Genomic DNA, 144,179 nt, shown 5'->3' with positions numbered 1-144,179 from the left:
ACCATTTACTCCATATGGAAACAAAAAGAACCATCCAAATTTTTCTGATCTTAATTCATATTCAATCTTAACAATATTATCACTAGTTTTTCAAAGTATCTTATTAATATCATCAGATATTTAAAATTCTTCTTAACATATAGCTGTGGATAATCATTTGGAGCCATCACATACGTTTGAATAGGTACATATTGTGTTTCTTCAGAAGATGTTTGATTATGATGTGAACTCATACATTATTTCTGCTTCATTATCTCTCATGTGTTCTAAGATAAGATCATATTCAGTACAAACCTTTATGTGATTAATAGCGAACTGCAAATTTCTAGAGCCTGCTGATCATTTATATAAACGCTTGAGTTCTGCGGTTGCATCACATTCTATTCTATTACATATGCTCTGCCTTTATCTGTTTTTGCTGTTTCACCTTTTAGATCACATTAGTGAGTGAGAATCAGTGAAGTAATATTTTCCACTATAATTAGTGACTTCAAATGACCTTGATGCAGCAATTAGAATTCCACTTTGATATCATTTGAATAATGTACTCAATGTTTTTCTCAGTGTCATTCCAATATTATGTGGATTCAGCTCATCTTTCAAATTTTCAAAAAGTCAGTGTATGTGTGTGTGTGTGTGTGTGTGTGTGTGTGTGTGTATGTGTGTCATCTTTATAGTCAATGTAGAAATTCATGTTGATTTCACAGTAAATAAAATCTCCATCAAACATTTCTACATTTCTAATGTTTTCATAGACAACCTATGCAGTGGATGTGCTCTTATGAAATTCGCCAGTATTGCACAACATTAGTCACTAGCATATCCTGAAGGGAACATTTCTTGATTACCTTGGTTCCATGTTTCACAAGCAATTCTCAATAACTCATTCATCTGTACATAATCACTTGACTTTGATTACTGCTATATGACTTTATTTTTTGTTGTTGAATTTGTTTATTCAATTCTGCTTCAGAATTTGGAATTATTATCTTATTCCATTATTTTTTCAAAGGAAATGTTATTTTGATGGACGTTTACATAATTTAGATAAAATTATAATCTACAAATTCTGTAACTGTATCACGTTCAATTATGCATGCATTACTAATACTTAATTTTGCAACCCCTCATTTTGAACTGCATAAGTTTAAATCTGTGAAATAAAATTTTTCCTTGTAATGCATGCCTTCAAGTGACATTCAGTTAAAATTCCACCCTTAAGTGGATCAAAATACATATTCAATACTTCGTTCAATGTCATTACAATATTGGTCTTTTTATTAAGTTGATTTTGGAGATTTCTGAAGAAATTGGTTTACATTGTCGTAGTCTACAGAGAAATTCATGTTGAACATTTAAAATCTTTTTTGATATCTCTAAAATTTCACACTTCAAATTATCCATGTTCATCAATAGAAGAACGTACGTAGCGTATTTAGACTGGTCTGTTAGAATTTTGATTTTTCAGAAGATTCGATCTCCTGCAGTAATATTATCATCTAGAATACTTTTAGACTATCTGTTTGGTGAATAAACATGAGCTCTCACTATATTTGCTAATACCATTGCAGAACATTGAGCTCCAGCAAATCTTGGAGCAAATACTTCTTGATCAGTTTGGTTCCATGATGCTCGTAAAAGTTTTGATATTTCATTGATATGTTTATAAGCATCATCCCAGTGTTGAAGTACTGCATTTGGTTAGTGTAATGGTCAACAATTCTTATGAAATCTTTGTTCAGCGATATGTACTTCATAATCACTTCTTTATATAGAAGATTATTTTCAATTAACCATCTTAATGCTTCATAAAGTTTAAGACAGGACATAGAAAATCTCTAACAATATTTAAATTTTTGAGATGCTCTGTGATTACCACAATTCCAGCATTTGTTGATGATCTTGTAAGCATATTTGAGAGTTTTTCACTAACTTCAAAGATATCTTGAGCAAATAATATTGCTTGATCTCGAAACCCACATTGTTCAAAATGAATATCAAATTTTACTACTCTGATGAATTTCAAAGTAGTAAAATAATTATTATTTATTTTAATTAATTATAATTTATTATAATTCTTTCAAAACATCAGATTGTAGCTTGGGTTCAAATAATTCCGAGAAGCTTTTGAAGGTGAAGTAATTTTATTATTTGTGAGGTATGTTTTACAAGTAGAACATAGAAGAATTTTCGATTTTTGTTGTATTTATTATTTTTGTTGACTTAGCTGTTGTTATAAGTTGAGGTAAATGATTTCGAAAACATAACTTAGTGCATACTTCATGTGACTTATCACAGGAATGTATTGATTGTTTTTGTAAAACTCTCTACAGGACTCTTAATTTCATGAGAGTATAATTTTTCAGTCTAGCCTGATGTTGTGTTTCTGAAGCTCTAATTTATGAATAACATTAGTGGAAACTTTCCAATTTAAATTCTAGTTGGTCTGGTATTTCTGTAACTCAATTTCATGAATGATAGTGATCACCTTCCAGTCTAGCTTTGTACTGTTCTGATATTTCTGCTGCTCTTTATTTGTGAGCAGTGCAAATGCCATTGTTGTAATTTATCCTGATATTGATGTTCCATAAGATTAGAAATAACTTGTGAACTACAACTTCTCACACATTTCAACCTATTTTCACAATTTTACTCTCTTCTCTTATTGCTATTTTGTCTCAACTTTTTCAGTCTTGCTTGTTTATCTTCAAAACTTTCTAAACATCTTGTTTGCTTAGCTGCTGTTTCTGTTCAACTCATATTTTTTATTACAAAAATAATATTTGCTTATATTGACTAAATATTTGTAGGAAATGCTTATATAAGTCATATTATCAAATATAACATTAACATATAACTTGATAAACCAGAGCTATGAATAATTTCTTCCAACATCTCTGTAAATGTAAAGTATCTAAACAACCCTATACAATACTGATGCACTGTCCACCAAAAACCAACAACGTCAAAGCTATATAATCATCCAGCAGCACCATGCATTATGTTGCTGGGTTTTAGTTTTGAATTAATTTTTAAATTGATTTAATTACAACCAATATATTGTGTTCAGGAAATGGTAACGCGAAAGTGTTTTTCGCCCAGAAAAAAACCATGCATTCCACACAGGACAGGCTATGAAGTTCTAGCAGTGGACCAGAAGTTATTCCAGAGTGCATTGACAAACTCAAAGTTACAAATAATAGTTGTATGAAGAGCTGTTCTGTGGGTGTTCTCTATAATGCATACATCTAAGAATGACAACATGACTCATTAGGTGATTTTCATTGTATCACAGCATAAACCAAGAAGAGGAATAGCTCTAAAAAAGCTAGTCCTGAAAAAATATACAGAACTTTCATAAAGAAATTCCATCAACTTTTATTCTAAGTTATGTGGGACTAGAAGTACTTAACGAAGCAAGTAGATGACTCATATTAAAATCAGAGTCAACTAACATTGGTAATATTTCAAACAGAATCATGCAAAAATTTGCCATTGTTCTGAAACTGACAAAGTTGAAGTTGACAGACTTGGATATCAATGTCAAAAAGAGCCCAGAAGTACTAAGTAGGAGACAAAGAGGTTGCTTCAAGATATAAGTGTGAAATAGTAAAGACGTAATTTAAAAAATTATGTTTAAAAAATAAGTTTTCCACCACACTGTCATCATGAACAAATGTGCGTGCAAAGTTTGAGCTTGATAGAATGACAGAAAATGGTATAAAATCAATCATAAGATTTTGAACATAGAGACAGACATGATGTGGAGGCAAGTTAAATAAGAGTATAATAATGGTTAACATTAATGTTTCAAACAAATCTTTATAAGTCCTGCTGTTGTGTTGATTGGTCACAAAAACCCAATTGAAAGTTTCTAGAGTTTTGTATTTCTCAAATATTTTGAATTTCTCAAACTCCAAAAATACTTAAATCATATTATAAAATTGAGTATGTACGCAAATATGTGTGTATGAATATGTTGGAGTTCATCTGGCTTTAAATATTTGCAAAATGTAACGTAAAACCATGAAATTTGTTAGGTAAATAGCAATTATTATAACAGCATACTATAAAATGCCATTTTTAGGAGGGTATTAAACTAAATGAATATATTACTCATATATGGTTTTTTTGGAAATCCTTCCTTATTAAATGCTTTTTCAAGGTTTGTCAATGGCAGTTGATTGTTATATTTTTTTTTTACTTCATGTTCTCGTGAACTCATATTTTTCCTGAAAACTGGTCTTCATTAGTTCGCATTTTACCACTTGTTCTGTTCTTATAAAAATATCCTAAAATCTAAATGAGCATGAAATGCCAGATTAAAAATCTAATAGTTATCCTTATTTGCTACTGCTTTTTTGGGAGTAGCAAATATTATTACTTTTTTAATCAATTCTGAAGACATTTTTCCAATTTTTCATTACAGAATGGTGTTCAACTTCAGTTAACACTGAATTCAGATGAAGATTTAAAACTGAGGCTATTCTATATGTCAATTATTCAATTTGTTTTAACATAAGAGGTGGAATTAAACCTCTTATTGGGTAGGTCTCACAGAACACAATCGAAAATTTTAAATAACAGATCCTGTTGTGAAACAACTTATTTTAAATTCCTAATCACTAAAAAACTAGAATCATGCAAAGAAAAAAATCACTACAATAACTCAATCTAAAGTGACAGAGGGACAAAATGTGGATTTATTCAGTTTTCAAGATATTTAAATTCCCAAATGAATATTCAGTGGGAGAAGTTGAGTGTGGAATACTTTGTGCAAAAATTTCTTCAATTTAGCTCTAAATATTATAGGTTTTTTGTTACAAAAAACCTGTTACGGAATAAACTGGTTTCCTGTTCGCAGTAATTTTAAACCTTACTATAAAGATGAATGCATAATTTTCTTTGCTTGTTAGAATACTTACACAATGAGATTGAATAAAATATCTGTTGTAGCAAATTTAGAAAAAAATTGAGTAAATACAATTTATTACTTGTATTTAATAAATACAAGTAATAATTCAAATAATTTTTAAAACATAAGAATTGATACCCAGAAGTAGCAATGAAAAACAGAAGACAAATATTAAAAGCCATGTACAATTTTTAAATTAATGTTTTTTAAAGCTATTTACATTTCTGATGCAGAAATCTGGTTCAACATTCATTACTGTACAATTTCTCATATTGCCAATTGAATTTTGAATATTTGAACAAAATCCTGTCATAATATTGAAATGCAACATCATGGTGATTTAAAAAAAGAAACAAACATAATTTTTTTTATCATAATGAAACTTTTAAAATATGATCCCAAAAACGGGTGCTGCTGTTTAAAAATTGTAATTTGTCATCTGTGAGTTCAATTCTACCTCTGCCAAAAAGTTGAGTAACTGAACTTCAACATATCTAGACCTAAATTCTGAAAGAAAGGCCTATCTAAAACAGTTACAGTTAAAGTAACAGGGATTGCAATACTTACTTATACGTATAGTTAACTGAAAACTCATGTGATGCAAATTTTTTGCAAAGATGATTATCACTAAGTAATATAGTTTTTGTCTCATAATATGGTTAGTAAAACGTTCAAAAATTGGATCTTAAATCATCTAATCCTAAGCTAATAATTACCTTACTAACTCATTTAACAGATTACTGATATAGTAATCCCACATACTGATATATCACTTGGTGTAACTTTTTTAATACCATACTAACCTAATAAGCAGGAAAGCATTTATGGTTGATGTATCATCTACCCTACTACCTTATTCTTTTGTAATTCTTTCAGAGCTCTATAAGTAAAACCTCTATGAGGGAAACTGAAATCAGAAAAGCAATGCATAAGAAAAAATTCAATTATTATGAAGTAAGATGAAGTTAGACTTGTAGAAGTGTAATATTTGATGTGAATTTCTGCACAGATGTGAAACATGATATTAAGGAGAAGGAAAGAGAGGGTAGGAGCAATTGAATTTTGGGCATGGAGGAAATTGATGAATATTTAGTGGACAGATAAAAGTAAAAAATGAAGAAATTAAGGGAATAGTAAAAATAAATTTGCATACAGACCAAATTTGATAAAAAAATATAATAATGAGCAAATAAAATGTACTAGAAATATATTTGGTTGAATACTTTCATAACCTTTTTAAGATAGTTGCCATTAATAACTCTACTGTTGGAAGGTCACTGAAAAAGTTGCTGATACCTAACTTCAAAAGGCCTTCAGAAGAACAATTTCCATTTAGTGGAACTATTCACATAACTTTCATATTAATCTAATATAAAGTGAGATCTACTCAGTTTTAAAATGTTATTGTATTCTTCATGGTGTTGGGTGTTGGGTTCTTCATCCACTAAATGGAAGTTATTTATAATTACATTGCAATATGTAGGATTATTTTAAATAGTTTTTAAATTCTTACATCAACTTATTTTTATTCAAAAAAATATTCTAATACATACACTTTTTTATTAAGTAAGTTAATATATTACATAATGCTAGAAACTTTTATGAAATATTTATAAAACTTAATTTAAAATTCCATGATCATCCTTCATTTTCATTAAAACATTTTCTTAATTCTTAAGGTGTGGGTAACAAGATATCACATTGAATTTTTAACATTAATGAATGACTTGTCACTGTTTCAACTTCTTATTTTTTGAAAAATGTTTTTATTCCCTTCAATCATGATAACATAAAGTTAGTTTATTTATTTGAATTTCATAATAAAAATCTAAGTAATCAAATCTATAACTTAAAAATGTCAGATTCCATTGTGAATTCACTGTTTGACATAAATAATAATTTTGATAGATTGTGGTATTAAACAGCACTTCAGGGAAGAAGTGGAAAGAAAAATGAAATATGTTTAGATTTAATGTCAGTCTGCTTGCCAAGGATAAACAAAAATTATAAAATCCTGAACAAAAATATTATCTTAATGGTCTATCAATAAGTTTGAAAAATGCTTTTATATTCTACCTAGTACAACTCAATACAAGCACTTATGTGCCATTCGTTGGAGCAATTTAACTGAATCTTTTGAAGGTACTTTACTCTGTTGTTGGGCCAAAAAGCAAAGAAATAATGAGAATATTTTCATGACCAATTTATCTACAACATGGTGGTTGTATAATAAATATAATAACATAGTACTTTTAAACTACCTTCAATAATTTATTTCAAACTAATTTTATCTGTTCAAATTTAACTATACTAGGATTACTAAAAAAAATATGAGTGAAGTGGTTTCCACTTGATGTAATGTGATGTGCCTTCACCACAGAATATACTGAGCCTATAATGTGTAATACATTGACATGTTGAGTTTATACAAACAAGATATACCTTCTATCTGTTTACCTCAAGGGGTACGTATTAAAATGATACATATTACTACTCATAGAGAAGGTCTCGCATTTAGATGTTTTTTAAGCCATAAGAAAGAAAGGGATTGATAATGTAAAGTGACATTCATTTCACAGATGCGCGCGTGCCCATACACATACACACACACATACACACACCCATAAGCATGCATGCATGTGGGTAATATTAAATATTACATGTTTCATATGCAGTTGTATACAAATTTTATATACGACTGATGAGGTGGGATCACGTGAAAGTACTATCGTAAAAATTATAAAGAAAATAAAAATAAAAATAAGTTTTCTTATTTCTGTACTTGGATGGCTTAATTGATTTATATTATATATTTAAATTATTGGTCCAGAGGTGATATGGGTCTTGAAAGAATTGATTATAGAAAAGTAATATATATATATATAATTTCTTAGAACCATTCTCATTTGAGTTATTTTGTGCTATTTATGTCAGATATGTGCTAATACTTAATTAAGCCTTTAATTATGCAATTAAAATAACATTATTACATTAAATAAATATCAAATCACAATTATTTTCAGATGAAAGAAATTCCTTTTCTATCATTTTATCAATAAATTATAAGAAATATAAATATTTTATTCTATCAATTTAAATTAAGAAAACAAGAAGAAAGATATGAAATTAAAATATTAAAAAAAGAAATTTTTAAATATGTCAAAATAATATATTTTTAACAATTTAATTTTAATGAAAACAAATTAAAGATTAGCTGAAAAGAACTGAAGAATAATCAAATGTAAAACAAAACAACAGATAAAAAATATGTTTTATCAAAAATAAATGATTAAGTAAATTTAGAACGTAATATGACTCATAGAGACACAACAGATCAGAAACATAAAAATTACCATCCAAATAAAATTGATGAAATTAATGAAAACAAAAAAAGACACCAATTACTACAAGCAAACAAAAATAAGAATGAATCAAATGTAAAAGAAAATACTCAAAAAAATTCACGTAACTCTAATAATATTTCTTCATCAAAAGGTAGAGGAACAATTTTTTCGACTAAAAGACGAAACTTTTTCCTGAATTCTTTATATAAAGTAAGTAAACAAACAACACCTAAAGAAAATTTAAAAATGGAAACTGTTAATATTGAAATTAATAATGGGAAAACAATTTCTAATCACAGCCAGTCATCAGGTAATAAAATTTTAAATAAACACAGAAGAGTAAAGATAAGAACTAGAAGTAAGAGTCCACATTTTAAAAATGACAATAAGGTTTATACAACAAATAAACAATCAAAGAATGAAGAAACTGAAGCGCTAGTTATACAAAGCAATGATTATAATGATAAAACTAAGTGTGATATGGTAATTTTATATATGGACCAAGATGAAGATCAAAATACTAATTGCCCAACATCAGAAAAAAGAGATTTAGCAAAAAATATATCTACAGAGAAGACCCTAGTGAAAAGAAAAGTAATATACTTGGAACATGATTTAGATACAACTCTTACATCCTTACCAGAGTTAGAACCAGAACTTTCACCAGATGAAGAAGATTATAAACAAAACAACATAAACAATACTTCAGAATTAATAAATTTTAGATCAAAAACGAATAAAAACAAACTAAAACAATTTCCTTTATTGACATTTGAGGACCAAAATTCTCAAGCTAATTGCAATATTACAACAGAAGGTTCAAGGATATCCTCAAATTCATTTAGAAGATCAATATTAAAGAAAAATAAAGAAATTACAATGACAATTAAAAGTAAAAAAACAGTCAAAAAAATGGAACGATCTGAAATATTAGAAACTGACACCGATGAACTTTCAGTTACACATTCTTGTGTTTTAACTAATAATAGTTCTATAAATAAATCATATATAATCAATGAAATTAATAATACAGAAATGAGTGATAAAAACAGTGATGAATCGAGCAAAGTAGATGATTTGTATGCTTCATTTAAAAAGTGTTACATACCTGTTAAAGGAAAGAAAAGTAACAGCAAGAAATTAAATAAAATTCAAGCAAATGTAGAAGCAAAAATTATTGATGAAGCAGCCCAATGTAATATTATTTCGACCGATGCATGTAATTCAGCCCATTTTACGAACAAATATGATAAAATAAATGAAAAAAAAATTGGACAAAATATAGAAGATATAATTCAATTTCATAAATACAATGAAAGTGATGATAAATGTTATTATGAAGTAAAACAAGCAAATGGAAAGAATGCAGAAGTAAATTGTAATGGACAAATAATAACTTGTTTAACACGAAAACCAAAGACTAACTACACAGATGATTTAGCTACAAGTAATCCATCCTTAAACAGATATAAAAAAAATTGTTTAAATCAATTTACACATAAAATGGACTATCAGAGTAAAAATACAATTCAAACAATACAAATTTATCCTGTATTTGGAAAAGAAGATTTAAATGAAAGCGAAATATCTGAGCAGAAGGAAGAAATACAAAAGGCATCCAAAATTCAGAGCACTAACAACACAGATATTGAGGATGTAATGCATAATAAATTTAGTTTGTTTACTATAAATAAAAACAAATGTATAAATGAACTAAAACTCTTACAAAGTAAAGCCCCTTCATTGAGTAGCAATAGCATGAGCAATTCTACATCAACTGTTGATTCAGTATGGTCTAATGGTATGAATAGCAATAATGAATTAGAAATTAATGATATATTATCAAAACAATTTAAACGAGATTATATTCCAGTAAAAGGAAAAAATATTACACAAGACTATAATAATAAAAATAGATGTAAATCAATATTAAAAAAGTTTGAAAACAATAAAGAAGTAAAAATTATTAATGGAGAAAGAGACAGGATTCAGACAGCTTCAGAGGATTTCAGATGTAAAGATTGTAAAGCACCGATTGTCAAGTTTGAAAACAAAACACGGATAACATATTTCAATGATAAAATAATTTCAGAAAAAAATTCTAAACATTCATCAAAAATAAGTGTATGTATCTCCGAAGGCACTTCTGATGATGAAGAAGAGGATGATGTTGATACAAAACATAAGAAAAACGATCTAATAATAAAAGATAAATTAGATAACAATACAAAATCAGAATTAAAAAAGCCATTAGATGAATATAAAAGCGGTAAAGTATCAGAACAAAAGTGGACCCTGAACAATAATGCAAAACTACAATTACAACAAAACTTATCTGATGACCCACAACAAAAAAATGAACGAAAAATTCTTGAATGTGATAGGGTGCTATTTCCTAGAATTTATTCTGATTTCTCGATGATAAATAAATGTAATCCTAGTACACATAAATGTTTATTAAATCATACTTTTTATTCCTAATAACCAATATAGCTTTGTTAAAATTATCAACTGAAATTATTATAATTAATATTTCTTATTATAAGGGTATGTTAAATATTTTAGAAATCTAGTTCATTCTGTATGAATTAGATTTATCAGAAATAATTTTTCATTCATGATTTGATAAGTATTTTAACAAAATCCATCCTAACAGTTGAATAAGTTAATAAATAAGTTAACTTATTTTTTTACCTACTCTGTAAACATATGTTTTGTTTATTGCTGTAGTGCTTTATAGCAAACAGTAATTGTCAGCAATCAAACAGTGTTTTTTAACCCTCAAGCAGACACTACCAGAATTTACACCTGCAGGTGGGTGACCCATATATACACATGTTCTGTTTTCATAAATATTTTCTAATTATTTAAAATAATTTTCCATGCTTATCTTTTTGTGTTTTAATTTTGTAGAACATTTTTTAAATAAAAATAGAAATACTACAACTGTTTAAGCAGTATAATACTTAGGTAATACTAAACCAGTTTTTAGACAAAACTGCTTTGACCTCTAATTGATTCAAGTTTTTCTATGCATATAAGGCGTTTTCACTAACCTTGTGATCTTTACAAATTCTTAAAATATTTTCACTTTTACAATTCTAACTGCTACTGGTTTATCTATATATTTTTTTTTTTAAATTGACCTAGGCTTATTTTAATTCCAAGAAAAGTAAAAATATAAGATGACTGACAGAATTAAGGGATATAAAAAACATTCACAAGGAAGATAGAAAGAAAAAGAAATAATGCTGCTGCAAAATATTTTTAAATATCTACCTAGACTTTTAAGAACATTTTTAGATATCAATCTACTTCCCACCAATGCACATCTATTTGAGGATTTACATAGACTTTCAATCGAACCTAATTAAAACTGATTACCAGTTACTAGATTATTCTACTACTAATGAAATTCATCATTTAATCTACAAATCAATATTATTTAAATATCTTTAGTAAAAGATGAACTTAACATATTTTTCTATGGAATTATCATTCGCAAATTTTTAAATTTTATTAGTCATAATTTATTTTTAACTTGAAATTTTTTTAAATAATACTGATTTATAAAATTTAACATTCAAATTTGAGTGAAAGAATATTTTTAATCTTCTTTTAAATCATATACAATACAATTCATCTTTCATTCATGTTCACTTACAAAATAATGAACACATTAAAGTGCTATAACAATAAAAAAAGAATATGCGCATATAAGATAAAAAAAATTGTTTAACTTATTACAATTTTTTTTTTTTTTGGCGGTTCCACAGTTAAAAAAATAAAATACATGTACATTTATGAAACTGCTAACAAAATGAAACTACTAGAAGCTTTTTTAATAAAAATGACTAAGCATTAAGTGTAAGTTGAATGATTTAAAATAGCAAAACAACGAAATACCTACAGAATGGTTGCGAAGTATTGTTGATGGTAGGTCCAAGAAAAAGTATAATATCTAAAACTACATAAAATTCTTTTCAGATGACAAGAAGCAGTTTATAAAATTTAATTGTAAACATAATCCCTTATAAAACGGAATCAGTTCAAGAGCAGGGATATCTACTACACATTCAGACTATGAGGTTGTCCCTTGTAACAAACACATAAATGGCTGGATTAGCATACAACTCGCTCTCTCAGTTTTCAAAACTGAATCAAGTAAACAGAGAAGTCAGTGTTGAGCAATTTGTTACAGAGTGTTGGATTTACCATAGAGACACTGAAGTAAAAAAAAAACTAAGTTTAAAAATTCCTTATAAGCTAGCTATTTGGTACATTTTAACAAAATAAGATACATGGGGAAAAGATCACCTTAAAGTATTTATGGTAGTACAATAATAGGTAACGAAAAAATCCTATGCAAATCCATGTTAAATGCATGGTTTCATTCACTACTTATTTAATGAACCATCCAGCCTTTATTTCAAAAGAATTTCTACAACTGTTATTTCTAAAGATAACCCTAAAAAGCTTTAATCTCAGATTACCTGACATGATAGCAGTTAAGTAATTATACATTCGGTGATTATTTAGATAATGACAGGCATTCAAAAGTCAATAATCTTGGCGTATATTGTTTTGCATATTTACAATCTGTGGTGAAAACAACAATATACGCCAAGATTATTGACTTTTGAATGCCCGTCATTATCTAAATAATCACCGAACTTAAATGCTATCATGTCAGGTAATCTGAGATTAAAGCTTTTTAGAAAAGTTACTTTATTTTTTTTTTTGATTTATAAAGATTTTAAAATGATTATCAAAAAATTACATATCCCGTTAGTGGTGAGAATAATGTATGAATTTCTACCAATATTCTCTTGCGTTTTAGATCAGCCAATTTGATATTTAACAAGGTTAAACAAATTAGATGAAGTTAGCGAGTGAAGACTGCTTTAAGTTATGTTGATATTGTAGAGGTGGCGCAATCTTAATCTTGGTTCCACAGCAATGACAGACACACTTGGGATAATTTTTTTATCCTCCTTTCAGCGTAACATTTGCTTCATAACCAAACAGTGAATGAGTCTTCATAATATGTATTGTGGTGTTGGTATTGAATTGCAGAACACAATTTTTTGAAATTTTAACCACCTGTGTGTACAGCTAATATTTTGAACATTATTACATTTTTGTATTTAATAAAATATATATATTATGTTGTATCAAATTTAATTGGCTCACTTTGTAATTAATAACAGTCATTTTCTGTGAAAAAGTGTTACACAATTACAGAAGCACTTATGTGAAGGTGGGAATTTTATAATAGTGGGCTTACGCATAAAATAGAATAACATGCAAATCAAAATGCATAAAATTAATACAACTCAGAGAATAAAAGGGTTATTTATTTCGATTGGGTTTTCTTTTGGAATTTGAGGTCATGTATTTTTATCAATGTAATCACCATTTTTTAAACTTGCTTGCCATATTAGTCAGGCATTTAGTAAAAAATCCAGTTTTCCTTCAGTGGTTACTATACAGTAGATTATAAACTAAGTTTATATACGTCAGACAATTATAATATTAGTTAATTTATCATTTACCATTTGTCTGCTAACATAATTATAATATTTGTTGAGAGTAGACATTTTTATAACATTTAAAAAAATACCATAACATTCACTTTTATGGCAAAATATTTAATCATTTATAATGTATAAACAGCAAATTAAAAAAACTTTAAAAAGTGATCCATAATATTCTCCAGTAATATCAAATAATAAGTTGTATTTACAAAAAAGTAATTTACTTATGCGCTTGAAAACTGAAGCGAATGTTTTAAGTTACTGGTACTAGCCGTAGTCAAGCTTCAATTCACTAAGGGAGCTCTTTTCCTGCTTAGCCTCCACGAATTACAGTTCAAGTATTACTTCAGAGGATGATATGTATGTATGAATGTAAATGAAGTGTAGTTGTACAGTCTCAGTTTGACCATGTCTGAGATGTGTAGTTAATTGAATCCCAACCACCAGTATCCACGATCTAGTTTTCAAATCTGTATAAAAGTAACTGCCTTTACTCGGACTTGAATGCTGGAACTCTTTTCTTCCCAAATCAGCTAATTTGGGAAGACATGTTCACCACTAGACCAACCTGGTGGGCTTCACTGCGTGTTTTTAGTACATGATACAAAGTTTAGTACATGGAATCATTAACCTAACCTAACTGACTACATAATTAATTAATTTTAATGTAATTTTCAACGATTTATCAGAAAATGTAACCTAGGCTTGCATTCTAATACATCAATTAATTTAAAAACGACGGTACAGCAACACCTTTTTTTGTATATAGGTGAAAACAACATATTCCAAGATTACTGACTTTTAAATGTCCATCATCTTTCTAAATAATCATCATAAATTCTTATCGCATTAATTCTGTACAATTTTATTCTTCTTTTGAATTGACAAATTAGCACTCCAGAATTTCTTATAGTTAGACTAGTATAAAAAAGTAATTTTAATGAACCTAATTAATTACTTGTTTGTGCATGTGTGTGTGTGTGTGTATACACTTCCATCATTGAATTTATAACTAGAATGGCAGGTGAGAAATCACACAGTAATCAAGTTGAACTCAAGAGTTTATCTTCATTGAAAGATAAATGTTAATGGTGATATTCAGATGACTATAAATAGTGGTTAAAATATGTGATCTGATCTGCCTACAAAAAAAAAAATTATTACCAAATGTTATATTTATAAATCCCTTTGCATTGTCATTCAGTTATGTAATTCATATATAGTCTAATTATTTACTGCTCATATCTCCCTATTTTCAAAATACAAACTATTTCTGTGCTTAGTTACTTAAAGCCTTAACAAATTTTTATCAGTTAAGAACTAATCAGAAGTGATAATAGTAACTGATAAAAATTTGTTTGAAGAATTCAGGTTGACAAATGTGTTGAAGCATCTTATCTTTCTTCCTGAAGATTCTGGTTTCTAACCCTGACTAGATCAGGTATTTTTGTATGTTACAAAATCAATTTATCATAAAAAAAAACAATTTGTAATTTGGTAACAGCTTGTTATCAAATCGGAATGGATTGACCCAGGGGGATTTGTAAAGACACAAAACTGTGTGTTATAATTAATGTATTCATTTTTTAAATTTATTTTTAACAAATAAAAAGACTGCTATTTTGCAATGTAAGTAATGTACATTGTTCCAGTAATGTGCATTTGACTCCTCAATATGATCTTTAGGTTTACATTTTTCATTTAAAAAACAAAAGTGGTGGACAAAGAAAAACAAAAGAAGAATTCCACTTTTTGATACACAAAATCTAAAAAAAGAATAGCATGAATCTCTCTTACCATGGAGTGGGAACCAAATTTTTTTTTGCAATTTAAAATTAGAATTCAACTTTAATTATTTCTTTAAATTCAAAGTAAACAAAGACTTAATAATAAGAAAACAGTTCACTTAACATTATGTTAGCTTAAAAAGCAAATTTAACATTCTTATTTTTTAAATTGTACAAATGAAATTTAAAAATTGTACACACACAATTAAATGATTTAATCATAAAAATATCTTTTAAAATTAAAATTTATATAAATTGTGAAAAAAATCACCGAGTTAAACAGATGAATTAAAAATTCCTCTACTGAATAACAATTTCTTCAAATAACTATGGGCCTCCTTCAATAAGAGCAATTCAATGAACTGATTATTGCAATGAATCTCTGTTCCAAATATATTTATGCTTTAAGGTATTTTATAATTTTACTGTTTAATTGGGTTTAATATTAAAAAAAAAAATGGCCTACAAGAAACTGGACATTCTTTTTTAGGATATAATTTTTTGAATTTGAATATTTAGCTTCAACATAATTGCCCTAAAGCTAGGATGGATTAAAAAGGTGTTGACCAGACATTTTCATGAAGTGAGTACAAACACATTACTACAAATTAAGAAAACAGTAAGCTAGAAGTCCTTTATATTTAGACAACTTATATAATCACCTTTCCAATTAAAATTACTGTTGAGACCAAATGCTAAATATGGCCTTTCACACAAAACATATATGTTTCTTGAATATTTTGTATACTAAATTTCAGATTTTAAATAGATTTTATATTTTTTTGATGGCAATAGAAATAACTGGAATTTATATTTGCAAGCTAATGACAACTACATCATCATTTACAAAAAAAGGATAAAGATATGCTCATCACAATAATTAGAAACATTATTGCACATTGTTATGTACAAAAAATCAAGAATAGATTCGAAACTCCCAAGGTGAACATTTATCCACGATGAATAACACACTAGAACCTCTTGATTTCATCCACTTAAGTAAAATGCTTTATTGTTAAACATGATATTAATATTTTTAAAAATTTACTTTTGTAAGTAGATTGTGATAGTGTTTAGTGAAATTTAAATCTTTACAACTGATAACGTTTTCAAACTGAAACTTAATTAACCATTTCTCAGGGTTTAACAAAATCCTTATCTCTTGTTACCCATCCGTTAATCAGAAATTGTAACAAAACTGTTTGGCTGATAAAATTATGTTAACTCGTTTACAGTTTGTTCCTTTTCCAGGTGAGTGGTTATATAATACTACATCTCATACCCTGCTCCCCTCATCAATGTTCAGCAGTTAAACTCAATCAAAATAAAACTGTACTGTTAATAATAATAAATGAAATGATTCATCACCACTGTGCATTTAAGTTTTGTCAGTACAATGTTAACAAATTCCCTATTTTATAATACTATAAAGAGATGCTATTTTGCCTTATTTTTTATTTATGTATAGAATAATATTCAGTGTTTTCATTACTGGTAATTGTGGTAATAGATACAAAGTATCTATCCACAAAATTACTATGTATTGGTTTTGTTATATTTATTTTATTTATTTAACAGTAGTCCTATCTCACTTACGTTCAATTAACTTTTTAATATTTTCTTCATACATTAGGTGGTAAATAAATCATCCATCAATGAATGGAAGAAGTTATTGTAAACCACACAAAATTAATGAATGATGAAGAAAAAGCCAGTACTTTATTGGTCCCCCCTAAAAAAAGTTAAAATGCATTGCAAGTGCTACTGGGATGTCTAAAAATGTGTCAAGAGAATTAAAAGAAAGTTTTAAACTTTGAAACCACTAGTGTCATCTTGGAAACAGAAGAAAACTATCAGGAAACTAACTGTTGCTTATCAACTCTGCAAAAACTTTGTCAAATTAAAAACAAATGTAATATTTATTCAGACCAAAAGTAGGTTAGCTGTTCTTTTGGTATGAAAGATGGAAAAGAATTCTTAACAAATAAATTTTACTGAAAACTTTTTTTATTATTTGACAAGGTGGAAAGTTCCCACATTAAGCCAACAAATTAATAAAGAAGATAGGCCTGGAGGGCAGAGAATTTGGTGTTTGCTATGTTAAAATATTATTTTTTTAACATCATTTCATGATTCTGTGCAACAGCAATACTTTATTAAACGATCATATATTTTCATTATAAAATAAATTACCATATATATGCTTGATAATGTTTAAACTTTTCTTTAGTTATTTCTTCTAGTTACAAAAACTACATAATAAATTAATTATTCTGTTTAATATACTGAGTATACAGTCAGTCAATCTAACTGACTAATATTGTTTCATGTAATTATTTACTGTTTATAACCCCATGGATGGCTTGGGCTGAATCGAACGGTGAGGTGAAGTGGCTAAACAAACTATTGGTTTGCCTTAACAAGAAAATAAGGACTCGTGTAGCACTGAGACAGTGAAACAAATTATCACAGTAGATCTGATCTCAAAATACGGTGCGCAGTACTTAAAACAAATACTTGAGTGACGTTTCTGATCATGAATGATCAAGAATGTAACATGATTAAAATGAGAGAAAAGCTACACAATGTCTCAGTAAGTGCCACCACAAAATGTTTTTATTTAATTGGTATAAAAACTTTATTTGTGACTGAAGAGATCATTATGTTAGCAATAACTGTATCACTTAATAAGTAACAGTATTTTCATTAAATCTTTTAACCCATACAGTGTTAAATATTTTATCATATCTACTCTGTGTGGCTGAAAGTAAAATTAATTATAACTATTAAAAATTAAATTGTACTTAGTTTAAATTGGTTTAGAAAAATTAAAAATTTTCCATGTTTTTTTTTTTGTCCCCAGCAATTGTATCATCAGCCAAAATTCTTTCTTTGTGGCCATTCACGCCACTGTTCCCCATATACAATTCTATTTTCAAATTAATAAATATGTAATCAGTAAAATTTTTTTTACAAATACCTTTATGTTTGGAAAAGAAAAATGAATGGTTACTTATCCTTACAACAGCTACTCACTGCACTCGGACAAAAAGGCTGATAATCCTTATTACCATTATTTAAAGTACCAAAGAAAAGGGTAGATGAACCACTTATTATGGGATGTATTTAAATGAATTACAATTATTCTAGTTTCTTATAAGAAACCAAAAAATTAGTTTTTGAATAGGCAAAAAGAGGTTCTCTGAAATGTTTAGTAGAAATTAAAAGTAAAGTGAATAAAATTAATTACTACTACAAATACAGTTCTGGGACCTATTTTATTTGATTTTTTAGAACAAAAACCATAAGAAATTACTAATTCTGTCCCTTTACTGAAGTCCTAAAAATTACAGTAACACCTATTTCACCAGGGTAGTTAAAATCTGAGCAAAGTTTTTCATTAGCTGTAACTTGTAAATAAGGCAGTTTAGGACACATGTTTACATTATTTTTACGAGTAGAATAGGTCATGAAAGCCTAGGAGAACTTTGTGATACACCTGTACATATATATATATATATATATATATATTTTTTTTTAACTTCTGCTTTGTTGAAAAATAAATTATGTAACAAGCAAAAGAACTAAGGTAATCTTGCTATCTGAATAGCCAGATTTAAAAAAATATTTATCTTGTTTTTTATTGCTATGGAATTTTTAAATAGATTTTGTTACTAGTTTTTTAATTTTTTAATTTTAACTTCTGTTGCTTGAAAAATAACATTTTAAATGTTCTGTTTCTGTTTTTTAAATTCTTTCTAAAAAAATTTGGTAATGCAAAAAAGGCTTAGTTTTTGATGTACAAGATAATTAATTTCTAAGAATATGTTTAAATTTCTGTACAAATATAAATTATATAAATATATATAATTTTTTTTCTAATCTACATCTATTTTAGATAATTATAATTATCTATTTTATATTTCTATTGTTTATTTAAAATAATTCTTGGAAATTATTAGTATGTAATTATTTTAAGTTAACATGATTTTTGTAACCTTGTGAGCTAAACACTTAGGCAGAGTGAGTTAGGCATAGTACAACTTTGTAACTTTGAACTTTAATTCTTATAAAGAATGCTGATTTTTTCTTTTAATTTTTATATAAGTTTTTTAAAAATCTATAAATTGATATAACCAACAACTGATTAAGATAACAATTATTAATAAACTTATTTGACCCAATTTTTTGGGACCACAGAAACATAAAAATCAAGATAAATTTATGGAAATCATTTTTGAAAATCGAAGTTTCTTTTAGATCATTAACATTGTCATTCATAAATGCCTTATATTAATGCATAATAATATAACTGGTTTCTGTCAGTTTTCATAATAAATAAAATTCATAATAACCTTGTATTAATTATTTTTTATGAAGTAAGCTAGTATTTATAAGCTACTGATAATATATTTATAAATTTTATCAATAGATGAAATTTTTTCTGGTTGAAAGGGAAAGAATAATTGGGTATTTATACAATTTTAAGAAAAAAATATTGCCGCTTCATGAAAAAGAGAAATATTATAGATTGAGGTGTTAATTTATTTAAAACTAATGCTATTTTACAAAGGGACACTTTCAAGATAAAAGATCCCATAAGGATAAATACAATATTTACACAATTCTATTGATAAATAGTTTAAACATTATATTAGTTTAGTTAAAAAAAAATACAATAATTTATATTCTGCCAATCATGATGAAATGGTACCACCAATTTAGTCTTTCATCTGCAGTTTCTAGTTTTGAGTCCTGGCATTTTTCACATGCTACAAAATTGATTACCATCCATCAGCAACTATTATTGGGCTGTTGTTACTATATGTAAAGAAAAGATTTTCAAAGAAATTTGAAAGATTTATAAAGTGAAATGAAAATACAGATAAATTAACAAGCTATGTGATGTTTTATGGATAAATAACTGTGGGGCACATCCCACAATAACTTCTATATAACAATATAATTATCATTATTGGCAGACAGTGTTCATGAAGTTATTGTGTTTTTGTAAAGTGCAGCAGTATGGAATAATTATTAATCAGTACAGTTATCAATATCATTGTAATTTATAATTGTATATGATGAAAAGAGTGTACTTTTTCACTGATATGTTATACATGGATTACAACTGACCACTGTCACAAATTCATCAGCTGTAATGCTGAATTGTATCAATCTTCAATACAAAATAGACTACATAGCACGCCTAGTGTTAGCATCAGATATCACATTTCTGACATGAAAAGAGGAGCAGATCTCAATAAAAGAGAGGAGCAAGATATAATCTACTTCTGATTTAGAATTTGATGGATGTTATCAATATAGGTTCAACATCTGTCAATTACAAAGTCATTGTTATAAGTATTAAAAATTGGTTATAAAATTGTTCAAAAAATTTACAATAGAAATTACAAATATTTTTTTTGTAATTCCAATATGTAATCTTCCATACTCCCAATTTTAGTCACTAACTTCAATTTAACTAAAAATTGAACATATTAAGTTAAACTATTTACAAGAGTAAACAAGAGAAATGAGAATCCTTCATAGATTGAAATTCCACAACTACTTTAATCACTTAAGTCTTATTTCATTTACAACAAATTGGGCATGAATGTTTTTATCTGAATTCTTTATCATCAGACATTTGACTTTAAAATTTCAAAATTTTATGAATGTAAATTTCAAAAACCTACTGTTTATATTGAATATTCTGCCTCAAATTTTTTCTCTTTATTTAACTTTGTATAAATTTGCTTGGTTAAGATACAAGTAAATAAAGCTGTATAACAGTATCTGTAAATAATTTAATTCTGAAAAATTTAATGCAAGAAAAAAACAAATCAAAATAAAATAAAAAAAATGTAATTTCTGCTTAAAACAAAACATACTAAAAGATGTAGAAAATCTTACAATTTTTAACTAATTTTCACTAGCCAACACAAAATTTGTATCTAATGTTACACAACTTTTCTCATTGTAATTTGGGTACTGATTTCAAATATGCTATTGAAATTGTGTTACTATGTAAAGGTTTCACGTAAATCGAAAATTTGTAGTTTTACCCATTATAATTGGTACCACGATTCGACTTCCGGAAAATTTCAACACATTTTCACATTTCACATCTCCCAAACCCCAAAACCACCATCAGCTCAAAAGTTTAAATATATATATTTTTTTCACTTTTTTGTAGACACAATAACTATTGCAATTTTGCGCCAATCACTTTCAAATTGTTTCTTAAAAATAACTTATCCCAAAATCTCAGTTGAGTTCGTTAACGGCCTAAATCAGACTATGGGGGTGGAAATAAGGGAGCTTTTTTGCAAAAACAAAATATCGCTATAACTTTCTATTTAAGTAAAATATCAAATTTGTTTCAAGTTCCTACCATTCTTTGGATAAGGGCTTAAACTTATCTTAATTTTTTGATATCACAAATCACTGGCCCAGGGGGTGGAAAAAATGAGATTTTAAAGACAAAAACATCATACCTCCCTTAATAGGCACAGTATCGGATCGGTTTAAAGTGGTTGTTAGTCCTCTAAACATTACCTAAAACTTTTGTATGAAACAACTTTTGATATGACCAACCCTTACGGCAAGGGATGACAAAAAAATGTTGCTGGAATTGTACAAAGATGGGGCTTGTTGTATGCTGAATATGTAAAACTTTTTTCATGTGCAACCATTGTTGTATTGGGTAAAATTAAAATTTTTCTTAACTTTAAAGTGGAAATCTTTTTTATACCCCACTTAGCACCTTACTACTTAGTGAAATCTACCTCTGCCTTCTGGTGTGCCGAAAGGAATTTTTTTTATAACTCATTTTGATCAACTACTGGTTACAATTAAGAATAGTTTTTGTATTTTTACTGTTAAACAACATACACACATGCTTAATAAAGAAAAAATATATATATAGATATACACCGTATCATGAGAAGTAAACACGTACAAACATGTCTATATGATGACATCATGCAGACATAAGTTGTTGCCTACTACATAGCTTAAAATCTTATTTAGTTTAGCTTCACTTGTCTATACTGAATGTTGCATTTCACAGTTATTAGTGTTTTACTACATTTTCACTAGTTCTTTAAAATAGAAGTTTTATTTGTTATAACATGGCTTCTGCAAACGTTTGTGGATGTTCAAATCATCCACACAATTTTTGTTTTGTTTTGTGGTAAATTTATGCTCGAATCTCAAAGAAAGACTATTTCTGAATTGATAACAACAGCTTATAAATTTTATTTTGATTGAGCACTTTAGGTTCAAGATTAAAATCTGGGTGCCTCATATTATTTGCAAATTGTGCTCAGTAAGGGGAAATGAAGTGCCATGTCTTTTGCTATACCAATGGATTGACATGAACCTAAGGACAACTTCACCAGGTGATAAATAATGTTACAGGAAAAAAACGCAAGGATGACTGTGATAATATTGAGATTTTTGGATTCTGATAAAAGATATTGCTACAGCATTTGCTGTCAATTTTATAATGGTTGTAATACAAACTCAGCCAACTTGTTCTATTGTTTTAAAATTGCATATAAACCCAGAATCAGTTAATTTTTATTTACCTGCAGCAACAGCTAGTTATTAAGGAAACACTATTACAGATAAATATAAACAAATCTCCTAGAATTGATTCAATTAGAGCTTGTGATTTAAGGAATATTGCAGATGAGATTACCTCTTTATTAATTAGAGTAATAAATTTTTCCTTGTGGAAAGGGTTTACCCTAATTCAATGAATGTAGCCATAGTTTGACCTATATATAAAAATGGGGATCATAGTTTGTTAGGAAATTATAGACCGTTATGTATACTATATGTGTTAGTAAAAGCACATACTTTTACTAACACAGATATTTATATTGAGGAATAAAGTTTTTCTGCTTCTGTAGAAAGTTCATAAAATATACAGTTAGCTGTAGCTGTACCACCACCTAATCCGACACTGCTAGAAGAACAATCTGAAAATGAAGCAAAATCATGTTGAAGAATTTCTTCTTGTTATCTGATGAGTAATCTCCTTATTTAATTCAACAACATGAACTTAATGATTTAGTTCAAGATTTAAAGTTATTAAAGCAGCAAGTTGAACTTCTGGAGTCTAGACTGCAACAGTGGAATCTTTTAGCAGAAAAAACAAAAGTTATTATGTTTAGAACACGAAATAAAACTTATTTTACTATGAAAAATTCATTGCGTTTGTACTGAAGTCAATGGCCTGATAAAAGAGCTTAGAATTTAGCATATTCCTGAAGAATGGTGTTTTTTTATTTACTCTTCTAAAGTTAGCATGGAAGCAGTTTTATGGCATAATGGTAACAAACACCCGTCCATTCTATCAGCTCATGCAGTTGACATGAAAGAGACATATGAAACTAAGGCGTCAATATTAGAACCAATAAAATACAAAGAGCATATGTGGCAAGTTTGATCTGAAAGTTGTTGCATTACTTCTTGGTTTACAAAGTGGGTTTATGAAATATTATTGTTTTTGGGGATAGTTGTCATTACCAAGGAAAGAGTGGCAGAACTTTGTGGCCGATGAAAAAATATAAAGCATTTATCATTAATTGAGAGTGTTAAAATCATACTTTTGTTACTTAACATAAAACTCCCATGAAACATTTTGTAAAGACACTAGACAAAGATGGACCAAGATTTTAATCATTTAAAAATAAGTTTCCAAAATTGAGTAAAGGTAAGCTCAAGGAAGGTATTATTTATTCATCCACAAATCAAGAAACTGCTTAAGGAGTCAACTTTTGATGATAAACTTAACGAATGTGAACTACCTGGATGGGAAGATGTTGTGGTTTTTTAGGTAACAGAAAATATGAAAACAGTTTTTTTTCTCAAAAAACTACAAATGTTTATGATGTAGGATGTCATTAAAATTTCATTCTCTACATTCCCACTTACACCTTTTTCCTGAAATTTGGGCTCTGACGGCAATGAGAAAGGAGAGCGTTTCCATCAGGATATTCTCACCATGGAGCATCAGTACCAAGGAAGATGGGTGATTATTGTTGGTTTTTGTTGAGAGAGAAGTTATTAAACATCGTACAAGCAAAAAAGTTTAACATATTTAAAAAATTAAAGTTAAGATGATTCCAGTGATTTTAACTTTTAAAAACTGTTATTTTAAAATTGTATTAATGTATCAATTTATCTGTGTTTGAATTAATAAAGATTTTATTGATTTAAACAAATCTTAATGAATACAAATAAATAATAATTCTTTTAAAATATTGATTTCACAATGATTATGCATTTATGGTTAAATAAATGGTATTTAAAAAATGTGATGTATTATACAAATTCACAAGTTTTGAATTCAGCACTCCAAAATTAGTTAAAATCACCATGTGTGATTCCAGATACATGAAAAAACATTTTTATTGACTGGTGTTAGTTTTAATTTTGCAAAATATGGACAAAATGGACTACTCAAAACACATAAAAAAGTGGTTTAAACTATTAAACCAGTTTTTAAGCTTATTCATGTATTTAAAAAAAAACTATGACACTCAAACCAAAATTGAATTTATAAATTAAATCATCTTATTGTTGCCTTTTTTGAAAATAAAAATTTTTAATCAACTAATCAACTTCACTTCATAATTTTGTAAGCTTAAGAGGTGAACAAAATAGTGGACTTATATATTTACAAATAAATTTTCAATTTTATATTGAAAAATAAACAAATATAATTTTTTTAGTATTTTGCAATGGAAGTGAGGTATTAGAACATTATGAATATCAATAAACATTTTCTAACGAAAGGATTCCAAATCCCTAAACTTTCCCTTTAGTACTTAAGTATTACCGGTTTATTTCAATTTCCATAATTATTTCTTGAACACCAAGAACATTGTCAAGAAATGAGTTAACAAATTAAATTTTTAGCCCAGGTATTACATCTAGATGAAATTTTGTCACATGACTAGTTTCACAGTAAACATGGTAAAACTTCGTAAAGAAAATCTTCATCCTTAGAACGGCTAGAATTGGGTTCAAAATTTACTACTACATGCAGATCTTGCATTATATTTTAATTTCTGTGACTGGATTTAAGACAACTTCTATTTTATTATCATGATTTAATAACTCATGAAATAATCATTATCCTGAAAATTTTCAAGGAACAATAAGTAGTGATAGTAACTCTGCATTTTATCCAGGAGTCTAAAAAATTCCATTTCCACATTCCCATGTACACAAGCTAATGTAAAAAAAACTTACACTTTCAAAAATCCTTAAATGTCCAATGATTTTTCGATATGGAGAATTTCTATAAATTCATAGTACTCAAAACTGTACTTTTTTTATTTAAAGTGTCTTAACAAAACACCAAGCTTGTCTTCATTACCTGTTATGCTTATGTATATTCCCATCTAAAATATAATGCCATCTCTTGAGGCTCTCTCAAATGTCAGAACATTATTTGATACCCGTAATTATAAATGTTGGGGGGAAAAAATCACTTATTCTTATAAAATAACAATAATGAACATTTTTTTAGAACAAAACACAATACTTAGGCTTATGAGACAAAGCCTTGTTTTATTATGCTACCTTAATAAATTACCAAACAATTTGAAAAATTATCCAATTTATTACAAATATAATTAAGATATTATGTAACATTTCTATCATGGAAACAACATTAATGAAGTTTCAGATAATACTAATAAAAAAAAACTGATTTTGCTGTATCCCTTTCCTTTCCCATAAAAAAGGATGGTGTATGGGTTTGTTTGTATGTTTGATGTATTTGCTCACATTTTTATTTTAGCTGCTACTCACAAGAGTAGACTGCGTGGTGCACTGGGCAGCTGGACAACTGTGCGCAGTGCATGAATGATTCATTCGTTCAACGATTTATACTTCTTTATACAAACGATTATACAAACGAAAATTATATTCATGTTTTGGGGTTAAAAAAATCACAACTCAACAGCTAAAAATGTTCTATATTTTGAAATTTTTGTTGTTAATACACTAAATTCATGAATGTTATTTAGTTACAGTTGGCAAAAACATTTAAAAAAATCATGGTTAATGAAATATAAACCACGTAAAATTTTCACGATGGGTCATAAGCCTACCTTTTTTCTAGTCAACATATAAATAAATATGTACTTAAAATAATTGTCAATGGTGTCCTTTGAATAGTAAATTATTAAATAGTAATTTTTTATGCTTCATATATAGGTGTCGCATGAAGTTCTTGCAGGACTTTCATAACCTATTCTAGTCGTGAAAATAATGGAAAAAGTACAAATAAACATATGTCCTAAAATGCATCTTTTGTGAGTTATGGCTAGTTATAGATTTCAGCTATCCCAGTGAAATGAGATCATACTGAAATTTTTTCTTATGATTGTTGGACCTGAAGAAACGAATAAAATAGATTCCAGAACCATATCTGCAGTAGTTTTTGAGAAATCTGGGGTGAAATCAAAAAAGAAAATTGGGGTAAAACGTTTAATGCACAATAGCTTTGTTAAATGTGGATAAATTAACACATAAAACTTTTAAACAAAACTTGTAGAGAATTTAATTTTAAACAAAATAGTGTAAGATAAGTTGAATACAAGAAATGTTAGAAAAATTTTAATTAGAAACAGTACATTACATTTATGAGAAAAGTACTTATTTAACGCAAATAAAAACCAAATTCTTTTTTTGGTGATGTGAAAAATTTGTAAAAATAATTCAGTTAAAAATTTAAAAAAAGTGGATTACACAACTGTAAAATAAAAATTACTGATAATTTTTTTATGACAGAAATACAATAAATTGCTCATCAAATTATTTTAAAGTTGGCAATAAAATAACAGCTTATCAACAATGGCCAATACTGTATTAGTGCTTAAATCATTCTGTAAGGTACATTACGTATAACGGGTACTGTGAACTGTGCTGTTGTTAGTGAAGATAATCTGCGAATTTTGGTTTGAACATGATCGATTTGCCATTGAAGTAATGCTGTACTTATTTACAACAGAGGAAGACACTGATATGGTATTCATTTTGGGTGTGTGTAATGGTAATGCTACCAGCTGCTGCAGTAGAATATGTTTTCCAAATCACAGGTTTCCAGATCCCAAAACAATTACTGTTTGCAATCTTCAGGAAACAGGTTCACCACCTAGTATTTGTACCAGCTACAAACAATCTGTCCAATGTGTTTTGTTATTGATGAGATCTCTTTTGTCGTTTTTACTCACTTAAATCATCATTTCCTAGAGAAATGGATTGGTTGTGGAGGTCCACATTCCTGGCCACCAAGATCACCTGATCTAACACCTTTAGATTTTTGTGTTTGGGGATGGATGGATGAAAATATTGAATACAAAGCAAAAATATATTCCCATGAGGAATTAACTGTCCACATTATGATTGCAGATGAGCAACTTAAGGACAGTCCTAAAGAACTAAAAGAGCAACAACAACAGTATAGAAGCATGCCAAGAAATTAACTGAATATGGTGGGCTCATTTTTGAACATTTATTATAAACTGGTATGTATAATTCAACCCACCGGGTTGGTCTAGTGGTGAACACGGCATTGCAAATAAGCTGATTTTGAAGTCGAGAGTTCTAAGCTTCAAATCCTAGTAAAGCCCAGTTAAGTTTTCCTCCGTTTGAAACCCAAATTCTATATGAGATGGCAAAATGACATTTTACTTTACTTCCAACAAAACATAAGTCCTTATTGTAAACAGAATCTACAGTAGATTTTCTCTTTTCAGTTACGTGAAAGTTATTAATAATTCATTTAACAGCATTTGCATCAAATTTATCCATCATCGATTTAGTTTTTCTCCTTGTTCTATTAATATTTAGTGTGGAACTGGCATAGTGTTTTAGATTCACAATAAATCCTCCAAATTGATTTTTGTCTTCTTCTGTTGTAGTCATTGTTTTTACCACATTACACATTATGTCCAATTACACAATATACACAATGCCTAATAATTAGGCTATGCTCAAATCTCAAAACTACTAGGTTATTGTTTAAATTAAAATTATTTGACTAGGGTAGCTATAACAATTCATGTTGTAATATAACAGTGACAAAATTCCTTCAATGGAAAGTCCTGTTGTAGGAAGATTGTATGATCAAGCAATTTGAAACAATGAGCTAGGTTAAACTCAATTGTTCTACTTAATGCCATTGCGGTTCATGCTGTTTTTGTATACTTACTTACTGAAAATAATGAATGGTTCATCACACCACAATTAAGGAACAAGGTGATTAAGATGGATAAGGTAAGTGTTTAAGGAAAAAGAAGATAATAAGGGTTATGAATAGGAAGAGAATGTAATGGGGTTCTGTTTTCATGTTACTGCTGAAGAAATTTAAACATTAAGCAGTCCTAAAGTGGAAAAAGACAAATAAAGAAAGATTAAACTTTACACAGAACCTAAATAAAGTTTTTTTAAAATAAAATTGTTACTGAAAATACCTATGAAAGCTAAAGAAGAAATAAAAGGAATTACAACCAAAAAATAAATATATTAATAAGAGTTTTATTTTTATTAATCAAATTTTTTAGGAATAATTATTTAAATTACCTATTTTATAATTAAATATATTTATTACTTCAACTTTTTACACTATGTCAATAAAATATTTTTAGTAAAAATTATATTTAACTCAAAAATTAATAACATTATGTCACGATGCATATAGTACATCACAATAACCAAGTAAAATTGCAACATATAATTAAATCATGCATAATTAATTTAAAAAAAAATTCCATTCAAATGGAATGATAATTAGTTATAATACATAACATTTAATAAGAAAGGATAGATCTTAATTAAGTAGATGCTATAAAATAATTAAGTGCATCTAAAATCAAAGACAAATAAAGTTAATATAACATATGTACCATTTTAATAACTTGGTATGATATTCATACAAATATTAAGAAATAAAAAAAAAAAATAACATATTTCAATTATCAAAAATTATGTTATTTTAAAGTTCCAATCAATCACACATAGTACAGTTTTACACAGATAGATACTGAGAAAACATTAAATGTTATACATTTATAATATACTTGGATTTAATTTTAAAAAAAAATTATGAATAAGAAAAGAGATTAAAAAATTATAAATAACTTTTACTAAATAAAATTTTAACAAAAAACTTTAAATATTGTTTTATGTATATGACAATGTTTGACTTTAATAACCAAAATGATAGTTCTTGAAATGTTTTATAAATGAACTGCAGTATGTTTATACTATTCACTAAATAACTAAAAAAATTAAAATAAAAAGAATGTTTAGTTTAATAAGAACATTGTGATGTAAATAAATATTAAAAATCCAAAAATTAGTAGCTATCAATTTTTTCTTATCTTTTACATCTCTAAACCAATGTATACTTACTATGAGCACTTCTTACACATGAAATCACTGTATCATCACACATTTAATAACATAAGTTATACCATATTATTAAATAAGACTGGCAATATTATCAATTCAGTTTATTATTCTCATTTGTATTTTTTATTTTATTTATTGTTACATGTAATAGGCACAGTACTCACTTTTACAAAATACTGCCAATAACATTTTTCAGTCAACTTTTACCACACTGTAAATTTTTCTTACAAACCAGAAGCAGGCAAAAAATCCAATTGACCCTGAATAAAAAAAAAAAAAATTGTTTAAAAAAATACTATATACATAATTTAGCACAATGAAAACTGTTTAAATTATTTGGGTCGTTCAAAAATAATTAAAGAGACAATTGAATGTAGATAAATTATTACTAATACAATGACAATGAAACTAATGCTACTTTTCAAAGTAATCCCCTTAAGCACCTGTACCATTTTTCTGTGACTTTTTCTTATTTGAGTAATAAAAAATAGTTTACCTTAATGTCTGAACAATTCTTGAACTACATTCTTGACCTGCTCAAGAATTTAAGGTAGCTATGACAACATTACTTCTGAAAAGCTTCACAATATCTTTTGAGCAGTATGGGAACAGGTGTTATTGTGCAAAAAAGGACAATAAGAGGGCATTCCTCCTTACTGCATGACATTCCACTTTTCTAGCATGTCATAATAATCTTTACTGTTGATTCTATGTTTTTCTTCTAAATAATTACAATAAAATGGGTCTTTATAGTCTCAAAAGACCATTAATATCAGTTTACTGGCTGACAAATAAGTTCTGAACTTTTCCCTGATAGGTGAATTCAGATATTTCCATTCCATATTCTGAGGCTTGGATTCTGGTTTGAAATGATGAATCATTGTTTCATAACTAGTTATGCAATCCAAAATTGAATCACCTACTGCTAAAAACTGTTAATTAAGTTTCATACAAATGAAAATTCAAGTTTTTTTAACATTTTTGAATAGTCTATTTTGAAACCTATATGGACATGCTTTATAAGCTTACCTTAAAACAGAACAAAAAAAGAAATACAATCTGATGGTACTAGATCAGGACTGTAAGGTAGATGTGACAACATCTTTTGACTGGACTTTTGAAATGCTTCCCATGTCTTTTGAGCCTTATCGGAACAGCTATTGTCATGCAGAAGAATTACGCTGGAATGGACAGTGAAATTTTTATGTCTCTCCTAGTGAATAAGATCATTAAAGTAATATAACAATGGAAATTTATTTGAACAGCTAGTATTTTCTATATCAGGATAACAACTTGAATATCAGACAGTTTCTATTAAACAGTTTTTCTGATGTAGCCATTTGTCCCTTTAATCACTAAAAAATTTATTTATTGTCAGAGGGCATAAGCTCAATTACAGAAAGTTCTTTTGTGGTAGTATTACTTTTAACTAAACTAAGTCAATGAGAATCCATGTTGAGCCTTATTTCATAACAGTTTCCTTAACTATTTTCACAGTTTTTCATGGTTTTCCAAGTATTACTTTTGCTGTAAGGTGAATACATCTCATCACCTATTGAGAAGCTGTTAAATGAGATTGATTACCATGACCTATTGATATACTTATCAGTATTACTCCATAATAAACACCTTCTTTCAGCACTTATCTTTTTCAATCATATATTATTTAATTTTGCATTCTTCATTTCTTTGCTAGACGAACCAGAGATCATTCATTTCAATACAATGATTTGTAGTTTGACATTCTTAGTATCTTTGGTTACTTCTTGAAATGTAATTAGTTCATATTCAGAATTTGAATGTAACAAATTAAACTGTTCATTATTGTTGTGTGTGGTAGTGAAAATTCACCTGTATCACGTGTTAATTTTGCCCAACATGTACTGTTGCAGCTGCTGTCACTTGGTTCTTTTCTTAGGACTGTACATTGAAATGAATGGTTTAAGAGTTAACAGGATAAAATAATTATAAAATTTATGGATTCTTTTGAATGTTAACACAGTGCCTCTTTGTTTAAGCATAATTCTTTTCAGCAGTATTCAAAGTTCTAGTAACAAACATGATTGTTTTCTCATTACCATCAGCACAAACATAAAACTAAATAGCAACTAAACCATAAGAACAGTTACAAGCTGGTCTAATTGGTATACAACTGGATCATTAAACACAATAATTTTATCTAAAGCTACATATTTCTTTTTTGTTCAAAATTCTGCTAGCTTTGGAGCTTATAGGGTGAATTCAGCTAATGGAAAAAAGACACCCTTAAACCACTGCTTGTACATAATACATGTTTGTCCTGGTGACTTGAGAAGAGATACTACAAGCACTGCTCAACTGCGTCACCTTTTTTTAAAATATTACTTCTGAATTTGGGGTATGTAATATGTAGGGCTGCAACTGGACTTAGATAAGTATGTGTTTATTATAAGATTTTTGATATAATCTATAAGCCATTCGTGACCAACAAGCACATGTACATATGCCCTTGTTCAATAATACACTAATCTAAACATGTTTGTTTCTTGAATTAGATGACTGGTTTGAATTTACCAAGAAGCCTAAATTTCTCACAATGCATATAAACACAAATTATAACTAGGTGAAAATGATGCACAGTAATAGAAACACCTGTCAAAAGGGGTTGGCTTTGACATTTAGCACCAATGTCAAACTCCATTGATAGTTAAATCTTATCTACATAATGATATAATCTTACTAGACTGTAATCAGGTTTAGAAACCAGAAAAATATGACAAATTTATTATGTGGTTATCTTCATTATCAATTTTCATAGAAAAATCTAACACTTTATAGTTTCCAATATGCCCCATATACATAGGCGACCTTTCATTTAAAAAAATCAATGTCCAATATTATGACATTAACCCAATGATGTCATATTTAAATGTCTACACAGCTAACTTACAAATTATATTTAAATCCCCTGGCAGTAAGTTGGGGAATTCAGTAATACATAAAAAATCAACCAATAAAGATTTTTCACTGAAAATGTCCCACAGTTCTAATTACATTTGTTTTCTCTCTGTTAGCATTCTATATAAAATTGGAGAACAATACCAATTATCTAAAAACAATGTGTGACCTCAGTCCAACAATGGTTCACACATGTTGATCACAACATTAGTACTGGCAGGAAGAGTAGGATTTGTCATATCATCACCTATATAAATTTTTAAATATAAACAATAGCCTGAACTAGATTCCCAAATTTTTATAAATTTTATTCCAAATCTTGATTGTTTAGATCTATTACATTGCACAAATTAACGGCGACCTCTGAATTTCATTAGACTTTCATTCAAAGCTATGTTCTGAGAAGGAAGACGTAATTCGTAAAAAAAATTTTCGGAAAAAGGGGGAGTATTTAAGAAAATCACATGTCAGCAATTCAGTTCAGAATACATTACAATGCCATCTATGAGCGACAAACTGAAATATATACATATATATATATAACACTGCAGCGATGCGACCTGAGGTTGTCAAACAACTTTTGTGCCAAAAAATCGTGTGATGACCGCTGGGCGTCATATAATTCGAATAGGTTAAGGGAAATAACTTTTATAATGATCTCTTTTATAACAGCAGAAACACGTAATATTATTACTTGTATCTTATCTAGTAAAACATTTATCAAGATCTTATATTATGTAAATAATAATTTTTTAGAGACAAATATAACTGCTGTATAAAACTAAATCTTCTATCTTCACAGAATCAAAATTCATAGCTATTGAGAGAATGTCTGAACTTAGTTTATTTTCTGCAAACAAATATTCTAAAATGGATGGAAAAAAAATGTTTCAATGAAAATAATTACCAGGAGTTAAATTGTGTAAAAAAAATTTACTATGAAGGAAGGGTTAAGGCCAAATGCAAATTTATGGATCTGGAACACTAATTGCTATCATAATTACACTAATGTGCAAATTAATCCGAACACAGATGTTATTTAATTAAAAGTAACTTTATTTAGGGGAAAAAAGCCTTAGCTATACAATTTGTGAATTTAGTAATTAATATGTCCTTCTTTATTCTTAATCACTTTATGTACAAGACTTTGCAGTGATTCATCAAGTGTACCTACATATTTTTTTGATTTCTTTATCATGAAACCATACTGATATTATTGCTTTAATGAGATCAATTTTTATGGTACAATTCATTTCCGAGTCCTTTTTTGACTACTGTCCAAAAATGTTCAATTGGGTTTAAGTCTGGGAAGTTGTCTGGTCATAGGAGACTTCAATATTTTGTTCTTTGAAAACATTTTCCACCCTTTTGGCAGTATGACATGATACCAAATCTTCTTGGAACAGTCTGTTGTCTTTTGAAGTTGTGTCACCATCCTTTCCTATAGAATCTTGATACATCTATCACTTTTCAACAAACCATCTACTGGAATTAATGAACAAAGTCCTTTGAATGTGAAACATCAAAAAAGTTTTTGGGATGTTTAACTGATTGTTGAATATGTGCTCGTGATGTATTTTCAACTGATGCTTTTCTATTGTATGGAGCTCTTTGCCCCAGAAAATAAAAATGTATAAAAACCTTTTTTGCACATTGCTAATGTTAAAAACTGATTTTTAGCTGCAAGCTTTCTGTCCAGATGCAAGAAGTTGGTGTCTAACAGTTGTCATGAGTAAATCTGTTCCGCTGGCCGCTAATTCTCTATTTAAGTCTACAGCAGATAATTTTGGATTAAGTTTTTTTTTCTGATTAGTAACTAAGTGATCTTGTGTTGAAGAATAGTTTCTTTTATGGCCACATTTGCCTTTTCTTTGAGATGAAAAGGAACCAGTTTTTTGAAACTGTTTTAAAATAGCACACACTATCCCTAGTTCAACACCACACTTAGAAGCTGTTTGTCACTGAGTCATATTCATACGCTCAAAAAGAAAAACAATTTTCAAATGTTTTCTTGAAGTTATGTGCATTATTACATATTCAAGGAACACAGAACAAAAAATATGAAAATATGATTTGTGACAAAAATGAAATAACTTTTACAGAACACTCTTTATAACATGAAAATTAATAAATAACCAAAAAACAAACACAGACAATTTAAAGAATTGGTGTGGTCAAGCAGTGTAGCCAAAACATAGAAATAAACAAAAAATTATATGCATTTGGATTAATTTTCATGCTACTGTATGTTAACAAGACTAGAATGAGTAAATAAAATATTTATTATGGAAAGGAAGAATTGAAGCATGAGTTCTTGTGTGGGATCCTTCACATCAATTAACAATACAAGGTTTCAATGAGTATTACACGATTTATTGAGAAAAAGAGTTGTACTAAAAAAACTTTTTAAGCAGGAAAATAAGTTGTATGTACTCTCGAACCATACCTACATATTTTAATTTTTAATTTTAAGTAACAAGCATTTTTTTACTCAAAGAGTGTGAAATTAAAGAACACAGTATGTTTACACCAACACAAAAAAAAAATGATTTTTAATCAAAAATGATGTTTTTGATTATATATGTAATACTAAAATCTTGACTATTATCTAATACTAAAATACCAGAAATAAAAAAAAAATTACTTAATATTACCTGTGAGAAGGAAGAATAAATATACCATTATAAAAGTGTAACCAAAGTAGAGGATAGTAGAAGCCAAGTCTTCGATATTTAATTTTGTAACAAAATAATGTACACAATAGATAAATAAATAAATTGCTGTAAAACCACTTGTAAGGAAACTTCTCCACCACCAGTGATAATCCTGTAACAACGATTAAAAGAATTAAACATTTTTATTTTATTTACATGCAGATCTAAGAATTAAATTTCTCTGGTAGTTGCATAACTTGAAATTCATGTAACTTTGTATGTTTGATGTAACCTTAAAATCAGTGCATTCTACATCATTTGTCAATAGTTTTTTTATTTTGTTTTTTCTGTTTTCTAAAAATGTTTCGGCGTTATCATTGCCCAAAACACGATGTATGTACTTTAAAAAACTAAATTTCAAAAATTCACAATTAAAAATTAAACAAAAACGCCTGAAAAACAAAACACGAAACATAAGTACAAAAACAATAGAAAAAAAACAAAATGAATAATTAAAGTAGAAATTTATTTAAAAACAAAATCAAAACAAACTAAAATATTAAAAATAATGACAAAACAAAAAACTATTTGTTAAAACACAAAAACAAACTGCTACAAAAAATTGAAAAAGAATATTAAAAAGTATGTAAAATATTAGCACCCCGGAAAAATAAAAAACACCTGGTCTAAAACTTTTTTATTACTGCCCAGGATTTGATGAAAATTCCCGGGTAATTTAAATTTATACGCAAGGCTGCAAAACATATGCATTCAACAAGAATGTGGTGCACAGTCAAGCGGTAGCTGCATCACATGGATATTGGTGTGTTTACTGCTGAATCAGATACATGTTGAGTAGTTCTTATATGTCCTATCTGCAATTGGCCACTTCCTCACAAATAATTTTCCTGTATGAGGAGTCCCATGGCAACACAGAACCTTTAATATGTCACAGTTTGTTATCAATTGTAGCCATCCAGTCATCTTGTCACTTTGCGTAAAGAGTGAGTTTCACATTGTTATTAAAGTAAAATGCAGTAAACGGGAATTGAAGGATGGTTGACTACATGCATCTTTAGCAACAGAATCTGCACATTCATTACCCGGAATCCCCACATTATGTGTAATGATAAACACATAACATAATATGCAGATGCTCATATATCTGCAACATTTTTTTGGCCCCAGGTATAATTTTCAGAAGGTTGGTAAAGATCTCATTTCACAATTAAGAGTAAAATTTTAAGAAACAAGATGAAAAACCTGTTGTTCTCCACTTTTGTATGAACAATATTTCATACCTCAATATAAAGGTTATGTGAATTACTATATTAAAGAATTGTTATACAGAGTTCATCTTAAAACTTGTACAATGTAAATTGATACATATATCTGCACTTAAACTTATTGGTTAAATAAATAGCTGCATGAATTGCAAGGCTTGAAACCAAGGCACGCGCGCGCGCGCACACATATATATATATATATATATATTAAAACACTTAACTGCATGAATAAATGTTCAAGGTGACAGAAACACAGTAAATAGTAAGTTAAACTTATATTAATTCAAACAATCGATTTTTGCAGGATCTCGCATCTCATTTCTCTTATTTTCTCTTCCTGCTTCATCAAAAACAATTTTTTTTTATAATTTGTGAATTCTGAATTAGTCGAAAATGTTACTATGTTTTATTTTAATTAAATATCAACTGAAGATGAAGGATCCTAAATTGATTCTTGAAATTAATATGGTAACTTTAACTTATCTATTTACTGTGTTTTGGTGATTTAAATTTAATTTAATAATACATCTTATTAGCACAGTGGTCAATATGTTAATATATATTATTAGCATACCATCATGGCTTTGCGGACTCTATACGAGAGGTTATCTCTAAAGTAAAGACTTTCATAATAAAAACTTTTTTCTGAAAACTTTATAAATAATTTTTATTTCTCTTAAACTACATACCTTATACTATTTCTCTATAAAATTGCTACATGAATTAAGAAATTTATTGTAGTGATACACCAGCTTCAATGTATCCACATCGTATTCTTCTGCCACTAGGCCATTTAGCCACTGATTAATAGTATTTTAAAGTTCATCGTCACCCACAAATTGCTTACCACTCAAAAATTCTTTCAATTTCCCGAACAAATGGTAATTGGAAGGAGCTAAGTCTAGACTATATGATGGTAAATTTCCAATCAAAATATTCTTAGTAAATCACATATTGGACCCGCAACATGTGAACATGCATTATTGAACAGCAGGATTACATTATCGCTGTACACTGCAACCAACTGCCTATGAATTTCAACCGGCTTAATGTTTTGATGGTTTAAAAACCATATGACTCCACAAATTTCATAGTCGGCAGCAACATCGATTTTCCTATTCATTTTATAATGTAATATAACTTACACATAATCACAGATACTCCAATACAACGACTTACAGACAACAATGCAGTGTCTACATTACTAGTGTGACCATGAATGACACAGGTTCGCCAATCTTAAGGAGAGAAATTTCCCACAGAGCTTTACTTTAGAAATATCCCTCATAGTTACTTGCATTACCCAGTAAATTTTTTTAAATTTTATTTTATTTTATTTTTTTAGTCAAGTAACTGGAGATAGGTGCAGGCAGTTGCACTGCACATGCAGTACAATGGCAGTAGCTGTGTTGGCTGGGCTACCGCACTATATCCCATCACACCCCTTAAAAAATCAAAATTAAAAAAAAACCCAAAAATTGTTTTACGATTATTTGAAGAGTATTTGCAAGCCTTCAGTATAAACTGAATATTACAGTATATTTTAAAATGGAGAAAATTTGCAATCATTGTTCAACATTTTTTTACCTTTTTTCTCCCCTTTCAAGGTTGAATTTCAGAAAATCTAAAAATTGAAAATTTTTAGATATTCACCTGAAGATTACACACTCCAAAAATCTAGTTGATATCTTCATTTGTTATCAAGAAATTAAAAAAATAATAGAGTTTCAAATAAATTCAAAAATCCATTTTAACCCTTTAAACTCGGAATTTCAAAAATCTAGAAATTGGTTTCTAGATATTCACATGAAGATTACACAAACCAAAATTTAAATTTATATCTACATTTATTGAGAAATTAAAAAAGTAGTAAATTTCATTGTTACTCCATTTAACCCTTTGAACTTAGCACTTCAAAAAATCCTTTCTTAATGTGCACTTACATTGTAAGAAGAATGTATATACAAATTTTCATCAATTTATCTCAGTAGTCTTTTCTGTGTGTTGATTATGAATGACTCATGACATGTTATTTTAATTATATTAATACAAATATATTATTTAATATACACTTTAAAACACTGAATACCTTCAGTGTGATAAAAAAAGAAACATGTATTTCAAAAATAATCAAAGATTGTATATATAATGTAAGGAAAAGTAATGAAAAAATACTTATGGTTACAAATTCGACAGGATAAAAAAATACATATTTTTTAAATTACTAAATACTTCTCCCATACACAAATTATAATCTAAAACAAATGATATAAAGTTCATTGTCCCAAATTATTATTGACACCTTTCTTGTGATCTGAATAACTGTACTCTCAAATGAGGTCTTAGGTAAAATCATTTAAAGATTGTAAATCTTTATTAAGCGCTTGCTAAAAATTCTGATTTATACTTCTTTCAAAATTCCTGCGCTATATTTCACTAGTTTATAAAGATGCCCAATGGCCCAACATTCCAATCTTCATTTCCTGTTATACCTCAACTTCATCCATTGTTATACTTTATACACTAGCTTATTATTTAACCATGCTAGTGGCAAAAATGTTCCTCTTATATACCAAATGCAAATGTACCACATCAAATTAGATGTAATTTGAATATAACTAAAATGTCATTTTTCCATTACAAAAACAGAACAGACATTCTATGGTGGTTTACACTGGATCTATATCTTAAAACCACATAAGTTTTCTAACACTTTTTTGATTATAGAAAAATTGAGCCTTATTTATATCTGTCAGTCTAGCTATTAATATATCTTATTTTCCTAGTTATCATTACCAAACCATTTACTTCTCTGTGTTTTAACACACAATATTGTCACAATTCACTAAATAGCATTAAATTATACAACACTCAGCACAAATTAAAATAAACTGAAAAACATCATCAGCATGTAAGAGAAGGTAAGACGATAATGTAAATTTGGTAAATAACCACAAAATGCTAATTATTCAATTTCAAAGATATGTGATAGTGATTATCTTTAAACATAAATATCGCATGAGTGTTCCAAATGGGGAATTAGAATGTGTATTATCACACAAAACACATTCAGATGATAAATATAAATATTAAGAATAAAAAAAAAATTATTGAATCAGTTGTGATGTTTGCCACTATTAGTATTTTTTTTACCCCTAAATAAACATTTCTGTTTCTATCAAAAATTTCTGATACCGCACATTAATCTTGCATTTTCTGCTTATTAGCGCACAAAGTATATTGAAGTCAGGAGCTATTTTCAGTTCATTATATTTTTAACATAACCATTTCTCACAAAACAATTTCTTCTCTCAAAAACAGCTTTGTTATCTACCAAACGAACAACTAAAATACTTTTTTAATCATTAGTGCATAACAATCCTTACTTTTCTGAAATAAGTACTCCACACTGACATCCTCTAAATCCAAATGTAGCCAACAAAAAAATTTTGTTTTCTGTATGAAATTATCAAGACAAAGTAAGTTTCTGCTTGGATCATCTTCTAATTTTTTTTATATTTCACAAAAACCTTAGCTCTTAAGCAAAAAAAAAAAAAATGGTCAGAATTGCGCTAAGATTTTTGATAAACTTTTACTTGTAAGATTTTATGAGGTAACATTTGGATAAAATAACCTGTAACTAAGGCTACTTCCTGTTAGGGTCATATCTTGTTTAAAATTTTATTTAATTTTAATATTTTACATTTTGTATTGGATAAAGACAGCAAAACATACATAAGTTTAAAAAAAAAAAAGATGTATTAATGAAACTTTTATTACTTTTACAAACTGTAATTTGTGTATTTATCTCATTTTTTAGTGTGCTATGCTAATTGTTTGTGATTTAAAATATACAGTCATGTTTTTTATACTAGACAGAATTAGAATCAAAGTAATTTTGCTTTACCTTATTTTATATGTCTTTACATTGTCTGCAACTTTGTTAAGAGGGTACTTGTTTACAAAAGTGTTATACCCACTATTATATTACACAATATACTTCCCATACAACCTAATTCTGAAATATCATCTAGATAACCAGAAGGCTCTTCCCTTTTTTTTAATAATTATCTTTTAAAAAGTGATAAACAGTTAACAGTTTTATCTTGATAAAACAGCATTAATGCAGTAACTACTAATGCAGAAACAGTACCTTAAGAGTTAATATTAACTCTTCAGTATTGTAAGATCATTGATGTTACTCTCTAGTACTAGAGAGTTAACATGAAGAATTACAAGTTTTCACAATAAGTTTATGGTTGGTTTCTAATGCTGACAGAAACTGAATGAAGTACACTAAACCTACACACATAAACTCAGTAACAGAATTTGTTACAATCATATCTGCTAATGGTATTTAAATTTCTATTACAAAAAAAATACATCTAACGTTACATTTACAGAAATACATACCTCAGCACAAAGATGGAAATAACATAATAAAATCGTTGTTTCAGAGCAAGTTATTATCATTATAATAAATACAAGAAACAGGAATCCAAACATGTAATAAATTTGATTCGCCCTATAAAACACAAAAAAAAATTCATACTTTTTATAAAATATATTAATAGATTTTATTAAATATACTTTAATTTAAAATATATTAAACTAAAGTCCTCCTCTATGAATCATGAGACCTTGCCGTTGGTGAGGGGGCTTGAGTGCTCAGGGATACAGAGTAGCTGAACCGAAGGTGCAACCATATCGGAGAGGTATCTGTTGAGAGCCAGACTAAGGAATGATTCCTGAAAGAGGGCAGCAGCTCTTTCAGTAGTTGTTAGGGGCGTGAGTCAGGACGACTTAAACGGCCGTATCAACATCACTCAGTCCTCTGAGTACTGCGCAGCTGAAAGCAATGGAAAACTACAGCTGCTTTTTTTCCAAGAAAATGTGGCTCTCTGCATTTTCACATAGCAATAATGGAGGCGCCTTCCTTGGTAAAATATTCCGGAGGTAAAATAGTCCCCCGTTCGGATCTCCGGGTGGAGGACTACTAAGGAAGGGGTCACCAGAAAATTAAAAAATAACATTCTACGAGTCGGAGCGTGGAATGTTAGAAGCTTGAAAAAGGTTGGTAGGCTAGAAAATTTAAAAAGGGAAATGGGTAGGACAAATGTGGATATAGTAGGAATTAGTGAGGTTCGGTGGGAAGAGGAAGGCGACTTTTGGTCAGGTGATTTTAGAGTAATTAACTCAGCGTCAAATAATGGGCAGGCAGGAGTAGGTTTCGTGATGAACAAGAAGATAGGGAGGAGAGTGGAGTATTTCAAAACGCATAGCGATAGAATCATTGTAATAAGGATAAAATCAAAACCTAAACCGACAACGATTGTTAAAGTCTATATGCCTACAAGCGCCCATGATGATGATGAGGTAGAGTGTGTATACGAAGAGATTGATGAAGCAATTAAACACGTAAAAGGAGATGAAAATTTAATAATAGTTGGAGATTGGAATGCAAGCATTGGAAAAGGCAAGGAAGGAAATATAGTGGGTGAATACGGGCTGGGCAAAAGGAATGAAAGAGGGGACCGACTTATAGAATTTTGCACGAAGTATAATTTAGTAATTGCCAACACCCAATTTAAAAATCATAATAGAAGAAGAATATACACTTGGAAAAAGCCAGGCGATACTGGAAGGTATCAGATAGATTATATCATGGTTAAGCAAAGATTTAGAAATCAACTCGTTGACTGCAAAACTTACCCTGGAGCAGACATTGATAGCGACCATAATTTGGTGATAATGAAATGTAGATTGGGGTTTAAAAACCTGAAGAAAAGGTGTCAGATGAATCGGTGGAATTTAGAGAAGCTTGAGAAAGAGGAGGTAAAGAAGATTTTTGAGGAGGACATCGCAAGAGGTCTGAGTAAAAAAGATAAGGTAGAAAATGTAGAAGAAGAATGGGAGAATGTTAAAAAGGAAATTCTTAAATCAGCAGAAACAAACTTAGGCGGAATAAAGAGAACCGGTAGAAAACCTTGGGTTTCAGACGATATATTGCAGCTGATGGATGAACGTAGAAAATATAAGAATGCTAGTGATGAAGAAAGTAAAAGGAACTATCGGAAATTAAGAAATGCTATAAACAGGAAGTGCAAACTGGTGAAAGAAGAGTGGATTAAAGAAAAGTGTTCAGAAGTGGAAAGAGAAATGGACATTGGTAAAATAGACGGAGCATACAGGAAAGTTAAGGAAAATTTTGGGGTACATAAATTAAAATCTAATAATGTGTTAAAAAAGATGGTACACCAATATATAATACGAAAGGTAAAGTCGATAGATGGGTGGAATATATTGAAGAGTTATACGGAGGAAATGAATTAGAAAATGGTGTTATAGAGGAAGAAGAGGAAGTTGAGGAGGATGAAATGGGAGAAACAATACTGAGATCTGAATTTAAGAGAGCATTAAAAGATTTAAATGGCAGAAAGGCTCCTGGAATAGACGGAATACCTGTAGAATTACTGCACAGTGCAGGTGAGGAAGCGATTGATAGATTATACAAACTGGTGTGTAATATTTATGAAAATGGGGAATTTCCATCAGACTTCAAAAAAAGTGTTATAGTTATGATACCAAAGAAAGCAGGGGCAGAAAAATGTGAAGAATACGGAACAATTAGTTTAACTAGTCATGCATCAAAATCTTAACTAGAATTTTATACAAAGAATTGAGAGGAGAGTGGAAGAAGTGTTAGGAGAAGACCAATTTGGTTTCAGGAAAAGTATAGGGACAAGGGAAGCAATTTTAGGCCTCAGATTAATAGTAGAAGGAAGATTAAAGAAAAACAAACCAACATACTTGGCGTTTATAGACCTAGAAAAGGCTTTCGATAACGTAGACTGGAATAAAATGTTCAGCATTTTAAAAAAATTAGGGTTCAAATACAGAGATAGAAGAACAATTGCTAACATGTACAGGAACCAAACAGCAACAATAACAATTGAAGAACATAAGAAAGAAGCCCTAATAAGAAAGGGAGTCCGACAAGGATGTTCCCTATCTCCGTTACTTTTTAATCTTTACATGGAACTAGCAGTTAATGATGTTAAAGAACAATTTAGATTCGGAGTAACAGTACAAGGTGAAAAGTTAAAGATGCTACGATTTGCTGATGATATAGTAATTCTAGCCGAGAGTAAAAAGGATGTAGAAGAAACAATGAATGGCATAGATGAAGTCCTACGCAAGAACTATCGCATGAAAATAAACAAGAACAAAACAAAAGTAATGAAATGTAGTAGAAATAACAAAGATGGACCGCTGAATGTGAAAATAGGAGGAGAAAAGATTATGGAGGTAGAAGAATTTTGTTATTTGGGAAGTAAAATTACTAAAGATGGACGAAGCAGGAGCAATATAAAATGCCGAATAGCACAAGCTAAACGAGCCTTCAGTAAGAAATATAATTTGTTTACTGCAAAAATTAATTTAAATGTCAGGAAAAGATTTTTGAAAGTGTATGTTTGGAGTGTCGCTTTATATGGAAGTGAAACTTGGACAATCGGAGTATCTGAGAAGAAAAGATTAGAAGCTTTTGAAATGTGGTGCTATAGGAGAATGTTAAAAATCAGATGGGTGGATAAAGTGACAAATGAAGAGGTATTGCGGCAAATAGATGAAGAAAGAAGCATTTGGAAATATATAGTTAAAAGAAGAGACAGACTTATAGGCCACATACTAAGGCATCCTGGAATAGTCGCTTTAATATTGAAAGGACAGGTAGAAGGGAAAAATTGTGTAGGCAGGCCACGTTTGGAGTATATAAAACAAATTGTTGGGGATGTAGGATGTAGAGGGTATACTGAAATGAAACGACTAGCACTAGATAGGGAATCTTGGAGAGCTGCATCAAACCAGTCAAATGACTGAAGACAAAAAAAAAAAAAAAAACTAAAGTAATAACAGACCTAATGGACCAACACAAAATTCTGATCACGGGACTGCAGAAGAAACATTGACCATGACACCAGGAATCTCAAGAATATAGGCTCTATAAAGGTGTACCTGGGAAGAGAGTGATGAAAAGTGTCCAACAGGTTGGAACACGAATTTTGATCAGCCTCAAAATAATAAACTTCATACAGGAATTCAAGTCATAATCCCCCAAGAATCTCAACACTTATCCTAAAAGGATCTAATAAAACCTACACCACAATAAATGCCTATGCCTTCACTAATAATAAAAACAAATGCCAAAACACAGTAAAGAAACAAAACGTTTTGGGACCAACTCAACCTGACCATAAATAACATTCTGTATGGTGCATGTATGGTTCTTCGTAACTGTAGTACAGTTGTGTCTAATAGACACATGAAGAACCAAAAAAAAAAGAAGAGGAAGGAGAAGGGTTAGAAAGGATATATATATATATATATATTTTTTTTTTCTTCTTCAGATAATTCACAATAAGCAACTTATTGTAGGATGTCGGATGTGTAACTTAACATGTCAATAGAGGGTTTGACAAACTACATACAAAACACATGATACTCCGCTAACATTACCTGCTTAATCTCCACTTCTATACCTTACCGTTAGTAAAAATAGGGCTCACAAACAAAGGACAGTCAGTACAGACAGAGACATGATAGACAAATCGGTGATCAACTGCTTAATAAATATAGACTGTAAACATGGTGAAATTCTGTGCAATTGTATATATTGTGGCAGTATGGATCAATAGTGCTTGGATTGGTTTACACCGCTAAAAGAGAACGAGTACAAAAAAAAAATTTGTCAACACATTCTAGAAGGAACCACGATCATACGAGTTTGAAGACGACTACATGGAATACTGAAAAATAGAAAACAAACAACAAATTTCAGGTAATCTTCAATAAATTATTTCTAAAGATGAACAGACTAACAGAACTATCAAGGGCGTGGGCATGGCCAGACCAAATGAGAGACAAATCGCAATACCAGACTATAACAAACCAACACGGTACAATTTACATTGCACCAAGATGTTACACGACACTACTGACCCTCAAGAATGAAATAACGATGATGGATCAACAAACAAACGACATAAAGGAAATAATAACACCCACACACATCAATTTGCTCCGGATCTGCTGAGGGAATTGGATTCCGCTTTCCAACTCCGCCTGGGAAAATTATATTCTTGGCATTGGTGAATGTATCCAGTCAAATTATAAGAAAAATGATTTGATCAAATATATTAATAATTTTAGAACAAAACTATCAGCCGACGAAGACATGGGTACAGCTAGGACACAAGAATACAGGAGTGGATTGTTACCTAATACCACTGGAGGAAAACACTAGTAGATGTGATAACAAAATCAAGGACAGAGGCAGTAGGAACATTAGTGATGGACAATGCTCTTCCCCTGTGGAGGTTTATGTACAAGCCAATAGTCACTCACATTATGACAGACAAAGAAAACCCAGTCCCACCATCAGACCATCAAATACAAATCAAAAAAGGCCACTAATGAAAGACAAAAGGCATTACTGATGAAGCAACTAAAACTAAACATAGAAGAACAAGGACACACGACACAGAAGGAACAAGAACTGACGATGATGACAGATTCTGTGGATATACCTTCATCATCCACCACCAAAACCAAAATTCAGACCGGAGAAAAATGTCAAAATAAAGATACAAAACAGAACTGCTGTTTGACTATACACAGATACCACAGCCACGTTGTCTACTCCAGCGACAAAAGAGGAGGCAAATCTGCAAGAATCCAAGACAGAATTGGGAGATTTGGAACCAACTCGACCAAACCGTAAATAACATTCCCAAAAATCAGGTTAAACAACTAATAGGAGACTTCAATGCTCAACTAGACAGAGAAAGAAGATATAGCAACATCATCAGAAAATGGCCTGCCCAAAAGAGAACGAATGAAAATGGTCAGAGACTCATCAATATCTGCAAAACCACAACCTTACCTTGAAATCCACATGTTTCAAGAGAAAACCTCAAAAGCTGTTAACACCCTGACTACATTAAAGAAGAATGGCAACTAGATCATGTCTTCATGGACAAACACAACTACAAAGAATCTACAACGTAAATGTCCTCTGAGGAGTAGACTTAGGCTCAGATCATTCCGTAGTCAAAATTAAAATCAAATTCATTCCCCAAAGGAAGCAACAAAACCAAGCCTCTAAATAAAAAAGACCTACCCATTTAATCAAGAATGAAAACTACCAAAAAGTGACCGAAAAAATAACAATCACGGATAAACCCAAAACTCCAGTCAACAACCTTAAACAAATCATAGAAGCATTGACCCCCAATAAAACTGTGAAAAGCATCAATAGTGGAACAGAGAATGCAAGAAAGCAGTGGAGAAGAGACAACAAGCATGGCTACTACACCAATCCCAAAAATCACAAACATCCTTCTAAAAGCTAATAAGACAAAGAAAAGAAACCACCTGAACCCTAGGTAAAATAAAAAGGCACCATAAAGAGACACTAAAATCAACAAAATTCAGTCAGACTACCACAAAACCTTCAAAAATATGAACCATCAATCCTCATAATGAAGGATGAAAACCATAATCTGGCCCATAACAATAAAAACAACACGGAAATCCTAGCTAAATATTTCAAAAAACGCCTAAATTGCAAAGACTCAACATAACTCCTAAATTTCAACACCAGCATCTCCCAATAACACCAATGGAAAACAACAATCCTCTCACAATAAAAGAAGTCTACCAAGCATTAAGTGAGATGAAGAATTACTAAGTGATGGGAGAAAATAAAATCATGAATACTGTGCAGCTGAAAGCAATGGAAAACTACAGCTGTTTTTTTTTTCCAAGAAAATGTAATTCTCTGCATTTTCATGTAACAAAGATGGAGGGCCTTTCCTTGGTAAAATATTCTAGTGGTAAACTAGTCCCCCGTTCAGATTTCTGGGTGCGGATTGCTAAGGAAGGGGTTACCAGAAAATTAATAACATTCCATGAGTCGGTGGAATGTTAGAAGTCTAAAAAAAGGTTGGTAGGTTAAAAAATTTAAAGAAGGAAATGGGTAGGTTAAATGCAGATATACTAGGGATTAGTGAGGTTCGGTGGGAAGAGGAAAACAACTTTTGGTCAGATGATTTCAAAATAATTAACTCAGCTTCAAATAAAGGGCAGGCAGAAGAGGTTCTGTAATGAACAAGAAGAAATGGAAGAGAGTAGGTTATTTCAAAATGCATGAAGATGCATTGTAATACGGATAAAATCAAAACCTAAACAGAAATGATTGTTAACGTCTATATGCCCACAAGCGCCCACAATGATGATGACATAGTGTGTATATGAAGAAAGTGACTAAGCAATTAAACACATAAAGGGGATGAAAACTTAATAATAGTTGGAGATTGGAATGCAAGCATCAGAATGGCAAGGATGGAAATGTGGGTGAATAGGGGCAAAAGAAATGAAAGAGGTGACTTGACTTCTAGAGTTTTGCACAAAGTATAATTTAGTAATTGCCAACATACAGTTTAAAAATCAATAGAAGAATATACACATGGAAAAAGCCAGGAAATACTGCAAGACAGCAGGTAGATTACATCATGGTTAAGCAAAGATTTATAAATAAACTTGTTGACTGCAAAGGAGCAGACATTGACAGCAACCATAATTTAGCGATAATGAATGTAGATTGGGGTTTAAAAACCTAACAAAAGATGAATTGGTGAAATTTAGAAAAGCTTGAGGAAGACAAAATAAAGAAGATACAATTTTTCTGAATAAAAAAGATAAGGTAGAAAATATAGAAGATGATTATATATAGATAATGGTTCAAAAAATGGCCTCCAAAAATAAAAATAGTCCAAAAAATCAAAACAAACTGCCTTGGTTTTGCCAAAGATTTGGGACTGTTAGCTAAAATGATGACACTTAATGATGAAACTAAAATATAGATTTTAGAACTTCAAAACATTGCAAATAAAATTAGCCTCAACATTCAAAGACAGAAATTATGCCCAAAAACCAACAAAATTAAAAGTAAAGATAAACAGTAATACAATCAAAATAGCAACCCGATTTAAATACCTGGTAGAAATAATAACAAACCCAAATGAAAAAAACCTCAATCCAAACAAGAACAAAGTAGCTGAAGCACAAAAATTAACCTGTTTACCTACATACAGTAAGAAATGTCTATCCGTAAACACTAAAATAGGACAGTAAAACACAATTATAAAACCGGAAGTCATATATACAGCACGAACATTCTTCCATCTGAACGAACAAATTCAAAGACCGACAGACTCCAGAAAATTGAAAGAAGAATTGGAAGAACCTGCAAAAATCAATCAAAATACTAGAAAGACAGAGAGTTGGATCGTGCCTGATAAAGTTGTCACCATTTATCCAATCTTGAAACTTTACTGCATCTCATTTGTTTGAACAATTATGAGGCCTAATTTTTATGTAAGGTCTGTTTTGTAATACAAACAAAACTAGTAAAGATGTTGTCAAAAACCTTTTTTTATTTCACTCTTTAAACTTTATGCTACTTTTCACATAGTTACCTTGTTTTTTTTAAACATTTATCATAGTGTTTTACTAAATTGTTTATGCTCATATCATAGAAATCAGCCGCCTGTGAAAACAACCAGTTTTCAACTGTTGTTTTTACTTCTTCATTGGTGCCAAACTGCTGATTGCCGAGAAACTTCAGGTAGCGAAACACATGCTAATTGCTTAGTGCAAGGTCCGAGCTGTACAATGGGAGGTCCATTTGCTCCCATTCAAAAGATCTGATTAACTCTTGGGTTTGAGCAGCAGAATGAGGTGCATTGCCATGCAATAACAAAAGGCCATGTCATTTATTCTGTATGGCATGCAAAAGGTTCATCAAGATCTTGCAGTATGCAGCTGAGTTAATGCATACAGAATAAGTCTCTTTGGGAATAAAATCAACTTACAGGACACCATGTCTATCCCAAAACATAGTTGCCCATAATCTTGGGTGTTGACACTGTCTGTCTGACTTTCACTTAGAATGGAGATGTTGTATATTGCCATTCCATTAACTGCTGCTTTGAAGCTGGAGTGATGTGAGAAACCCATGTTTCATCCTCTGGAACAATGTGTTCCAAAAGTTCAGCTCCTCCTTCACTGTATTGAGTCAAAAATTTTAAAGCATAGCCATTCTCCTTTTTTGGTGTTCATTCAGAAAGCAGCCTGGGAACCCATTGCAAGCAAAATTTTTTGCACTGCAAGATTTCAGAAATGATTTTGTATAGCACTTGATAAAAAAAATGTTTATTTTGTCAAAGACATGTTTGTTCTCTTTCAATAAAATTATAATCTAATGTAATAAAAAAAAATTATTTTCCTAAAAAAAGAAGCTTTTTCAACAGGATTCACACTTCTGTTTGTTTTAGGTCCATTACCAATAGAAATCAGGTATGATGACCTACAAAAACATCTGTAACCTTCATCTTCTGTTACTTCTTCCTCACTTTATGATTCATTCTATTGTAGCATTTATATAAAAAATTGTGTTACTTTCATGTCTTATTTCAAATTTTTTGGAATATGGAAAATAATTAACTTAATGATCAGAGTTAAATTGTGTCTTGCTTACTTGCAGCTGAGTAAGTATAACAAATATATATTACTTTTGTTTAGAGAAGTATAATTTATTTGTACATGGAGGTTATATCAATATATGTATGAAATAATATTAGGTCTTGTTAAAAGAATTCAATGATTAGATAAAGCTATCTACAAGGTTTTCATTAATATATATTGTTTTAAATAATGAAGTGCCTCTTTAGCGACATCAAGTGGTTCTGCCATAAAAAAAAAAAACATTTATGGTTAATTAATTTTAATTCTAAAGTTTCATTTATGAAATTTTTAGGTAGCTAACAACCAAGAAAGCAGGGGTAGAAAAAAGCTAGTAGAATTACTTCTACTGTTAGGTGATGTTACAAAAGTTACTAAGCCGTAAAATAACTAAATCAACAGATTTTGTGAGTTACTTTGAGTTCAAAGCAATCAGTTGATAGCTTGAACACACAAAATTGTTGTAGCAGATAAAATCTTTTAAACATAAATCATTAATTTCATTTTTAATTCTACGAACATTTTTATTGTTTTAAATCCACAACTGTATTTTAATTAATTAATTTATAATGCTATTCAGTATTACACACTTGATGAAATTTTTGTATTGTAAGTACCTACTGTCAATTAATCACATTTGGAGGTTGGAGTTATACATTTGTAAATCATGACATAATACTAAAGTAAACAGCAAAAACACTGCGTTTACTATGTATGCAGCATATACCTTTGCTGAACCACATGAATTGGCAGACATTACAGTTTCTGCCAATTGCCCAACATTAAACAACTTGTGCCTTAATTCCTTTCTCTATGTTAGTTATCTTTAGAAAAGAATAATTCCTGTAAACAAAAACTTCAACACAGTCGTCAAGAAATGTTGAAGTTATAAGAGACAAATTGTAAAAATAAAGATGTTAAATTTTAACTTTATCTTTATGAAGTTCTACTAGAACAGAAAAAATAGTTATAAATTAGAAATGTTAAAACTTTTTAATGCTATTTACAGTATTTAAAGAGAACTGAATGTATTTCGACAATTTTGTTGGTATCAGGTAATGGAATGATGATGCACTTGCCTCAGTGTATGGAAGTTAACAGATTGAAGTCTAGATGTACTTCATTAAATATTAATGCTACTAGTTCTTCAGCTATTTACCTGAACTTAATAAAAGCTGAAAGAATCAAGTTAACACATTCTAGCACAGTAAACCCACGGTAAAAAATAACTAAATAAACAATTTTTCACTGAGTCACTTAAAAAAAAAAGACTGATACAACTAGCTGCAGGTTCAAACCATACAAAGCAGCATAGATAACTCAGAGGCATCTGAATTGTTAAATAACTCACACAAATTTTACTGTATTAACATTTAGCAAAATAAACATATAACAATGATTGCATTGTAATCAGTGGAAAAAATAGAAGCATAATCCATAAAAGAAAAAACTACTTACCATATTGAATTAAGAATAAAGAATAGCTGGATAAAAATACATCCAAATGGAAGAACACCACCCATTATAATTCCTGGAATAGGCTGTGTATACATACTCTGTTCTGGGATCTGCCTTGGTATCTGATTGGTTCTGACTGGGTGTTCTAAGGCCTAAAGTGGCAACACAAAAATACAATGTAAATTTTATAATATAAAATTTTTAACCACACAAAATTTTAAGTTAATAGAAAATGTTTTTTTTTTTTAGTTACTTTAGGAAAATTTAGTATAGTTAACTTATGAAAAAATGCAGTAACAATTAACATAGATTCCTAAGCTATACTTCAATGTATCAATCTAATCAATGAATAATAAAAATTTCCACAAATAAAATTTTCTATAAGAAAAATAATAAATAGATAAAATAATGAACTATTAAATGAAGTGCTTGACACTATTCTAAATTTTAAATAATAACAATGCAACAATCCTGTATTAATTTTTATCTACTTGGGTATAAACAAATATGCAAAAGGTTTACTTCAATTCTATTAACATAAATATTCAATCATTTTTCAGTAGGAATTTTCCAACAGAAGTCAAAGCAAGTACTTATAACCTCTTTACAAAGAATGGAATACATTTTTGATAATTCATCACCTAGTCATCTTGCTAGGGAGTTGCTTTCAAATGCTTCATTCTGCTATAATTTAAATAGGTATTTTAAAGTAATTGTTTATACTCTAGATTAATAAATGACTTTAGCTATTCCTGTAGAAAAATGCCTTATTTCTGACATAATGTCATTAATTTATCAAAGGAATTGATTGTACTGACAACATTCTACACTGCATACTAATGGTTTAATGATTACAAAATAAGAAATCAAAATTATTTAAAATAATTCAGTAAAGTGTCATTTCAATTGGTCATTTACATAAACCCACTCTGTAATTTTATTTAAAAAACTTATTTTTTGAGTAAAATTAAAATTAGCTACTTAAAGACATGAAAAACCAATTTAAAAGAATTAATTAATCTCAAGAAGTTATGTTTTTTAATTTATGTTACATTAACATTAATACATTAATTTTAAATCAATTTATTTCTTATGTTATCCAATTAATTCTCAAGTGGAAAGATGATATCTAATATCTAATAGATAATTCTCAATACTTTTTCTGAGGTAAAATAGATTTTATGACTAAATTTGTAAGATATAAATAGTCATATACAAATATGTACATAGATTAGTAAAATGTGTGAGGTATACTAACTGGCAAGAACTGTAATCAAAACACATTAGCTGAGTTATTAAAAATAAGTATTTTCATTATTAAAATCTATTAACAATTATACCACTTTTTTTATTAACAAGGAATTTAGTAGATAATATACTTATGCTTTATTAAATAAAAATTAAGTATTTGGGTTAAGTAGGTCTACTACAGTTTAGTTTGAGACAGTTGTCATGCATTACTTATACTAAAATTACATAATTTAACTTATGTACTAAAATACGGAACACATCCAATAATTAAGAGACAAAGTGATATAGAAATGAAACAGTTTGTTGGAGTTTTGTACTTTCATGACTTTAGGTTGACATCACTGGGATGAGCTGAGAACAGCTGACAAATAAAAACTGTTTTATAATAATCTCAATATTGCATTTAATGAAGGCATGTCTGCTTGAAGTTTCCACATTAGTTGAACTATGTTCAGTGATCTGTTTTTTTCTTTCTGAAGGTGAAAAACTGCTAAAATCTTTTCTCAAATGATTTTACAGTATAGTGAAAGTTGTATGAACCACGAAAATTTTTGAAAGTGGGTAAAACAGTTCAAAAACGGTTGAACCTCAGTGACTGACGAGCAATGTCCTGGCCGGCCAATTGAAGTGTCAACTCCTTTGCTTGAAACCCGCATTGACAACATTATTTGTGAAGACCTATATATTAAAGTTGAACATATAGCAAACACAGTTGCAATAAGAGTTAGCATAGTTCATAACATTATCAGTAATAAGCAAGTACAGCAAAGCAAATGCAAGATGGGTCCTGAAAGAGTTAACACAACAACACAAGGAAACAAGACTCAAAGTGTGTACAGACTTGAAAGAATACTATGAAAGGGAAGGTAACCCTTTTCTAAACAAAATTTTAACGTATGATGAAACTTGGTTCACCATTTTGAACCAGAGTCCAAAAGACCAAGCATGGAATGGAAGCACACCAGTTCACCTGTCTGAAAGAAATTCAGAATGCAAGCATCAGTGGGAAAAGTCATGTTGACTGTCTTTTGGGATGACCAAGGTGTTGACTCTTGTGATTATTTGGAAAATCAGTGTACAATAAACAGTGTCTACTACTCAGACATGCTGATGAAAAAAGTAAAGCCAGCAGAGAGAAAAACATTGCGGATTTCAAAGAAAAGACGTGATATAGCTATATGACAATGCTCACCCTCACACTGTCCAGCTGACCCAAGAAACCACTGGAAAAATGGGTTGGGAAATACTACCACATTCTCTGTACATATTTCTCCACATTCTCTGTATATTTGGCTCCCTTGGATTTTCATTTGTTAGAATATTAAAAAACTAGACAAATGGTTTATACATAATAACAATATTGATGATGAAAATAATAATAACTCCACTGACTGCAAGCAGTAGGAGGAACAATGGTGTTTCCTTTGAAAATTGTAGGAGGTGATTAAAGGGGAAGTGTTCGATTTTTTATGGGAAATCTTGATATTTGTGCAACTTCTTGAATATCAACACATCTGTATCATTTGACCTTCGCGGGTAGACTGTGAATTATCTGTCAAAACAAGATAATATCCAGTTTGCCAGTTTTTATGAGAACTGCATGGTAGAAAAACTAACAAATTATTAACAATTAATTAACGATTATTCCAGAGGTGATGCATTCTTAAAATGTGTCCATTGCAGGGATTCATATTAATATCCCTATACTGAGAGGAAACCTATTTAAAAATTTTGAGAATGAAACGTGGTAAATCATTTAGTAACGGAGATATGCCTGCTTTATGATCCAAGTATTTAGTTATCACAAAGAAGACGACTTCACAAAAATCAGCCCCTTCTTTAGTGCAAAGCAGTAGATTATTTTGCAAGTGGACCAGTAAAAGACACAAGAAAGATGTGCATTGGCCTGCTAGTAGAAGTGAACAATGATTGACAAGTGTTTCTTTTCATTTTTACTTCTACCAGATAATTAGTTAAGTTATTAGCTGAATGAGTGTTAAAATGTATAATAATTTCTGCCCAAAGGCAGGTTTTCACATGACAACCCTCCATTCTGCTCGATTCTGTGCCATCAGTTTCATTTTATAGTAACTTCCTTTCCTTTTTATATTATCTACCATTTTCATTTGTCTCTGACCTCTTGCTTTCCTCGCTGTTACAAATCCGTCATCAACAGGCAGTCATGTCTCAGCCAATGCCCCAACCAACTGCATTTTCTTCTTTTTATTATTTTGATAATCACCCTCTCTTTTCTCACTCTATGAAGCACCTCTTCATTCCAATCTCTCTCCGTCCAGCTGATCTTTTCCATCCTCCTCCAAACCTACGTTTCAAAGGTCTCCAATCTTCTCTCCTCTCCCTTCCAAACAGTCCATGTCTCTGCCCCATAAAGGGCCACACTCCACACAGAACATTTCTCAAGTTTTTTCCTTAGTTGCAGATATAGTTTGCTACATAGCACTCTCCTCATTTTGCTGAATGCTTCCTTTGCCTTAGCAATTTGTACTTTAACTTCCTGATCACACTTCATATCTCCCTTAATTACGCACCCCAGGTACTTGAAGGATGCCTGCCACTTGCTCAACTTTATTTCCCCCAATCCTAATTGTTGCTCTTTTGGTTGATTTGCAAATTATCATGCTCTTTGTCTTCTTTGTATTTATCTTCATCCCATATTCCTCGCAGGTTTGATTTATTCTTCTCAACATTTCATTCATCATGTACTCGCCCTCTGCCATGTTATCAGCGAACCTAATGCACTCTATCTTCCTTCCTCCAATATTTACACCCTTATTACCCGATAGACTCTTTTCAATTATAACTTCCAGGTAACAGTTGAACAAAGTCGATGACATGCAACATCCTTGTTGCACCCCTCTCCCAAGTCTGCTTTACTCCAATAACTCATTCCCAATCTTTATTTTTACCTTCTGTGACAAGTATAGATTTCTTATTAATCTACTTTCCTTCCAAGCGACTCCTTTTTCCTTTAAGATTCTCAGCAATCTATCCCATTCCACCCTGCCAAATGCCTTCTCCAGATCTATGAAGACCACATATAAATCTCTTTGCTTTTCAATATTTATTTCTCCGATCACTCTTATTAACCCTATTACATCACTTGTTCCCTTCCCCCTTCTAAACCGAAACTGCTCTTCCCCAGTTGTATAATCCAATACAATGTCAATTGAAATCAAATAAAAATTAAAAATTATTCAGCACGCATACATTGTGGTAAATTCAGAATAAGTATCAAGAAACCTAATTGAATAGAAATATATTTTTAAATTTACCCTTTTTCTGAATCCAAAGAATGAACCAATAAATGTTAATGGTACAGATACGCAGAACCAGAGTGATAAAAGAGCAATAAGTGTGGTGAAAGGCACAGCACCAGAACTGTCCTTCTGCCACAATATTAAGTTCATTATGAAGAAAAGGCAGAAGACAATCCTGTAATAAACAACAGATTATCAGTAATCAAAAAGTAACTCTAAATAAACTTAATAGATTTTAACAATGTGAGCATTAGGATCTGATTCAGATCAGTCTTCTTCAAAATTTCATAAGAATGTACAAGATACTGACAAAATAAAATTACTTGACTGTCATTATCTAACATCTAAAACAACAAAAGATCTAAAGAGATTCAAAATAAAATAAAAAATGTTTGCTTTTTAGTACTGTTTTTAAAACAGATATGTTACACAAATGATCACAGTTTGATTGTTGAACAATTGTTGTTGTTCAACAATTTGATTGTTGATCACGTCTTTCAGAAGACATACACTGCCATACAGGCAGTGTATTTCAGGCATCAGTTGTACTGTATTAGAATTTATAACGGAATTTACTACTGTTCCATTATTAATAAACAACTGTTTTAAAAAATATTTGAATCCGTTTTCCATACCTGTTGTTTGAGTTCTGACAATTTTTTATAAAAATATTGATAATAAATAAACCAGTGCCTTCTGGCCTTAGTAACAAACTTTCTGTTGAAAATAAAAATCCTGTCTTTTGTAGACACAAATCTTGGCAGTACAAAATACTATGATGTTTGAGGAATTAAATGTAACACTAAAAATTATCACCCTGATTCTAAGTGCAATGGATCAGGTTTCAGTATTGAATGAATCTTTTTTAATACATTTATAAGATTATCATGGAAACAGAAATCAAATGATTTGTTTTAGTTATTTTTGCTGATATATTTTATGATATTTTTTTCTGAATTATGCACAAACTTTAATACTAAAGTCAATCGTTCTATCAAAGTTCATTTAATTTTTCATTTGTTTTTATATAGAAACAAGACAAACTTTTTTTACATTTGATCAAGCGTTGAAAAACATGATTTATTGGAAAATATAAAATTATATGAATATGTAATATAGCATTAAAAAAATAAATTAGGTACGATTGTTTTTATATTGACAATAAATATATCATCTTTCCTTACAATATGACAGTTCCATAATACAAGGAACACCTCGGACACGTAGCAAACTGACTAACATAGCAAAAAAATTAAGTAAGATTAATTAATTTTTCTTAGTTTTTTAAAAATGTTGGTGATAATATTTAAACTTTTTCTATGGTTGAATGGCACCATTCATGTAATGATCACCGAGAATAAATTGCGACAATATAGCTAAAACTGCCTTGGATTTAGCATAAGTTTAAAATTAAAATTTAATCCTTTCCCTAGTAATTAAAATGAAAATTATTTGTTATCCTTCAAGACTTATACTCTTATTTATTTAAGTGAAGAAATATAAGATTAAAATTATTTAAAGAATAGTTTATTAAATCATAAAAAGTAATAATTCAATAGTGTGCTAAACTATTCTGTTACAAGATATCATTAGTATAAAATAAATTTTTTAAGCATTTAAAAACTCATTCTACTTTTGTCATAAAGATTAATATACATTTACCTTTATAAGACTCATTTTAAAAAAGAAAAAATAATAAAAAAAAAAAGTTTAAAATAGATTTTAACAGCAAAATTTATGGTAATTTATTTTCAAGGAAGAAGATGTGATTAAAATATAATCCATCTGCTAAGAAATTTTTTTAAACTTTTCAAAGCAATATGATGAATATGAACTAAATTACAATGATATGATAGTAACAGACCGATATTAAAAGGGTATTATAATATAATACAAATGATAAATCAAAAGGAAAATGAATTGTTATGAATACATTCTTTTTTTTTAGATGAACATGTTGTCATTCATATACTTACTTAGATGAGAAATCACAGGTCAGTGAAAAAATTGCTATGATATTGAATTCACTGTCTGACCACCCCAGACTTGTATCATTCGATGAAGAGTCTGACTATTACTTGAGGTTCAGTAGGATATTTCAACACTGAATGCTTATAAAAAAAAGTATGGTAATAAAACTCACCCAGGACTAAGCAATGATGTAAGCAGAACATTTGATTTCCATTTTTCTCCACCAAAACTTTTGTAAATCCTTGCTGAAACGTAACCAGCAGGTGTACCCAAACATACATATACTACCATGGCACATGTCATAAATGCACCACGATTGGCTGGGGATAAGAATCCAAGGCAAGCAAATGCTGAAAAAAAAAATTATTTACATAAAAATTATAACAGAAAAAATAAATTTTTTAACATGATTATATATAATATTAACACTACTACTGAAAAATAATAACTACCTACACCACACAAGTTGCATTTAAAGCGTTATTAGAAAAGAACAAATTCACAGTTTCATTTTTTTATTTTAATATAAAAGTAAGCATAAAATTACAATTTTAGCGCATTAAAATAATTCGGAATAATGGCATATCGTTTTTTAAGTCAAAACATCTCAATTTATTATTATTTGAACCAGCGAATTAATATCAGAATAACGAAACCAGGATGGTTTGTTATTCGATGAATAGTCATTATTTTATTTTATTTATTTTTTTATAGTTATTATTAGTTTTGAGACAATGGTTTAGTTCTCTTTCAGTAAATATAATAAAGAAGTGTTATGAAAAACTGGAAGTTTTCATTTACATAAATGAAACAAGCAATCAAGTAAATTAAAAATAAAACAGTGGTGTAAGAGTTTTATTCAAAACATTTGGTACTTGTATGCCACATAAAAAGAATGTTGTTACAAGACACAATTGGTACACACCTATGTGTGATATTAATGAACAAATTCCTTTGTTATTCACCTATTAGTCATCAATCTGTATGGCTTTAAATAGTATATTATGTACGTATTGTGTTTTTTAAGATAGTCAACTTACGTACATATCAATAGCAGAAGTACTTAGAGATTATAGTTGATATTACTGCAAGAAAGTCAGTAAGGTTTAGATTGAAAGTTGACTGTCGAAGAAACTGTGAATAATTACATTTCATTGGCTCATGTAATGGAGATCTTCTAGGAGCAATTACATAATCCAAATGAGTCAGAAATGTTCATTAGGTGAATTACTCACTAATATATGATGTGAGTATAACTGTATGATGTGATCAAAGCTCAATCTTCACAATAAATGATAAGGTTATTAAAGGATGCAATTTCAAAGATCACATAAATTGTACAACATAGTATTACTTAAAACGATATAGATCAATGACTAAAAACTACATTCTGATGAGACAAAAAAAAAATTGTTTGCTTACCAAAGTAATAAAATGCTGCTAATATTATTTATATACAGTGATCAATGTATATGGCACATAAGAAATTGCATAAATTTTAAATAAGTGAATCCTCTTAAAATCTAAGTAGTAGCATCACAAAAATTACATTACCTTACATAAAATTGAATTATATTTGGATAAATTCCATCAACCAAAGCTACTTTGAGTAAACTGGTTTCTGTAGATAAACAAAGACTAACAACAACAGGGAAAATAGTCGATGGCTTTTGTCATCAATGAGCGACGACTATTGGTGACAAAACTGTTCCCCTTGCTGTCGGATTTTAGTAAATAATGTAAGTAACAATTAATACTGTCATTTTGTAAACCTAAGTTATAATTACACTACAAATGTTATGGAAAAAGCATAATTACCAAGTGTAAAAAGTGTCATACAGAATATTTGAACACCAGATCCAAGAAGAACAGACAATAACATTCCTTTTCTTGGTGGACGAAAAACATCACCATGTACTAACTTCCATCCAAATTCCTCTTGTACATCTTCCCCAGAGTCAATCTGAAATTATTTTCTACAGATAACTATCCAATGAACATGAAACAATAATAATTACTAAAATTACATAATTAGTACAATTATTTAATTTAATATTCAAATTATTCTCTAATTAAATATTATTTTAACAAAATCAACAAAATCTGAATAAAGAAAAATAATTTTATTTACTACTATTTTATATTGTCTACCATAATAAAATGGAGCAGAAATCAGATTTTGGAAACATCTCAACATTAGAATTTGTTTTTTCTCAACTTTTTAATGAACCGATTTAAAAGTCAAGTTCATTAGATCTGCTGTAGTGACTAGTGAAAAGTATGTTTCTGGCATTCAGTTGTCATTAGGAAACAGTAAAAAAAATAAATGAATTTTTCGTGTGAACATTTTTAAAATCAAAGATAAATGCAGTACTATGAACAAATTATGTTACGTCAGTACTACCACTTATTACTTGCACATAGTTAGCCTTTGTCTTTTTTATGTAATTAATAAATGGATAATTTGTTTTAAAAAATAGTTGATTTTTAATTTCTTTTTAAAATTTAAATGTAGGCTAAACAATAAATGCATTATGAAAGTTTTTAGAGAAAGTCTTTCAATACATGAATGAAATGTGAATTTATACTACTTGAAAAAATAGTGCTGGTGTTCACATTAGGTAGTTTTTGGTCCTGAAGAACTAGGAGATTCAGATGAAGAGACAAACACAGGAGATATAAGATTTAACATGAAGGTTAGTGATCAAGATATAAACTATTGATGTTAAGTAATGTAGTCGTGGCTGGCTATGATGTCTTTGTTACATTAATCTATGCACACTGTAAAACAGTATAGCATTTTGATCAAACAATTTTATAATGGAATTTAATTGTAAAACTAATTATTCTTGAAAAAAAAATTAGAAAAACTACTTAATTTATAAATTATTTTATATAAATTACCTGATTGTATCTAGCTATGTCTTTGTGTAGTGTTCGAAGTATTATCATAGCAACCATACCAGAGAGGAATAGCACAATCATAAGAGAATTCAATATACTAAACCAGTGTATATTAGTATGTGGCATAGATTCAAGAATATAATCCCATCTTGAAGACCATTTTACAGTATCATTTCTCTAAACAAAAAAAAAACAAAGATACAAAATAAAATAATTTCATCATTATATCACTAATACATATAATTAAAGATTCATTAAAATTTAATCTGATTACAGTATAAACAAAAATACTAATTTTTCAATGTTTGAATAATCTGCTATAATGATAAACAATTATACTAGAAATTGTAAATGTAATGGTCTCAATTCTAATTTTGATAAAAATGAAATTAATTGATAAAAGTTGCAAATTCTATGTTGAGGTTTAGTCTCATTTCTGACTTTTGTTAAGCTTACATTTACTTTAAAATTAATAAAAGTTTAAAATTTAATTTAATTTTAAACTAAATAGAATAATAACTAAATTCAAGCTCTTTAAGTGCTCAAAGTTTTTATAGCACTTGAAATGCTATATAATGATAGCATAATTGAATTTAAATATAATCCAATGTTGCTGTTATTACATAAGTTCTGAAGGGTGTATCTTGAGTAAAATGAAAGTAAAACTAAATAAAAATTTGAGTAAGACCAAAATACCTAAAGTTATCATTTAATATGCTACTTTTAGAGTGTAATAATGTAGGTATAATGCAATTGCGACAACTAACATCACTTTTATTATTCTATTTTGAATAAAAAAAGTACAATCATGTTACATCAAAATCAGAGGTGAGGCCACTGTAACCCATAGTTACTGTTATAGTAACGTTAACTCCAAAATAGTAACTTTTTTACAGAAGATTTTTGAAAAATCCATAAAAGTTATTAGCATTTTTAGTCAAGGATTTTTTTAAACATTTTTCAAGAAAAGTGTTGAATTTAGGCAAGAACAGAAACCAAGTAAATTCAAGCAAAAACAGCAAATTACAAATGAGAAAGTTAATTAGAATGACAGTAGCAACAGTATTTTTTTAATAATATGTTCAATGTCAGGAATCTTAACCTCATAAGATTACAAATATATTTGGTAACTACAGGTAACAAAAGGTAAATGGTTATTTACAGAAGATCACATGCCCAAGACAGGGCAGACTTACATATATATCAATTGATTGCTGCATAAACTAGGGTGTTTGCCTCTACCTAAAATTCCTAATTACACAAACATAAAAATTATGAATCCTTATGACAAAAAAAGGCCATGACCTTCATCAAGATTCATAAAATTACATCACAAGTAAAAATAATTGTTCATTTAATAGCATTTAAGATGTTTTTACATGACTTTTTGTGCATGCATGTGCACAGACATTTGTTGCTGAACATGTAGTTATCTAATGTGCTGTAATAAATAATTAATAAAAACCAATAAACACCAAAATGGCAAGCTTAATACAGATTTACCCAACTTAAGCTTTTTGAATCCATGGATTCGATCATGATAATTATCAGATTTTACATGTAAAGGTTAATTGTTATTTTGGTATTTTCATAAATCATTTTTAAATAACTAATAATCCACAAGTATTCGTAGAATTTTCTCATGAAATTTATATTGCAGAAATTTAAAAGCTTAAATCTAACTAACAAAAAATTTAAAAAAGCAAATAAAACAGTAAAATGGATGATAAATAAAGACTAAAAAGAACTAAAAGAACCTAGAATCAAACCAAAGTACAACATAACAACAGACATGTAACAAAAAAAAAGCACTCATACTTACTGGTTTATACCAAGATCATCAGAAACAAAGATAAACTACATTACAGAAATGTGAGTTGTGGCATGCAGCAGCATTCATCACCCATAGATAATTAACAATGAACATGTTACATTCACCAAAAATACACAAAAGAAACACAACAGAAAAAATAAAAAACTTACCACAAATTTTACTTGAAATGAATATGTTATGGAGAGTTTTTTGCCTGGGGCTAATTTTTCTATTGGTATGGCCATTGGTTCTGATGACTTACATTTGTTTTCTGGGCTATGTTTTATACTATGAGGTGTAACCTTAACAGCTGGAAAAAACACAAAGAGGAATTTACAATTTACCTTCAAATAATTTATATACTAACATTTTATTCATATAGTAACATCTCTAGAGAAATGGAGATGAACCAGTGTCAATAACAATAGCATCATTTGCAACATCATAGTTCTGAAACTGTATTCTGAGTAATTATTTTTATGTATTTGGAAAGTGAATTTATAAATTTATCTTTTTACGTTTATGCCACAATTTATCAAGGAGAAGAATTTATCAATGGGTTTATATGAAGAAGCCGTATAATGTGTAGCTGCAGCTGTACCCAATAATTTTAATGAAAACTGCAACCAGCTCAGGTTCCTAATTTTTCTACTCTTTGTACGAATCCCAGTCATAAAATTAGTTTCATTTTAATACTAATACCAATCAGTGAAAAATCAGACCCTACTGACTCCACTGTTAAGCAAGTTTAGAATGAAGATTTTATTACTGCTGAACCTAAGCTTAGGAAACCTTCAAAAAGGAAGATGTTCAACTGCAACTTTTAATATTTCATGTAACAGGCTTACAATATATTTTGTAGATATGTTAGATCTATAACTACTGTCAAGTTCAAGCAGTAAAAGGTATAAAACAGATTGTTTAATGGCAGAAATGGGAACATTAATTTGTTGATTTACACTATCTACCCCAATCTTTCTTATGGCTGTGATAAGGTGAAGCAATTGATGTTTAAGATATACTAGTAAAGAGAATAGTCATTTCTCTGAGAGTAATGAGTTCAGTGTATGACTAGTTCATCACCTCAACAGAATGAAGGTGTCATTTTTATGACCCTGCATTTTGATGTATTGAAAATGTTGATAAGCAACAATATATTTGGTTCGGTAAAGAAGACATTTGTAAAATCATTTCACTCCTCACTTTACAGAGGAAAATGGGGGTGGGATGTTTTATATTTTGGAAAGGACTCATCACTTTTGTGTTATTCTTTTTTTTATTGATATAAGGTTGCTAACAACCATTACAGATACAGCACTAACATACACTCCAAAATATACATAACACATCAGCAGACTAATATCAAAGAAATCTGATTAAAATCTACCAAATCATTGTAAGTGGGGGAAAAGTGCTTTATATTTTAATCATACTTTAATCCAAGTACAAATATTTTTATTAAATACAGAAATATAAATACTTACAAACAATTCTACCACCATTTCCTCTGAAAGCACTACCCCATTCTTCTCCTTCACCACTATGATACGTAATAGTTAAAACAACATGATTAAATATGTAAAATGTATTTGGTTTGTTATATGATCCTTTCTATAAACAAAAAATTTTAAAAAATTAAAATTTAAAAATTTAAATTAATTAATTTAAAAATGCATATATAAACTTTCAAGTAAGTGAAGATTGAAAAATCCATAATACAGATCATTAACTTAAGCAATATCTTAACTATTTTAATTACCAGATAAAACAAATGCAAATCCTACATGTGTTGCTATATTTATTACAGACTGCCATGTTCTGTAAAACTTAACATTACATCTTTGAGAAGGTTATCCGACCGATGTCACCAACATTATTTAATATATATCAGGATGAGCTAATGTATATTTAGCGAGGTAGGGTTGACACCTTACCACACCAAGGGTATGGTATACACCTTGGACAAGGAGTTTTTATTAACTTTTTGGCTTTGCTGATGATACAGTGACTGTATAGGAAAGTGAAGATAAGCTGCAAGTGGCAGTTCATCAGCTGTATCTCCTCAGTAAAGAATTTAACATGAAAATTTCTCAGCAGAAATCTAAAGTTATGGCCTTTTGCAGATAATGGCTCTTACATTCCAAGATAGTTATCAACGGGGAAATACTTAAAGGTGGGAAACTTAAAATATCTGGGGTGTGACCTATCTTCAATTATGAACAAGACATAAATGGAAAACAGGCTAAATTTAATGTGGTTTGTGGATCGATACATCGTACTCTGAAATGAAAAATCAGGAAGGAAACCCAAATTAGATTTTATAAAACAGCAGTCATTCCTTTACTTGCATATGGTAATGAAGTATGGGCGAAGAGCAAATTGGATGATTTTCATATACAAGCGGCAGAAATGGGGTTCCTGCAAAGAGTAAAGAGTTGTACAGGAGAGGATCATATTAGGAATGAAGTTACTCATAAAGAGAATAAGTTATACTCAATCAATGAAACAATCAAACGATATAAAGAAAGATGGACAAGAGACCTGTTATGAATGCCTGAACATAGTTGCCGTTATTTGTGTGGTGTTATAAGCCAGATGGAAGAAGAAATCATAGAATTGGTCATGGTTAAAAACATGCTATTCAAAATAAGCTAATTTTTTGCAAGGTTTGGGTGGTCTGCCTTCTTTACAGTCACTTTTACTTTACATTAAAAATGAGTTTAATGTTAAAATGCCACCACCTAAAAGAGAACAGTAACACATATCTGAGAGGACAAGATCAATAAATGTGCTGAAAATTCAACACTGGACTCATCTATATTAAAAATAGGGTAAATGTACTCTGCAAATTTTCAACAATTTAGAAAATTCACCTTGATCTGTCATATGATGTTTTTTTGTTACATGTAAAATTATAAGGACAAGTCTTAACAGAGACCATTTTAAATAATTTTTTTTGCAGCAAAGCTTGAGTCCCATGAGTCATAGGTAAAACACATTTAAAATCCACCTAAAACTATGACTTTACTATCAAATGTAATTGTTCATTATGCCCTGTAGTAATCTGATAACACATTCATTTAGGGTAAATGAATTGATACCATGGGATCTTCATACTGTACAATGAGCAATATCACTGCTTTTGAATTTTTAACTTTCTTGAATGTCATTAAGAATTAATTCAGTAGTAGTGGTAATTAGAATATTTTGTGATATGTATGTCCACCAGGCAATAGCATAGCTGAAACAACCACTCAAGTAACAGAAACACAATAATATAGAAGTGCACAATAATAGAAGTGCTGCCTGGCACTTCTCTATCAGGCAGTAATATACAAATGATTTATCAAATCCTTCTAGGTAAAAAATACACTTTTGAATCACTTGCTTTTTTTAAATTACAGCTGAAAATAATTTATGGATAATAGCCAATTGTTGAGGATTAGTGAAGTGCTTAAATGCTTAAAGCAGTCAATTGGAGAATTTTTATAATTCTTTGAAACATTACACAGGTGACCAATTATTTTAGTAAGATCTACTTGTTTGTTGCCTCTTCCACTTTTCATTTGACCATTAGTAATGTTGAAGTACATCTACGCTAGGTACTTTATTAAATCTGATTTTCTATTGAATTTGAAAATCAAGTAGTTACTACAGCATGTTTCATCTTGCCCTTTTTTAGAGTATCACAGCATTATCCTCCATGAAAAACTGATTATACCTTAAGTAAATACAGTAGAAGCATGTAAACTACGTAGATTATTAATGTATAGGTTATATACAGATTTGAAAATCTGCTTTAGTGAGTTCCACACTCACTAAAGTATGTGATAAAGTAAGTGATAACTTCATAATGAACAGTTAGTTTCAGTGACAAATGAATATTACAGCAACCACAGGCCTTCTAAATATACTTAGGTGAGTATTTTACACTTTAAATGTTAGTACACACTTCAACATTAATGTGGCATGTTTTTATAAAAAAGGGAAATAGTATGAAAAAATAATTGTTTATGGATACACGCTGGCCATTCAGATTTTATATTTATTTATCTGTTCTCTTCTTCTGTAAAGGGGCACTTATATCGTGTACAAACTGAACTGGCATGTGGAGATGTGGTGCTGATGTAACTCTGCTCTTTGCTCCTCACCTTGCAAGGAAGCTCAATCCATATTCTAACCACGTCTACGCAGTATTTCATTTTATTCTTGTAGCTATTTACACAATTTTTACAAGTAAGCTATCATATAAAATTAATAAACTGTTAAACACTTTTTATATTAAGAAAAAACAACTAATTTTCATAAATCTATATAAAATGTCAACTTTGGATAGAAAAGACATTGACAGACAAACAATGGTAAGAAATCATATACTTTACTTCAAATTGTGTGTACTCGTAAAAGTGGATCTGTGCAGTTTGAACAAACTATATACTACTGTTACTATGAAGTAAGGTCCCTGGTTAATTTTAATACTATGGTCATCGTAGTAATAAGAATCATCTGCGCATCGCAAACATGCAGCTTTACTCACAACAATGAGTCAAGACCATATAGTCTCTGATAATGCTGTGATACAAAGTGATTTTGCATGTGTTTATAATGAATAAAAAACTAAAAATCCCACTGACCGTGAGATATGATTGGTCATAAGTTTTTTGAATGAGAAGTTGTTCATTCCTGTGGGAATTCATCATCAAACTATTGTCATACATGGTGACGGCATAATGAATGAAGGAAACATTAGGAAATGATGTCATTTATTAACAGCAGGGAAAATATCTGTTAATGATGAGGAACACTAGGATTGCTTTACAGTTGAAAGAGCAGATTGACAGATATGTGGAAAACCAGCATTTCACATTAGATGAACTGAATGATAACTTTCCTGTATATTCATGGTATTTGTTACATGAAATTGTGACTACTTAAATTAATGTAAGATTTGTGCCCAATAAGTTTTAAGAATGTTGACAGACAATCACAAAAAAGGTATGTCTGCTGCTCTGCCATTCCTGGAGTGGTATCAAAGAGATGGTGATGAAATACTGGATCACATAATGATTGATGATGAAATGTGGGTTTCGTATTACACCAGTGAGTAAACGTGAATCACTTCAGTGGCATCATCCTTGATCGCCTTCAAAACCAAAAGAATTCAAACACTTTCAAATTGCAGTGATAGCCACAATATTTTTGGATCACCACAGTCTTACTGTATGAGTTTATGCCTCACAGAGACAATTAATGCCAACTTTTATTCAGAAATTTTGATGAAACTTTGTCGTACAATTCAAAATTGCCAGTGTGGCCTTTTGACTCACGTATTTGCTTCATGACAATGCACACCCACATGTAAAAAATTTTTGTGAACTTCTCGATGATTTAGGATGGAATGTTTATAATCATCTACTGTACATCCCAACCCTGTAGGAGAAGACACCCACCTTGTGACGCTTCCAGTCGCCACACCACCCTCTCCGCTCCTAGCCATAGACTTCATCTACTGTACAGTCCAAATCATGCTCTTTTATTAATACAGGTTGAATTCCATTATATCCAGTTTAATGAATTTTTCAAAATTTTTTTTGGCCAGCCATATATAACAGTGTTAAAAAATCTCATTTTAACGAATGAATCAAACAAAAAAATTCAGTATAACATAACAAATTTTTGGAGGTAAATCATTTTTTTTTCTTAAAAAAAAAGAAGAAGATTATCTCAGTGGAATTATGCAAAATTATATGTATGAATCACCAGAAACAGCACCACTGGTTTATCTCCCGGCCCTACGACAAGTTTAGAACTGTGAAGTTAATGTACAGTTCGGTTAGTATTTCATCATGTTGGCACACAGATTGAGTTATTCCTTTTGTCTATCATTTGTTGTGTTTTAATGTACAGTATTATTGTTTTGTGCAACTGTTTTGGGTATCTGTGCTGCGGTTTTCAAAACAGTGTAACTGCTTTTATTAAAAATTAAGTAAATCAAATATTTACTTTAACTTAATTAGAATTCAGTTTAAATTAAGATGGAAAAAATCAGATAAAATCATCAGTTTACTGTCAAAAAAAAATTTGAAATGATAAAAAATGTTGGTTTAGGTAGGAAAAAAATTGAAATAGCAAAAGATTTTGGAATAGCTCCATCAACAATATCAAAAGACCGCAAAAAATAGAAGATGCATCTTCTAACACAACCTTAGCTCCTGAAAAAAAAAACCATGTAGTTTTACACGATGATTTGGGCAAACCTGTTTACATGTGGTTTGTTGAGGTTAGGTCCCAAAATGTGGCCATAAATGGAAACATAATCTGGGAAAAAGTTTCAGATTTTGCAAAACTGTTTGTTTGTGATGAATTTCGGGCCAGTGTGGACAGGCTGAACTGATTTTGAGATAGATACAGGATTGATTGCAAAGTGGTTAATAGCGAGGAAATGGCCGTTCCTATGTCCAATGTAAATGAATGGAGAAGTGAAGAAATAAAAGAAATCATAAAACTATAAAATCCGGAGAATTTTTTAATGCAGATGTATCGGGTATATTTTTTCAGTTGCTTCCACATCATACACTAACGGTCAAAGAAGAAAAATGTAAAGGAGAGGAAAAAATCTAAGCAATCACAGCATTTTTTTTGCTGCAATGCTACCACCAATGAGAAATTGAAACCATTCGTAATTGGTAAATCTTTGAAACTCCATTACTTTAAAAACATCCATTCACTACCGTGCAATTATTGCACAATAAACATGTATTGATGACCCAGTCCATTTTTTACAATTGGCTAGTAGAGCTGGACATTAAGATGAAACAAGAAAAATCCTTCTTTTTGTAGACAAATGCTCTGCTCATAATATTACAAGCAAACTGGAATATGTTCATGTTGAATCTTTTCCTGCAAACTGCACTGCTGTTTTACAACCACTTACTTGACCTGGATGTAATAAGAACTGTAAAAGTACAATATTATATATCAATATAATTATTATATCAATATTATAGATCAAAATTAGTTAAGAAAATCACATTCAGTACAGAAACAAATTCAAATGAAAAAATAAAAGTCAAACACATTTGCAAATGATTTCAGATTCATGGCCACTGGTAAAAGAATCAAACATTAAAAATTTTTGGGAAAAATCGAAACTATCTGATTACACAAATAGCAGCTGCCTTGATGAACCTGACATTAAAAACAATAGTACTGAAAATGAAGGAAGGGCCTTGTAGGATTCAGCAGTGAATTCTTCAGCTCTTATTCCAAAATCAGTGACATTCTAGGACTAAGTTAGCGTGAATGACCTACTGGTTGCGAATGAAATAAGCAACAAAGAAATTGTGTAGAACAATTTCTGCTTCATCTGCTCTATCTTCAATAACTTATGATTCAGAAAGCAGTAATAGTGAAAATGAAGACAACGAAAGTTCAGATGAAATAAAATTGTTTCAGAGTGATGTAAACAAATGTTTAACAAGTACTCAATCATATCTCATTACATTACCAGACATTATGGGACGTTTAGAACGTTTTGGAAAATGTTAATTCAGTTTTATTTTAAATTCTGCAGCTAAAAAGGCATTGCAAGTAAAAATTACAGACTTTTAAAAGTGGACAATAATTCACTAATTATTGTTTTTTTCTGTTGATCAATATATCACCATACCGAAATAATTAAAATAAATCATAAATTTAATTTTGCATGGTCATTTTATAAGATTCGCTGTAACTAAATTTTAGTATAACAAAAGGATCATAGTGGTCCTGATGATTTCATTATAACAAATTCGACCTGCACTAATATTCTTGTTCATCATTTATGAATACATAATTCTACATATAAGGTATTAATAAATAATATAAAAAAATTACAGAAAATTAATGAAAAATTTCAATTAATAAAATAATAATCTTTTTTATAAAAAAAAATGCTAAAAGGAATTATCAGTTAGATAATCAACTAACTTACATTAAGCATACAAATGTCTTCATCTCGTAGTCTATCATGAACATAACATCCCATAGGAAAACCAGTGTTACAGTATTGCTGATTATTATCAATATTATAACACCATGTTACAGGCATATTATCTATAAAAAAAAAAACACAAAAACATAAAAGTTATATAAAATAAAGAAAATTATTATAGAAAAAATTAAATTGAACGGCTACATTTTGAAATAAGGAAAATGAGATATTTTATCTTTTGTCACACATACGCGCACGGAAATGGTGTTCAACTTTTTTACTGCATAATAGGCATGTTATAAATATATAAGGTGCAAAGAGAAAAGAAAGAAACATATCTCCAAGATATAACTAAAATAAAAAGTAATCCCAAAAACACTATCTCTACTAAGTGGCTAGCTTGTGCTATTTTTTAGTTCTTTTAACATTCTTTCACATGCATTGAAGTGTAGAGTAATCAAACATCTTTATTTCTTTATATTGTTTTGAGAGAATGATGTAACTTACAAACATTTTTAATTTCATTTTAATAAGTCAATCACAAATGGGTTCAATATAAATCTTGTATGATTATCATTGCTGCAATATGTTAAGAGACTGCATCTTGTTTGCTAAATGTATGTCACTGCATGATGATGTAAAAGTACCTTAGGTTTTCTTAATTTTAAAAAGAAGATATCTATTATATAACAGAAAATATGACAAACTGTATTATACAACATGTTAAGTCAGTTGTTATAACACTATAAAACGTTATAAAACATAACTTTTTTTTTTCATCCTTCTGCCCCTGGGAAGGATCAGCATCCAAGCAACTAATACTCAATCCCAGAGGGTGTCCCTCTGACTTTAATGGGTCTCCCTGCCTACCGGCTGTATGAAACATGACTTAAAATTACAAAATATTAAATCAGGAAACAGTAATTTTTTATAACGATATTGCTAATAGTATTACTGTGTTTAGCTATATAAATTTTTATTGATAACCAAGTGTTGTTTATTTTTATAAGATACAGTTGAGAGTTCATACAAAAAAAGTTTACTAGTTTGATTGAAAGCAATTAAAAAAAGAGAAATCTGTAACTCAATTCAAATATTTTATTTATTTAATAATTTTATTAATTTGTCACACTGAAACTAAAACTGATAATAATAAATTTAAGTAATTAATTAATTAATTATTAGATAAAATTTATTTGATTATAATGATTTACCACTTCAGAAATTTAACAGTAAATTATTAACAAAAATCACTTATTAAATTGTATTTTTTAATTAAACATTTAAATTGTAATTTTAATTAAATCTCTTTTAATTATTATCAATAATGTGTATACAGCTAAATACTAGTATAAAAGAGTCTGTAAATGAATAATACATAAAATATGTTTTCATTACCTAAAAATAAAAAACAAAGACTTATGCACAAAGGTGTATAACAAACAGCCACACGTAATAGTGAATTCAATTCAATTCAAATGACCAAAGGAAATATGACTAAATTTATTAAAATATAACATATATGAACAATGTATATTAACACACTACACCAGTAACTATATTCTATGTTTATTTTTTTATTAAAATAAATTTTAATTTGATATAGTTACTGCACCATATCAGGCATATTATAATTTATAAGAACTAAATTTTCTGTCACCACTAATTCTATAGCAGCTTCATCTATTTTCTCATTAAATAAAAGCAACTATAATGAAAACAGAATAGATAAAAGGACTGTTTTTGTTTGTTTTTATTTTCAAGAACAAAGAAGTTTATTTATTAATTCAAAATTTTAAAAGAAAATTGCAAAGAAAAAAAAACTGAATACAAAATGGTGTAAAATTTATAATTTGTATTTGTTGAAATAAATGAAATAAGTAAATAAATATTTATATCAAGATTGACTAGAGGATTTTATATAAACATTTAAAATAATAAAAATATTTGGTAGTCATTTTGATTTAAAAAATTATTTTTTTTTTTAAATTAAGCCCAAGGTCTAGAAAATATTTACATAACGGAAGAACCGACCTCAAAATAAGTAATAGTGTAATAATAGAAAATTTAATAGTGTAATGCTTTGCTGATAACCTACAAATACACTGACCATTTTTTATTGTCAATCTTATGCAGGTATAAGATACCTGATTAGAATTTACAACAGAAAATCGTAATGATCGTAGTTCTTTTTTTTTATATAATTACTATAAAAAAGTCCAATTTAACACAAAATAGTACAAATTTTTTAATATAATCAGGTAATAGGCCACCCTAAAATAATTAAGTGAAAATAATACATGCTCTTAAAATGTTATGATGTCACAAGGACATTGCCATTGCCAGTCTTAAAATTATTACATCATTACCCTAAATTGACTATTTTATAGTGACATAACAACAAGTGGAAATACACTAACTTCAAAATACAATTCTCACCAACAATCCAATGATGCTGATAATTAAGACTCATTCCTTTTTTCAATTGTTTTAACTTAGCTTCTGAATTTGGGTCCCCTCCCGTATAATTCTTTGTGCAAACAATCCCACATTCTTCTGGCTGCAAGAATTTTATCTATAAAAAAAAACCATTCGTGAATATAAATAAAATTAACAATGAAGTTTGAAAAAAAATCTATATGTAAATAATATTTATACTAACTAGAAACTGTTATTCAATATTTCTTGACAGATTAATACAATAATAAACTCCCCTTAACTCAACCTCTCATAATGATATAATGATGTATTTCCTGTGGTTTACAAGCTTACTTTAAAAACAATTTATTTTATTGGTACAATTCCATTAATTTAGTTTTCAGTATTGTGTACTGTAAATTTTTTAAACAAATCCTTTTTTATATCCTTTATGTTTTACAATTAATTGAACCTGATAACCTAAAATTATGTCATTTTCACACCTATATCCATGATCTCCAAATTATAAGCCACACCATTACTTAATTTTCTATGAGTATTGTTACAACTATGCATTATTTCCTTTCATTTCTATTATTTCCACTGAAGCAGAAACATCTTACATTGCCATTCAATTGGTATCTTAGATCAAAAAGTATTTGTCTTATTTTGTGTTGTAGTTCTATAACTGTATTAATTTTACAGTTGATGAAACAATATTTAGACTGAAAGAATTAGAGAAACTACGTTAGCCGATTACTTAGTTAAACATATCCTCAGTAACTCAGTATCATACCAGTTTCATCCCAACCAATAACGCCTGTAATTAAATAATAAAATATTGTCTTATACACAACAGTCAAACTGTCTTCTAGAGAAAATAAAAATAAAACATTAGGTTAGCAAAAATACGAATCTAATTAGAAAAACTAAAGGATAGAACTCAGAATAAATATTATTATATTCAGAGTAATAAGATAAAATGCACTAGTTATTAATCATTAACAATAAACAAATAATAAATGATAAAATATTAAAAAAAAGTATTAGTAAACCTGAATAAATAAAAAAACTTTATAAAAATAATACATAAAAAAAGAAAGATGACACAGGTATATAAAATATGATTTATTTTATGTTATAACAGTGAAAATGGGCTAGTATAATAACATTTTTTGTGCTGAATTCAAATATGGTTTCAGAATTAGTCAAACGCTTAAGTATTTTTAGAGACAACTACTTTCATTTTACATTATTTATTTAAAATGCATTCTTAGTGTAATATAATCATACCTAAAAAGTAGAGATGTTTGATTTGCTACAATAATTTACATCATTAACATCTCTCTAAGGTCCAACAATAGTCAGCTAGCATGCTCAGACCCCACTTCCCTGGTACCGCTTTTTCACATCCAAAATATACTGATGGAACCGTTCACCATTTTCATTGCTGAATGCTCCTAGATTTGGTAGGAAGAAATACAAGTGTGAGTCCAAGAAGTGAATCTTCAGTGACATGTTGCATCCTATAATTTTATAAGATCATCCACTATTTCTTTGTAATTTTCAGATCTATGGTTTCCTAAGGAGTTCTGGCAAATGCTCTTAAAAGACTTCCATGCAGCTTTCTCCACCAGATTTAACATACTACCAAAGTTGTCATCTTTAAATAAATTTCTAATTTGAGGTCCTACAAAGATTCCTTCTTTGACCTTTGGAAACTTATTTTTTAAGTAAGCAAATCCAAGTTCACTTTGACCCATTGCTTTCACAAAATGTTTCATAAGCTCCAGCTTTATATGGAGTGGAAGTAAATAAACTCTTTTGAATCAACAAGTGGCACATTAACAACATTATTCTTTCCTAGAGTTAATGCTGTTCGGTTTGGCCACTCTTTCTGTACGTAATGACTTTTTCAGTCTCTGCTGTCCCACTTCCAAAGAAAACAACAGTATTTGGTGAACCAAGTTGAAGACCTAATAACAGAGCAATTACTTTCAAGTCACCACAGATATTCACCACTAAAATTCTTCAAATTTTATTCTATCTAGCAGAAATTTCATGTTCACGTAAGTTTTTCAGGCTAGCTTTAGACGAATCAGTAAACAAACACCATTCCTCTGTTTTGTACTCATAACCAAATGATTCCATTATAAACTAAACATTATTACAAAAAACAAGTCCACCTTCAAATACAAAAAAATTTGAAGTCATTATGCCTATTTCTAAAAGCACATACCTTTGTTTCGTGGTGGAGGACGTTCCAACTTTTTAATAATGAGCCTCAACGTTCTGTGTCGTTTTTTGATAAATTCAGATCTTGTGCAAGGTCATCGAGTCTCCTTGTGTTAGTAAATATGGTACACCAGACGAACATAAAGCTTTACAGTTTAAATCAACCCCTATACCATCAATATACTCTGCCAAATCTTTTTGTTGTTGATCATCGTTAAGTATGGTATTTTCTGGAGGTTTAGGCAGAGGCAGTTCTTCATTGTGAGTCACAGGCCTCATGACAGATGGTAAAATAGGCTTTGAAATAGTATGCTTGGATTTTGAACTAATGCTCACAATATTAATCAGACAAAAGTAACAATCGGTGGCATGATCTTTTGGTTCCCACCAAATCATTAGAACAGCAAAGTTCAGGTGTGCAGAAATTTTTACCAGCTTGTAAGGAATTTGACATAAGTAGCACAACAAATCTAAGAGACCCAATGTGTACCTTGGTCACCAACTTTGCAACTAAAATAAACCTCATAACATTTTTTGATGAGAGAAGTAAAACTACATTTTTCTGAAATTTAAGCGTTACCTCACCCCAAATGTAGCAAAAGCTATCCAGGGGGGTCTACACAATTTCTAGGCATTTTGCAAAATCACACAATATACAAACACTACAAAAATATTCACTATACGACTTGAATTCAAAAGATGAAATGTAAATTTAGAACACATCGTAACTGAGAAATGTTTACACTGAACTATGTTATAACAGCACATACACATGAAAGTTGTATAGATGTCAACAAAGTCATAGTAATTACATGTCACTCAGACATTATAACCAAAACAGATGTTGCTTATAGCATCACATATGAACATAACTTAAAAATATGAAAAAAATTACATGACTGTAGAATTTTTATTCTGTCTCCCAACAGCAATGACAAGAGGATTATGCCTTTAACAATTATGTAATCATCAAATTATGTATTCAAATTATAAATTTTATATTTATTTTTTTTGTTATTATTTAAAAATGAACCCACTGTATCTGGAGTTTTTATGTATATTCCATAAATGCATAAGTATAAGAGGAATTATTGCAATGAATATGCATATTAAATACATGTAACTACAGCAATGTTTTATAAAATTGATTGGTGCAGTTAGGAAATGGGGAAATTTTAAGCTTAGTCAAATAAAACAACTAAAAATAATAGGATCTTCTTTGCACTTCAAAATAAAACTTTGTTTTTGAATGATCATGAGCTTTAAATCTTTTCTTATGAATTTTGTACTTTAGTAAACAATCAAACTTGAATTATCTGGTAAATTTATTTCAGATTGAATACAAAAATCAGACATCTGATTCTGGTTTCTTAAATATAAAATTAGTGGTTATGAAAGAAATAATAATAAATTTTATAAGTTTAATTTAAAATTGCATGTAAATTTATCATTTTTTCCAGTCATTTATAAAAAATAAGTTTGGAATAGTTTATACAGTTCCGTCTCAAATAAGACGTTAGCCTGTGTTCCCCTGTAACCTGATGGTTTCATAACATCTGAAGCATTTCAGGGAGTATCAGCCTGAGAATTGGGATGAAATAGGGTAAATGTCTGGTTGGGTGACTTGAAGTCAGTGTTGAGGCCAATAAGATGTTGACATTAATTATCAAGTAAAGCACATAACAACGAAGTCAAAAGCAGCAAATCCTGTCCTTTAAAAAGCAACCACACCGTAAAAAATCTAATCTGCAGCTCAGCTCAGGAAATAAACAAGCAGCCTCAGATCAGGACTGGTTTTTACAATAAACAAAACTGAAATGGAAAAAGGAAAACATTTTTGAAACAGAAATACATTATAAATGCAGCAATATGGAATGTGCAAACAATGATAAAAATAGCAAAGATTAATAAAGAAAGAAGGAAGTGTAGCCATTCACATATATTGGTGCTACAGGTTAGGTGGAGAGAAAGTGGCATAATAGACAAGAAAGATTATAGCCTACTTTATAGTGGTGGTAAGGGAAAATCTGACTTATATGAAACTACCTTTATGATAAAAATAAGGAAGAGTCTCTGGGACTTTGAACCTGCATCAGAATGTATTTGTAGAATAAGGTTAAAGGGAGGGTTTAGGAATATACCTATGATATCTGTATATGCGCCTACTGAGGGAGTTGCAGAAGAAGTTAAAAGCAAATTCTATGAATGTCTCCCAGGGAATAAGATACCAAAATACCATATGTGTCTTGTTGTGAATTTTTAATGCAAAAGTGAGAAAGGAGTCATTTCTATGTGGAGTTACTGGAATATATACTGAATAAAAAGCTTGTTGATTTCTCAAAGTATGTAATTTTTTTTCAAGCAATTCCAAGGGTTTGCTTTTATGATCTGGATGTTTAGTTTTCAAGCGTCGAATTAATTTTTATGGCTTCATGATTTCATCAGAGACTTGAAGAAAGCAAACAACACACTGAGGCTTTCCAATCAATGAGGTAAATTATTCATCTTAATAACTTATTTATTTTCCACAATTTATTGAGGGAAAGAAGCCATTTCTATGTGGAGCTGCTGGAACGTATACATCTTATATATGTATATAATAAGAAAGAAGATAAGGAAGGATGTTGGCTAAATTTTTAGATCAGCAGTCGCAGTCTAATAATTAGTAGCACTCTGCAGAAAAGAAAATACATCTGGGTATTTGGAAAATAAAATATCTGGAACAAGTACTGCAAATCAGATTGATTACGTGCTAGTGTCAAAAAGGCATACCAGTTTAATGATGAATATCAGGGCCACTAAAGGTATGAACTGTAACTTTGATCCTAAATGTAAGTTACTATCTTATAAAGGATAGCCTCAGCAGATAGAGGGCATAAACATAGCCTTGGCAGATAGAGGGGAAAGGTCAAGGTGGAATGTAGAAGGATTTAAGCAAGACAAGAGGAAAGGGTATCAAAGAAAGTTGGAGGATGGGATAGAGACTCCTGTGGAGACAGAGGAAATAGTGGAGAGAGAGAGAGATATATATAGACAGTGTGGGGAACACCATGAAGAAGAAAATGGTGCATGGAGCAAAAGAGAGCAATGGAAAGAGATGAAAGGATAGGAATGCAAACAATGAAGCAAAGGAAAACACGATGGAATGTTGAAGCTTACAAAGAAAGTAGAAGAATAGCTAATAAATTATTGAAAAAAAATACATAAAAAAGAAACAGGAAAGTTAGAAGAGTTTAACAGGATACTAATGAGGTCAAGAAATTCTACCACGCAATAAAAAATGTGAATAAAGGCTTTCAAGCTAGAGATCTTATAAAAAAAGACAAAGAAGGAAACTCTCCTATGGGAGGAAGAGAAAGTAATGGAACAATGGTAGAGTATTTTGAAGAACTTTTTCAAATTGATGTCAGAGTTGAAGGTTGAAAGTATTAAATGGCAGAAGTGGAGGTTGATAGACCCACTCTTATAGAGGTAAAAAATGAGAGGTTGAAGTATGGAACAGAAAGTTTGTAGAGTGGCTTCAAAAGGAAAAGCTGCCAAAATACTGTAAAGAGGCATGGTATGTCCCATATACAAGAAAGATAATAAATGAGATTGTGCTAACTAAAGGGGAATCACACTGTTAGATATGTATACAAAGTGTTAAAAGTATAAACAAATATTTCTGTTTTGGATTTATAGTAACTTTTTAAAATTTTATTACTTCAGCTAGAAAGAAATGAATCTTATTCATTCATTATTAAAGAAGTAGTTGAAATAGTCTAGCTGCTCCTCACATTCAAATTTTTCAAACATTTTTAACCAATCCCTGGTAATAAGATGGAAAATGCCCGTCTAAATTTTTTATGGTCATTAAATCAAAAACCATAAAACATGCACATCTTGAGATTCAAGAATCTATTTCATTATTTCTCAAGAGGAAGAGTTCTTCCTTTTACGGCAGAGGTAAACATAGTGATGTCTGCCATTCAATTGCAGTGTACATGGTTCTAGGTGAATGTAAAACCTCACTGTTCTACTATTAGTCCAGTCAACAATACAACCTGTTTTATTTTGAGGTTATGAGTAGTCTCAATGCCATGTTTCAGTTCAGTCATATGTTCAGTTCGTGTTCGAGCAGGCAATAATTCTGAAAAGTATGTGAAGATTTTTTGTGTACAAGTTATAATGAAAGTTTTGTGGATTCTGACACTAAAGGGAAATGAGTATCACAAAGAAAATAATGTTATCGAAACCCCATTTACTGATAACTCAGGTATAAAAATCCCATTATTCGGCATCATTTAGGCAATTAATTTTCACAATTAGATGCTGTATGTGAATTTCTGGATTAAACATTTTGGGTTCATGTTACACTAAATGAGATGAGTGAATATTTTGTGCTGATTATTCTACTGTCACAGAAAAAAAAGTGTATAATAAATTATTACTGGTTGACTAGAAGGATTATCCATTGTCCAATATATTCTAAAGTAAGAATAGACCGATTCAAAATTATTTCTAGGAAATTCCAGTTCTCTTCTATTGTCGATGAAAATGATAAACTACAAAAAAGTATGACTTGTAAGTGAATATTTATATTACAAATTCAAAAAACTTTAAACCTGGTAGAAATGTTTCAGTCGAAAGCATCATGGCTTTCCACAGAAGGCTGTCATACATTCAGTTCAATCCCAAAAACCCCTAGACTTGAAATAAAATTTTACAAAAAAATGATTCTGAAAGCAGATACTAACACAATTTAAAAATTTATGTCAGTTCTGAGAATCAAGCAAGCCCTATCAGAAACTTTGGAGTTAGTGAACAAGTGGTTTATTACGTAACCAAGATGAGGACAAAATTTCTATTTTGATAACTGGTACTCTTTCTTAAACTTATTTAGACTACTGAATAGGGGAATTTATGCAGTGGGTACAGTTAAAACAAATAAAGTAAATTTGTGTAAAGAAATGTTAAAAAACAGAATTGATAAAAGGAGAACATTTTCTTTTTCTCACAATCTATACTGCCTAAAAGATCAGAAAGGAAAAATATTGTGATACTGTCTTCTTTGCATAAAAACCCCTATTATGTGTTCCTACCCCTCAGAAGGAGAATAAAAAAAAATCTACAGCCAGTTTTAAAACCATAAGTTGAAAATGAATACAACAAAATATATGGTGTGGATAATAGTATAACAGACTATATGCTTTTCTTGTACATTACAGGAAAGGCTATAAAAAATTGTTTTCTTTTCTTATTTTATGTAGTACTTTCAATGTCAGTGTGATTCATAATTACTTTATAAAAGTAGAATAAAAATAAAACATAGCCAAACTTTCACTGATTTTTGTTTATGTGTTGCTGAACAATTACTGGAGAAAGTAACACTACCTTGCCAAAAAAAATAATCCTGGGTGTCTAATTTCATAAGAAATAAATATTACAACTTCACAAAAAAAACCCACCACTTTTTTATGCATCAGCTACCTGTTTACCATTTAAACTAGTATATGATTCATAAGAACATCTTTTCTTTTTATTAATATACTTTCCTCCCAAAGATTTATGTTAAAAATCTAGCTTTTTCAACTTCGTTTGTTAAAATTTTAATACATTACAAACAAAAATTAAACTCGAATAACACAAAATACACACAAACCAAAAAACCTAATTATCTAACATCTAATAAAAACCAACTGACATGTACTTGGGGGAAAATTCCGCTTTCTAGAGTTCACATGAAAAATAAATTTTTGGTAACAAAATAATTTAAAGTGTAGTGGTTAATTTCAAATAATATGAGGAAAAAGGGCCTGTAGGCCTACAGTCCTTTTTCTTTAGAACATTTCGACTTACAGGTTGGCATCTTAAAAAGGCACTTAATGTAGTAGTGGTTTGTTGGTATCCGGATTCTCTGTCAACTATGAGGCCTGTAAAATACTGCAGAAACTATCTTCACTCATACAATGACAAACAGAAATTTTATAAATTCATAATTCAGTAATAAGTAGTATAGTAGCTTCAAAATTCCTCATACTTCAAAGAAGCCCCAACCATGTAACATATTCCTCTAATCTCATTGCTCTCCATGCTTCATTCTTGCCCTTGGAGGAGTACTGGCATCTGTAATAGTGTTCCAAATTTGTTTGTTTCTATCAGTTTCAAACCAATTAGTTCCTTACTCAATATCATTTTAAAATATTCACTAAGTTTATATTTCTGGATAAATTAGACGTCAGCCCAGGTTGGTTAATAAAAGGTAAGGGACTAAGATTTGCTTTCGTTGTGACCTTTTTATAATTCTTGTAGGAGATCCCTAGGAAATATTAGGAATCTCTTGATCTGAAATGTTATCATCGAAATGAGTAGTGTGAGGGGGGGGGATTTTTCATCAAGAATGTTTGGGTGAATATCTTCATGATAGAGGTTTATTTTCATCTGTAGCCTCTCCACTGTTCCCACTGTCTTCCTAGGTAGTCTTCAGAAAGACTCCTCATAGTAATCTTCTAAAATATTTTACAATTCATGATTTTGAAATTAATTGCACCTGCTCCTCACATCCATAATTTTTTTGTTTAATGAAGGCTCTGGATCTAGTGAGAGCTTATGTCATGAATCTAATGTGAGCTTGTTGAAGGCCTAGTGTTACAGAGAATGGCACGAGTTTCCATTCAGTAAAACATGTTCATTTTGAAACATAATTTTAAGGCAAAAAATTTATTTTTTAAATCTTAAAAATATTTTAAAATGTAAGAGTAATAATTTAATAGTTTGTTTAAACAACACAGCAATTGGTAAAATATGTAAAAAAAAATTGCATGCCACAGGAAAATTATTTTTGCAGTTAACAGACTGCCATATTCTGAAACAATGTGCATTACTGTACAACCAAAGAACCACTTATGACAAACATCAAACTTAGCAATCAGTAAATAACAAAACTACCCCTTCACAAGAATATAATATTAACAGAATGTCAAAACAGCACAAATATCTATATCACTTGTTAAAATGAACAGGACATTCTGGTATATCCTTCGCATTCAATATGTTAATTTATACCAAATATTTATAAAATGAAAATAGGTTGAATAAACTTCACATTAAAAAATAAGTTCCTGTAATTATGTAGTTAACAATAAATTAAGTGTTCTTAGTACTGTTGCCGAGTAGTTTACATACTTATGTAAAATGAATAAGATAGTGTTTTATTACATTTATAATTTGAAAACATAATTTCATGGCTTAAAACTTACTTTATATGGAGAATTCCTGATCCTCTCTCCTAAAACAACTTGACCTAAATTTTCAGCAGGAGATTTACTTTCATCACTGGTGCAGAAATCAAAGCTGCAAAAATTTTAAATAAAAATTAAAAGCCTACACTATAAATCCAACAATTATAAATTAAAAGAAGACAGATTACATTTTATAAATTTTATGACTATATAGAGTGTTCTGGATATATTCACTGAACTTCAGGTACTGATTCAGGACAACAAAATGGGCAAAAAGACTAGTGTCTTATTCTACAAAATTAAAAATGTTGAAAACGTCACCTTCAAAAATTTCATGAATACGTCCTGGAACACCCAGTATATAATACTTTAACATGAGTAAACGATATCTGTAGCTCACAAACACACATGCACCAAGAATTATTCTAGCCTCTTTCATAGATACAGTTTAATATAAATGTACAGTTATTATTTGTCAAAGTTTAGAAAGCAAGAAAATATAGATTTGCAGTAGTTCTATTTGGTCTGTTTGATACAGCATTGGTACAGCTAATAAAACAGTAGAGGAGATACATACCACCATCAGAAGTCAAAGGTAATGACAAGAAAGTTGCACTCATATTGTAAATGTTACATTCTTTGTTTACATGTTTTATGACAGTATTTTTCAATGATCATCATCAACAATTTCTTTTCTTTTTTTTCTACAAGTTTGTCATTCACATCCTTACCTTCTCAGTACCTTGGGCAAGATCTAATCACTGTTCCGAGCGATAACACAAATGTGAATTTTGTCCCCCTCCAAAAAAAATTTTAACCACAGGTTAGAAAGAGGAATGTATCAAATAAGTAATGAATGTTTCTGAAAAAAACAACTGAAATGTTTCTCCAAATAACTGAAGAAAATTCAGAAATTCAAGCTCATGCAGCTGATCTTTGTGGCATGTCTGCCCATATGGTGTTTATAACAGAATTGTACACAGTGAGAAAATGAAAATTTAGTAGACCCAAAAAATTTCAAGAAAGAATGAAGAAGAAAAGTTAGCAATGATAACTTTCAAAGATATATTAAGAAAAACTGTACACAATCATATACAGCATAAACAACTGTTGGCATTAAACAACTTATAAGTGATTTTAAAAAAAATTCAGATGTGCAGACTAATTTCAGCACAAAAATTTACAGAAAATTCTGGAAGTATGGGTTTTAGAAAGAACAGGCTGAAAATAATAGAAAGGTTTCGGTAGAAAATCATGATATATGTGTTAATCAAGTAATTATTAAAAACAAATGAAAATTTACAGACAAAAAGGAAGGCCAATTATTTTTTCAGATGAGTAATATAGTTCAACAAATGTAAAAGGTTATGGTTTGGATTTATAACATTCTACAAATAACATGCATCTAAAAAATCAAAACTGATATAGCTTGCATACCGACAATGCTGCAAAAGAAATTTTGAATGCATTCTAATTTCTAAATTGGGCCAAAAACAGCAAAAAAATACAAATGCTGAGAACAATAAAAAACAGCTGGAAACTTTCACCTTATTATTTTGGTAATTTACACTACCATAAACCAAAAATTACACAAAGCATTGAATTTGAACAGCTGAAAACAACTGTTAAAGGCTACAAAGCAGAAGTAATCTACGTTCAACAGATATGTTTTGAATTCAGATTTGAATTAAGTGTAGTCAAATAAACCCTATATGAAGAGAACTACGACAAAATATTTAAGTATTTCAGTGATAACATATTAAGACTTCTCCAACGACTCTGAATTCAACCAGATTGAGCTGATTTGAGCGAAAATAAAAAGTCAAGTCTGTGAAGAAAATGTGTTATGTCGGCAAAATGTAATAAAAGAAATTGCACAAAAGATTTTTCTGAATATTGGAAGCATTCTTGTGAACATGCCTAAAAAGGCAATACAAAATTATTATGGTACAGTTAGATTTGCTGACATGCAAACCAAAACGCTTAAATGGTTATATAATCAATGTATTACGACCTAAATATAATAAATAAAATGGGAAAATGAATTAGTTCATTTATTGACTTAATTCAATTTTAATGAATTAATTCAATTTTTTAAAACTAAAAATTCTAATCAAAAAAATTGAATATAAAAATAAATAAGGCAGGTAATAATGGGGAAGCAAAAATATTTGCCAGGCAGTACATTCATGCATGCATGTATTTGTATTGATTCCTTGTGCTGTCCTGCTTGTGCAATAATAATAATAATGATAAGCAATAAAAGATATGGACACAATGTTTGATTATTTTTTTAAATTTATACATATGCTAAAACATATGCCTTTATGTCTCTATATGTGAGCATGTATATGGACGTGCGCGCGCACACATACACACACACACACACACACCTATGCTATTAGAAATACAGATTAATAAAAAACAAAAATATTTTTATACAATATCAAACAGAAAATATTATCTTCCCAATTATATTATCTCAATAAATATTAACAACTCAACACAATGATAAGAATATAATTCAGGCCTAAACATAAAACAAATTGCTTTGAATATAATAATTACCATTCATATTATTTTTATAGAGAATAATTATCAAATCAATACACATACATAATATATATATATATATTGTATTTAATATACAATATATATATATATATATATATATATATATATATATATATTACAAAAAAAATATTATACATACAAAATTAAATTATCTCACAAAACACAAGTGGAAACCAATCATACCTTTCCTCTGAGTAACTCACAACAAATGATTAATCACTTAATTAAAGTATACTGGAATGAAGTGCTTAGTTTATCAGTACAAATTTATCTTCTCAATGTACACATAATTTTTCACCTGTATATTTAATACCTAAACCCATTCTACTAAAATATCTCATGGAACTGATTGCAACTGATTTAAACTGATGGGCTTTTTAAGAAATCAAGAGACAGAAATAAATATAAAATAACTATCCTCCAAGAGTGAATCATGTTAAATGAAATTATCACAATAAAATAACACTATTTTTATTAACCTTAAATCCAATTACTAAGCTAAATACTTAAAGAAAAATTTTAAAAAATACAAAAAAAAATTATAAAAATATATTTGATTACATATAAAAAATTATTTTTTAAAAAAGCTTCCATTCAACTATTATTAATATTAACATTAATAAAAAAAAGGAAACAAATTAGAAAATACCCTCTAAAAAGTAAAAAATAAGAATTAAATCAAATTGAGATTTTTAAACAAAAAAATATAATATATTAACAAATATAAAAATGCACTGAAAAGTAAAAAATAAATTATACAAATATCTAATAAATAACCAATAAATAAATGTAATAATTATTAAATTTTAAAATTAAAAGTAATGAAAATACTTAGTTAAATAAAAGTGTGGCGCAGTTTTTATAATTTATTTAAAACAACACATTTATTTTTACAACAATTAATCTTCATTTTCAATTTCAATAACGATGCAAGGAGGCGGAAAGGTCTGCTGGAACCTCTCCAGTTGAGACTGACTAGCTACAAGTAACAATCTGGGAAAATGCACCCACTCGCTTTCTTTGTACGTATTCTCACATAGTTGAAGTTCATCTTCGAATTCTGCTTGTAATCTAAGCCAAATTGAAAGCACTCTTTCCGCTAAAAGTTTCATTTTCATTAATTATGAATTTTTATTTAATGAATTCATAACTACGATTACAATTATAATAATGATAATAATTAATATTTTTTTCAGATTACCATTAAAATGTAATAACTTTGTGCAAGATTTCTAAATTTAATTTTTATTTTTAATCTTATTAACCCTTAAAGGTCATCTGGGTGCAAATTTGAACCATCAAAGAATTAAAACTTGAGTTATTTTATTACAGATAAATAAAGTATATACATATACTAAACAACCTCATTAAACAAAAATTATATTTTAAAATATAGCAAATGTCTATAAATACTTATTCGAAAACATTGTTACAAAAACTGTGCCACGCTTTTATCTAACTAAATATTTTCATTACTTTTAATTATTTATTTATTGGTTATATTATTAGATATTTATATAATTTATTTTTTATTTTTCAGTGCATTTTTATATTTGTTAATATATTACATTTTTTGTTTAAAATTCTCAATTTGATTTAATTCTTATTTTTTTACTTTTTAGAGGTTTTTTAATTTGTTTCCTTTTTTTATTAATGTTAATATTAATATTAGTTAAAAAAAGCTTTTTAAAAAATAATTTTTTATATGTAATCAAATATATTTTTGTAATTTTTTTTGTTATTTTGTATTTTTTTTAAGACTAAAAATAAAAGCTTTTAAAAATGTAAAAATATTTATTTTTACACACTGAAGTTACATACATGTACCAAATTTCAATCATTTTCATACGATAGTTCATGAGAAATGAAAATTTTCAACTAAATGCATGAATTTAGCGTAGGGTTAGTGCGTGAGGTTGGGTCATATCAAATTCCGACACTGAAGTGCTGTATTGTCATCAAAGTTACATACATGTACCAAAAATTTCATTGATTTTCATACAATATAGCAGTATATTGTCAAAAAATATAGCAGTTGTAAGATTTGATTATTCCTAAAGCAAGTTAAATAAAAGCTTTTAAAAATATGAAGTAGTTAACTGTAACAACTTTTAAAGCTTAATCATTTAAAACACACTCCTACATTCCCAGTACAATTTTCCAGCAAACATATTTTTTTGTTAACATCAAATACTTAAGGTGAACTCAATAATAATGTCATCTTGTTTATATATTACATACTTTGAGGAAGGACAGATAGCAATTTTATCAGGTGTTCTGAAAGGTTTTTAAACTACAATAATTTTTTGAATGTTGCCACCATTTCCCTTCTTAGATATTTGGGAAATGTGTTCCTATCCTCTATTAATACAATCTATATTTTCCCCTTACATTGCGTCATTAGAGTTTCATACTTTTATTTTTCATGTTTATTGTTAGGATTCAGCTTGATGGAATGTTAGGATAAGTTTGCAGATACTTCTTAAGCAATCTGAGTTCTCCTTTTCAGTATAGTATTAGCCATTATATATCCAAATATGAAATACGGATGGCAGTATCAAAATATACCAGTATGTGATGGTATTCATTTAATGACTTGGCCATCTGTAGTTATAATATTTCACTGCTACTGAAACATCTTATTTCCTTCACACTAGGGATTAATTTCCCCTAAAAAAACGTGATAATTCTTAAATGGCAGAAACAGAATCACAAATTACCATAATTTTTTTGTGCTCATGTCTGACTGTTCCTCATTTTCAGATGAGATTTACTACGTCTAATTAACCATTAAAATGCAAATCATAAATAACTTCCTAGAGATTTCCAGAAACAGAAAATTTCACTAAAAACCCTGCACTGGTATAACTATCATCTTAGCAGTGGTCAGAAAGCTATCAGTATAGATACATGTTTAAATCAAATGATAACAAATATTTACCACATCTAAGGCTATGGTTTTAAGGATATATTTACTTAAAGCCAATTTCTGAACCCTTACATTTAAACTAGTCTTAATGACGGAAGAGAAATATCAAGAGAACAAAAAGAAGATAAAGGATTGTTTTTATCAGTGGACTGATGGCACTCTTACTGTACTGAGAGTTTTAGATAAAACCTCTCTTGTTTACTATGGAAAGAAAGCAAGTCATCAAAAGGTAGCCTTTTAGAATACTACACTGAAAAATATTATTCTCTTAATTTCTGATGTCAAGAATGGTTACCAGTAGCAGCTTTTATTAACCACACAAATCTTGTTTTACCAGCTCCTTTAATGAGATGCATGGCTTGATTTTGAACCATCTGTAATTTTGATACACTAATCAAAACTAATATTCACTAATTTCACATCTGCACAGAAATATGATTTTTATATTAATCTTGAATATGAAATTCAACATAGCCAGGGAGCTAGCTATTCCAATCTTACTAGCTACCTCTTCAAAATGTTTTTAGTAGTAGCTTGATCTAGACATGTATAAACATCGCACAATCTGTTTATTATGATATCACAGATTAATAGTGTAATAAAAATCTAGGTGTTGTATAAAGCTTATCTCAAAGTGGTGCATTGAGTGCTAGCCTGGGTAACACCAATTGGTCCATAGATTAAGTTCACAATAGTTCTAGATAATGAATTATGCGGATGTAAAACAACCTTCCAATTAGACATCTACAAAGAGACTACACAATGAATTATGCGGATGTAAAACAACCTTCCAATTAGACATCTACAAAGAGACTACACAACGAATGAAAAGATTCAAGATCCTAAAATTAAAAAAAGGAAGAGTGCGGAAACCTCAGATTTATGAATAAAAGGTATAACTTATTTTTTTTTTTTTTTTTTTTTTTTTTTTGGGGCGAAAAACGGTTGAACGTTATCATCACCCGGAAAATAAATAAATAGACAAATAAATAAAAATAATTTAAGGTTTTTAGATAACATTAAAACTTAAAACTACTATCACAGAAACAAAATCCGGAATGGGTGTAAAAGGCCCATTCTCGGATAACAAAAACACTAATATGCAACTTAAAACTATGTTAAAAACTATCACATTAAAAATAAATAAAACTTAAAACTAAAAAAGGAGATAAAACTTAAAACTAAGACTATTACGTTTACAGTCTTACAACTAATATCACAAAAATCTTACAACTGATATCACAGACAAATTTAAAAAAACAAACAAAAAAAAATCCGATAGGGAGTGTAAAAGGCTCCCTACTCGGATAACAAAAACAATACATAGGACAATACATACAATTACGAAAGAATACATACTTATTAAATTTTTTGCATTACCCCTATACTACGTAAAAATATAAACATCTGGTTTAAAACCTCTTTATCGTCACGCAAGATACCACGGATGTTACTAGGAATTTTAAATTTACGACGCAATGCCGCATAACATATGCAGTCCACGAGTATGTGGCGCACAGTCACGCAGCAGTTGCATCTTGCGCATAGAGGTGGTTGTCCTCTTGTAAAGAGGTACTCGTGTGTGACTCTCGTGTGTCCTATCCGCAATCGACAGAGAACTACTTCCTCACGCCGGGGTTTTCTGTATGAGGAGTTCCATGGTAACACAGAATCTTTAATCTGACGGAGTTTATTATCAACGGTAGCTGTCCAATCACCTTGCCACCTTGTTCTTAATAATTGTTTTACATAGTTAATGAAATCTGAAGTAGCAACTCGGGTAGTGAAAGGAGGCTGGTTATATGCTTGTTTGGCAGCGGAATCTGCATGTTCATTACCTGGAATCCCTACGTGGCTAGGGACCCAGCAAAAACTTAATTCTGTGTTGCGATTATTCAACTCAGCGATTGCGTTGTAAATTTCAATGACGATAGGATGTTTAGAATAAAAGTTTTTTAAGGCTTGGAGAGCACTACACGAGTCACTGCAAATAAGAATTTTTCTATATTTAGGGTTAATGATGTTTAGAGCCTTATTTATAGCGTATAGTTCAGCGGTAAACACACTCGTAATACCGGGTAGACCAAACATATAAGTTCTCTCATTAACAACAAATGCACACCCAACTGTATCATTTTGTTTCGATCCATCAGTGTATACAACCGCGTCTGGTTTCATCTTGGAGAGAACACACTGAAACATTTGCTGAAAGACAATAGATGGTGTTGATTGTTTATTGTATGTGGTCAGGTCAAAATTAAAATTTATAAGGCTTATTCTCCACGGAGGATATGAGCAAGGATATATAGGAAAGAATGACGGTTTGTTAACATTTATATGCTGCAGCAGACGCCAGGTACAGATACCTACCGGTGCAGTACGATGTGGATGGTCCTCATACTTTCTTAGATTAGGATTTCTAAAGACTGACTTAAGAGCCGGGTGATTTGGTTGTCCTCTGAGACGAGCAAAATACGATAATAAAAGCTGGTCTCGTCTATCCCAAAGTGATGGTTCACCACAGTCTACCAGTAAGCTTGCGACAGGACTAGATCTAAACGCGCCTGTGGCAAGCCGAAGGAAAGCATGATGTACACTATCCAGCATTTTAAGCACGGTTTGACGAGCTGATGAGTAGGCCACACAACCGTAATCTAAACGGGAGCGAACAAAGGAATAGTAAAAACGTATCATACATGATCTATCGGCTCCCCAGTTGGTGTTAGTAAGGACTCGCATCATATCTAGAATTTTGGAACATTTTGTTTTCAATTCTTTTAAATGTTTGACCCAAGTAAGACGGCTATCAAAAATTAAACCTAAAAACTTAACGTAATTAGAGATAGTAATAGTCTCACCGTTCAGAAAAATTTGCGGAATAGAAGGGTTTCGTAGCCGAGAAAAAACTACACATTTTGTTTTTTCGGATGAAAATGTGAAACCAGTAATCCTGGACCAAGCTTCAAGGTGATATATAGTGTTCTGCAGTAGTCTCTCTGCTGTAGGTGCCGAACGGCTTGCAATGTAGATAGCAAAGTCGTCAGCAAATAGAGAGCATGAGACAGGAGCCTGAACACATTTGGTAATATCATTTATGGCTACAGAAAATAAGGTGGCACTTAATACACTACCTTGGGGCACTCCATTCTCCAAGATGACACTATCTGAGAGCGAATCATCCACACGAACACGAGCCGTTCGGTGATTTAAGAATCCCCGGATAAAAGCAAGCATATTGCCCTTGATTCCCCATTTTTGGAGAGTGTTAAGAATACCACGTCGCCAGGCTGTGTCATACGCCTTTTTTATATCAAAGAAGATAGCGACGAGGTGTTGCCGATTGAGGAAAGCGTTTTGTATGGCTGTTTCTAGTGACACTAAATGGTCAATGGAAGATCGTCCTGGTCGAAAACCACACTGTTCTGGAGATAGAAAGCCATGTTTCTCCAAGTACCATGTAAGTCTGCGGTTTACCATTCTCTCCATTATTTTACACAACACGCTTGTTAATGAAATAGGGCGATAGCTTGAGGGGTTCGTCTGGTCTTTACCAGGTTTTAGTACTGGTATAATAAATGCTTCTGACCAGCTGGGTGGGAAGACTTGTTTGGAGAATAAACTGTTGAAAATATTCAAAAGTTGTTGTAGTGCCGAATTAGGAAGGTGTGAAAGCATGGAAAGGCGAATGTTGTCCGGTCCAGGGGAAGTGTCCCGTGAATTTTTAAGTGCATGCAACAATTCTTTAAATACGAATGGAGTGTTTAATTCACCAACCGAATCACCAATGTTTAACGACAACACCTCCATTTGTATCTTGTACCGTTGAAAATCGTTATTATATGATGAGGTGAGAGACACCGAGCGGAAAGATTTTGCTAGACTATTTGCCACTTCCGAGGATGATGAAAGGAGTTCTCCTTCATCAATAAGACCAAGAATAGATTGTTTCGGTGATCCGAAGATTGCACGAATTTTCTTCCATACAGTAGACGTGGAAGTAGTGCGTGAGATAGTGCTCACGTATTTCGTCCATGAATTCCTCTTAGCGTCCAAGAATACTCGACGGCACACCGCTCTAGCCCTGCGGTATAAATTTAGATGTTCTGTTGTGGGCCTACGATTAAATTTACGTAGTGCCTGCCGTCGATTCCTAATAGCATTTTTGCATTCATCGTTCCACCATGGAACGAAAGGACGTCTAGGATTACCCGATGTTTGTGGGATATATCTGTTGGCATTCTTAAGTATCATGGACGTAAAAGAAGAATATTGGTCGAGGATGTTCGCTCCATCGTCATACTGAGATTGGAATGCTTTACAGTATCCGTTCCAATCAGCCTTTTCAACAATCCATCTCCGTGGCATTCTTTTAATCTCGCACTCTACACCGAAACTAATAATAATTGGTCTATGATCACTGCCGTGATAGTCATCACAAATCGACCAATTAAAATGAGGGAGTACATTCGGTGAGCATATGGAAAGATCAAGGTTAGATACAGCACCAGTTGATAAGGACATAAATGTGTGTGATCCATTATTCAGTAGGCAAAGGTCAAAATCTTGTCTCAATCTGTTTATCATATTTCCTCGAGTGGAGCAGAAGGTTGAGCCCCAGGAAATATGATGGACATTGAAGTCTCCTACTATTAACGATGGAGATGGTATTTGTGTAAGGAGATTTGAGACATCTAAAGCACTGAACACAGTGTTCGGTGAGAGATACAGATTGCAGATATGCAATTTGAAGGGAATAGTGACCTTTACTGCAATAGCAGGAATGACAGTGGTTAGTTGAATTCTTGTAGCTGACACCCCATTCTTCATGAAAATCGCTACTCCACCACTCTCCCTACTGTCTACTAGGCAGTCGTATCTCTCGCAGAAGTATCCTCTAAGTGTAATTCGGTCATGTTGTAGAAGGGGTATAACTTATTACAAAAAGCAAGCAGACATCAATTTTTTCAAGAATTAAAAGATGAAAACTCAAACAACAGAAAAATAAAACTAATAAAAATATTTAAAAAAATTAGTTACTGAACTTAAGGCAGTGGTTCTCAAACTTTTCTGGGTTGTGAAATCCTCTTTCAATTAAAATTTTTCCATGGCGCCCTACCTTAAGTAAAAGTATGACTACTCATAAGTATGAGATAAAATAAATAAAACTGGTGTATCTTCATTATCTTTTTACTTTATTAACATTAAATTAATAATTATAAATGTCTATGAAGCTTTCACAATATTTCACAGTGTCCCTGTGAAGAGGCTACGGCTCCCTGGAGTGCTGCGGCGCACAGTTTGGGAATCACTGATTTAAGGTAAAAAAGTTAAGTACTTAATTATGCATATAACGTTAACATAAGGCATTGTTGAATAAAAGATTAACTACACAGAACAATAATATACTAAAATTTATGACGCTAAAACCTTAAATTCTTTACAATTATCTCATTTTTAAATGTGACTAATATGAGGTAAACTAGATAGAAACATTTCATGATGATCGTAAGTGTCTTTTGAAATCATGAAAGATAAAAGATAGTTGTATGGGGAGATAGAGTGACAAAGAGTCTGATTTTTAGAATCCACTAATAACTTTTGGGATTCACATAAACAATAAAATTATTCCACTTTACTATTTGCAAGAACAGGCAAACTACATTTTATTCAAATAGCAAATGAATAAAAAATACAAAAATCTCACTTTCAGCAGTATTCAAGTATTATCACCGATCTATTAACTAACAAGTTAAACTGCTATATTATTTAGACAAAAACAAGCACAATTATAATTAAGGTGTAGTACTTTTTACAACCTTGAATTAAAGTTCCTTTTTTTACTAAAATTAATGTAAAAAAATGTTATGTCTACAGACATTAAACAAAATAAAATAAAAATTGTTTATATTAATATAACATACAAAAACTTGAGAATTGTGGGTAGTTTTACAATTAAAAAATGTAGCATCTACAACATAATTTTAATTAAAATGTAACATATTTGTTACCACTTACTGATGATATTCATATGGAATAGCTGACTCTTCTGTATTTAGCCTGTTTACATATAGATCTACCTCTGACTGAAACAGAAAAAATTAAATAATTTTAAGCAGGAAACAGCAAACAAAATTGAAAATGAAAAAAAAAAAAAACAGTTATAGTACAAATATTTTGCCATAACAATTAAAAGATAATTTATTTTAATACCCATATAACCACCATGTATTGATAACTACAACAAGAAAATGTTGTAACATTAAACATTAAAAGTTGTTCAGAAAATTTCTATTCAAATGGCTGATGACCATCAAGCAACTATAAAAAATAAAACTATTAATTTATTCCATATACAGATAATATGCATTTTTTCTTCCTGCTTTCGATTACAATAAAGTCTAGGAAAATAATTCTTTAACGATAGTTAACCTGAAATGTGTAAGTTATTGAATAAGTACTAACGCCACTGTTAGTCCTCGATCGTTTTTGTTTCGGTAATTTTTAAATAAACGATAATACAATTCACATTTGCTATAAACAAATTCTACATTAAAATAATGAAGATCCACTTACTAACAATTGTGATTATTGACTATCCAAGCACTTTCAGATTATTCCTCATCGGATTACTGATTAATTATGAATTTTATAGTTGCGCATATAAATCTTTATAAATGGGAATTACAACAAAAATAAAATTTAAAATTATTATGTTCATAACAGTTCATTGTCAATAGTTAAAATAGGCCAACATTAAAAGAAAAATGTCTTGTCAGAACGATGTTTACAACCGTTATAATCAGTAAACCAACCTAATAATTAATAATTATTGTATAATTTGTTTGAGTAAAATATCATTATCAAATCTGATTTGTTCATTTATAGGTTTATCATCAGATATAAACAGGTTTATATCATATATATATATATATATATATATATATATATATATATATATAAATATATATATATATATATAATATATATATCGAAATGATTCCGGAACCGATTTAAACTTTCTTCATACTTAAAATCTCAATTAAGAAAATCAGTTTGCGCCTCCACGTTGGTTCGTCTGGATAACCAGTTAGAAACGTGGAGATTTCTACTGGTGAACTAAATTGGAATCATCTCTCTGGATCACATCCAGAGTTGTAACTCGGGAATTTATTCCCACCCAAGGCTGACTTGCCTTTGAAAGTCAAATATGGAAGGTCTTTTAAGAAAAAATCCACAGTCTGGTAAATACCAGAGAAGGCTGCACTCGGATCCGGTGGGCAGCTGCTTAAAAGATAACAATGGAACGGATGAAGAAATACTGGGCAGCTCGGAAGAGTAAAATAACACGCTTTTCTCAGAAAAGATCCAACTAAAATTGACTTAAGTGGTCCCATGTTGGCCGTAAAAGCATAATAATAATAATAATAATAATAATAATAATAATAATAATAATAATAATAATAATAATAATAATAATATATATATATATGATATATGATATGGTGACAACATATATATATTTCTCCAATATACTAGTTTTATGAATGTTATTAGTATATTCCAATATTTCAAAAAATTTGTTTGGATTGTAATTATGTCAATTCTCTACAATGTGTTTGGCAAAGTTAGATCAATCTTTATTATTTTTATTTATGCAATTGATGTGTTCTTTAAATCTAACTGCGAATGAACGATTTGTCATACCGATATATTTCTAATCACAATTTTCACATTTAAGACTATATACTCCTTGTTTTTCTAGATCATATTTGATATGATATATCATTGTGTTAAAAGGATCCTTACTATTTATGTAATTTATTATTATTATTAGTTGTATATACAATTTTTAATTTAAATGTTTTAAATATTTTATTAAACTTATTATAATTTATATTATATTCTATGTTAGCGTATTCTTCTATAGTATTATTATTTTTTGGTTTTATTGTCCTTTGTGTATTTTATTTTTTATTTTCCTATATAATTTATCTATTAAGTTAGTAAATAGTTATGATGACGAAACGTGGCAGGGTTTCTTTGAAGATTAGTTTTCAAGGATGGAGAATCGTATAATATATGGCAGAAATTATTTTGAAAAATTATTAAAAAAAAATAGTGCTATTGCAAAACTTTCCTAGTGCTCTTTGATGTAATCTGTTGTGTCTTTGACAATGTTTCCTGTAATTGTTATTATAACATGTATTCTTATACATTACTGGCAAACCATTTCCCTCTTGACAGATCAAGTTATCTACAAAATGATTGATTATATCATTTGTATATAAAAATATTAAATCCAAAATCTATTTCACAAAAGCACATGCATGGAAATGAAATGCTAATACTTTAATAAGTGTTTCTTACAGACAGTAGTAGTGATTTAATAAAAGAGATTATTGAAGTCAATACTTTCCAATCAGAATCAGAAAGGGAAATCATAAACAAGTAGAGTGAAAAATCCTGAACTTTTTAAATAATAAAATCATTAGTAATGTTCAACATCATCACTTATTCTAACCTTTTCTACTCCCATTATCCCTCAGTGAATAAAAATTAGCTACCTCTCTGTCCATGTGCCTGCCTAATAATTGGGGATTTCAACACCAATCACCATTCTTGTGGCTCATCGTCATGTTCTTCCCTGGAAAGGATAGTCGATCAACTGAGGCAGAACATAGTTCTCTGCTTATTGAACAATAAATCATATACGTTTTGTATCATCTTCATCTTTTGCATTATTATCATCATCTTCTACAAGTACATCTTCGTGGATCAATCTGTCATGTTCAGCATCCCTATATCCATGTCTTAACTGGTGCGTTTCCAAAAACGTTTTTGGACGTGATCACAGACCAGTTCATAATCGGTTTTTGTGCAAAAACCGATTATGTGTTCTTTATTTGTGTATGATTTTTCTATTTACATAGCATGTAGAATGTTAGCTACAAGTGAGAGGCTGCTTCAAAACACAATAACCCGCTTAAAACCATAGTGTAAACCTACTGGATTCCCCTGAACTGTATTTACATAATGAACCACGCACATGAGTTAGATTTCGAAATATGGTTTGACCAACAACTAACACGGGTAATACATTTGAAGGAGCTGAAAGTTAAATGTCTAAAAATGTTAAACATGATGAGAGCTCTATCTAATATCCGTTGGGGAGTTGATCGCGTATGCATGTTGCGTTTCTACCAAGCTCTGGTGCATTCCGGCTTAGACTATGACTGCATAGCTTATTCATCGGTACGGGCCACTGTTCTAAAGATGCTCGATGTAGTCCCTCATTCATTCATCCGTTTTGCAATAGGTGCATTTCGATCAAGCCCCAGGGTAAGTCTGCTGATGGACAGTGGAAAAGAGTTGCAAAGAGCCATCTCTTTGTAACAGACAGAAGTAAAGGATATGCTCCTATGTGGCTCACATTAAAGCACAACCAAATCATTCAACCTTTGATGTGATATTCTCCAACCAGCATGTTAATTGTTACCAGGAAAAGATTCCTAGATCTACAGCTCTGCTAGACGTCAGAGCTCAGCACCTTTTCTCAGCTCTAAATATACAATTACCTCCAGTCCTAACTGTTGCTCCATGTTATTATCCCGCTTGATGGCCTTCATTAATTACTGCCTTGATCTTTGTTAGTAGCAAAAGAACACAAATCCAGTTATTTTATAAAACAAATTTCATATTATAAATAGTGTGATCCTGATGCTACAGTTTATATGAACGGCTGTACAAATGTTAATTCTGTTGATTGTGCTTTTGGGATTGGCAGCAGAAGTACAGGTTTGGCCTTCCCAGCATCACCAGTATTTTTGTTGCAGAGTTGTATGCTATTAATAAGCCCTTACATATAATTAGTCCAGCATCAATAATTTAAACCAAGGGTACTTACGTATTAACACCACCGCAGCTACAGCTGCTGCTTAGTTTTGTTGACTTAGTACGTATATGTTGACTTCGTGTACTGACAAATCGTACGTATATCAAAATAACCTAACTAAATATAACCTACGCTCGCTTCGCTCGATAACCTCTTATAATTAACATTAAATATGCATAATATAAACAACTTATTAATAATATAACCTTAATGTTATAACACCAAAATCCAATTAATGTTAATCCACTGAAATCCGATTGACTACTTCGTTTTTAAATAAAGCTGTAGCTGCGATGGCATTAATATGTAAGAAGTTAGCGAGTGTAGGTTATATTTAGTTAGGTTATTTTGATATACGTATAATTTGTCAGTACACGAAGTCAACATAACCTAAACAGCAGCTGTAGCTGCGGTGGTGTTAAATTGTAAGTACCAAACCAAGTTACATAATACAACAGAGAAAATAACCATAACATATTGAAAGTTCTATACTTTCTTAATTTCCTCACACTTTTCTTTTTATCTTTATTAAGTCTACACCTATTTCATAAAAATAAATAAGTAATTTGCAAAAAAAAAAATATAAATAAATAAAATTAATAAAAAATAAAACACTAATTCCAGTAACCAGAAACACTAATACAGGTAGTACAAACTGAAATGAGCTGTATGTGAAAAAGTTAAATATAACATCATAAAAATAAACATACTGATTTTTTTTTTAATGTACATGCTAATATAAATCGAAGAATGAATGAAACATTTATGAAATATTAAAATCTAATAATTCAATAATAATGAAATAAATTAAATCACAGCTTTTCTTAGAATTGCAACTATTAATCTTCAACACTGACTTATAAAAATTGCATAATAATTAAGTATTATAACATTATGTGTATTAACAATAAAATCGACTTTAATTAAACCATACTGTAAATAAGAATCAATAAATTCTATTAGTAATCTGTTAGTAAATTACTTGCTAATCTGCCAATTTTAAAAACATGTAAATAATTTTTTTTTCAAAAAAAACTTACATGAATGGTCTAAAAGGGAAAGTAGAATATTAAGTATCATAAACACAATGGTGGAACAGGTAATGGTGGTAACAGGAATGGTTGACCTGAGACTGTACAAGACTACACTTCATTTACATTCATACATATCATCCTCATTTATACTCTGAAATAATACCTAAGGTGGTTCCAGTTTTTCTACTAAACAGAAAAAGAAAAACAGAAATATATAAACAAAAAAAGAGGTTGAATTAAGCTTTCCAACAAAAATCAGAATCGTGATACTAATAAATAATATGACCATAAATAATAATGCTGTAGCTGTGATGTATGCTACTATTGGTGGTACAGTCACATTTCACAGGTCGCAGTCACATTTTTATCAGCTTGTGTTACGCTCTAAATTCAAACTTACATCTGATGGTTTAAAAAACTCACTGGCTATCTGATACAAGTATGATAGATCTTAGGCTTCTTCTTTAAGCACTTCAATTCGAGGTGAAGTGTTTTATACAGACACCAAATACAAAACAGCATTCTTAGACAGATGAATTGACATAGACAATCCGCTAAACTACATTAATATCAAAGGAGAGGTACATTAGTATGGAAATTAATCCAAACACAAATATTATTTTAAAAAAGTAACTCTACAAAAAAAAAATCATATCTGTTTAAAATGTGAATATCTAGTAATCAATATGTCCTTTAAGAATAAAGGACATATTGATTACTAGATATTCACATGATCACTTTATCCACGAATCACTTTATACATGATCTGGTTTTAGTTAAAAAAGTATACTACACATTTTCTTATTTCTTCATTATGAAACCTTACCTTACCTTGTTTAGATATTATTGCTTTATTTAATGAAGTCAGTTTATGTGGTACAATTCATTTCTGAGTAGTTTTTTTAAATATTGCCCCAAAATTTTCAATTGGATTTAAGTCTCTGGAGTTACCTGGCCATGGGACCACTTTAATATTTTGTTCTTTGAAAAAATTTTCAACTTATTTGGCAATATGGCATAGTGTCAAATCTTGTTAGAACAGTTCGTTGCCTTGTGGAAATTTGTTTTGAAATTGTGTAACAACCCTTTCCTTCAAATCTTGATATATTCATCACTTTTCAACGTACCATCAACTGGAAGTAATGAACAAGGTCCTTCAAATCTGAATCAACCCCAAAATATTTTTTTCTCGGAATATTTAACCAATTGTTGGATATTAGTCTTCTTTGGTCCATTTAACTAGTGCTTAGGCCCAAAAGTTTTTTTTGTACATTGCTGCTTTTTTAGCTGGCTGACGAGCTTTCCGTCCAGTTGCAAGAAGTTGGAGTCTAATATTTGTCAAGTGTAAATCTGTGCCACTGGCTGCTAATTCTCAATTTAAGTCCACAGTAGATAATTTTGGATAGTTTACTTTTTCTCACTAATAACCAATTCTAAGTTGGGAGTATTTTTCTTTTACAGCCACATTTGCCTTTTCTTTGGGGTGAAAAGGAGCCAGTTTCCTGAAACTGTTTTAAAATAGCATTCACTGTCCCTAGTCTGACACCACACTCAGAAGCTAACTGCATCATACTGGTATGCTCAGGAAGAGAAAGAATTTTCATTTTTTGGAGTTATATCTATTATTATATATTCAAGCCACAGAATAAAAAATGATTTTGTAATAAAAAAATAAAATAAATTTTCACAAAATTTATAAAATGAAAATTGCTAAATAACAAAAGAACAATATCCTTACATTACACAGTGACAACTTAAAGAATGGGTATTGGTCAAGCGATGTAACCACATAACAGAAGTAACAAAAAATTCCCTGTGTGTAGGTCTATTTGCATGCTACTGTAATTGTAAAGATCTTCACATTTTTAGCACATAACCTGAGAAAATCTTGCCTAAACCTGGAAAAAATTCTTATCTAGAATGTATGAAGGATAAGGAAAGAAGGAAAATATTGAGAAAAGGACACTTCACCTACAGGGACCTCAAAATGAGAGAAACAAACTAAAAAGTAATTAAAGATTTCTCCAGTTAGTAAGTGTTCAACTTCTCCCCTCCAAAATTAATCGGTCGGAGTATCATTACAGAGGATGAAAACAGGAAATATGCCAGCAAACCAATTACAAACTAAAGGTATAGAGGTAACAACTCTACCAGAGATCAGAAAAACATTAATTAATCATTAGCAGTCAGGTGATATAAATAATTATTTGTAAATAAATTAATTTACTGTGAGGTGAAATTAAATTTTCACCTCACAGTATATCTATGGTTCAGACCTAATTTTTTATTGTATTTTGTACACTAATTCTATGAGGGGGTATAAATACACTTGTGTTTTAAATAAGGACCCAATTTATATAATAAATAAAACATCTAAAAATATTTTTTATTAAAAAACTATTAACTAATTCTAAACAATTCAAATGTCACACTATATCCTCATAAAATAGGCGAGCTCCACCAAGGCTAAGTACCTTGGTGTTTGGTTTGACAGGCGGAGGACTTCTCTTGAGCACATTTGGGAGGCGGTTAGCAAGGCTGAAACAACTAGTGCCCTAGCCAAGCTAATGAGGGATCGTGGTGGCCCATCTACCAGCAGGAGGAGACTCCTCACCTCTGTGGTGTGGTCAGTCTGTTTGTACAGGGTTCCGATATGGATTAGAGCCCTTAGCACCAGGCGGGTCTGGGAGCTCCTAAATGGGCTGCAGAAAATACTTTCTCTACAGATTGCTTGTGCGTACAGGACTATATCCAGTGAGGCGGTGTTTGTCATTGCCGAAGTGCCACCCTTGAGTCTCATATCAGAGGAGCAGGCTATGAGACAGCAGGATACAGTGGCTGGTGACGCACATACATGGCTTATCAACGAGTGGCAGGAGCGATGGAGAGAGACGAGGATGGGTGAATGGGCTCAAAAGTTATCTACAGAAACATTTTTCGTTGATAAATTTTGCTCATTCATTGTTTACAATAAGAAATTCTTAAATATATAACTTAATGGTATTGCTGCTCTATTGATTCGTTCATAAATATTAATATTATTAGTGCTTCTAGATTGTTTTTGTGAATTAGTGTTATGAATAGTTCATATGTAGCAGTTTATTACATACAAAATCATTTCTCACCAATCTATATTAAAATGCTTTATTATTTTGTCTGTACCACCATTCAACAATTTCTAAAAACAATTTAATTAACCCAACTGACAAACATATATTAAAAACTAAGAAATAAATTAAATGATCATTACTTGAAAATCAAGATCAACGTGCACGTGCACATGCACAAAGTGAGTATAGCTTTAAATTTCTGGATTTTGTTAATACCAGTGAATGAATATAAAAAAAAAAAAGAAAACAATCTACTACTTAAGTAAGATGTCTTTATTATATAGTGAACTAAACAGATCTACATTCTTAAAAACTTTTGGCTCTTAAAAATGCATCTCATACCTACGTATTGCTTCTGAAATCAACCTTCAAAAAAGAAATAACTCTATCTTATGGTAACAATTCTGACAAATGTTGAATGAAATAAAGTGAACACAACAAATTATTTTGGTAAATTTTTTCAGGTAAAAAGTATTTCTGCATCTTTTCTCAAAGTTTTTTATACCCTAAACATAATTAAACAGATCAATAGCTAAAAAAAACAATTTACAACTTTTGAAATGACTACACAATTTTTTAATTTTTCCGACAGTAAAGTGTCCTCATACAAAACACTACTGGTCAAAATAAATATTCTATTTCATGAGTTTCATTTTAACAGAACACAATTTTATCACTATAAAATTAAATTTATTAGGCACCTATATGGTATATCTGTATATACGTGAAATGTTTTTTATTTTTTAAATACTTAAAAAGAAAGGAGATTATTAAAACAGAAATTTTGAACAATAAAATAAATAAAATTGGAAATACATGATACGTGCTAAAACCAATTGCGCCAACTAATCTTAACTGGAATAGAATAATTTAAGGTATGCAGAGGAAGTAAATTTGGCAAAAAGATACCCGAAAATGTAACAATAAATACAAAGATAAATAAAGAAAATAATTAAAAATGCACAATGAAGATACACAATAAGCTACTAAGTTCACAATATTAAAGGAAATTTTTGTCTGTTTGTAAATTCCACTAAATATCCAACATAGAGGAAACACTTGTTTGATATAGTTTTCAACTTTAATAACACACAATCATCAACTACCACTACTAACATTTTCAGAGTGTCACTGCTGCAACACTATGAGGATCTTTCTTATGTAGAACTGTTCCAATTGGCTTTGAATTGGTTTTGAAGCTAATGATAAACAGTAACTCAATCAATGTCAGTAAATTACATAAAATAATTCAATTACACTAATTTATGAAAAACTAACCAATAAAGGTAAAATGGAGTTCTAAATATAAAAATATATAAAATGCATAAATATAAAAATAACCAGTAATCAGCTGCTAGCAAATGCACGAAAAGTTAACAGTATTAATCATACTCAACTTTTAAGTTCTATGGTAACTAAGTGGTATACTATATTATAAAGGTGATGGATTTGTACCTAGTTTAATAAGGTCAATTTGCATTTAATCTGACTTAGCTGTAATGGATACTTCATTTTTTGAGTAGGTGAAAGGAGATAAAATTAAGTCCTACCCACATAATATTTAGAATACCATACACCATGAGATAAGGGAGCTGTGTCCTTTACTTCTTACAGGATAACTAAAACTACCTGTACATCTTAGGACAAGTCAACTTGGGCAAGAGGGTAAACGACTAAATATATTCATAAAAATAATAGAAAAAAAATTAATAAATGAATTTAAATCAATCACTTATGTCTTAATGTAATTAATCTAATACTGTAACTAATCTATTAATATAACTAATCTTAATGTAATTAACATAATAGGGTGTGGATATTAATTAAAACCTACACATTGTTTTGAAGTTAAAGTAAAAAGGAAAGGTAAAATAAGAAATTATTAAATAAAAAATCAAACTCCAGTGTTTGTTTATTGTACACTATAATAAATAAAACTGTATCACAATTGTAAACCAACAATGAATAAATTGTGGGCATAATAATGATTATATATACATCTTTGTGCAAGGTTAAATATGACAGTTTCCACTTACTGAATATATCTAATTTCTTAAAAGCTACACAAAAGGACAGAAACACTTTTATTCATTCTTAAATTACATATTACTGAACATGAAATATGCAGCCATCTATAACACAGAATAGCAAACATGACTACAGATGATTTTACATGTAATTTAAAATAATTATGGCCAAAAGTAAATTATTAAGACAGCTTACAAAAGATAATCACAACCTACTGATAAAATGCAAGCTAGACAGATTTTCCTTCAAAAATCTAAATTACAGAAATGAGTAAATGTTTATAAAGTGCTGTCTTGGACTATAGATGTAACCGTCTAGTAATAAATAAATAATTCTACCTAAATGTTAGCTTATTCTTAATTGCAATATATTTAAAATGTACTCTTCTACTGGTATTTTAGGGTCATTATTGGTGAGGATACACAGAACTGTATTCTCAAATAGTATTGCTACTTGAAAATAAATATGTAACTTAACATAAGTACAAGTCAGATTAGATACTATGGTCAAAAGAGATCCAAATCCTTTATGAACATTTATTTTGATTCTTTGGTCACCCAGAAGTGTACATTTTAATCTCGCATATCATTACAAACAGAAGAGGAAAAATTATAACATTCGAACATCTAACTCAGGATTTTCAGTAACCTACAAAAAATACTACAGCAAGATTGAAGAAGATAATTTTTACATACAATCATTACGTAACATTAAAGTTACCCTGGAAGTGAATATAATAAACTCAATGAGTGGTATTTGTTGATAAATAAGACAACTAATATAAATATTAATAATGGTTGTGGATAAGAAAAGATATCAAATAAAAACAATATAAACAATTTCTTATTTTCTCTCTTCCTATTACATATCAGTTACTGAAATCCATGCACTGATATAACTTACCAGAATAAGTCAGTGCATGATATGTTAGAGTACACAGCAATTAATTTGAATCATTATTGATGCAAGCTGTACTAGACATGAGTAAAAACAGGTCTACTATTTTAATGGTCTATTAAACAATATCAATTCACATTTCCTATATCCATTAATAAGATTAAGTAACTTACTAATTTTAAAAAGCACATCAAATTATCATAAAAGATTAATTGTTTAAATTTAGAGAATATCCTATTGTTTACAACTAAAAACAGTACAAAGATCTATTAAAAAACTTGACGTTACAATTACGATATCGTAAATTAACATATAACCTTACAAGAACTTGTACCTCAAAAAAGTAACTTAATATCAAAATAGCTTACCAAACATGATGCAGATGTCATATCTGATTTTTTACAGTAATTAACCGGTGCCAAGCCGGGAAGGTAAAATCCACGAGAACATAGTATAAGTCCTAAAAAAGTGAACACTCCAAAGAACCAATGCAATAGTAGCATTTTAAATATATATATTTCTTACAACTAACGCAAAATACTCGTCAAAGGTATTACAGTTCCAACTAATATGTTAGTACAATTAACTGAACATTTTCAACTGTTTATTTTAGTAAAATCCTAATAACTAATCTAACAAACTTTATGCCAACACATTAGCTTATCACCACTGTTTCACGAATAACATGCGACGTCGTACGTAAAGCATAATGGCATCTGCAAATCACTTGAAAAGCAGCTGATGATGCACCGTCCTTACGTTTTGAATTCAGTACAACTGCGTAAAAAGTAATTGATACAGTTCAATTTTAAAAGATACAGTTGATTTTCACGTAGTAAACAAATGAAAATTAAAACAATATTGAATGTGTAACACTCTTCACTGTTTCACCAGTTATTTTACCTCAATTAGAAACAAGTAATGTGGGAAATGAAATCTCCGCAAAATTTACATAAAATTAAATGAACAATTTTTTGGGTATATACTGCAACTGTTGGTTCGTTAATAAGAAAAAAAACGTTATTACTTCTATCCAATTAAATTTTTAGTATTCTAGTTAACATATTAGTCGACAGGAGCGTTGTTATTATATTTTGCTTCAATTCTAAATTAGTTTAAGAGATCAGTACACTACAGAAAATGTTTTTTTATCAGTAATGTAAGGACTATGTATTAAGATTTAAGTAAATACAAACAGTATTAGTAAATTAAAAATAGTCAATTAGTATCTATATGAACGTCTCCCAATGAACTAATTGATTTGAACTGAAAAGCCAGAGTTACGGCTTGTAACAGGATTGAATGAATAAAAAATTATGAATGGATAATAAATTGATATATGACTAATGTTATTACTTGCAATTCACAGCTAATAGCTAGTTTGGTGAAATGATCTTGCTTACTCTAAAATGAATTTATTAGACCAATCCTCAAAATGAGAGTGAATTAGTAAAGGACAACTTTTTTTAATAAACTGTTCAAGAGGAAAATTATTTAAAAAACGTGACATTGATTTTTCCATGTCAAAAAATAAATGATACCTTTTTTTTCAGTAGAGTGACATTGATTTTTAATTGGTACACCTGGTATATTAAGCTATACACACCGTCTATGAATGATAAATTTAATTTTGATCCTATATATAGCATATATTCTATAGCAGTTAACAAAACCTAACATAACACATCAGCAGGATAACGGCGTGCCAGAGGAGTGAGCATCTCAACCTTTTTATCAGAAGGTCCAACCTCCAAACAAAGTCAGGTTTGGCATATCTAATATGCTAAAAAATCTTAACTCCATATTTTCATCCACAAACTTTGAGAATACTTGGCGAATTAATCATTCAAAAACAGTTGTCCTTGTGTTCAGTGATTCCTAATAAGATTTGCTTCACTGCAGAGAAGATGAAATTATAGAAGAACTCTGTGAACAGGGTGTTATTGCATGTCAACAACTGAATACACGAGGAAACAGAGAAGTCATACTCTCTGCGTCATATATCTTGACGTTTAATAAACTGAAATGTCCTGAAAAAATAAAAGCTGGATTTCATAGGCTAGATGTTTGTCCATTCATCCCCGCACCACTGTAGTGTTTTGGATGTCAGAAAATCAGACACACAGCAGTGAGATGCATGAGAAAACAAATTTGCACATGTGGCAACCTGTTGCACCCGGATGATCCGTGCAAGGACTCACTTATTTGTGTTAAATGCATTGGACATCACAGTGCAAGATCATGAAACTGTCCTAAATTAAAGAAGAAGTAGCGATACTGAAGGTAAAGACCATTCAGAAGGTCAGTTACTTTGAAGCGAGAAAACTCATGCATAGCAGAATGCCAAAGGCCACGTCTTACACACAGATTGCTGTTGATCTGTTGATCATGCAGCCCCTTTAAAACCAAAGGATATGATAACAGAACAGGAGCCAGCCTCAGCAAATTTAGTTGAAAAAATCATTGATGAAAGATTGAAGAATCAAACAACTAGGGACAGCAGCCCAAACCTTCAAAAATAAAAATAGACATGATTAAAATAAAAGAGTTCTCCACCAAGGAATCCGCCTTCAACCAGTTCAAAGGGGAAAGAAATTGAGACGAAAATGCAAAAAAAACCTGAAGCTAAAGTGAAAATTGAAAAAATTCCTGTTCAGGGAAATAAAAAATAGAAATTGAAGTACTAGAAAATGAAGTTGTAAAACGACACACTATGGAACCTCCAAAAGCTTTTAGGCCTTTAAAATGAGAGGGTGAGCATTTCAGCCGCCCACACACTTTAATGGGGCATCTCGAGCCTTGACTTTCAAGCACTGCTGACCACACTATTTCAGTCGGTATCATCTGATGCCAGCAGCAAGACATCCTCCACCCACTGGATTGGTCTAGTGGTGAACATGTCTTTGGAAATCAGCTGATTTCAAAGATGAGAGTTCCAACATTCAAATCCTAGTAAAGGCAGTTACTTTTATATGGATTTGAACTAGATCATAGATACTGGTGTTCTTTGGTGGTTGGGTCAATTAACCACACATTTCACAAATGGTCGACCTGACTATATAAGACTACACTTCACTTACACTCATCCATATCATCCTCATTCATCTTCTGAAGTAATACTTGATGATGATTCCTAAAGGCTAAACAGGTAAAAAGAAAAAAAAATAGTATGTCATCCTCTATCCTTCATAATTTATTGCAGAGAATTGGAAGAATCCATCTCCAAGGCATCACATTCTTTCAAATTCGACATAGAAGCCTTTAGGAAGATGGAAAAAAGAAACAAGAAAGGATAGCCTAAGGGCTAAGGGTATACCTAGGTGTTAGAACTTAAAAAAAGTTAGTTCTAATCTGTGTTTTGATATAATCATTGGCTAAGTGTTTTAATTTATTTTAATAAATATTTTGATAGAAATGGCTTGTGTTTTTTTAGTGTTTTTTAATGAGACTTGAAGTGTTTTTAATCTGTTAGTTTTTAAGTGGCAAGGGCTACACTCTTGTCGTACTGTGTTTCTTTTGTGGTTTTAATATCCCATGACAAGTCTAATTATTAGATGATCTGTTTTGACCAGACTAGTCTTATGACTATGTTGCTAGTGTTTTAAAAGGAAAGAAAAGTAATTTTTTTTTAATGTAAAAGGGGCTAATGACTGGAGCAGTTGATGCCCCTAAAACTTAAAAAAAAAAATAATATCCTCAGTGTACCTGAAACCCCTAGAGGTCATGTCCCCAGCTGGCAGATAGGGGGATGCCTCCCAAATATGGGAGATAGGAGTGAGATGAAATGGCTCCCATGGACCAACAGGTAAAACCTAGAAAATGGCCTCAGTGACAGAAGAGGGAAACTTTCCCAATGTCAGACAGGGCAGAAGAAGAGCAAAAATCCAACTGTGTCTATTCCCAGATCGGTAGGCGTTTGGTAAGTATCTGCAGTCCTGTTAAGGGCAGCTGAAAAACAGTTGTCAGAGGTTTGCCTGCAGGAGCTTATCCTGCACACCCATACTAATAATGCAATAAGACAAGGAAAACTAAAATAAATACCCCAGGCAGTACAAGGGTCTCAGTCTGGCCTTGTTCAGAGCTGCCATTCATAGGCTGCCGTAGATGATGCTGGAGCGAGTAGCATCATTCTGCATGATGGCATCACAAGGCAGGGTGGCCAGAATTGGATCAATGAGGATGGTCAGTCAGTGGACTACAACCCACCTCCTGATGTTTTGCCGGAAATCCTGGCAGATGAAATAAACTGCCATCTCATGTGTTGTTACTACACAGCAACACAACTGGAGATAGTATCCATAGGTTACATGGTCCAACTAAGTCAATTTTTCATTAAAAAAATACCAAAATTTAGTAAAAATAGTTACAGAATAAAGATTAATAAATCAGAAAAGAGTTATAATCAGGAACAATAGGCTCACTAATCATGAATTCCAGAAACTTAAGGAGGAAATAGTCACACAATAAACAGAAAGACCAGAAGGAAAACCAAAATTACAGTGAGAATAGTGAAGTAAATGCCAGGAATACCAGTAGACATCAAAATAAATTTATCTGTAGCAGAAATACAAATGACCACAAAAGGTAATCAAACACAGAATACTATACAGAATCATCTAACAAACAATCTAGAGAAAAACAGTGCCAAATTAGCTTACAACAATCTTTAAATAGACCACAAATACCAAAATTAATCTTCAATAGATCAAATCAAATACAAATCAAGACAATGAACAAAAATCCTCTTAAAATATATCAACAAAAGAAGTTCAATAATAGACAGCCACACTTTTATATATTGTACCACTTCAGCAGTTGTAAAAAAATAACCAAAAGCCACCCAACTTGAATCATAAAAGGTGATAAAGCCAGGTGGGAGATAAAAATGGAAAATAAAATAGCAAAACTATGAAGAGCAGTTGGAAAACTAATACAATATGTACAGGGAAATAGATTAGCAAAGGTATGCAAAACTTTGTCAGCGATCCTCATCCTCCCGTATACAGGCCTTACAGAGAATCCATGCTATACTTATGCATTCATCAACCAATTTCTTTAGAATAAAGTAAATCTAGAAGTAAAATCAAGTCACTATATTACTAATAGTTACATCAGCAACTGGAATCACCACAAGAAACTTTAAAGGCTACCTAATTAAACTGAAAATTCTAGAAAACACTCATACTACAGTCCAGAAAGCCATAGTGTTAAAAACATGGAATAGTCACACACTTTCCAAGCAATCAGTGAACCAATCATGACTTGGCTAGTCCTATCATGATGAATACCTTCTGGGGGTGAGACTGAGAATAGAAAAAAAGAAAATAATAATGCCCCAGACAAAACCTAAATCCATGTCCAAGAAATAACGCACACATCTGGGGGCAGACAATGACATGGTACTTCAGTATGTTCACTTATGTTGGCCAATGAGGCAATGGTCTTGCTCAGGATCTCCCTGTGAAGTATTAAATTGGCAGTTCCAAGCTATCCAAGTTAATTGCAGTTGTGGTTCATGGTTTTGCTGTTTCCAGCAGTGGCAGGAAGCATGACCATGATCTCTCTTCCCCATTGCGGAGCCATGTTGAGATGGGTTGCTATGAGCTTGCTCTACCAAAGTCTTGTGCCGACTGTTGTGAGTCATTCACTTCAGCCCTTGGCAGGGGTTGTCCCATAGATAAGGGGGTCGGAGTCCTTAATGCTACATGCAGACCACGGGATGTTAGTGTCATGGGTGAGGCAGTACCTGACTCCCTGGCCCAGGTTACATCTGTGGAAAGTGGCTGACTGGGGGAACCCAGACAGGATCAATGATCTGTGGCACACCCATCCGTTTCTTCACCTGTACCTTGTGATACATTGATTGACTAATGGTACTTCTGTAGCAGAGGGTCCACATAAAAACCCTCTCCTGGAGAGTCTCTATCTTTACAGGTGAAGAGAAGGAAGAGCATTGAGTTTTGCGTTGTAGAGAAGAAGGTTTGAACTAAGTTTCAACCTAAGATCAGGGGACTAATTCCAAAATATTCAGTCATTAAGAAGAAAGAAGGAGATATTTCTAGAGACAGTTCTTTCGTGATTACTTCAGAGATCATGGAAGCTGCAGGACTTGTTAAAGAGATTAGGAAGACTGTTATGGGGCTGTTTGCAGAAACTGTCAATGACCTACAGTCATCATGGCTACTGAAAGACAAGAAGATTGTACTATTTGATATTGAGGTTGCACCACATCATATCCTTATTACTTCCAAAGGTGTAGTTATGTGTAGGGACTTGCTAAACTGCAGAGAAGAAGAAATCATCGAGGACCTTCATGAACAAAGAGTTGTTGCATGTCGACAATTAAATATACAATGCACGGAAAAATCGTACCCTCCGTGTTCCATGTTCTGACGTTTAATAGACCTCAGGGGCCGAAAAAAAATAAAGGCTAAATTTCATAGACTGAATGTTCATCCTTCCATTCTAACTCTACTGCATTGTTTTGGATGTCAGAGGTTTGGACATACAACAATTCAATGCATGAGTAAACAAGTCTGTGCTTGTAGAGACACATTACATCTGGATGACTCTTGTAGGGATTCCCCAATTTGTGTCAACTGTAATGAACACATGGTAAAATCATGAAATTGTCCAAAATACAAGGAAGAAGTGGTAATACAGGAGGTTAAGTCCATACAAAAGGTCAGTTACTTCAAGGTCAGAAAAATCATGCTCAGCAGATTGCAAAGATCATTCTCTATGCACAGGTGTCTGCCACCCCTGCAGCATTCTTTAAACTGAAGGATGTAATAAATTAACTGGCACCAGCCTTATCCAATTTAGTGGAACAGATAATTAATCAGAAGATGAAGAGTCGACCAATTAGGGATAGCAGCCCAAAGTGGTAAAAAATGAAAACAGATGTTATTGAACAAAAGAGTCATCTCAAACAAGGAATGAGCCTTTGACCAGTTCCAAGACAAAGGTCAGTGACTGCAAAATAGACAATAAGCCTGAAGCTAAAGTCGAAATTGCTAAAATCCCCATGCATGAATTGAGAAAATAATTCACCCTCTAATTTTGCTAGATACGAATCACACGTATCGCAGGTATACGGCAATGTAAAACCACTTTTTTGACACTTTTTCTTTACCTATTTTATTTTCAGCACAGAATTGCTGATAAAATAAATACAACTTCTCCAAATTTAAATCAAGACTTAAAAATGGTTTCTTAGTTTTTAAGTGTGAATAATGGCTCTCATTTTTCAGGATAACATTTATGTGTTGAATAACATTTTGAATTATCTCCTTGGGTGTTTCATAGCAGGTGTATGCCATCTTCTTTTATCTATTTCTACGATTCCTCCAGGTTCTTGTTTTTTAATTGCATTAACTGTGTATTAGATATGTTTAAAAACATAACTTTACACACCCTTATTTTTACATCATTTATGTTTAAACTATAATGAAACGAATTTTCTTTTACTTTTGTACATCCATACCTCTATATCTTTCTTATAGTGTTACTTCAATGTAGGACGTAATGAACTGTGTTTTTAAATTGTGACACTTTCATGAATCCCAGTAAGCCTTAAAAATGTCAATCTGTTGTAATAAAATAATTTTTTGTTAACAGTTCATTTTACACATATATGGAGGCATAATTTATTTTGCAGCCACTTCTTTGCCGTTTTTATTTGATTGCTTTCACCAGATTAGTACTTTTGTTTGCTAATATTACAAGTTTCTGTTTAATGTTTCTCTGTAATTTTTGACCTTGGTGTTCAATAACTGTTTTAATTATACATTTCAAATAGGTTAATGTGTTTCATTCTCTGATTCAGAGCTTACATCTGAAGATGGTATATAATCTTCATCCTCTGAAGTACATTTTGAAGTACTGAAGTCACTTAAATACAAGTGTCTAACAAATGTGACTGTAACTTGATCATTTTGAGAGCAATTGGGAGAAGCTGAGGTTCCCTCATGGGCTTGTTTATTTGAAAATAAAAGATATGGTTCATTTACATTAATTTTCTACAGCAACTTTTTTTACATGCTTTTGTACAATTACAGTTTCAATAAACCGAAATCTTGGTAATTGTACTAGTTTCAAAATACAAAATATTGAAAGCTTTCAAAAAACAAGAATAATTAACATAAGATCGATACAAAGCATTTACAGTAAGGTTTTTCCCAAATGCCAGGATAAAATTACCCACATTAAATCATGAATACATATTATTGTTATTATAACCAGCTGTAACCCACAGTATGGATAATACAAATGTTACAGATAATGTAATTTCTATAAAAAGATTTTCCCTGATTTCTTTACGTACTAATGATTCTGAACATATATTTAATCTTTTGTCTAAAAGCTGATTTTTTCAATTTCAATTATTCAACGATGAATTTCATGATAAACTGCATATTACTGGCCTTGTAATTAGCCATATTACTTTGGCCTTGTAACTGGCCATATTACTTTGGCCTCGTAACAGGTCAAAGCTGGAATAGGGGACCTAAAGAAAGTGGCAGTATCTGCAATGTATAAAACAGATAATTGAGGATGTAATTTGCTAAATTTTCTAAAAAAGCAACCTACTTAAGTTACAACAAAACGAAAGAGAAAATAGCATCAAACCAATTAATTGATTAATAACTCCAAAAAAAATTATGTAGGCTTGGCGTGTTGGAAATAAAAGATCAGTATTATAAACTTATTTAATATTCTCATTACCATAAAATTTCTGGTTCAAATCTGTTGTTGCCTTTTCAGTGTATTTTATAATATCTTTGTAGGATACTAAAATAAATACACATATATAATATCTGAAAATTTTGTTTTGCTACTGTTTACTTTTTTTATCTGATTAATGATTTTAGAAAAATCAAAAAGTTTTGGTAATGAAATAATGTCTGGACCTTCTATGATACATATTCTAGACAATCATTTCTAATTTTTATTTTATTTTATTTTTGAGCCTTATTTATAACACTAATTTTTTTTCAGCCTTACCTTACTATAGGACCCTTACTATAGGAAATGATTTAGTTTTGGGCTTTTCAAAATTTAATTTTCATAGAATTTTATTTTCTGAATATATATATTTAGGTAGATGATATTTCTCAGTCCCCATAGTTATTAAAGTAATAAATAAGCAAAATAAAGTTTCTGTTTTTTAGATCATAATATATTATGAAATTGACATGTGATTTAATTTTTCTCTTGCAATTAAGTTGTGTTCTTTTCATAAGTGAGGAGATCAAAAAATTACAACATAAAAATGAAGGTGATAAAATAAATTTTTAAGTGAGATAATACTTAAAAAGAAGGCTTTTAAATGAGTGAACTAGAGAATGATTGTTCAGCAAAAAAGAGTATCTGTGAATGCCAGCAATCAGAGCACCCAGTCAATCATCTTTTTTTATTACTTTTTTTTAATGATATAAGTAATGGGTTTAAGAAAAAAATGATTAAGTCATACATATTTTCAAAGCTATTATTGCATATATGTTAAAGAAAGGAGCTAACCTTCCTTTAACTTGAATGTTAAAGAAAGTCGATATCTGTTCTTTAGTTGTCCAGTGACAGGCATGTATATATATACATACATGGAAAGGACCAGGAAATTAGAAAGAGCATACGGGATAACAAAGAATATCTACAACAAAAAGAGTATATCATACGGATCAAAAATAAGACACTACACTAGCGTGCTCAAACCAGAACACATCAGAATGTTTGATACTCAGGAAAAAGAATGAACTGAAGGAAATGGAAATACGTGAAAGAAGAATCTTGAGGAAAATATTGGGACCAAGAAAACTAGAAGACGGATCTTACAGACTAAGAAGTAACGAAGAACTTTATAAAGGGAACAACGAACTGCTGACGTCGACGATGAGAAAACGAAGGGTGAAGTTCTACAGTCATATACTCAGGATGACGGATGATAGGTTAACGAAGCGCGTCTTTGGTTTTTTAACAAATATAAAAGCGACTACGGATTGGGTCGTCGAAGTTAAGAAGGATCTCAGCGAACTACAACTGAATGAAGGCGATGAGTGTAACAGAACTGAGTTTAGAGATAAAATTAATAAACACATTTTCAGGAAACTTACAGATAAGACAAGAACTGGGAGGCAGTGGACTTTCATTTCTTTTCATTTTTTGTCCTTTATGGCACCACACCATACCTCAATGCCGTGGTGTGGCCCATGGATCTTTTGATATTTTTGATTCCTACCAAACACACCCAAGGAGTCCTCAGCAGATCATTGAAACCAGCACACCTCAGCATGCTGGCTCTCACTGCTGAAGCTGTCCACCCCACCTAACAAACTAGTACCCCATATTTCTTTCATCTATGTTCTTTTGCTTTAAAACTGTTCTTATGTAATCAGCAACCTTTTTCCATTTTACTTCACTATCAAGCATATAGTCAACTGTTTCCTTCAGCGTTTTCCCTCTAATACCTGCATACTGCCTTAACTCCTGCCATTTGTGGCACCTCAAAATGGTATGCTCAACATCATCTTGTTCTACACAGTACATACACATAGGCTGATCTCTTTTGGATTTTATGAAGATATGCATTGAAACAACCATGCCCTGTTAAAAATTGTGTAACATAATAATCCATTTCACCGTGACGCCTACTTGTCCATATTAATATGTCAGGTATTAATAATCTAGTCCAATTAGCTACCCCTGCATCCAGCCATCTTTGCTGCCATAAGTTATATATCTCTTCTTTTACTTCATTATCTGTTCTGCCTAAGTATTTCTCAACTCTGTATTTAGCGATAAGACCTATAGGGAAAACTCCAGAAAGGACACAGAGGGCCTCATAAGAGACCGTTCTGTAGACCTATACAACTCCTAAGAGTACCCCTCTGTGTATCTTCTTCATTCTATCTCTATTCCTTCCAATAGACGCAAGAAGTCTTCTCTTCAAAGCCCTTGGTGCTCTCTTCTTTGACATTAACGCATTCAAACTTCTCATCATTCTTTCTGCACTATCACATATGAGGCAGTGGAGGCAGTGGACTGATGAACAAAAACAAGTTAAACGAGACGAAATGAAATTGTACTGGGAAAACAGACGGAAGACATCTGTTGTGCAAAAAGTTCAACGCGGTCCAAAGACACCATAACGAAAAAATATATATATACATACACGCTAGAGTAAAAATAAAATGTAAACTATATTCTATGAATAGTATTTGTAGGGAAATTTTCAGTAAAACTAAAAATGGAAACAATAATTATCATGATATAAAAAAAAAGTTTTTTTAAATCTGACTTAATCAAGTTTTTTCTTGTTATATCTCTAGGCTGATGGTATTTTTGTTTGTCCACATATTTTTTTTCTTATTTTATTAATTGTGTTGAGGGTTTATACATAATAAATTAATTTTCTTAAACATTTATTCAGTGAGATTTCTTTCAATAAATGTATATACATATATATACAATTTTTAAATGTTAAAATACCATCAAAATTTAAATACAACTACTTTTTTTTTAATTTAATTTTCTAATACAAAATATATTATTATACGATCTAACTAATGTGTGATTAATTTTCCCATATCACTTGTTTTTGTTTTTTCAGGTATTAATGATACTATATTTGTGAATTAAAAATGGTAATCTATAATAGCTCTAATAAGTCGTATGCCCGAATGGAGAATAAAAAAAATAATAACAATAATATTAACCTGTAGAAAACTCCGTATGCCTGATCCTAGTCCTCTCCATGACGTAAGTTGGTGTTTTTTTTTTCTAGCTCACTTCCATTTTTTTGTTTCATCCGGTATGTCATTTTCGATAGCTGGCTCACTTCCATTTTTTGTCTCATCCGCTATGCCATTTTCGATAGCTAGCTCACTTCCATTATTTTTTCTCATCCGGTATGCCATTTTCGATAGCTAGCTCACTTCCATTTTCGATAGGTCACCTAACCCATTTAAAAAATGATTTTTTCAAAGTAATACATGAAAAAATCAAAAATAATTTCATAATTATAAGTTTACACAGTAATAAGCAGCACAAGGATGTAATTCCAAACCACATGAAAACTACATCTGCAAAGAAAGTGATCCATTATTCATATGTTCTTAATAAAACTTCGTAAAGTCTACCATTTCATGACTAAAAAAATAGCCACATCTTTCTCTTCACTTATTTCTTTCATCCTGTCTTACACCACCACTCATTTGCTCTGTGTGAATCACTTCTTCACTCCCACCTTCATTATTTTCTTCCAAAGTTGTTTATATAAAAGTGTAGCACATATTCATTGTTATAGAGTGTTTATCCAGTCTTTTAAAGAACTCTTCTTCTTTGATCCTTTAACAAACATATGGACAAGGGTGGGCTCAGAGCTAGTATGTTGTTGTGGCTGCCGCTGGAAAATTACCATAGTGTACAATATCTTTCCATTGTTTCTAGATGGTAGTTGCGAGTTTTGCTTCAGATACGTTTAGCCTTTTTAGGTCATCCTCAATTTGCTTAACCCATGTTTTCTTTGGTACAGTTCATTGGATCTTCCATTGTGCAGGTTGTTGTCTCCGTAGCAGACAGTGTGGAAGTCGGTATTCATGCGTTCAGTATATGTGCCCAAACCACTGCAGCCTGCTCTTTTGTATTTCAAGTTCAATTGTAGGTTGTTCATTATGTCTGAGCCTGATTGTGTGATTTCGCAGACAACCACACAGTGATACACCTAGTATTCGCAATAGGCATCACATTTGGAACACTTCTAATTTGTTTAGGTCTTCTTTCAATAGTGTCCATGTTTCCATTCCATATAGCAAGACTGATAATATGAGTGCCTAGAACAGTCAGATCTTTGTCTTCAAGGTTACATTTTGTTTCCTCCATAGGCACCAGTCCAATAGTTGGAAGGCAGCAGGTGCCTGGTCAATCCTGCCGCAGACTTCCACGAATGATAAAATTTTCTTTTCTTGGATTAATAACTCAAGGTATTTGAATTTGTCAACCTGCACAATTTATATTCCAGCCAGGTAAGCAGCAGATGGTGAGCCATCAGTCATCAGAACCTTGGTTTTTTCAGCATTAATTTTGAGACCATATGGCTGTGCTACACTCACAATGTCGTACAGGGTGTCTGTCGCCACATCATCATCATCCACAAATATAGCACTATCATCACAAACAGTATGTCTATCACATAGCCGTTTTTGCCATATTGGATACCGCGCTGGCCGTTGAAGGCTTTCCACATAACTGCATCAATAACAGTTCGAATAGGAAGAGTGAGATGACACAGTCTTGCCTTACAGTGGTTACAGAACTGTTAATTCATGGAAAGTCTCTAAATCAGGAAGGGTTCCAAGATTTTATATAAAAAAATTCCTAAATACACAATTTTGATAAGTATTAAATGGAGACAGCTTAAGTTTTGTACTGAAATAAAACTTTCAGTTAATTATTACAGTGATTAGTAACAGCAAGCAATATAATCAGAATAATAGTTTATTTCAAAATGACATTTTGTAAATAAATAAATGATCTCTTGTTAAAAAATAAGTAAAACATGTTAAGTATAATTTCTTTAAATATACGCTTAACTTTCAACAGCTAAAACTATTTAAATTCATATAAGTCTGAAAATTAAAACATAAAAACTTGACATTTTAAAATATATTAGATTGTAACTAATCTAAAACTATAAACAAAGACTTATATATTAAATTATTATGTAAAATTACAACAATAGATGTTGTGATAAACCTATAATTGGGTCATTTGGCCCATGATTACATCAAATTAAAAATATAAAATATTAGATTATACAAAATCTTCCATTACATACTAGAGTATTATTTGAGTAAAGATTTAGTAAAGATTTAGTAAACAAATCTGCATAGTTTTGATTGTGTATGAATTAAACAAAATTTCACCAGTATTTTTAAGAATAATTTATTAATAAGAAAAAAAAACAACAATTTTAAAAAGTTAAAGTTAACAAGAAACCTTGTTAACCAAACTTTATAAACTGATGATCTAAAAGTTAAACCACCTACCATTATTCAAAACTAAATGAATTAATCAAAGTGCAATAAAAGCTATGACATCTGGTATACCTGCTATATCTGGTATATCAAATAAAAGTTTTTACAATTCCATTTTCAAAACATATTTTTTAATAATATTTTTTTAGAATTGTATTCAGCAGCAAAATGAAACTAAATCTTAGTTTATTAAAACTAATTTTCTTACTTAACATTATATTTAATTGATTAAATATTTACACAAATTATATTTTACGTGTAATAATAGTACTATATAATCAATAAGTGCCATAAATGATGTTTTAATAATCAGAAAATTTCATTAACTGGCAACTTATGATTATATTAGACATGAGATACCATATATCAGTTTTTACTGTAGTATTGATTAAAATTTCTATTTTAATCAAAAAAAATTTAATACAAAAAAAGGTTATTTTCAAACTATCTTTCATTATTCCATTCATTATGATACATTGCTATAACATTAACCTGCTAGTGACATAATATTGGTCTAATACCATTTTGAAAGTATATATGAAATTCAGGATTAGTAGAGACAATTAATTTTTCCTATTTAGTGATTACAGAGGACATAATGTGATGACTTAGAAAGTGAAAATTATATCTAATATTTAAATATATTTAAACTGTATTAGTAAAATTTTCAACCATGAAAAAAATAACCAAGACTGGGAAAAATCAGTTTTGTATTTATTTTACAATATTGCCTTCAAAGACGTATTAATTCGTTATTAATTTGATATAGTGATATGCTTACTTGTTTTATGCCTTTCAAAATAAATTTTCTCAGGGACTTTTAATGTAAATGATAATTTGTAATTAGATACATCGACAGAACTTTACAATCATCCTTTATCTCATATTTATAAACAAAAAATTATCTTCCCTTGTGAATCAAACAAGCAAAATTTTATTAAATGATTAAATAAATCAAAAATTACTATAAGTCAGGCTTACAACTGTATGATTGCTCACTATTATTTCAACTTCAGGTCTCCATTGCTGTTTTTGCCAAAAATCATCCCTTTCTGAAAAGAAATTATTTTCCATTTTTAATTCTTTTCATCTTCAATATTCAAGTAATTCACATTTTGTAGAGTTACTTTATCCCACACTACTTTATTATATCCTTTTAGTGTTGCATTTCTGGAATTAAAATACATATATACATACTTTATTTTACATTATCTTTTAAAGAAATGACACATTAGTAGAAAAAAGTTGTTGAATCAATAAATAATATAAAACTTATTATAAAAAAGAAATCTGATGTGGACACAACATGATTTCCTTGTGCACCTATTAAATCATATATACACATTTTTTGCTGCACTTCATTTAAACTTATTTCATTTGAAAGTGAGATACAATCCTCCATTTCTTTAATAAAGTGGACAGTTACACAATTGCTGAAATATTAGTTTTTATTAACATCAAATACTTATACAATTATTAATTCAACAATCTTACATGGAATATTAGAATAGAGTAAAAGTCCCTTTATTACTTATATTACTAGATCAGTATTATTTGTTTCTTCGTGAGTTGCTGATTAACAAAAGTTTCATATTTCTGGTGTGTAATATAAATAAAAGTTAATAATAATTAAACTACTTCATTTAGTGAACTCCTGTATACAGGTTGCAAATGTTAATTTCGACCTTACGGTGTAAAATATTCAATTTTTATTATTGGATTATTTGATGAATGATCAAAAATGAAAAAGAAACATAACATGAAGAAATATATCTCAAAAAAAAGACAAGAAGATGAATATGAAGAGGAAGAAAATGTTAAGAACAAGGAAAGATACTTGTTAAGAACAAGGGGGGGGGGTCATGTATGTCTCAGTGTATATGTTGTTCTTGTGAGGGTCAATTTTTCAGTCACTCTGTAATTAACTTTAATGTTGTAAAATTCCACAGAAAACAGAAATTCCACAATAATTAAATAAAATTAAGCAAATAAAACTAGAAAATCCAAAAATAATACGATTATAAATATAATTTTCAATTATAATTAAATAATCAGATGTTTCAACAAATCTATTACATATATACAATGTAATAATGCTTATTAAATTAAATATAAGCATTTTTAAAAGAACATAAAATTTTATTTCACTAATAACTTCAGATTTTTTTCATACTTTTTTTATTATTATTACTGAATTATTATTTATTGAAAATTTTTTTTTACAATCACGGGTTAATAAGTAATAATAAATCAATATATTTAAATTTAAAAAAAAAATCAACATAGAATCCATAGAGAATGAATGAGGATGATATGTATGAATGTAAATGAATTATAGTCTTGTAGTCTCAGGTCGATCGTTCCTGAGAGGCGTGGTTAATTGAAACCCAACCACCAAAGAAAATCGGTATCCACGATCTAGTACCCAAATCCGTATAAAAGTAACTGCCTTTACTAAGATTTGAATCTTAGAACTCTAGACTCCGAAATCAGCTGATTTCCGTTGACGAGTTAACCACTAGACCAGCCCGGTGGGCTGATTCTCGGTTAGCTGCTGACCGAGAGCGCTACGCCCAGACTCTGGATGTAGCTTCGTCTACAGCAGAAGCCTATCAAGATTCTACGTCAAGAACGAGGGAAACGTTGGAGGAAAAACGCTTTTCAGGCTTTAATTGTTATTTATCAGTATTATTCTATAAACATGTAGATAACGAACCCAGTGGAGGTCTAGGGAGCTTGCCTCCTGGCTAGACGGGAAGGGCTCGCTTCGCTCGCCCTGACCGGCTAGTAAATTATAAAAAATAAAGCAGTTCAAATCTGATCTGTTCAATAAATTATAAATTTATTAACACTAATGTTGAAACATTTATTTTGTCAACAAAAAAAAATTAATTAAAACCTTGTTCAGTATAATTTCCAAAAATCTAACCTTCAGTAATTCGAATTTTAACCGTATACCGTGAAAATAATTAAAAATATGTTCACTTTTACATTCATTTTATTTGCGGGTGTTTTTTTGTAACTTACCAATACTCATTAATAATTTAATACTGTTTTATATTAAATTCATTATTCTGTATTAGTGAATTTAAATTCAACTTTTTTTTATTTGTCTGCGTAGTAATTTAAAGTAAAAAACTATGCTTAGTTGCCATTAAATGTAAAGACCCTCAAACGCAAAATAAATGCAAAAACCTATTACCCAAGATCTCAGAATAAGGTTAATAACTGTACGGCAGCGTTTCTCAACCTGGTGATATGAAAGGAAGGTCGCGAAATTAGCCTACAACGTTACAGGTAAACTACAATGAAATCACTTGAGGAAAAACAAAATTTATTATAAACATTCTACTTACATTTATAAGTACACATGTAAAGGAAATAAATTAATGAGATGGTTGCGTTTGTTTTTCATTTAAAGATTTCTCCATACGCTGATCTATGTTAGAAACATATAAAAGCAAATTCTTTTCAAGCGATAAAAGAGATTCGTATATTTAATTTTTAGCGCAACCATAGACGAAAAATCCTTTTCACAGAGGTAAGACGTGCCAAAAGGGATAAATATTTGCAATGCTTCTGTGAATAAATTTCCATATTAACTTCGGTGAGCAAGCCTAAAAAACCTATCTAAATCTTCAGATGTGAATTGTAGTTGTAACGTTTAATCGGCAGACATTTCGATGAGCTAGTCGTGAATTTACATTGTGTTGTGCAGAAATATTCATTATTAAAACACGCTCATCTAGATTAGTATATCCATAAAAATATAAATAAATTCTGCAGATTAATTCTGTTTTTAATAGTTATATATTCTCATAGTTTCAGATTAATAGAAAATTTGTAGTTATTACCCATGAATGGCGAAATTTGTCCATAAAGTGACCATTTCATCCACCATTTTCTTTGCTTTACTAGTTACACTTCTTCTGTTAAAAAGATACATTTTTAAAAGGAACAGATACAATAAATCATCTCCATGACAGACACCTGTAAAAAACCAAACAACTTTGTGTAATATTAATTTGGATTTATTAGTTTCCTGTCATTATTCCAATCATCATTTACACGTCAACTCTTTTTCATCGCCCATAGCTTTCTATTAACATTAACTCTTTCATGTAGTTTCTTCTGACCCGCCTACAGTAATTTCACTTTGATTGAGAGCCAACTATTTACTTAACACCATTTTTCTTTTTCATTTCCTACAACCTATCTATTTCTGCGCAATTATCTCTAAACCTATGAATACATTTCATGACAACTAAATTATAATTTGTAAAAATATCTGTTCATGAATAAATTTTAAAATTTGGCTTTCAAACCACAATCATAACAATTATACTTAGTCTATTTGATACCTTCTTGCATCTCATAACATTACCAATGTACATCTTTTATGATTTATAAAAGATGATCCTCTAGCCATCCAGGTTACTATTTTATCTATAACAACATCAGACCCCCTCAGCCATCCTCCACAGGATTAAGAATCTAAGGAAGCCAGCAACTATGTTCCATTCCCTTTTGGTTTTCCATTTAACTTGCAGATCAAAACCAGAATTGATTGTTGTAAGCTACTATGATTCTCTAGCCACTATGGCATATTCAACTTCATACCTGGGGCAAACATATAAGACATGACACACATCATCAATGGTTTAAATTCCGGACACAAGCCTGAATTAATCAAACCAAATTTGGTCAACCTGTCTCAAAAAGCACCAGAAAGGAACTGTGTAATATGCCAAATGGAGAAAATCAAACTATCTACTCACATCATAAGTCTCACATCCATAATTCTACCATCAGGAAAAATAATTACCATTACCATACTTATCACATCAGGAAAAATACAATGCATGTAATGACCATCAGACAATTCAGTTCACCTGCCATAAATGGAAACCTTGATCATCTATTTCTTTTATGTGCTCAGAGGTAAGTTGACTTACTTTCTTAGCATCACAACATAATTGGTGCTCAGTCGCAAGGATATCAATAAGCTTAATACCAGAAATAACAAGGACCGCCTCTCAAGAGACAGTCCTGAAGGCACCAACCAACCACAGATAACAATAGGAGATACTGGACTTTCAACCAAGGAGCTGGCTCCTATAACATTTGTACCTCATTCAACAAGCCCAGACAGGTGCAGCAAACAGCATTATAGCTTCACCTAGACCCTTATACAGAATACGCATGGTTCTGAAATTGAGCCCCAATTAGGATAAATTGCTTTCTGAACACTGAAGAAAGCAGAACAAGCCGTTTTGACAGCATATTAAAAGTGGTCCTTGGATCAAAGATTCTTGTCAAGGATAACACCTATATACTTCTTCACCAGCACATAGCTAATTCAATGACCCACCATTGATACACGAGGTTGTCATGTAACAACTATTCTACCCTTGAAAAATACCATCATTGTTTTCTCTGAGCTAAGGACCATCTTATGTTGCAAACTCTACAACTGGAATACCTTGCAAGGCTGCCCTGAATTTGATCTCATTGCTTGAATCTCCTTTAACCAGCAAAAGCCCATCATCTGCATCTGTGATGATGTGGTATCCACTGAGTAACCTCAACCACATCAAAGAATCAAATTCAACAACCCAGAGCTCTAAAATACTCCCTGCGGACAACCTTTAGATAGGGTTTTTGCTACTTCTGAGACAACTTGAAAAAAAATCGCCTCAATTGTTGAAATAGAGTTATAACACATTCAGATCATTTTGCATACAATCATGCTTCTGCAGCTGAAACAGGCAGAGGGCCATTGCAAATTATTAAAAGCCTCTGGTATATATAAAGAGGTAACTAAGATATACTCAGACTCACTAGAAGAAACAATGTTCATAACCTTAAGAACAGCATCTTCCGTTCCCCTGCCTGAGCAAAAACCATACTAATCATCCATCAATAATTTTCTAGGATTCAATCTATTAGTAATAAAAATACAATACCTTCTCAAAAACCTTTCTAATAACTGGCAGGAGAATTAAAGGCCTATAAGATTAGCTAATAGTGAGGTCCATGTCATCACTTTTAAACAATTTTAAAACACCTTTTTTCAGCAAATAGGGAAACAGTCAGCAAAAATCATCCTATTAAAAATTCTAGTCAAAATACTAACACGAATTCCGACAGAATGGACAAGGAGCTCCACCCTGATTACATCGAAACCTTATTCCTACCAGAACTACAAATTACCTGATGCACCTCTGCCTCTGTAATTTCCACAGATAAAAAAATCAGAACAAAAAGCAACGACTTCCTCTTGGACACACAGATGATACAAGGTTTCATTATTCACAACATTATCCAGCAATAAATCATTCAATAAAACATTTAAAATCTCAGCTTTATTACAAATAACATCCTGCTGGGTCAGGAGAGCTAACAAATGAATATTTTTACGCTTACACCTAGGATTCTATACACAACACCCCCAAGATCCTTATTTCCTTGTTCTCTAACAAAAGAATGCCAAGAATCCCTTTTTGATGTTTTGACCAAATGAAAATATTCACACCTCTGCCATCATAGTTATTTACCTAGTGAACCGCTAGCCTTTCAGGATCACTCTTCCACTGAGCAGCTATCCTGAGACAGGTCATGGACTGTTTCAATAAAGACAACTTTGGTAATGCCATGCTATCGCGTGGCATTACCAAATTACCAAGTCGCGATCAGAACGGCCACTGGCGAAGTGAAGCCACACCCCCGGTCAACATACCCCGGGGCACGGCCATTAAGCCTACCCACCAGCAGGAGCCCCAAATCAAACAAATCGAATCACCAACATAATTGTGGCACAATGCCAATGCGCCTACCCCTAACCAGTCCAATGCCTAAGCCGGAACCCTAGCTACCCGGGATCCTACCACGGTCGAGTACCTCGGTTAAACTCCCTCTGCAAACCTACACACCGCAAGGGCGTGGAGAAAACCAGCCACTATAGACCACTCCTCGCGGATCGTCCAGTTAATATGGAGATCCAGAAAGGAATGTATTAGTTCAAGTTCCCTAACAGCTCGTGAACGTTCGACCTCGTATCGGGGACAGACGTAGAGGACGTGGTCCACAGTATCATCAGCTCCTAATGAACAAAGACATTACATTTATAAGCATCTTGCAACTCAAATTAATCATTGATCACTAGAATAATCATCAACAGGTGAAGAACCTACCAAACCTACCAGGAATATTCCTACTAACAGTAATATCAATATTCGTTCCAGCAAACAATCTCAACCATCTACCATTCCATCGCATGCTGGTACTCACTGAAGATATTAAAAATCCCTAATCCATAATGGACATCAAAGTCTTCAACTAATTCACCACTATCATCTATAACTTCACTAAGCCAAAAAAGTGACTTAGCATTTACATCAACACCTAGCATTAGAGGACAGTTACCAAAAAGATCAAGAATACTATCCCACTTTTCACAATTTTCTTCAGTGGATCTCTATATTGAAAATATGAACTAACAACATAGAAATCAAGACCAATAACAGGTTTAACAGCAACATGATGAATATGAGAAACCTGCTTCAAAAAGACATATCCAGTATCCTCCTACATCGGCCAAAACTCGAGCAGTTGTTCGAAACGACCTCCCTCCTCATATCTCCGAAGCCATAACGGAGAAACGACGACTGAGGAGGAGATATCGAATCACCCTGTCCCCCGCTGATAAGCGGGCCTTTTATAATCAAACGGACAGGGTAAAACAACTGCTGACAAGCCATCGAGAGGATTCGTGGAACGAATACCTCGCCTCGGTCTCTGACGACATCTCCTCGGTGTTCAGGTTGAACAGGAGACTGCGAGAAGGGAAGAAGCCTCGCCATCCGGTTGTGGGGCAGCGAGGTTTTCTTGCATACTCGGAGGCGGAGAGGGCCGAGGTATTCGCCGATACCTTGGAGGAGCAGTTCACTCCAAACCCCCCTCCCTCCCCGAACGACGAGCACACAACCGAGGTGGAATCCTTTCTTGTAGATTATTTCTCACAGGTGGAGGACGCCCCTCTAGAGATTGACCAAGTCACTGAAGCGGAAGTTTCCGCAGCCATTAAGGCCACAAGCCCCGACAAGGCCCCGGGTGTCGACGGGATCAGCGCCCGTGCATTCCGGAACATACCGGCCTCCGTGATTACAGCAATTTCGGTGATATTCACGTCCATTTTGTACGTCGGATATTTCCCGAATTGTTGGAAAACGGACAAAGTCGTATGTTTACCCAAACCGGGGAAAAGTTTACTTTTCCCACGGAATTATAGGCCAATCTCCCTGTTACCGGTATTGTCTAAGTTGTTCGAGAGGATTTTTCTCGAAAAACTGAGGCGATACATGGAGGGAGAAGTGCGGCCCGAGCAATTTGGGTTCAGGGAGGGTCACTCAACCACCCTCCAACTGGTAAAAATAATAGACGACCTTGTCGGAGGCCTGAACAGGAAACGGGTGACTGCAGCCGTTTTTCTGGATGTGGCCAAGGCCTTTGACAAAGTTTGGCATAGCGGGCTGCTTTATAAGCTAGCGCGATCGGCGATCCCGTACCGCTATGTCAGACTGATGCGGTCATATCTGCTAGACCGACATTTTGTCGTGCGCGTAGGGGAAACGATTTCCTCTACCAGAGAAATAGCCGCTGGGGTTCCCCAAGGAGCAGTACTTTCCCCGTTCTTGTACACTTTGTACGTGAACGATATGCCGCTGTCGGAAGGGGTCAAAACGGCCCTTTACGCAGACGACACGGCATATTTCTACGAATCCGCAAATGTGGATTACGCGGTCCGGAGGCTCCAAAGGCAGCTGGACTTAGTGGAACCGTGGCTCGACATGTGGAGAATCAGGGTCAACGGTGAAAAATCGGTGGCCGTGATGTTCACATGCAAGACACGTAAACCGACCAGAGAGCTGGAAATCTCAGGGGAGAAAATCCCTTTTGAGAAAACAGTTAAGTACCTGGGGGTGGTGTTGGACAGGCGGCTTACCTTCGGCGAACATGTAAATTATGCGACCCGGAGGGCTAAGGCCGCCAGAGCCTCGCTATACCCAGTGCTGAACAGTGCCAGCCCGTACCCACTGGCAACTAAGCTCCTCATTTTTCGGCTGTACGTACTGCCGATTCTAACATATGCTTACCCGGCATGGGGGGCAGTGTTGAGCTCCTCGCTTCAAAAGAAGATCGAGGCCGTCCAAAACATCGCGTTGCGGACGATCTTTGGAGCTCCGTGGTTCGTCAGGAACGCCACTCTCCGATCTGATGCGAGATTTCAATCCGTGTCCGAGGTGGGGGTGGCGCAGGCGCGCAGACTGTTCGGGAGAGCGGCTGTGTCCGAACACAGTCATCTTCGGGACATCTGCCGAGAGGACCCAACTCCGACAGTTGTAAGGAAGCGGCCTCACGCCGTACTGGACGAACCACCGTGATGGTGCGGTGCGGTAGCCGAAAATCGACAAACCAGGCTTAGGGGCCTCCATATCGCATGAGCCATAAACGGAATAGTGCGTCAGACGCGTTTCCGGGGTCGCGAGTTATATAGTTTGAAGACGTCAAACACGGTAAGTCGCGCATAAAACAAAAACGCGGTCTAAATTTTAAAAAAAACTTACAGTAAGACAAAATATCCCAGCAATTGCGACTCCTCCGGAAAAGGGGTCGCATTGCTCTCTCCTTATAGCTAGTGCCCCGTTGTGGCGTATTCCTGCTAGCCTATTAAAGAGTTAGCACCGAAAGGACTTCAGTGGACGGTCTGAAGGGGAATTACGTCGGGAGGACAGGCTTTATAAGCCTAGCCTTCCGCGGTCGGCCCATGAAATGGGTTCGATAACGCTGGTTTAACAACGGATTGGAATGCAATTAAATCCGTCTTAAATTCACTAAAATAATAATAGACAAAACTTGAAAAATTAGATCCGAGATTAAAAAATAACCCTTTTAAAAACAAGCCCGATTAGAATGATCCAGCAGCAAGGGACTCTGTCCAGGTTCTGCGATAAAGTAGGGAGTAATAGACTCCTGCCAACTTTGCATTCCATTCCATTCCCTCCTACACAGAAGTGCAGACATCTATTATTTCCAGTATAAAATTTTTGCCAACCAATAAAACCCGGCAGATCACACTGTACCATATATGGATGTTGCAGAAGAATTATATCGAGGGACCTAATTTCAACAATTTCACCTAACTTGATCTGAGCAATTTAAGTACCTTAAGAATTTATCTGTCCAAACTAAACCATGCAATAAATTAAAGCACATCTCAACAGCTCTCAAATAACAACCACAGTCCTTACTATCAACCGAGTGCTTGCAATCCTTGCACAACCTTCTGCAATTTACACTAGTAGGAGCCTCAGACTTTTTAGAACACTTCATACTTGTGACCCCCATCACCACAATGTGCACAGAGTGAAACTTATTGATAGAATTTAGCCCTGTGACTAAATCTACCATACTTACAACATCAATGTACTCCTTGACTCTACAAGAAAAGAAATCCACAAAAAAACTTACCGTTAGCAACAAACTTGTTAAACAGAGTAGGCCCAACTTCGAATATACCATGATACCTTTGGGCATCACTTAACCGGTTTTGAAAAAAACCTGCACTTCAACTTGAATGTCACCTCATCTAAGTCAATGTTTTGCTCCCGTACGAAAGACACAACCACCTCCTTCTCGGTTAGACGACGATCTATATCACAGACAATAACTCAAGGGCTCCTTTTACGTTTCTGTTCCTAATTTTCAAATTTGACCTCTGCCCTGAAAGGCAGTCTGAAATTTATCTTTTTAACTGTTTTTGTGTAGCCCTCCTTCCTGTTAGCAAGGAAGATGTCTTTTGGCTGCTTGCAGGCTAAGTTGGCTTCCTGCTTGCCTTTAAGTATTAAATATTACATTTTATACCTATATAATACAAATAATACATTATGAAATTTTTTAAATTGGCGAGTTCCTTTTTCACAAATAAGTACACATTTTAATTATACTTTATTGATCAAAATATCTAACGTTCGTAATATTCTAATATTTATAACGTGTATCGTTTTGAGTTTTGTTTATCTAAAATTAATAATAATGACTTCAAGAACATAAAAAAGTCTACCGATAATACTTCGGCTTGGTTTTACCATTTAAATGATGAATAAAATACGCTGTTAAGATGCAAAACATGTTCATGGATTATTAAAGTTTTTGCAGGAAGTACAAGCGGACTACATACACATTTAAAAACACAACATAGCATTAATTTACTGAAAAGAAAAGAGTCCGAGACAAATTATAACTCCCTTAAAAATGATATTACTAAACCAAAGATTCACAAATTACAAATGTTTTTAATAGAAAAATACAACATTAGATGGTTTGCCATTCAGAGTGTTTTGTACTCAATTGATTTGAGAAAGTCATTAATTGCAAGAGGTTTCAAAAATATACCAAAATATGTTAATACTGTAAGAAGAACTCTTATAAACTATAGTAAAAGTGTTCGTATTTTTCTGAAAAAAGAATTAACAGAATTAGAATTAAATGGTACAAAATTTAGTCTCACGTTTGATGAATGGACAAGTGTACGAAGTAGACATTATTTAAATATAAATATTCAATCGGAAAAGAAAATTTGGAATATAGGACTCATACATGTATAAGGAAGTATGCCAGCTACAAAATGTCTAGGAGTAGTTAACTGCCAATTGGAGGAACATGGATTATTTCTGAAAGAAGATATTGTCTACATAACTACTGATGGAGCAACGGTGATGAAAAAAGTTGTGAAGTTGACTGCAATCAGCAATTATGTTATGTTCATGGAATTCAGCTTGGGTTAATCAGTATGTTATAACAAAAAAATCAAGAGCAGAAGAAGCAAAATACCCTGGATTTACAAACTTCTCATTCTGACTTCGAAGAGAGTGACACTGAAGAAAATAATAATACAATTGTTGAAAGTACCTTATTTGGATATGAATAGTAACGAGAACGAAATATTAATTTACCAAGAACTGCTTCCTACAATTAAAAAATTCGAAAATTTGTTAAGATATTTAATCCCGTACTAAAAATGTCTTTTTACAAAAATATATACTTACTGAAACGAAAAAACAACTTACGCTAATGTTAGATTCTAAAACACGCTAGAACAGTTTGTTCTTATAATGATGGAACTATCTTTGAACTTAAAAAATCCGGTTCAGAAAGCATTAATTGACTTAAATTTTCCGATAGTGAATTCGATTTAATATCTAAAACGGTATCAGCTCTGCTTCCAATAAAGCTGGCTGTGGAGGCATTATGTTGGAAGGATTCCACTTATTAACAGCGAATGCAACAATAAATTTTATATTGCAATCGCTTAAAGATCAGGCACGCCACTATTTGAGGAATTATACAGTGCTTGAAAATTAGCATGGAGAAACGGCGTAGTGAACTAGAAATATTTATATTTAAGGCATTTATATAATTAACGACTTCAAAAAAAAAACGAAAAGGATGAAAGGAGGTTAACAAGATTACATTTTATTAAGCTCGTCGTAAATTTCCACAGAACCTTATGAAAAGCAAACACACACTTACCCAGAGGAATTGAAGATGATATTAATATCGGAAAAGATTTGTCTTTCGAGAAAAAATTACAATTAGCTATATACAAAAAAATTGCCACAAAATAATACAAAAAATAGATTTATCCTAATCCGTCAGATGAGAGACCGAGTTGTTAGAAGATGAATGCTTTGAGGCAAATATTTACAGGATGTATATCGCTCATTATTAACAGTTCCACCAACCAGCGTGGATGCAGAAAGAGCCTTTTGAACTGCAGGTACTTTGTGCACAAATACCTTACAGGCTTAATCACAGTTCAAGAGTATTGTGTTTTTTACGATCACAATTCAAAAATATGCAATTAATAAATTACTTGTTTTTTTTTTCTATTAATATATATTATATAAGACTATTCAACAAGATTTTTATGTGGTAGTTACTCTTCTTAATACTGTATGTTTTGTTCTTTTATTGTATTGTAATAGCGTAATGGTTTATTTTTGATATTATGTCTTTTGTTTCTGATGTTATCAATTATTATTTTGCTGCTGTTAGTAATATTTTATTATATCATTTTGTTCCTTTATTTTATATTCGTACATAACAAATATTTTCATAGTTTATGCACTTTTTATATAAAACCAGTAAATATGGCAAAGAAACAACTGTTTTTGTACCTTTTTGAAAAATTCCTAATATCGGTTTTAACACTGGTATTCCGGTACAACGTTTAAATAAATACCGAATACCGGTAATGCATTTTGGTCCGGTACTGTAATCACTACGTGAATGGTTTTTATACTGTTGGAAATGAGAGTTTGCTTGGACTGCTTAAGCAGTCCTAGCAAACCAAATTAATTAATTAATTTGGTTGTCCTTCAAGATGGGCAGTGTAAGGTGCTAACAGGTGGTCCCACCTATCATAAAGTGATGGCTCACTCCCATCAACAAGTATGCTTGCAACAGGCCTTGATATACACGCACTAGTGGCAAGACAAAGAAAAGAGTGGTGTATAGCATCCAGCATCATAACCACGTTATGACGTGCTGAGGAGTTCTAAGTCAGACTAAAGAATAATAAAAACATAACATACATGATCAATCGGCTCCACACTTGGTGTTGTTAAGGACCAGATGTTTTTAAACATTTTGCCTTTAACTGTTTAATGTGTTTGGCCCACATAGGACGACTGTTGAAAAGCAAACCTAGAAATTTAATGTCAGGCGAGATAGCAACTGGCTATTCATTGAGCAGGACTTGTGGAGTGAAATGGTCTTGTAGACGAGAAAAGACACATTTTATTTTCTCCATTGAGAATATGAAATTGTTGACTTTGAACAAGTTGCAAGGTAAGCTATAGCATTCTGTAGTAGTCTCTCAGTTGTGGATGTTGAATGAGTTGGGATGAGTTTAGCAAAATCATAACAAATAGAGAACATGAAACAAGTTGTTGTACACTGTTAGTAATACTATTGATGGCTATAGTAAACAAGGTGACATTTAATACACTTTCTTGAGGCACTCCATTCTCCAAGGTGACGCTACTTGATACAGAATCTCCAGCACAAGAATGGAATGAATGGTCATTTAGGAAACTCCTAATAAGGCAAGCATATTACCCATGACTCCCCATTTTTTAAGGGTATTTAGAATACGCCCTCCTGATGTCAAAGAAAAGAGCTATAAGTTGCTGGCAAAACAGAAAAGCATTATGGATAACTGTTTCCAGTGATACCAGATGATCAATGGAAGATCGTCTTTGGCGAAAATCACATTGTTCTGGAGATATCAAGTGTGCTTCTCTAAATATCAGGTAAGCCTTCGGTTCACCATTCTCTCTAACACTTTGCACAAAATGCTTGTCAAGAAGATACATTAGTAGTGTGAGGAGCGTGCTTTGTCTCTACCAGGTTTAAGGACTGGTACGACAATTGTCTGACCAGATGGATGGAAGACTTAACATTAGCAGTACTGGCTGAGGTTGATGGTTTGAAGGCTGGTGGAGCCAGTTATTTAATAATGCTAAATGGCTATCCCATTCTTTGATCACTGTCTACATCCACTATTCTGTAGTTGGATTATAATTTACAATAAATTCTACTTCATGGATCATCAGATCAATGAGTATAATGAGCTATAGTAATAATGCAATATTAGTACTAATCAGTACAAAAAATCTATTCATTTATGTTTTCTCTATTTTCAGTAAAGGAAATCAGCTTTCTCTCTGACGAGTAAGCCATTTTCCTGAATAATAGATCTCAGGATGTGTATTATTGGTGCAAAGAAAATTCCCACTTTTATGAGGAAATCAATGAACACCCACCTCTTGTGGGTAACAATATCTGATAGGATCATACTGTTTTGAAGAAACTGATGACAGCATTTTATATCTCAACACGCTTCAAAATTATTTTATTCCTTAGCTTTGATTAAAAACAACTGAATTAAGCTATATTTTACAGACACAAACTTCAGCTCATTATACTCAGTCAGTACCGAGGGCAATATAACATCTGAAGGGCGATGGATTAGTAGGTCACCTGGAAATTCAGATTTACAAACATATGATTGCTTCCTTTGAGGTATAATGAAAGAAAAATTTTCCAATTATGAGTAAGAAATGGTGAGGAGCTGAAAGCTGCTCTCAGAAACTGTTTTTCTGACTTTGATCCTTCAACATGTCAGAGAATGACTAAACTCACTAGCTGACTGATGAAACTGTATGCCGACAATGGAGGATCACATACAGATGCAATTTAAAGTAAGTTTTTGTTCAAAAATGTTAAATAAACTAATGACAATTCATTATATGGAAAGGGACTTAGCGGTCATTCTGTAAAATACTGTGAAAAATGTTTTAATCGAAGAATTTAAAAATATTGCAGAATTGTTAGTTCTTCAAGTTGTGAAGAACCAACATAGAAAAAGTCTAAACCAAAATCTACCCATTCAAAATAACATGTGTACAAGGCATATCATCACCAGATTGTAATAAGTGTACAAAACTCTATGAGGTTAATTAGAAAATGTCCACATATCCCCATTTCCTTAGTCATATTCTGGTTATTATTGAATCGTAATTTACAAGAAATAGAATTGTCTATTTTAGAAATATCCACAGGAAAATGTATATGAGACTGCCACAATACATTCCATCATACTTCTTACCAATCCATGTTGTCACCTATCATTATACAGATGCCAACTGATGGATTGGTTAAAATGGATCAGTAAAATGATTACTGTGATCTCCATATCCCATATCACTGGATCTGGAAATTTCCTTTGTGGTTGAATGTGTCTGTTTATTCTACACTTTTTGGTACACAAGAAGAAATCGCACCACAGAAGCTGCAGCAAATATTATAATTTAATTTTTATTGTTCAGTTTAAAAGTGTTATGTTTTTCTTCACATTTTGGTCTTTTATGTTTTGAATTAGTCAAATATCTAATACTTCTATTTAAATTAATTTTCTCAGAATTAAATTTCCTATGTAAAAAGTGTTGTTGCATTTTTCCACTCAAGCTTTTGGGCTTTGCAACAATTCTCTCAAAATCTATCAGTGATATGAGCTCTGGGAGCTTTTTTTTCCAATTTTTTTAGTTAAAAACATGCACAACCACAAAATTTGTTCTGAATGTAGTTTCTAAATATTTTAGTATGGCTTCTTTAGTATGGCTAACTGCTTAGCAGTTACTCAAAAATAAAGAATTTCTGGATATATCCTTATATCAAATACCTCTACAGTATTTACTGCATGCTTTTTTTTACTGTCTAAAATGATCATGTCAGGATGATAATGCTATTTTAGAGAAAACAAGTAGGAACTTCTCCAGCATTTGTCATAAAGAGTTTAAAGAATAAATTAGGAAGTACGTTACAAGTGTATATTAATACATAATTATAAAATAATTGATATTATCAATAATAGTATGCATGTATTAAAAGATAATAAGTATAAGATAGCAGTTTTAAAAGTATTAATTATTAAATATCTGCATTTATATTTAAATATGCATTAAATGAGTCTTTCCTGTGTATCCAAAAAAATTTATTAGGAAGACCAGCCGCGAACTAGAAATTTTGGAGAAGATATGTTTTAAGTAAATTCTTACATATGCGTCCATAACATTTACAGCTGTTGTTTCAGGCTTTGAAGCCAGCAAACTACGGTATGTGTGCTGACTTCATGATCAAAATGTTGCAGCATGAAGATGACAACTTTTTTGATTGTATTGTGTTGAGTGATGAGTCAACATTTCAATTTAGTGAAAAAGTTAACAATAATAATGTATGTATCTGGAGTTCAGAAAATCCCAATGAAATCTTACAATGTGAATAATGTGAATGGGATACTCCAAAATTAAATGTTTTCTGTGCGATATCCTTATGACAAGTTTATGAGCCATTACTTTTAGCTGAAGCAAGTGTAACAGGAGTTGCTTACTTGGATATACTTCATATATGGTTCTTTCTTTAACTGCAAGATGGACGAAAGAGCTTTATTTGGCAAAAAGATGGTGCGTCCCTCATTGGCATAACTCTGTTTGGAATCCCTGGATTGATTGGCATACATTCGATGAGAGAACTTGAGAATCCTGATGAAAGTCCTTCAAGATCAACCACTCTGACTTCCTGTGATATTCTCTTTTGGAGTTTTACAAAGGATCTCATGTATGTGCCTCCACTACCTACTGATCTACCCAAATTGAGGCACAGGATTGAAGCAGATGTCACTTCCATTACTTTATACTGGTTAAAGTATGGGAATTCTATCAGTAGAAGTGTGACATGTGACAAAAGGAGCTCACATTAAATAGTTGTAGGGTAAAACTGTAAGAGTTACTCTTTCATTTTATTTGTGATTCATTACTGTAAGTCAAAGTTAAGAGATATTAAATAGCTTTGAAACCCCAATATTATTTTTTGTACACTGTTTTAAGAGTTTCTTTTTTATAAACAATGTTAGTCTACAAATTTTTTTTTTAATAATGGCTACTAAATAGATAAACTTAACTTTTGTATATTCTTCTGCTTATTTTAGAATATTAAAATTATTGATAGGCAATTTTGAATCAGTTTTACAGGGTAGTAACCATGTTCATAGAACTGTATGTAATGTAAATTTAAGTTCTGATATAAATAACATATTTATTTATTATTTTGAGGATGGCCAGAAGTTCAAAAAGCAGATGTATAGGTTTTGTGCTGAATTCTTGAAACTGTTTGAACATAAAGCCTTAATTCTAAATATTTGTTCTCTAATTCTAAGTTTATTCTATTCAGTTCATCAAACGTTTTCTCTAAATGTTTCAGAACTTATCTATGTGTTATAAACACTTACAGCTTTAGAAAATATAACATAAGAATTCAAAATAATATTTCTGAACGTTGTAAATGGTCAGAAAGTTAAATTGCAAATTTAACTATTTTTTATTATTGTCTTTTTATTTTGTTTTCTTTATTAAAAAAAATCGAGTCAAAGTTTGATATTGAATACATCAAGAATTTTATTGAATCATATTTTAATATATGTAATGAATTAAAAATGTTTAAATTACAATTTATTTTTAACACATTTTTTTAAATTTTTTTTATTACTTTTAAGACCATAATGGATCACTCTAGTTCATTTTTTTTTTTTTGGCAAGTTCTTTCTTTTCTTGCTGATTTGTTGTTTTTCAGCCTTTCTTTTTTGCTAGTAATTTCTAAGGGTTTCAGATCTTCTTGCCCTTTCTTTTTCAGGGTACACCCGGCTTATTGTTTTCTTGGGTTTTGATAGGAATCTTGTTTCTTTATTTTTTAATTTCTCATAGTTTCCGGTTTTCATTTTTAGGTTTTCACGGGTTATGTCTAATTCCTCCATGTCTTTCTGTACTTCGTATAACCAGTTCGGTCTGCTTTTCATGTTCCAGAAAAGTTCGATTATCCGTCTGACAAGTCTGGTCTCTTCCATTCTGAAAATATGTCCTAGAAAGGAAATTCTCTTCTTTCTAAATTTATTAGTTATCGGGATGATAGTTTTGTAAATCTCTTCGTTTGGAATAATTCTCCAAATCCCGTCTTTTTTAATGTTTTTCCCGATGCATCGTCGTAGAATCTGTCTTTCAATCTTTTCCAGTTTGTCGGTAAACCTTGTCTGGTACGGTCCAAATATGGTTTCGCATCCGTAAAGTATTTCTGGTTGGATAACTGAGTTATAATGTCTTATTTTTGTGTTTATCGACATGCATTTTTTGTTATAGATGTTTTGTGTTTTTATTGTGGCTTTGATGAGTTTATTTATTCTTTCATTCCAGTTTGGATTTTCTTGGAGGTTGTGCGTGATGTTTTCCCCCAAATATTTAAAGTTTTCTACTTGTTCTATGTCATTATTGTTTATTTTTACTTTGCTTATGCATAGTGGGTCTCTCACCATAATTTTGGTTTTTTAGTATGACATTTTTAGACCGATTTTTCCTGCAATCTCTTCCAGTGTCGACAGTTGGTATCTGGCCTATTCTATATTTTGGAATAATAGGGCTAAATCGTCCGCAAAGCCTAGGCAATTTACTGAGATACCTTTTCCAATTTTAATGTTGTCTTTATTTAATTTTTTCCAATCCCGTATTATAAATTCAAGGTCACAGTTGAATAAAAGCGGTGACAGTCTATCTCCTTGTCTCAGTCCTGTTTTGATGTCGAATGGATCAGATATTTCTCCCCTGAATTTAACCTTGGATTTGGTATCCGTTAGTGTTAGTCCGATGATTTTGACTAGTTTTGGGTGAAGCCCTAAATTTCTCAGGATTTTTAGCAGGGATTCTCGATGTACACAATCATATGCTTTCTTGAAATCAATAAAAGTCACTACCAGTTGTTTATTCCTTAGTTTATGATACCCTGTAATTAATTTTAAATTTAGATTTTTTTCTGGGCAGCCTCGCCATGGTCTAAATCCCTCTTGGTATTCTCCTAGTTCTTGTTCCAGTTGGTCTTTGATTCTGTTGTAAATTATTCTTGATAGAATTTTGTAAGTGCAATCTAGTAAGGAAATTCCCCTATAGTTGTCAGGGTTGGTTTTATCACCTTTTTTATGTAAAGGGTGGATTATTGCGGTTTTCCATTCTTCCGGAAATTCCTCTTTGTGCCATATTTTTACCATTTCTTTGTGGAGATTTCTGTGTACTTTTTCTGACGCGTTCTTCCATAATTCTGCAGTCAGGAAATTTTCTCCACTTGCTTTGTTGTTTTTCATTTGCTTCAGAGCTATCTTTACTTCTGCTAATGTTGGTGGAAGAATGTTTTCCCTTGGTGTTTTAATCTGGGTATTTGTGTTTATTTCCAGAAGTTCTTTTGGTTCTTCACAATTCAGAAGTTTTCTAAAGCTTTCTCTCATGATGTTGGCATTTTCTTTATCAGTGTGTGCCAAATTTCCTTCTGAATTTCTTAACATTAGTGTTGGGGCATTAAATGTAGTGTTCTTCAGTTTAAAGTTTTTGTAATATTGTCTTGTATTATTTTTATGAAAGTCTTCCTCAGTCTGTTCTAGTAATTTCTTGTGATACTCCCTCTTTTGATTTCGGATTATTTTTTGTGCGAGTTTTCTTTACATTCTTAGTTTTTGTTGGTTCTCTTCTGTCTTTCTTGATTGGAAGATCAACCAAGCCTTGTGTCTGTTTGCCAGTGCTTGATCACGGATAATGTTCCACCACTGGTGTTTCCTTTTTTTATCTGGCGGTGCAATTTCTGATGCTATTTCTTTTAGTTTTTCCACCAGGGCTTCTAGTTTGTTTTCAGTCCCTAGTTGGTCTGTTTTTTCGGTGAATGTGACATTTCCTGTAATTTTATTCTGGTCACATTGCTTTTTAAATCTTTTGTCCCTTGCAGATTTTCTCCGTGGTGTCATTTTGATTTTAATTTTGATTAAGTAATGATCTGAGTCTACTTCCAAACCTCTCATCACTTTTACATTGTAGATCTCTTTGTGCGAATTTTTTTCCATACAGACATGGTCGAGTTGAAACTCTCCTAGTTTCGAGTTGGGACTTTTCCAGGTTTTCATTGTTTTGTCTTTTCTGGGTAATCTGGTGAATTTAGATAAAAGGTCGTGATTTCTACAGTAATCCACCAGTCTTTGGCCATTTGCGTTTGTTCTTTTCTGTACAGGCCATTTACCAATGATATCTTGGTATCTTTTTTCCTTTCCCAACTGTGCATTGAAATCCCCTAATAAAATTTTGGGATTGCACAACATTTATATTATACAAATTGTATAACTCATTAACATAACATCAAATTAAAATTTTTAAATTCATGAAGTCAAAACTTTTTAAAGAACATGTAATTCAACATTCAGTTGTGTAAAACAAGCAAGCAAAAATTTCAAAAATAAAAAATAAAATAGGGTTCAAAATGAAATGTTTTAAGAGGTTTTCTTAATAACTATCCATACAGATTTTTTAAATATTTCAGTGTAATGCTTGTTAAAAAAAGAATAACTTTGTTAATAAATCATTGATTATTACTTACTTCTAAAAGACAATCTGGTAGTGAGAATCTTTAAAACGTTCATGTTTCTGATCTCTTTGGGTGTATAATTTCAAATTATCTTAGTGTATTTTAGGTATAAATACATTTATTATGGTCATCATTTTTAGTCCAATGCATGAGTTTGTGAATTTCCTTAAGAATGCTTTCTTTTTTGACAAAATAACTTGTAAAAACTTTGATAAAGAGAAATTATTCTACACATGTAAACCATAAATTCAATTACTCTGAAACAGGAGATAATGTGTTATTTGAAGAATTTTCTGGCTTTGAGTTTAGTTCCTAACCTTCAAGATGCAAAAGAAAGATCCTGAGAGTTATGTACAAACATGTACTAAGAAACATACACAAAGGCAGAACATTCACTATTATAAATAAAACTGGACCAAAAATGGATTCTATGGGACACAGCAGTTAATCTGTCCTCACCTAAAAAAAGCTAAACTTATGTCTTCTTATTGCAAAGCTAAACTGGTTAGTAATGTGGTGAAATTGTTTTAAGTTTCTGTAAATATAAACTTGCGAAAATATAGATTATGTGGTCAAATGGTTTGATAATTATTAAAAAAATGTTTTTTTTTTCAAAATTGTGTTAAAACTGGGATAAATTAAAAAATTGTTTGTAAAACATCATAATGTGTTGGAATTTTTTGCATTGATTTTTTACATACGCTTCATTGAGCATTTTCAATAATATGTCCCTGTACATTGCAAGTTTAACTAATTTGAAGGAATTCTTGAAGGAGTTTAAAGTGTGGCTTTTTCTATTTGATAATTTGACTGGAGATTTCTTGTAGCAGGCTTGAGTTGAATTTAGGAATGTGGGAAGTACATTAGGTGGTAGTCAGGAACTGAATTTTGTCATAAATTATGGAGTAATACTCACATTATTATTGATTTCTTTCTATATTTCTTTCACCTGCCTGCTCTTTGAATTGTTCTGAAAGTGCTTCAACACAATTTTCTTAATTCATGAAGTACATCCACTTTTTTCATTAATGTGCATGACTAAAAGTTGTTTTCTTAAAATTGTAAATTTTTAGCATTATATTGCATATTTTTATTTATAAATATTAGATGTTATAGAATAATGTAATTGTACATGTGAATTTTAATGGAAATAAAGAATTTGAATTTGAAAATGTATTCATTAGTAACTACATTAATAACACAACTCGAAATCTGTAAACAAAACACACATTTAAGACAATATTAACTGTACTTTTATGCTCCCATACAAACTAATTGTGTACACAAAACTTAAGTTCTTATATTAGATTAATAACAGAGCAAAATATTTTTGTTATACAACAATAAATACTATATTAAACTAGTAATGGATTCACTTACTTCTACCCTCCTATTTATATTTCTATAACTTTTGATATGTGCTACACCATGAAAAAATACAAACAAAATATTTTACTGGACCACTCTATTGATGACTATACTCCATTTAAAACTAATATATAGGACAATGTGGTACACTTTATCATTTATGAACAAACTAACTGCAGCAGAATATGACTAAAAAAAAATCACCTTCTTAGGCTGCATGATACCCATCAGTGATGGCCAAATACCACCTGCAAATACTTGATTATAAAAAAGTATTTGAAATTTAAGCTCTTGAGTATAACATCAGTATACAAAAATCGAATATCTTGAATAACTACCATAGGTTCAGGTTTGTCTTCACTGCAGTTGATATCGCATTTGATTAATAATAGGCTTACCATATGTCCGGGATTAGCCTGGACAGTCCTGGTTTTTTTATTACTGTCTGGGGTTTGAGAATTTTATGACTGGCAAAATTTTTTTAATTTTAGATCTGTATGTTCGACATTGTATTTTTAAACATTCTCTTACAGCCGTGCATCTCTCAGCCGACCTTTGAACAAGCACTGACGTCAATTTTGACAGAGGCGTGGATACCAGTCTCGCCACAACCTTTTACTTAGTCATTTGGCAACACAACAGTGGCAATGTGTTTGTTGTTTTCATGTGTGAAGCAACTCGTCTACACGTGTTTAATCATTTCAACTCTATTTGTTTTTTTCTCATTGTTTAGCAATGGGCAAAAGAAAATGTATGTTTAATGTTAACCTGCAACAGGAATACAAATTTTTGAAATTGTTTAAAGACAGAAATAATGAATGTGTTCATTGCACACTACGTACTGGAGAATTTTCTGTTATACATAAAGCAAAGGGTGATATTGAAGACCATGTGATAGAAGTTATTGTTATAAAAATTTATAAATATTTTCACATGTATACACTAAGAGTTATGAAACTTAAAGAATTATGTGAATTTGTGGAAAAAGATTACAAAAAAGTATTATCTCATAAAAGCACAAGGTTCCTTAGTTTGTTACCTGCAATAGAAAGAATTCTTTCCATTTTTGATAACCTAAAATCATACTTCTCATCTTGTGACAAATGCCCAAAATTATTATTTGATTTTTTTGAAAATCTAGAAAGTAAACTTTTAGAAATTTTTATATGGTACTCTACAGTTATTTAATAATGTAGTTCTGAAATTGGAAGCTAATTCTACCACAGCAACAGAAGCATTTCAGACTTATTCTGAGTTAATTTGTCAACTTCAGGAAAGAAAAACCCAGAAATTTATACCATCTTCTGCCAAAGAATTGCTATGCACTCTAAAAGAAAATAATGATGTTCAGAACAAAAATTATTTTTAAGCGAAGACAATTTTTATAATTCTAGTATCCAATACTTAGAGTTGTGGAGAACCAGTTTTTATAAAATTAGAAAGTTTCAATGGATAAATTTACGAACTGAAATTGTCTGGTCTGATTTAGAAGAGAGTGCACAAGTTGTTAATGAAATAAAAGATTTCACAAATATTGATGACCTATTTGATGAACGTACATTGTTGAATCAGGTAATTTAAAACCAAAGGGTAGGTTGTGGTTCAAGTTCTGAAAAAGTACCATATATTATTGAAGAGAAGTGGAAAATAATTTTTAAGGTGTTTAAAAAGACTGATATTTTATGTTACAATATTTCTAAAATGGTTCAGTTTGCAATGTCTTTGCCTGGGACATCTGCTCCAGTTGAGAGTTTTTTCAATTACGGGAAATATTTGGTTTGCAGAAAGGGGTAGACTTTCAGTATCTATTGTTAAACATCTGCTAAATGTTAAAATTAATTCAGAACTTTCTTGTTGTGAATTTTATGATGTAATTAAAACAAACAAACCTTTTCTGAAAAAAGTCATGTTTAGTGAAAAATACAACTGAAGTTTAATGTTTCGGTAAACTGTTAAGACTTTTAAGTAATTTCAGAAATATGTCCTGGGTTGACCAAAAACATATTGTAATCCTATTAATAAGCATAGGCTGAGTTCTAATCATGCCATTTATATTGCTTTAATAGCCATGTACTGATTTATAGCACAGAACAGGATAGAAATGCTAGTTGTGCTGTACAGATTCCATTTATCAATGATTTGTGTATTTGATAATTCAAAATATTTGAGATATTCATGTATCCAAGATCTAGTTGATATTCAAAATTGAGGAAACTGGTATTTATCCCCTCTTAATATT

At 30.8% G+C, this 144,179-nt stretch overlaps 1 protein-coding gene across 1 annotated transcript; it reads right to left on the bottom strand.

The window, feature by feature from the left end:
* Positions 1-29,198: 29,198 nt before the first annotated feature.
* On the bottom strand, positions 29,199-106,210 carry TM9SF2 (transmembrane 9 superfamily protein member 2). Its single transcript, XM_075355412.1, has 15 exons — positions 105,842-106,210; positions 94,528-94,595; positions 83,028-83,121; positions 73,576-73,711; positions 71,137-71,258; positions 64,649-64,775; positions 63,335-63,474; positions 61,352-61,528; positions 60,266-60,410; positions 58,620-58,797; positions 56,492-56,651; positions 51,948-52,099; positions 41,319-41,430; positions 35,620-35,791; positions 29,199-30,288 (listed from the first exon to the last, which is right to left on the bottom strand). The coding sequence occupies exons 1-15, from the start codon at positions 105,974-105,976 to the stop codon at positions 30,221-30,223; spliced, it is 1,986 nt and encodes a 661-aa protein (XP_075211527.1). The 5' UTR covers positions 105,977-106,210; the 3' UTR covers positions 29,199-30,220.
* Between the last annotated feature and the right edge of the window lie 37,969 nt (positions 106,211-144,179).

Source organism: Lycorma delicatula, chromosome 2, assembly GCF_047948215.1.
Source record: "Lycorma delicatula isolate Av1 chromosome 2, ASM4794821v1, whole genome shotgun sequence".
Taxonomy (NCBI): Eukaryota; Metazoa; Arthropoda; class Insecta; order Hemiptera; family Fulgoridae; genus Lycorma; species Lycorma delicatula.
This window is presented reverse-complemented; position numbering and strand designations above follow the sequence as displayed.

Coding starts and splice junctions, on each gene's coding strand:
- TM9SF2 (XM_075355412.1), bottom strand. CDS start 105,976: ATGCTACTATTGCATTGGTTCTTTGGAGTGTTCACTTTTTTAGGACTT. Junction 94,596..105,841: donor TGACATCTGCATCATGTTTG/GTAAGCTATTTT, acceptor TTTCTGTTTCAG/TCAGAGGTAGATCTATATGT. Junction 52,100..56,491: donor TCTTTGGATTCAGAAAAAGG/GTAAATTTAAAA, acceptor TTGCCACTTTAG/GCCTTAGAACACCCAGTCAG.